This window comes from Mustela nivalis (assembly GCF_964662115.1).
Source record: "Mustela nivalis genome assembly, chromosome: 7".
Lineage (NCBI taxonomy): Eukaryota > Metazoa > Chordata > Mammalia > Carnivora > Mustelidae > Mustela > Mustela nivalis.
The window spans coordinates 68,642,974-68,787,152 of record NC_139026.1 but is presented as its reverse complement, the minus strand read 5'-3'; the positions used below and the strand labels follow the sequence as shown (position 1 = coordinate 68,787,152).

The window sequence follows — 144,179 nt, the reverse complement described above, 5'->3', positions numbered from 1 at the left end:
TATGCGTTCCTCCCTTAACACTTGCTCCCGCAGTTGAAAGAAATATTAAAATATTAAATATTAATATAAATTATTATTTAATGTTAATATGAATAAATTAATATTACTATTAAAATATCTTTGGTTCTTGGCATAAGGCTAAGCAAGACTACTCTTGGTTATATTGAGTTGCTTATCTCTAATTGCTAACATTTGAAAAATGCTTCATTCTTGTGAATTCTGAGATAGGAGTGAAATTTGAGGTGTCATTTGGCCATTCCTCTGTCCCCAGGCAGAATGGCACCCAGCTTGGAGAGCTAATTTTCTTTAGATCTCCAGCACATTCCTCAGTCTGCTTTAGCAGTTGATGCCATTTGCCTTCTTAATGGTTAAGAAAACTGACTCTCTGGGCCTTTGTATCTCTCTTTCAGGTCTAACTTCAAACTTGTGGCTGTTAATTCAAAACTCTATGCCATTGGTGGGCAGGCCGTTTCTAATGTTGAGTGTTACAATCCCGAGCAGGATGCCTGGAATTTTGTGGCACCCTTACCAAACCCTCTGGCCGAGTTCTCTGCGTGTGAGTGTAAGGGGAAAATTTATGTCATTGGAGGATATACGACCAGAGGTAAGTGAAGGGGCCAAGTAAGTGATCCTCTTCCACGTGAGCTTGGGCAGCCTGGGGAAATGCTCTGATGTACATATTGTAATTTCATACATTATATACTGGACATTTGCATATCTGGGAGGAAGAGAGTTGAGTATTACAAGGGTACTTTGGACAGAAGGGACCTTTGATCCCTTTGTGTGAGCATGAAAATTGAATGGGGTAGAGGATGTGATGAAGAGAATACGTATTTTCTTTTTTTTTTAAAGATTTTATTTGTTTATTTGACAGAGAGAAATCACAAGTAGATGGAGAGGCAGGCAGAGAGAGAGGAAGGGAAGCAGGCTCCCTGCTGAGCAGAGAGCCCGATGCGGGACTCGATCCCAAGACCCTGAGATCATGACCTGAGCCGAAGGCAGTGGCTTAACCCACTGAGCCACCCAGGTGCCCCAAGAGAATACGTATTTTCTTTCTGCTCTGGAAGCCCAGCCTTGTGAGCAGCTGTCTTGTGACTGGACTGGGTAAGTGCCATCCTTCTTCCAAACACATTTAACACTATGGAATTTAGGGCCAGAACATCCTTGTGGATCTGTGTTTTCACTTTCTTCGTTCTTGAGCACAAACCTATCAGACAGTTTCCAGAAGCTCAGCTCAAGGCTGTTGTTCACATAGTGTAAGAGGATTACAAAAGACAGCAATATAAGAGAACTTTTTCCTGACCAGAGGTGGGAGGTGGTTGTGCTTTTTATTAAGCTGTACTGTTTTTGGTGGGCATTTGGCATTGATAATTTGGAAATAAGTTTTCCCAATAGGTTTTTTACTGCTGTTCTTGGTAGATAGCATCTCACATGATAATGACAAACTTGGTTGTGTTAGGAGGCGGTGGGGCCCACCAGATAGAAGTGTGTCTTGCCTTTTATCGCTCTCCCCCACTTGTGTCCGAGTTACCTCTTGGCCAAAGAAATTTATTTATTTTTTATTTTTTAAAAAAGATTTGATTTATTTATTTGACAGGCATAGAAAGCGCGTATCTTTGAGGGAGCCACTGTTGAACTCAGTACAGGTGCTGTGTTTATGCATCTAAGGAGAGGCAGTGACCAAGAGAAATGCATGGGACGCAGTGAACTTTTTTGTTTTTTAATGCCCTCAAGTTTTTACCCTGTGGAGCTAGTCCCAGTGCCTCTCCCTCATGACTTTCCAGTAAAGATAAGATAATTGCCAGCTTTTTGGGGTAATAAATAATTGAAAAAAGAGAGAGAGAGACCTAGCAACCATTTCTTTTACCTTCTACATTGGTGTTTGGGTACGGTGGTCAACTTCATGTGTTTAATGAAACCAAATGTTCTTGTAAAGGCCTGTAAAATACATTGTTTGAATTTTAGAGATAAACCTCATACCTGTCAAGCAGGTTTATATAACACTGAAAAGTAAGCACAAATATGTAAGCAAGTCTGAAGAAAATGATTTTGTTTTGCTGGTACGGCGCACATACTTTTTTCTCTCATTGGAATCCTACTGAGTAAAAAATTGACATGGGGTGGGCAATAAAATTTACGTTAATCTCTCCAATTCTGTGTGTGGAGAAAGCTGAATGCTCTCTATGTATGCTTGGTAAGTTTTCACGACAGTTTGGCCCATTATGACATTATTGATTCTAGAATATGAGTATCTAAGGTAACAAACACTTGTCTAGTGCAACTAGCTGAAGTTTGTAGGTTTCAAGGTTGAGCGGTTCACTTGAAGGAGTTGTTTTAGTTTTGGATATTATGATAATGGGAATCCCAAAATGTTTTGGTTATTTCGGTTAGCGTGTGTCTGGCAAGTGCGGTCATTCGAAGCTTAAGATCACAGCAAAGGTAGGACCTTCCAGGGACCACTTCCATTTTGCTCTCAGTCCTTTTGATGTATAATGGGCCTCCTCTAACCCCAGCCCCATGTGTGTGACAAAAAGTGGAGAACCTGGTCGTAGTTTAACATGTAGCTAATAGCGTCATAGCATATTTGACACCATAATGAAGAGGAGATAATGAAATATTTCCTGTTTTTAAGCACTCTGACTTGCTTTCTGAGATATAGCATGATAACCCCAATGAATATTTCAAATTCTGTTTCTTACAAAGAACATTTGTTGTAAAGGCCTGTAAAATACATTGTTTGAATTTTAGAGATAAACCTCATACATGTCAAGCAGGTTTATATAACACTGAAAAGTAAGCACAAATATGTAAGCAAGTCTGAAGAAAATGATTTTGTTTTGCTGGTACGGCGCACATACTTTTTTCTCTCATTGGGATCCTACTGAGTAAAAAATTGACATGGGGTGGGCAATAAAATTTACGTTAATCTCTCCAATTCTGTGTGTGGAGAAAGCTGAATGCTCTCTATGTATGCTTGGTAAGTTTTCACGACAGTTTGGCCCATTATGACATTATTGATTCTAGAATATGAGTATCTAAGGTAACAAACACTTGTCTAGTGCAACTAGCTGAACTTTGTAGGTTTCAAGGTTGAGCGGTTCACTTGAAGGAGTTGTTTTAGTTTTGGATATTATGATAATGGGAATCCCAAAATGTTTTGGTTATTTCGGTTAGCGTGTGTCTGGCAAGTGCGGTCATTCGAAGCTTAAGATCACAGCAAAGGTAGGACCTTCCAGGGACCACTTCCATTTTGCTCTCAGTCCTTTTGATGTATAATGGGCCTCCTCTAACCCCAGCCCCATGTGTGTGACAAAAAGTGGAGAACATGGTCGTAGTTTAACATGTAGCTAATAGCGTCATAGCATATTTGACACCATAATGAAGAGGAGATAATGAAATATTTCCTGTTTTTAAGCACTTTGACTTGCTTTCTGAGATATAGCATGATAACCCCAATGAATATTTCAAGTTCTGTTTCTTACAAAGAACATTTGTTGTAGAGGCCTGTAAAATACATTGTTTGAATTTTAGAGATAAACCTCATACATGTCAAGCAGGTTTATATAACACTGAAAAGTAAGCACAAATATGTAAGCAAGTCTGAAGAAAATGATTTTGTTTTGCTGGTACGGCACACATACTTTTTTCTCTCATTGGGATCCTACTGAGTAAAAAATTGACATGGGGTGGGCAATAAAATTTACGTTAATCTCTCCAATTGTGTGTGTGGAGAAAGCTGAATGCTCTCTATGTATGCTTGGTAAGTTTTCACGACAGTTTGGCCCATTATGACATTATTGATTCTAGAATATGAGTATCTAAGGTAACAAACACTTGTCTAGTGCAACTAGCTGAACTTTGTAGGTTTCAAGGTTGAGCGGTTCACTTGAAGGAGTTGTTTTAGTTTTGGATCTTATGATAATGGGAATCCCAAAATGTTTTGGTTATTTCGGTTAGCGTGTGTCTGGCAAGTGCGGTCATTCGAAGCTTAAGATCACAGCAAAGGTAGGACCTTCCAGGGACCACTTCCATTTTGCTCTCAGTCCTTTTGATGTATAATGGGCCTCCTCTAACCCCAGCCCCATGTGTGTGACAAAAAGTGGAGAACATGGTCGTAGTTTAACATGTAGCTAATAGCGTCATAGCATATTTGACACCATAATGAAGAGGAGATAATGAAATATTTCCTGTTTTTAAGCACTTTGACTTGCTTTCACTTTGACTTGCTTTCTGAGATATAGCATGATAACCCCAATGAATATTTCAAATTCTGTTTCTTACAAAGAACATTTGTTGTAAAGGCCTGTAAAATACATTGTTTGAATTTTAGAGATAAACCTCATACCTGTCAAGCAGGTTTATATAACACTGAAAAGTAAGCACAAATATGTAAGCAAGTCTGAAGAAAATGATTTTGTTTTGCTGGTACGGCGCACATACTTTTTTCTCTCATTGGGATCCTACTGAGTAAAAAATTGACATGGGGTGGGCAATAAAATTTACGTTAATCTCCAATTCTGTGTGTGGAGAAAGCTGAATGCTCTCTATGTATGCTTGGTAAGTTTTCACGACAGTTTGGCCCATTATGACATTATTGATTCTAGAATATGAGTATCTAAGGTAACAAACACTTGTCTAGTGCAACTAGCTGAACTTTGTAGGTTTCAAGGTTGAGCGGTTCACTTGAAGGAGTTGTTTTAGTTTTGGATATTATGATAATGGGAATCCCAAAATGTTTTGGTTATTTCGGTTAGCGTGTGTCTGGCAAGTGCGGTCATTCGAAGCTTAAGATCACAGCAAAGGTAGGACCTTCCAGGGACCACTTCCATTCTGCTCTCAGTCCTTTTGATGTATAATGGGCCTCCTCTAACCCCAGCCCCATGTGTGTGACAAAAAGTGGAGAACCTGGTCGTAGTTTAACATGTAGCTAATAGCGTCATAGCATATTTGACACCATAATGAAGAGGAGATAATGAAATATTTCCTGTTTTTAAGCACTTTGACTTGCTTTCTGAGATATAGCATGATAACCCCAATGAATATTTCAAGTTCTGTTTCTTACAAAGAACATTTGTTGTAGAGGCCTGTAAAATACATTGTTTGAATTTTAGAGATAAACCTCATACCTGTCAAGCAGGTTTATATAACACTGAAAAGTAAGCACAAATATGTAAGCAAGTCTGAAGAAAATGATTTTGTTTTGCTGGTACGGCGCACATACTTTTTTCTCTCATTGGGATCCTACTGAGTAAAAAATTGACATGGGGTGGGCAATAAAATTTACGTTAATCTCTCCAATTGTGTGTGTGGAGAAAGCTGAATGCTCTCTATGTATGCTTGGTAAGTTTTCACGACAGTTTGGCCCATTATGACATTATTGATTCTAGAATATGAGTATCTAAGGTAACAAACACTTGTCTAGTGCAACTAGCTGAACTTTGTAGGTTTCAAGGTTGAGCGGTTCACTTGAAGGAGTTGTTTTAGTTTTGGATATTATGATAATGGGAATCCCAAAATGTTTTGGTTATTTCGGTTAGCGTGTGTCTGGCAAGTGCGGTCATTCGAAGCTTAAGATCACAGCAAAGGTAGGACCTTCCAGGGACCACTTCCATTTTGCTCTCAGTCCTTTTGATGTATAATGGGCCTCCTCTAACCCCAGCCCCATGTGTGTGACAAAAAGTGGAGAACCTGGTCGTAGTTTAACATGTAGCTAATAGCGTCATAGCATATTTGACACCATAATGAAGAGGAGATAATGAAATATTTCCTGTTTTTAAGCACTTTGACTTGCTTTCTGAGATATAGCATGATAACCCCAATGAATATTTCAAATTCTGTTTCTTACAAAGAACATTTGTTGTAAAGGCCTGTAAAATACATTGTTTGAATTTTAGAGATATACCTCATACCTGTCAAGCAGGTTTATATAACACTGAAAAGAGTGTTTATATAACACTCTAGGATCATGACCTGAGCTAAGGGCAGTTGCTTAACCAACTGAGCCACCCAGGCACCCCTGCTTATTGCAATTTCATATTGTCACTTATTAAACAAGTGCTTGGAAATTTTAAAAAAACAATGGTTCTTCACCAGTCTGAAAACCATGGTCTAGGTTCTCATACCTCCGTGTCAGAGCATTTGAAAGGCTCGTTGAACGGAACAGAGAAGAAATACATAACTATCTGTTGTCACCTTGCGTGAAAGATCTGAAACTCATTTTATTAACTGGTGGAGTGTGTGGTCTTGCAGTTAGGTAGACAGTCGGCCACTGCGTGTTAAGTGACTGAGGTAATTCAGCTCTGCCGGTTCAGAAAATTTCTCTTCCCTAGCTGACGTCTAAGTGGGGTTGTAATTTGGCCTTGAGCTGTCACACCTGCTGGGAAGCATGTGTCATTTAAAAGGATATAATGGTAACATCATTGTTTTTTCAGATCTAGGTTGGAATTTGCCCTTGACAAACACAAAATGATGAGTGACGCAAGTGATATGTTGGCTGTGGCGTTGGAGCAGATGGATGGGCTTACAGCAGGTAATCTGCGTCCTCTGAAAGATGGAATCATGACATTTACTCTGCACTTTTGGCTTTTTCATTCCAACTCTTTTATTACCTTTTCCACTTTATTTTCATTTATTGGTTGCCTTTAGATTCCTCGTGGTTTCACATTAGCCCCTCTTCTCTATTTTATACCAGTATCATTCTCAAACTTTGTTTGAAAATGTCTAATTCCATTTCCATACTGTAGTTCTGACTCAAGGAGAAAGAAAGTATTCTCTGGCAATGCTCTCGGGTTCCCTTCCTCCTCGGGAGCTTTGTACTATCTGTACTTTACTGTACTCCCAATAAACCTTGCTTTGCTGCCGACCCCCCCCCCCCAAAAAAAAAGTAAGTAAGTACATCTCATGGGATTTCGGTGCAGGTAGTAGCTGTAGGTCACACTTTGAGAGATACTGCTCTACCTAGGATCCATGGATATTCTGATCTATTCCCTTGAATTTGACATTTACTTTGCCACCAGTAACTCTCACCTCTATTTACTTTCTCAATTCTCTGCTAAGCTTTGGGTCTCTAACTGCCAATCAGATACCTCCTTTGAAATAGCTTATATGCATATCCATGTCATCACAGAAAGAAAAAAGGAATGGACTCTGGGTCCATGACCTGAGCCAAAGGCAAACGCTTAATGACTGAGCCACCCACGTGCCCCTTAGCCATTCCTTTTTTTCTCCTCTGAAGTCTGTCCTGTCTGTGCTCTGCCGTGCTTTGTCCTGGCAACCCTCTCCCTTGATGTTCTTGGCATTCTTGCTTTCCCGCTGTAGTTCCTCATTCTCTAGACCACCAGAATTTTCTTTCTGAAACACAGATCTGGTCGTATTCCTCCCTTATTATGAATCTTGAGTGATTCTCTGTTATGGAAGTAGAGCAAAAACAGTGTAGATCATGACCTGCTTGTTTTCTCATCATGACCAGAGGGACTGAACAGTAGGTAAACCCTTTCAGATGCTTGTGCTCTCCTAGGGGTAGTGGCTCCTTAAGGTCTCATGTCACATTCTGCGTTTTGTCACAGGAGAAGTACCTTTATGTATTTAGGAACCCATGGTCATGAAGAAAGGTTGAAGGGGCCAGTGGGTGGGGTTGTCATCCATCTGATGGTCTGATGGTCAGGGTCGAGGTGTGGGTAGCATCTACTGCTCCTCCATTCTAGCTACCTAGCCCCTGTTGCTTATCTTTTCTGGTCATAAATTTGACCCTACTCTGTTTCAGTGGTTTGAAGAAACTACAGGTGTTTTCATTGTCAGAGGTTCTTCCCTTGAATGCCATGGCAAGTCAAAGTTTGGCCTCCTTTGTTCTACTTGTATATCCCGAGACCAGATTTTAATTTGACCTCCTTTGTAGATTAGACCACATCTTGTGTACTGTGTTTAGTTCTTGGAATATCCGTTTCAAAGAGGTTATTGGTAAAACTTAAGAGGAGGTGACCGTGAAGGCGAAGAAACAACTTCATTTGGTAAGCAAGTATATTCTTGCTCAGGGCATGATAGATACTTTCACACAGTTGAAGGACTATTACGTGGAAAAGAGATTGGACTTACTGTGTCACAGTTTCGGAAAATAGAACCAGAGCCAGATCCTAGGCTGTTATCAGAGGTTATAACCTCAAATTCTTAGTGGAACTCCGTAGTCAAGACAAGTGATGTTTCTGGACAGTAGTTGAGGACTGACGTTTTACATACTCTACTAGATGAGTATATTTGTTCCTTAGCCCTGGCAGGGCTTCAGGACCAACATGAGAGTTCTTCGGAAAATCAAGACTTCCTGGGTCTCAGCTCACACTGACGCAGTCAGGAGCTTTTTGGGTAGGACCTGGCTTTATTTTCTCAAATTACTATCAGTAGCTCTCCACCTAAGGTAGAGGGAGATGTGATTGCAAATATTTGAGGAGTTTTTCTAAATATGCATTTCTCCCCTATCCCTCACCTTGTTTTGTGATGGAGACTTAAAAGAGTAGAAGGTTATTGTGGGTACATCTATTGTGAATAGTATTATCAGGTGATTGTAGTGCTTTAAACTACTGGAATAGGACACGATAGCCTGTTTTGTTTTTAAAATGCTCTACTGTTCCTCCCTTTCCCGGACATACTCTCCTCAATTTCTATTTTTCTGGATTTTCCTCTCAGCCTTATATGGTTCCTGAGGGGAAGATCATGGGAAGTATTTAACATTGGGCCTAGCATATCAGTGGTTACCATTATTACAGTTTGGCAGATTTGGGTCCTCATCATTTGGTCTAGTTCTTTGGAAGGTCAGTGGAATGGACTAACTGAAGGAAAATGCCTCTCCCTGTGGTTGGAATTGATCAAGCTGTGTGGCAACTGGAGAGAGAATTTACACATTGGTTCACACTTTTCTTCCCTTTATAAGACCCTCAGATTAATGAGGTGGTAGTCAAAATATCATAATTATTGACACTTAAAGTTAGTACTTCTAATTAATATGTATATTTGATAGACCAGAAAATAAAAATCAAAGAGATGAAGAGGTATATATGAGTGATTTCTGAGCAGGCAATGGGTTAGTTATGTACATTCCAGTCATAAAACGCTTTCCCTTATAAGTAATAGGGAAAGAAAGGCTGTAAAACTATTTTTTAAAGCTGATATTAGCAAGAGTTTTTGATGCTAGGCTGCAAACAAAATCATGGGAGAAAATGTTAACACACACACACTCCTGTACATACGCAAATGTATACATGTAATTCATTGAAATTCTCCAAAGATTAAATTCTGGTAAATTAACCGGAAGCCAGTCCTGTTACCCTTGACATTATGCTATGCGGTTTCCACCAAATTGTGCAACTTCTTTTACAGGGAATTTCTCAAAATCTTATGGTACCTAAATTTATATTTTGGGGAGTACTTGGCTCTATCCACACTGATCTCTACCTTCTTAGCCCTTATTTCCATGAGGTCAGCACATCTTTCACCAAAGTCCATTCATTATGTTCTTACCGTAATACACAGTTGACGTCCCTGTTAGGTATTTGGTGATTGATATTTACCATCAATTATATGGATTTTATTTTTGCACCGAATCACTATGACTTGGAGAGATTCACACGACTCCTTTATTTTCTTTTCCTTTTTGCTTATTTTGATTATTCCTCACTGTGACTGGACTTGCTTGCCACCCTCAGCTTTAGGACATTATGTAATATAAACCCTGTTGTTCTCTCTGTGATTTTTTTTTTTTAAACTTAGGTTCTAAGGCCCTGGAATATTCCAATGGAATTTTTGATTGCCAGTCTCCCACCTCCCCGGGATTCATGGGAAGCCTGCGAACTCTGCACCTTGTGGAAGACCTGCGTGGCTTGTTGGAGGTGATGGACACAGATGAGAAGGAAGGGTTGAGATGCCAGATCCCAGATTCAACAGCGGAAACACTCGTCAAATGGCTTCAGAGTCAAATGGTAGATAATGGCACATTACAGATCCTGCGCTTGGAATCTCTTGTGGCTTCTTCCAAAATTTAGAACATAGAGTAGCTGATTAGAGCAACAACAACAAAAAAGTACAGGGCAGCAGGTTCACTGTGATTTTTATCCCTTAATGCATCCCAGTTCCCTTTAAGGATAATGTTAGTGTACATTTCATGGGCTCCAGCCCACCACCTGATTTTGCCTCTGAAGGTGGACTCGCTTTCTTGGATGACCTGCTGTGGCCTAGAACAAATAGTCCTGTAAAGGAAAGAACCTTGCACGTAATAGATGCTTTCTCAGTACTATTGGAAAATTTACTGTAAAAGGACCAAGAGCAGTTCAGATAGGAAGCAGAGTGAATAGAACCTCCAAAGGCAGCGAGGCAGAGGTCTGCAGTATCTGATAGGAAGTGCCATCTAGTGATCTGTGGGGGTCATGTCAGTTCTAGGGTGTGAGGGAAGCTATAGAATTGGGCTTCCAATTGCGTTCTTCTTCCCGGAACAGTGAAGCCCCTTTCTAGGCATCCGTCTCAAAAACGGATGGCGTGGAGGATCTGCCCTTTCCCTGAACACATTGGTATATACCATGGTTTTAATACATTTGGAACAAATAAAATCTAAAGAATGCCACTAAAAATATTGAGAGAAGAAGATAGAAAAAGTGTTCTTTCTGTAATACGAGTAATGCCACTGAACTATATGCTTAAGAATGGTAAAAGTGACAAATTTTCTGGGTATATCTTACCACCACCCAAAATGAGAACATTAATACTGTGATAAAACTGATGGTTGGATTGTATCTTGGCATTTCCCAATGCAGGTGCTGGAGACAACAGACCTGAATTTCAATTTGGGGGCTGATTCTTAGAAGCTTGCATGATTTGGGGGAGATTTTTTAAGCTGTTTGTCTCGTTTCCTCGTTTGTGAAACAGGGACAACAGCTTCTGCCGCACGGGAATGTGAGTGCCGGGAGCGAACTTATGAGTGCTTGTCGGTGCGCCTGGTAGACGAGTCGAAAATACAACACTGAAGAGATTGTAGAGGATGGAGGGGAAACTACGGGGTCCATCTGCAAAGAGGGAAAGAAAGTGTTGGCTCCAGTTCCGTGTCACTCCTACATGGAGTGATAAAACTGATGGTTGGATTGTATCTTGGCTTTTTTACAAGACTACAGACATTTTTCAGACTATGGAGAAGCTTTGACAATATTTTAGAGACTTCTTCTCAGTTACATAATTAAGATTTCATTTATGTTTAATGATAGCCACCTTGGGAGTCCATGTCCTTAAGACTGATACCGATCTTCTCATTAATGCCACTGGCCCTTTGCAGTTCTAATTACTTTGTCTGGGCCAGGAGACCCCCTGGTTTCCTGTCGGGTGTCGCGTCTTCCTTCCCTACTGATTTCTGCTGTATCATTCTTTCATAGGATCAGAAGCTGGTTCAGAAGAAAGAAAATAGTCACATTAATAGTTTGTTACTTGTGAGGGGATATTAAATCACTAAGAATGAATTTGTTTGAATAAAGTAGCTATAGCTGTAACCTTCTAAACACTGACAAGTTTAAGACTCCGAAGTTCCTCTCCTGTGGTTAAAACAAAACAAAAACCCAAATCTGTTGAGTATGCCGTATTTGGTCAAGTACTGAGATATCTCTATCCTGTTAATAGAGATATTAATGGTGGAGAATTAATGGTGGAGAATTACATGCTTTATCAAGCTCTAAGTTCAAGAGGGCAAACAGAAAAATATGTCAAATTATTTGAGCCAAGCAACTCTATGAGTTGCCTAGAACATTCATACTATGCTTTTCCCAATAGAAGACGTTGAGGATCGTGACCTTGATCAGGGCATAAAATCCCACAAGTGACCAGTTGCTTAGCAGCTTTAGTATGAGGCATTCGCAAAATCAGCAGAAATGACAAAAGTGCAGTTTTTGACAAAGTGAGTGGAACTGCGATGATAGAACTTCAAATCGGCATCGTGGCCGATAAGATAAATTGAAGTGTGCCTCACTGGCTTCTGACCTGATAAGTCACAATACATTTCCATCGTATTCCTACATTTAAAAAATAGGTCCTATTAATTGCAAGTGTATCTTCTAAAAAAGTTTTTAGAACAAGTTTCATAAAAATAAAAATACTCATGACGTGAGACGTGGGGCACATTCTCTCCAGTCCCTGACTCTCCGCCACATGACCCATTCTAGGCCCGCCGTCCCCAGAATCCCCCACTGCTCTCTGCCCAGCTTCCCTTTTCATGTGTGTCTCCAGGGAATGTTTGTTCCAGCTTTGGCAAACAAGGCCCATCTTAAGATTGGGTCACAGAGTCACAGATCATCTGAGTTCAGCAGTGTCTCACTGAGACATCCTAGCTCACGTGAAAGCTTCTCACCCCCAGAACACTTGTTTCTTGCTCCCGTTGGCTATTGAGTGAAGAAGATGTGTTCTATTTCTGGAAAACAAACACTGAGAAAAATTACAACCCAGAAATAAATCCATATTTCTGATTTTGACCACATCTGCTCTCTTGACTTGGAAAGTACAGGAGGTACTCAGGCTTATCCTGAGCTTCGGGCTTTGAAGCACTTTCTGGTGACTTTGAATAAACAGGCATCTTTTTCTAGGAGAGGGTCATGAGTGGGCTTTTTGGGTGTGACGCTGTATATGTGAGATGGATTTCTCCCTTTGGATTTCTTTTTGAGCAGACCTGATGAGATTTTGGAAGAAATAGACATCTTCCTGGAAAGATTGTCTGTATTGCCCCGGGTTCGTATTTATTTTTTAGAGTCATAACAGAAATTTCAGAGGAGACAATAAATGGTGTGTTTCAAGATTGATGGAGGCAGACCTGCTAGTACATAGCGTCATCAGCCAATCAGTGGGGACACTCCAGTGGGGATGCTCCAGTAGCTCCCAGTGGCAGTGCTGTTGCCCTGAGATCATTATGCATGGCACAAGGTGAGAGCCTCACCGCCCTGATTCCATCACACTTGGAGAGAGGACAGGGGAGTGGAGTATTGTTGCCTGGTGGTTTGACTTCCAGTGCTCTTGCCATCACGTTCATTTATTCTTTGGACAACAGTGTATGAGATTCCTTCTTGTGCTGGTAGGCCCTGGTGAAATGTGACTGTGGTGTTCGTGGCCTTCCTGTCTTTCTCCGTTTCTCCTCCTACTCCAGTATCTGGTAGAGAGCAGGCAAACAAATGTCTGCACGCAGCAGTAGAGAGGTAATGCTGGTTAGGGTGCACGAGGCCCTGGTGTGAGAGGGTTCTTTGAGTGGCTGGAGATAAATTTAACCAAAGGAGATTTAGAGGGCTGCGCCTTCCTTTTTTGTCCTTGATACAGAATTTTGAAAAATGTCATCATGAAATAAAAAACTGGATGGCAGTTTTTAAAACTAATTTAAAAAATAAGTGTATTGAGGGGCGCCTGAGTGGCTCAGTGGGTTAAGCCTCTACCTTTGGCTCAGATCATGATCTTAGGGTCCTGGGATCGAGCCCCACATTGGGCTCTCTGCACAGTGGGGAGACTGCTTCCTCCTCTCTCTCTGCCTGCCTCTCTGCCTACTTGTGATCTCTCTCTCTGTGTCAAATAAATAAATAAAATCTTAAAAAAAAATAAGTGTATTGACTTTGGTGGAGACTGTGTATCTGTGTGTGTGTGTGTGTGTGTGTGTGTGTATGTGTCTGTGTGTGTGTGTCTGTGTTATAGCAGCAGTCCAACTGTTTCTTAACATTTGTTGTCCTTATAAAATGGAACTGATTTTCTTTTCCATATTGTCATTTAGCTACTCAGCACTCTGATTTGGGAATGTTCTATTCAAACTGAGTTCTGTGTTACAACAGAAGTTAAGTGTAATTGTGGCAAATCACTGCTTGCTTGTTGGTTTGGGATTTAGACAGGACAGTAGAGCTCTGGAAAGAACAAAGCAAAACGAAGCTGGGGAGAGAGGGTAGTCAACTGGAGACCAGTGCAAACCAACAGAACTAAGAAAATTAAAGGAAAATATAGCACGATACTTTAAGTGAACATAGCAGGCAAAACATTCCTGCCTACCTTGAAGTAGTAACCGTTGATATTGTTGTGTGATGGGTATTTAAGGTCTCTACTTTCAGATACAAATGAAATTTTGTATAATAAAACAGTTTTTGAAAGGGAGGCATGGGAAGCAAGATGCTAACATTTATTACATCTTTATACTTGATCGTGGGTCTACTTGACCATTAAAAGGAAAATAATATAAATAGAAGAGCTTCTATCTAGATGACTGTGGGTGAGGTATATTGTGCCTTTAGCATTATATGGAGCATCTGCTCCATGAATTCAGACAACTCATATTCCCAGGGGTGGTTGCTGGCTAACTTTTGGACTCTATAATTCTGTAAGGAATAGAGCCATTTAGACATTTTACCCGTCGTGCCAGGAATATCCGGCAAACACCACAAGTTCCTTAATTAAAGTATCACTGTTGCATTCGAGCTGGATCCCTTGCCTTGCTTTTCCCTCCCAAGTGTCCCATACCCTCCTCCACACGCACTGTTAGTTGGCTACAATACTATTGAAATCCCCAAGCTGATGCTGATTTTGACTTAAACTTTCAGTTGTATCGAATGTGGTCAGGATGGAGTTGCATCATGAGTGAAAGTAGGAAGAGTTATTTTGAAGGCATCTCTGGGATTTTGAGTAAAGTAATTTGAGCTGGTGTTCAGTGCTTTGGATGTCAAATAGACTCAACAAGAGTTGATACTCAATGTATTTTTAACTCTCTGCCCATGATTTTATAAGAATCTTGGGAGAATCAAAAGAAATGTAAGGTAGTTTTGCCTTGAGGGATCATTAAGGAGAATAAGTGACCAACTCTTGTAAGGTCATGAGGAAGCCATCCATGGCAGAATATGGTGAAAAGCTAAGTGGTGAAGGACAAGACAAGACAGAGAAGGGAAACCAGTGTAGGGGCAGAAGAGAGTATGGCATAAGGTAAGAAGGAGGAGGTGAGAACTGGCTAAGAAAAATGGATTTGTAGAGGCCGAGAGGAATGATGAGTGAGTATAGTGGTGGACACACAGCCTTGGAGTAGATGTTGGAATGGCCAGTGGAAGAAAGTTCACTAGGAGGAAGAAACTGAGAATAGTATGGGTAGAGGTGGTAATTGTAAGTCTCAGGGAAGCAGGAAATTAAGGATCCAAAGGTTATGTGGAATAATGAGCTTTGAGCAGGAAGTAAGACTCAATTCCCCCAAGATGGCGGAAGAAAGGGAAGATGTCGGAGGCCATATATACTCTGCTTTGGAGAAGATAGTATGTAAGGGAGTTCATGCAAGATAGTCTCAAGTATAGTCCATTAAAAAGGCTCTGAAAACACCTCCTAAACATGGTAGCAAGAGGGAGTACAGGCTTCAGGTCAACCACGGAGTGAGAAGTGAGAGGGCCAACTTGCAACCAAGTGTTCATTCATCCTGTATTCATCTGATGGTTATTGAACACCTATCATTCGTTATTCATTCCATAGTCATTTGGTTTGAACTCACTGTGTGCCAGGTGCAAAGGCAAACCTACTCACAAAGAAGGCAGTTTGTTGGAAGAGGGGAACATACATGTAGCCACGTCTAACCTCATCTGTTCAGTGTGTTGCCTGCCACGATGAGGATTCCACGATCTGGAATCTCTAACTGGCCTATGAGTGAACAGTTAACTCAAGGAACACTTCACAGGCCAAGCCCAGGTTGAGCTGGACTTTACAGAGCGAGGAAAGATGAGGAAAGGGTGGGAAATACGGCTCGCGCCAAAGGAATAGAATTCGAGAGTGCATGCCACGTGGGGAGGTTTTGAGTGGTCAGGTTGGTAAAGCTTGGGAGTTGGAGGAAAAACAGAGGTGGTAAGGTATTTGCCTAATGGAATTTACCTCCTGCAAGGATTCTTAAGTCCAAGATAACAGAATTGGCAGAAATAGAAATAAATGTGTGAAGAGACTAGACTTTCACCTGCTTGACTAGGTCAGTGCACTCCTTGAAAAGTATTTAACTACTCCATTGGTGATTCTTAACTTTGGCTTTGTTTTGCTGTGGTGACCTGTGGTCTTTTAAAAAAAGAACTCCTTGAGCATTATGAACTCTTGTAAATATCACTAGTCTCGAGAAGTGTGAGTATGTATGCTCATAGTGAGTCAGTTTTTAGTATTTTGATTCTAAGATCGTTTTGTGATACTGATTTTGGAACATCTGATTTCCATTTCAAATGCAGTAGCTTCGTGAAACCCTTCTAGAACTTGCTATAGCAGCATTTCTAATCTTTCCATCGGAAGAAATAACAACTTTTACTTTTTATCCTCAGTGAACAGAAACCTTTTTTTCTACCTCATGAAATGTATCTGTTTATAAAAGCACGTGGGGTTTTAAAAGCAGATGCCTGCTAACATTCATCATCAGAATGAGGAATTCAAAGCTGTAGAAGGCCAGTCTGAGTACTGCTTCAGATTGAGAACGTGTATCATACATCCTGGCTCTGTTCCAAAAAACTGTCCTTAAGAAATTATGTAAATTTCATTTTCATGGCAGTCCCTGGGGTTGGAAGTCTTTCAGGCCACAACTTGTAATGTATTTGGATACTTCGGTTTACAATATGACCAGAATTATGCAATGGTTATAGGGCAGGTATGTGGTCAAGCTGATGTTAACAAACTTTATCCACTCTAAATACATGTTGCAGCCTTCCTCAATTAGCTTCTGATTCTTTTGTGGCCTCATGGGCAATGTATCCAGTGCATCTAAGTTTTTAGAAGCAACATGCTGCAATTTCCTTTTTTGTTAGCATTTGCATGTACGTGTGTGTGCGTGCGCTCAACACATGCCTTTTATTACTTCCAGAATTTATATGGGAAACTGCATTATTTGGAAAGGTAGTATAAGAATACCAGTTAATTCTGGAAAATAATAGATGTCACATCTGCTGTGTTCTTGGACAATAAGGTTGAGTTTGTGTTTCTCTGGTTTAAACCTAAAGTTATTTGCTCTTTTTTTTTTTTTTTAAAGATTTTATTTATTTCAGAGAGAGAAAAAATGAGAGAGCATGCACAGGGAGGAGAGGCAGAAGCGGACTCCCTGCTGAGCAGGGAGCCTGATGTAGGACTCCATCCCAGGACCCTGGGATCATGACCTGAGCTGAAGGCAGATGCTTAACCAACTGAGCCTGCCAGGCGCCCCTGAAGTTATTTGCTTTCTTCATTGACCTCTGGATGGCCCTATCTAACTAATTTGAGCTCCAGTGGCTTTTATTTCTGTTGTAGTTGAATGAGGAATCAGGAAATTCTATTGGGATTACCCCTCATATGATTATGAGCTACTTACATGAGATAACAAGGGACATATCAGATATACTGCTGTATTTCAAAATGATGTTTTTATATTGTGTGCTCTCCGTGAGCCTTTTTGTGTATCTCCTTAATGGCTTTTATATATGAGACAGCTGAGAAAAAGAAAAATGTGACTCGCTTTCCCAATCGGTGTTTCCTTCAGCATTTACACCATGCACAGACATGTCCGAATCTGATAAAAACGTGCGGGGCTGGAGGGAGGTGAAGAAAGTGAGCACGAATCTAAGCAGAGCCCCAGGCCAGTGCTGTGGTTGCAGGATGATACCTGTTTCCAGGCTCTGCGGGAGCTTGGCGTAACCTAATAGAGTTGAGCAAAGTCACAAAGAGTGAAGTCAGAATGGGAGCTAATAAAGTTCCTGGTAAGGTGTGGATGGGGATGGTTGGGGAAGTAGTTGTGGACTGCTTCCTAAGCTTTCAGGGGAAGGAAGAAAGGCTTCAAAGACAAAGGGAAGGCTTGCCCTGAGATTTGGTCCTGAGTAACAGGGAGGAAGCTGATATGAGTTGCCCCCAAGGCCTCCTCTGTAAAGACAGGCATTTGCAGTTCTGGGTTTGCAACTTGGGAGGAGAGGGGAGGCACATAAGGGCAGCCCAGGACATTCCCAGTGCCCCCACCCAGAAATAGCACAGATCATTCAGGGGGCATAAGTAATTTCTGCCTGACCACACACTCGCGAAACTTCGTATGACCCAGCTATGCGTCCCTGCGAGCATGTTAGTAACCACTGTTCCTTTTAGGTCATGATTTTTCTGCTTGATGGGAACTTGTCTGGTTTGGTGATAACATGCCTACCATGCCCATTTTACCTATTTTGAGGCAAATGGACCAAGTTTTAGACTCGTGTTTTCTAGCAGTGGTGGCAGCAGCTGGCTGAATTCTATTCAGGTTCCTTGGATTAAGAATGTATGCCATTTTATTTGCTCACAGTCGTTTCAGTTTTAAAGAGAGTCAAGCCTTACACGTACTCCTTCATCTTTTCAGACAAATGGAAATGGAGAGGTGTATCAAGAAAGGCTAGCACGTTTAGAGAATGATAACGAATCTCTCGTTCTTCAGGCAAGTGATTTTTAACAATGCTATTCTTCCTCCACAACATATTTACAAAGACCATTTTAAATTGGGATGGCATATTCAGATGCTTGGGAGCCGGATTGCTGATAGAAATAAGTGCTGATAGAAATAAGTACGTACACACAATAGGGAGTGGTGAGGACTGTGGTAGCACCAAGGTGTGCCTCCCCGGTCTAGAGTGAGCAGCCTCGGCTCCTCTGATGACAGCCACAGTGTCATCTAAGCTGACTTTCTGATCTGATCTGTCATCTTAGTTGATCTGGTGTTTTTAATTTACAGCATAAATTGCAATTTTATACCACAGATTTTCATAAACCTGAATGTTTTTGAATCTGAATCTATTTAATTTTCAATTTTAAAAATGATCCTGTGAGCTGAACAGAACAGAAGTGAGTAGCGGACTCTGGTTTCGTGGCTAAATTTGAGTTTTCTTCTTCTTAATGTTTTAAATGCACGACAAACATTTTTATTTTGGTATTTTGAGTTAAGTAAATTGCAGTGTATTTATGGGATTGGTGATCGTGGGGAAAGACTCACGTGTAGTCCTTGACAGCTTCTCTTTCAAACATAACTCTCTTAATCTCTAATACTACCTCCCACTCCCATTCCAACCTCCCCAAAATGATGATCTATGCACATACCCTCTCGCATAAAATGGTTGAAATGAAGTTAACCTATAACTACAAGGTATTGCATATCCCCAATCAGCCCTAACCTCCTTAAAAATTGGGAGTCTGCAGGTCAAGAAGCATCACTTAGATAGGATTGTAAAGGACTGCTGTCTTATTGACAGCTTTTTTTTTCCCCTTACAACAAATGGGTAGTGACATCATTCCAGTTTTTGTTCTATTTAGAGAAATAAAGTTTGTAGTGGGACCCAAATCCTTCCTAATCTATTGCAGTATTTTGCTCTATATACAGGTAAGTGTGTTAACAGACCACGTGGATGCTCAGGGGGAGAAGATTCGAGATTTGGAATTTTGTCTTGAAGAGCACCGGGAGAAGCTGAATGCCACAGAGGAAATGCTGCAGCAGGTATGTTCAGAAGCCGTCACTGAGGTGGGGTATTCTTGCTCGCCTGTTTGAAGTTCTGCACTTGTTTGTTGTGTCCCCTCGGACGCAGCATTGAAGTTCATGATTCACCGAGACTGGCATAGTTTAAGCAAAAACCGAGGGTAACAGGGTCTCAAAACACATGCATAACATAGAAAGCGTTCATGTAATTTGAATCTGGAATAAAATACTGATAGGATTATAGGTAGTTTTAATGTTCTTCTTTAAATTTGCATATGGTTTCCTAACCCCCAGATATGAGCATATATTTTATGATTAAGAAAAAAGATACGTACCATATGTGACTTTTATGGGGAAAAGAAAACAAACCCAAACTTGTAATACACCACACACACACACACACACACACACACACACAGTGCTCGTAGACGAGAGGGCCTATAATATAGCGGGTAGGGTACGTACTGGAGGGAGACTGTTTCAGTTTGAGTCCTTGCTCTGCCACATCCTTGCTGTATGACCTTTGGCAGGTTTTCAGCCTCTCTGTTCCTCACCTTCCTCATTTGTTGAACACAGATAATTCCTGAGTTATCTTTAGTAGGAGTTTCTGCTTTAGAAAGTTGTTTTGAGGATCGAACCACATCAGAACAGTGCCTAACACAGAGCGACCCTGTCAGCATCAGTGTTCTCATCAGGCTTTGAAGCAGTTAAGATTTCTGCATATCTAGAGCATGTACGTCTCCCCAGGAAGTAAGCGCACACTTAGTTCTGCTCCATGAAGGTTCACAGAAGCAGATAATATTTTCAAATTTTATCTGTTTAGTGATTAATCTTTACCACATTCCCGACTTGATAGTTACTGCTTTGCAGGGTAAGACACAATCATATGTGGTGATTTGTAATAAAACAAGTTTTGAGTGTATCTCTTAAATTCCAATAGGAGCTTCTGAGTAGGACATCCCTAGAAACTCAGAAGTTGGATCTGATGGCTGAAATATCTAACTTGAAGCTTAAACTGACCGCTGTGGAGAAGGATAGATTGGATTATGAAGACAGGTTCAGAGACACGGAGGTAAGTGATACCCTCCCCCTTAACATACATATGCGTGTGCGTGTGTATATGTCATACACATATTTCCAGAGCAAGTTGAAATTCCTTGTAGGCGTGAGGAGGAGGTAGTTAATGGCTACGTGCTCTCGTTCATCCGTGCTCCTTTTTAGGAATAATCTTTAATTACATTGGCTTTTTTTACATTGACTTTTTTTTTTTTTTTTTTTTTTTAAATGTTGTGCATGGTCTTTTTATAAACATATATTTTATCCCCAGGGGTACAGGTCTGTGAATCACCAGGTTTACACACTTCACAGCACTCACCAAAGCACATACCCTCCCCAATGTCCATAATCCCACCCCCTTCTCCCAAACCCCCTCCCCCCAGCAACCCTCAGTTTGTTTTGTGAGATTAAGAGTCACTTATGGTTTGTCTCCCTCCCAATCCCATCTTGTTTCATTGATTCTTCTCCTACCCACTTAAGCCTCCATGTTGCATCACCACTTCCTCATATCAGGGAGATCATATGATAGTTGTCTTTCTCTGCTTGACTTATTTCGCTAAGCATGATACGCTCTAGTTCCATCCATGTTGTCGCAAATGGCAAGATTTCATTTCTTTTGATGGCTGCATAGTATTCCATTGTGTATATATACCACATCTTCTTAATCCATTCATCTGTGGATGGACATCTAGGTTCTTTCCATAGTTTGGCTATTGTGGACATTGCTGCTATAAACATTCGGGTGCATGTGCCCCTTTGGATCACTACATTTGTATCTTTAGGGTAAATACCCAATAGTGCAATTGCTGGGTCATAGGGCAGTTCTATTTTCAACATTCTGAGGAACCTCCATGCTGTTTTCCAGAGTGGCTGCACCAGCTTGCATTCCCACCAACAGTGTAGGAGGGTTCCCCTTTCTCCACATCCTCGCCAGCATCTGTCATTTCCTGACTTGTTGATTTTAGCCATTCTGACAGGTGTGAGGTGATATCTCATTGTGGTTTTGATTTGTATTTCCCTGATGCCGAGTGATATGGAGCACTTTTTCATGTGTCTGTTGGCCATCTGGATGTCTTCTTTGCAGAAATGTCTGTTCATGTCCTCTGCCCATTTCTTGATTGGATTATTTGTTCTTTGGGTGTTGAGTTTGCTAAGTTCTTTATAGATTCTGGACACTAGTCCTTTATCTGATATGTCGTTTGCAAATATCTTCTCCCATTCTGTCAGTTGTCTTTTGATTTTGTTAACTGTTTCCTTTGCTGTGCCAAAGCTTTTGATCTTGATGAAATCCCAATAGTTCATTTTTTCCCTTGCTTCCCTTGCCTTTTGCGTTGTTCCTAGGAAGATGTTGCTGCGGCAGAGGTCGAAGAGGTTGCTGCCTGTGTTCTCCTCAAGGATTTTGATGGATTCCTTTCGCACATTGAGGTCCTTCATCCATTTTGAGTCTATTTTTGTGTGTGGTGTAAGGAAATGGTCCAATTTCATTTTTCTACATGTGGCTGTCCAATTTTCCCAGCACCATTTATTGAAGAGGCTGTCTTTTTTCCATTGGACATTCTTTCCTGCTTTGTCGAAGATGAGTTGACCATAGATTTGAGGGTCTATTTCTGGGCTCTCTATTCTGTTCCATTGATCAATGTGTCTGTTTTTGTGCCAGTACCATGCTGTCTTGATGATGACAGCTTTGTAATAGAGGTTGAAGTCCGGAATTGTGATGCCACCAACGTTGGCTTTCTTTTTCAATATCCCTTTGGCTATTCGAGGTCTTTTCTGGTTCCATATAAATTTTAGCATTATTTGTTCCATTTCTTTGAAAAAGATGGATGGTACTTTGATAGGAATTGCATTAAATGTGTAGATTGCTTTAGGTAGCATAGACATTTTCACAATATTTATTCTTCCAATCCAGGAGCATGGAACATTTTTCCATTTCTTTGTGTCTTCCTCAATTTCTTTCATGAGTACTTTATAGTTTTCTGAGTATAGATTCTGTGCCTCTTTGGTTAGGTTTATTCCTAGGTATCTTATGGTTTTCGATGCAATTGTAAATGGGATTGACTCCTTAATATCTCTTTCTTCTGTCTTGCTGTTGGTGTAGAGAAATGCAACTGATTTCTGTGCATTGATTTTATATCCTGACACTTTACTGAATTCCGGTATAAGTTCTAGCAGTTTTGGAGTGGAGTCTTTTGGGTTTTCCACATATAGTATCATATCATCTGCGAAGAGTGATAATTTGACTTCTTCTTTGCCGATTTGGATGCCTTTAATGTCCTTTTGTTGTCTGATTGCTGAGGCTAGGACCTCTAGTACTATGTTGAATAGCAGTGGTGATAATGGACATCCCTGCCGTGTTCCTGACCTTAGTGGAAAAGCTTTCAGTTTTTCTCCATTGAGAATGATATTTGCGGTGGGTTTTTCATAGATGGCTTTGATGATATTGAGGTATGTGCCCTGTATCCCTACACTTTGAAGAGTTTTGATCAGGAAGGGATGCTGTACTTTGTCAAATGCTTTTTCAGCATCTATTGAAAGTATCATATGGTTCTTGTTCTTTCTTTTATTGATGTGTTGTATCACATTGACTGATTTGCGGATGTTGAACCAACCTTGCAGCCCTGGGATAAATCCCGCTTGGTCGTGGTGAATAATCTTTTTAATGTACTGTTGAATCCTATTGGCTAGTATTTTGTTGAGTATTTTCGCATCTGTGTTCATCAAGGATATCGGTCTATAGCTCTCTTTTTTGGTGGGATCCTTGTCTGGTTTTGGGATCAAGGTGATGCTGGCCTCATAAAATGAGTTTGGAAGTTTTCCTTCCATTTCTATTTTTTGGAACAGTTTCAGGAGAATAGGAATTAGTTCTTCTTTAAATGTTTGGTAGAATTCCCCCGGGAAGCCGTCTGGCCCTGGGCTTTTGTTTGTTTGGAGATTTTTAATGACTGTTTCAATCTCCTTACTGGTTATGGGTCTGTTCAGGCTTTCTATTTCTTCCTGGTTCAGTTGTGGTAGTTTATATGTTTCTAGGAATGCATCCATTTCTTCCCGATTGTCAAATTTATTGCCGTAGAGTTGCTCATAGTATGTTCTTATAATAGTTTGTATTTCTTTGGTGTTAGTTGTGATCTCTCCTCTTTCATTCATGATTTTATTTATTTGGGTCCTTTCTCTTTTCTTTTTGATAAGTCGGGCCAGGGGTTTATCAATTTTATTAATTCTTTCAAAGAACCAGCTCCTACTTTCGTTGATTTTTTCTATTGTTTTTTTGGTTTCTATTTCATTGATTTCTGCTCTGATCTTTATGATTTCTCTTCTCCTGCTGGGCTTAGGGTTTCTTTCTTGTTCTTTCTCCAGCTCCTTTAGGTGTAGGGTTAGGTTGTGTACCTGAGACCTTTCTTGTTTCTTGAGAAAGGCTTGTACCGCTATATATTTTCCTCTCAGGACTGCCTTTATTGTGTCCCACAGATTTTGAACTGTTGTATTTTCATTATCATTTGTTTCCATGATTTTTTTCAATTCTTCTTTAATTTCCCGGTTGACCCATTCATTCTTTAGAAGGATACTGTTTAGTCTCCATGTATTTGGGTTCTTTCCAAACTTCCTTTTGTGGTTGAGTTCTAGCTTTAGAGCATTGTGGTCTGAATACAATGGTAAAAATATTAGATTGGCAGCTGACTTATCCACAGAGACCTGGCAGGCCAGAAAGAGCTGGCATGATATTTTTAGAGCACTAAACGAGAAAAACATGCAGCCCAGAATACTATATCCAGCTAGGCTATCATTGAAAATAGAAGGAGAGATTAAAAGCTTCCAGGACAAACAACAACTGAAAGAATTTGCAAATACCAAACCAGCTCTACAGGAAATATTGAAAGGGGTCCTTTAAGCAAAGAGAGAGCCTACAAGTGGTAGATCAGAAAGGAACAGAGACCATATACAATAACAGTCACCTTACAGGCAATACAATGGCACTAAATTCATATCTCTCAATAGTTACCCTGAATGTGAATGGGCTAAATGCCCCTGTCAAAAGACACAGGGTATCAGAATGGATAAAAAAACAAAACCCATCTATATGTTGCCTCCAAGAAACTCATTTTAAGCCCGAAGACACCTCCAGATTTAAAGTGAGGGGGTGGAAAAGAATTTACCATGCTAATGGACATCAGAAGAAAGCAGGAGTGGCAATCCTTATATCAGATCAATTAGATTTTAAGCCAAAGACTATAATAAGAGATGAGGAAGGACACTATATCATACTCAAAGGGTCTGTCCAACAAGAAGATTTAACAATTTTAAATATCTATGCCCCCAACGTGGGAGCAGCCAACTATATAAACCAATTAATAACAAAATCAAAGAAACACATCAACAACAATACAATAATAGTAGGGGACTTTAACACTCCCCTCGCTGAAATGGACAGGTCATCCAAGCAAAAGATCAGCAAGGAAATAAAGGCCTTAAACGACACACTGGACCAGATGGACATCACAGATATATTCAGAACATTTCATCCCAAAGCAACAGAATACACATTCTTCTCTAGTGCACATGGAACATTCTCCAGAATAGATCACATCCTTGGTCCTAAATCAGGACTCAACCGGTATCAAAAACATTGACTTTTTAATCACTAAATGCTCATGGCAATATTTATTGTGAGACTTTTTGTTGTTCATACCTTTTTTTAAATTGTGAGACTTTTGATATGAAATTTTAATGCTTTCATTAGTCTTTAGAAAGAACTTTTCACTTTGTGACATTTGGAGCTTCTCTCTGTTCGTCTGCCTGTCTGTCCTCCTGTCCGTCCTCCTGTCCATCTGTAGTGGTTTTCTTCATTATGGAAATAATGGGTTTAAGTGTATCACTTTACTAATAGCCATTTTTAAATTTTACTGATTATTTTCTATATAATAATTAGGTTTGAAAATATGTACAGAGAACATGCTTTTATTATATAATCATAAAAATCAGATTTTTAGAGTTTATTCAGTTTGGCCTTCTACTTTTGGTCTCTTCCACACATAAATCATACCAATTAAATAAAGCTCAGTATACTTTTGTGAAATTTGGGATAGATTCTACAACTTGAAGTACCCATTTTTGTGGTTAAACATGTTTTGTTCTTTGGGCTGTTTTATTGTTAATCTGGGTCTTTTATTTGCTTATTATTTGTTGTTGGGAAAAGAGAGCATATCCGTTTGAAATCTGTTTATTTGGAAAAAATTTGAAGATCTGCAGGACTCCCTTATCTCCCAGCGAATCTCTTCCTTTCTCTCTCTTTTGTTTCCTCGGTTGGAGTATGGAAAGTTGTCATACTGCATTAGAAACTGCGTCCCAAGAAGCGGAGAGGAGAACTCATTTAAGTATTCTTCCCCCTCTGTTTTCTTTGCACACGTTTCTTTGAAGCCAACTCTGTACCATCATGATAACGGGGTCCCTTAGGTATGTTACTAGCTGTGGGCAAGTCCCGCATAGACTGGCTTTAGTGAGATTTACTCCATTGCTATTTTCCAAATTCAATTTTCTGCCAAAATGGAACTGTAATGGAAGGTCTTGGCGTATGTGTTACTTCCTCAACAGCAAAAGGAAATCCCCAACTTAGTTCACGTTCAATCTTCAAAAGTTCTTTGTCAGTCACCTATATGAGCATGTTCCTCACTTGATTGAGGCTGGGGCTCTTAGAACAGAGCTGAGAAAGTCATCCAGTTTCTCTAAAATTGTCCCTTTTGTGCTTTCTTGAAAAAATCCATTTGGATATTTTCCTCTATTTCCTCTCTGTCATTCCCTGACTCCACACTTGCTGCATAACATGACAGAGTTCAGTCAACAGATGGACTGCGTGCCATGGAGGTTACTCTGGTGCAGGGAAAGACGTCGCAGTGTTCTGGTCAAGAGTTGGCCCTTTCCCTTGTGTCCATAAAGCTGAGGGGGAGTCATCCTGCATGACTGGTTAATTTGGATCGGGGATGTTAACCAAGCATTGGGACTAAATAGAAGTGGATGTGTTAGGATTTTTTGGTAAGACTCCAGAGCAGTAGTCACATCTCTTGAGTTTGTCTGCGTTTTTTAAAAAAAGATTTTATTGAGTTGAGAGAAAAAGAGCGTGTGAGCAGGGGGAGAAGGTGAGGGAGAATCTCAAGAGACTTTGTGCTGAGTGAGGAGCCTGTCGTGGGGCTCGATCCCATAACCCTGAGCCGAAGATCAAGTCAGAGATGTAAGCGATTGAGCCACCCAGGTGCCGTGTCTGCACTTTTTTAATAAAACTTTTTTTTTTTTTTCCTGGTGCTTCCTTCCTTTACTCATTACTCATGCATTTTCAATCATAAACAAAGTGATCCTGTCATCAGACTTTCAGTAAACTCAATCCTTGATTTTTTTCTAAGATATTTAACACTATTGGTAAAATACCACATGCATATCTAGAGATTATAAACTATAATCTGATCAACCTCATTACATATAACAACAAATAAAATAGTCCTCAAAATTAAAACCGAATTGAATATGCTCTTTCCTATTTTTGTTCCCTTAATAAAATGTTTGGTGGGGGCGCCTGGCTGGCTCAGTCAGTAGAGTGTGCAAGCCCCATATTGGGTCTGGAGCCTCCTTTAAAAACAAACAAAAATTTCCCTGGCTGTTTCATGAATCCAAAATTCCTTAACTTTGTCTTAGAATTTTAGATTATTTGGAGATTAATTTCTAAGAAAATATTGGAGTGGGGAAGAAATACAGGCACTTCTGAAAGATTAAGGGTAAAAGTCTTGAAATCCTGGAATTTTGAAGACTTGCCTGCAATGGCTGATAGGAGATGCTTAACACTATTCAACAGTGCCCCCTTCTGGTAAGAGTACAGATGCCAGAAATGACGTTTCTGCGGAGCCTGAAGTTTCTCGGAGAGGGAAAAGGGACTAGTAACAGGGGTTTTCTTTTTATAAAGAACTGAATTGGAAATAATTTGAATTCCATTATTTTAAAGTCTTATATTGAGCTATTTCCAGATTTTCCAGCTTGAGTGACTGTGGAAAAACAGGACTTCTTTCAGGTTGGAGATTTACATTCATACTTAGTGTTGCCAGAAGGGAAATTTGGGTAGGGTTTGTTTGTTTGTTTGTTTGTTTGTTTTTTAACAGAAAAATTATCTCAATTTATAATTGTGGTTTTTTTAGTTACTTCTTTTTGCAAGTTGTCACTGTTTCTAAAAGAAGAGTTAAAATAAGACAATACCAAATAGGAATTCAAAGCTGCTAGCCATGAAAAAGTGGCAAGATATATATTAAAAAGACCAGGAGATGAAGGAAGGTCACTAAGAATTCTAGTATGCAAGAATGATTAATAAATGGGGGATAAATAAATGGGAGAAACTGACTTTTTCCTTAGACTTGAATTCCGAACCTGTAGATAAGGAATCACAGCTAAAATGTTATTAAATGATGTCAAACAGTTCCTGACCTCATTCGTGAAAGGAGGAAACAGCTGTTCCCTTACTGAGGTACTGTACTAATAACAACTGTACTAGGGGCACCTAGGTGGCCCTGTCAGTTAAACCTCTGACTTGAATTTTGGCTCAGGTCAGAATCTCATTGAGCCTTGCCTAGGACTCCATGCTTAGCGGGAGTCTGCTTGAAACGTCTCTCCTTCTTCCCCCCTCTTTAGGAAAAAAAAAAAAAAAAGAAAAAATAATTATAATAATAACTAATGAGTAATTATTATATAGTACTGTTAAGTAATTTAGGAAAGGCATCCCTCTCCCCATGTGTGAATCATTACTCATAGAAGTTTAGTAAGAAAGTTTTATTTCTTATGGTATTGCTTCTTTTTTATGGCATTTTTGTATAGTTCTGTCATCTGTTTATTTGTGGCTCAGGAGTAGAGGACTTGTAAAATGAGGAATAAAAACATGTTAAGCATTGGTGGAGTCTTGATGGTTTGTAATCAAAAAAGAAATCCTTTCCACAGTATTTGAAGTTGGTATTGTGTGGCATTCTGATTCCCTTTTCCTACTGTCTGGGCTCTAGACAAAAATATGTTACTGTTTCTTAGAACACTTAGACAAGTTTTACAAGCAAATTAGTTTTTGTTTTGTTTTGTTTTTTTTAATGTGAAAGAGAAAAGCTTCTGGCTGTATTTGTATTATGAAAACCTTAGGATTATTTTCTTTTTTCTGTTCCAAATGTAACATTCATGTTATGACAATGTATTTGTAAATTACAGGGCCCTCATCCACCCTCAAGCTGAGAATCCTTGGTTTAAAAGGTTTACATTTCAAAAAAAACAATAAAAGGATTTAAATTCCATTCCATTCTCCCAGACTGGGTTGATGAACAATCTATATTTTTGTTAGACAAAGGAAGAAATTGTAAAAATATTTTTATAAATAATCCACAGATCACTGAAAAGGCCCTAAAAGTAATGGCTTTACTAAAGAAAATTTTTCTAGTTAATTTTTAAAGTTGGAATCTATATGGTGATTTTTAGTCCAGAAATAGCTGATGATTGATGTATGCGATTGGCTACCTTTGTTAATCAAAATTGAAAGTCACCTTTTAACTCTTAAGCATAGGAGACAAACTGAGGGTTGCTGGAGGGGTGGGGGGTGGGGGGATGGGGTAACGGGGATGGGCATTAAGGAGAGCAGTGATGTGAAGAGACTGGGTGTTATATAAGACTAATGAATCACTGACCTCTACCTCTGAAACTAATGATACATTATATGTTAATTATTTGAATTTAATTTTTAAAGAATTACCTTTGATTTCCATAATCTCATGATTGTGGGCCAGATGCATGGAGAATTTAAAATAGTGTTTTAACTAGAAAGATGCTTTGGGCCTCAGGGAGATACATTTATTTCCATTTGTCTGATCCAATTCCTACAACCTGAACCCAGGGGCTTGTTGACTAGGTTTCCAAGCTGCTATTTTGGCCTACATAGATGTGTTGTTGCTTTCCTGATATGTTTCATTGTTCCTCCTTTGACAGGGGCTAATGCAAGAGATCAATGATTTGAGGTTAAGAGTCAGTGAAATGGACAATGAAAGACTTCAGTATGAAAAAAAGCTGAAATCAACCAAGGTAAGCTTTCTCAATGGCAAAAATTTGTAAACAGCCTGCCTCACTTACCTATGATCCATAATACAAGTTCTCAACTCAATAGATGATAAAGAAGTTATCTTACAAGTGAATGAAATTTCCCCCCAAGCTGGAGACTTTCTTGAATTTGAACACCACTATTCTGAATTTTTAAAAATTGGGGCTTTAACTAATCTAGTGAAACATAACCTGTTATTTCTGTTAGTTAACCTAACCTCCTTTATAAACCGATACTATTTTCTTGGATATTTAGGCTTGTCTTTTTCTATCTGTGGTTTCTTTCACACCTCTGTCTCTCTACCAGTCTTTAATGGCCAAACTTTCTAGCATGAAAATCAAGGTGGGTCAGATGCAGTATGAAAAGCAGCGGATGGAACAAAAATGGGAGTCACTGAAGGTGTAGTAGACTTTGGGTAATGGGGTCCTGGGCCTGTTTGCTTTCTGGCTTGCGCTGTTTTGCCGTGATAGTGTTTTTCAGTAGCATGTGCATTCATCGTGTGTGTGTCATCTGTTTTTTTAAAAATACATTTAAAAAAGCTGATGGAAGGGCCAGTGCGATCCCTGATGTTGTTTTCAGAAACATATGAAATAATTAATGAAAAATAATAAATGGGCAAAATAAAAATATTCATTTAGAAATTTGATCTCATTCTCTTAGAGTACCTGAGATCCAAGCTTGGTAAAATAGTTGTAAAAATGCACCTGGAAAAAGATATCCATTTTGCCTCAGACTGCTTCTTCCTTTGGGACTTTCTTACAGGTTAACTGTATCCTGACAGTGAGTTGAAATTACTGCTGTAAAGAAGCTTTTTGCCAGTGCTACTGAAAATTCCTTGTACTTGGGATCCATGCCTATCATAAGTAAAAAGTATAGGGCCAGCTTTCTTGCGTCTTTGGAGATCTTCTCATAGTACTAAACACAATACCTACCTTAAGAGACTGAAAATAAAATGTTTATCAGTTATAAAAATACACTTATTAGCACTGCAGAGCTTTATTTTCTGTGCTAAAATACAGCCAGCAAAATTTCAGTTTGCTAAAGCTAATTCTTCACCAAAATTAAACTGAAAATTTAACATTAGTAAATAGAATATTGGACTTGGAATCTTTAATAGCTACATAGTAGACAAGAAGGGGGGGGGATTTAAAATCTGTTAAATCTTTTTTCCATTGTTGTGGGAGACTCTGTCCTTTTATTTTGGTGATGAAGATGAATTAGTTAGTCCCATGATTTGGCTAACATTGTTCATCACTTGCTACCTTACCCATCAATTAAGCTCTGCCTTGTTCATGCTCAGGGAACATGAATGCCATCTTGAAATACTAAATAAATCTCAGTCAAGTCTTGATATATATTTTCCAATTTGCATTTTATTTTGCTTTTATGACACTCGGGGTCTAATTTGATTATCATCCTGGATTAACTGGGGGAGGGTTTTTTTTGTTTGTTTAACATAAGCTTTAAAACTTAGGCTACTCAGGTCCTAATTACACTTTAAAGCATTTTGTTTTAATTTGGTCACACAGAAACTTGAAACACTTATTCCAGAATTATTAGACATTGACCTTCATTAATTGTCTTGCTTCCTGCTTCCTCTTGCCACTGTCTGGTTTCTGAAGTCTGCATCTAGATTCCTATCGTTTTTGTTTCATTCCCAAAAACTCATTATTGACTTAAGAGTTAACATGCTCCCTGAATATTCTCCTTTAGTCATAATTCCCTGTTGTAAAACGAGCTTATCATTTGTAGGACGAACTGGCATCTTTAAAAGAACAGCTGGAAGAGAAGGAATCTGAAGTAAAAAGGCTACAGGAAAAACTGGTGTGCAAGATGAAAGGAGAAGGGGTGGAAATTCTCGATCGAGGTGGGCACATACATTTGACATTTGTTCTCTTACTTTCTTAGAAACCTCCCTGTGCAGCCCTCCCTTCCTCCCCACACCTGCAAAAGAACCCCGTGTCAGTGGTGAGTCCTTTCAGAGAAAGGAGAAGGGTAGCGGAAACCAGCTGAGGCCAGGACAGCAGGGCCTCCTCCGAAACTCTTCCCTGTGCCTGGGGATCTAGTAGCTTCCTCTTCAGCAGCTGGAGGAGAGCAACTCTGTACTTCATGCGGTGTTTATTATGCATTACTAAGTTGTGAATTCTGTTGAGACAGTTCTTGTTCTGATGGCAGTACAAGGAAGTGATAGAAAGCATTAAAAGGGAACATTATCATGTCCCAGGTTTAATCTCCCTCTGAACTGAACTTGAAACAGCATGAACTAAGAGATTTAGAAACCGTTCCTTACACTTTTGAGAGAAGAGAGGAAAGGACTTTGCATCTTTGGAAGATCAAGGAAAATTTCTTATGGTGGACTGAGCCCTCAACCTGCTAGAAAGCAAAAATAATCCTCTTTTTTGAAAACGTGTGTGAATTTATCAAAAATTTTTCTCATAACTGAGGAAGTTTGTCTTGAATATTGTATGGACTGTCATTTTTAATACACGTTATATGTGATAGAAAATAACTTGAATGAAATGTGTTTTTTATGTTATATTTGGAAATATAAATGCACAGAACACCTGACAACACTAGGTTTGATTTAACCTTTCTTTGCTATTATAAATCACTGTGGCATGCAAACTACAAAGCAACTTCTGACTCTTGAAACTAAAAATTCCATTGAGTGTAGCTTTAGTACATTTTTATGTGAGCATCGGTAACCTCACTGTCTGAATAATGAAGGGCTTCAGTTAGGTTACCTATAATGTCTTTCTTGGTTCTAGAATACCCTGGCTTTATATCCCTGTAGTTGTAATTCCCTATGGATCAGAAAGCTAACTCATCAACCATTGAAGGATTTTTCCCCCCTTGTGTATTTTGGCATATAATAGAATTCTGGCGTTGTGTTTTTTTGTTTTTTAAGGAAGCTCTACACTCAACATGGGGTTGGAACTCACCTCCCCGAGATCAAAAATCACATACTATATACTGACTGAACGAACCAGCAAGGCATCCCTAGATTTGTGTAGTCTTTAAAGGACGTTCACAGATAGGTCATGCCTTTAGGGTTTTAAGAATAAAATGGAATCATGTTGTGGGCTAGAGGACGTGTTGGAGTAGTGGTTCCCAAAGACGGACGCTGGTCTATGAACTGCTTATCGCCAACACACAGCCCGATAAACACAAGAGTCGGGAGCAATGTTTAGAAACTTCATAGCAATCTGATGTTGGCATAAGATCTCACTGCGTGATCAGTGGACTCATCTCATTGAACGGGAGGTAGACCACGTCAGAGTCATTGAATTTGAGTGGTGAGGTTCATGTGTCCTAAGCCAAGTGCTGGGCACATTCAGGAAAGCCATGTGCTGACCCGTAATGGAAATGTTACAACCAAACATCACTAATGGTGTTTTCACCCCGTAGAGTATAAGGACTGCTTGTATTCCACAGACCTAACTTTAATATGCCAGGAAATCAGGGTTCACAAAGAAGAAGTGACAGAGGTAGGAACTCAAATCTAGGTCTTTGGATGAATTATATTCTCTTTCTAACCTTACACAGAGCTTCATGCATTGCAGTACCATTCCTAAAGCCACAAAATAGTGTTTAATATTCAGTTTTTATAGGGTTAGCTTCTTTATCTTAGGCAAAAGACTAAATAATAGTACTTTAAAAATATTTATTGTTGTAATGTATATACTAACTTCCAATTCGATGGGTTTTCCTGCACAGATGAAAATTTTAAAAAGAAGCTCAAAGACAAAAGTAAGGTTTTTGGTGTCTTTCCATCAGCCTTTAAATTCACCAAAAGTACTACTTGGACTGTTCTTTGCATGTGTTTTAAAAACATTTATCTCACCAAAGATGTGAAGTTGCTTCATCGATAAGCTCCCCATTTCTTCAGAGTGCACAAAATAGAGGGTAAATAAACAAACAGTAAAAACAAGGAGTAAAAGGTCATTTTGCTGATTTCTCCCCCCCCACCCCCCCGATTCAGCCCTTTTGCTCCACAGGGTATAGCAGAACACCCAGAGTAACAGAGGGGAGGAAGAATTTTTTTTGTAGTTCGGGAGACAGAGTATCAGAGGAGAAAATTACTTTTCAAGGTTTTGTAGCCCACTTCTTCCCTGAGATCTACATTAGGAACTAAACATACCCTGTTGGTGTTAGACAAGATTGTACCCAGGCTGATTAACAGAACCAGCCTCATCGAGATAAATCATTAATTAATAGACTCTTTCCTCCAGATGTTGAATTCTTACACCCAGAGAATTGGGCATCAAAAAAAAAAAAAAAAGGCAATTTCTACAGAATATACCTTCATATTGAAAGTGTTGTATCAGTGATGAATGATGCATTTTAAAACTTACCTTAAGTAGTAGTTTGTTTGTTTGTTTTTCTCAGAAGCAGGTAACCTTAGCTCAATTTTTTTTTCTGTTTGAATTTTTTTAATTTGTGATTTCGTTTTAGGTTGACATTTCATCTTAAAATATTGGTTCTTTTATTATTAAAGTAATGTGCTTTTGTATTTGACTGTCAAATTTTAAGGAAAATCACATTTACCTTTTAAAATAGTGTCATAAATGATGTTTATAGATGAAGCAAAGTACTTATCCTTCTGTATGGAACCTACAACCACCTTCATAGCATGACTGCTATAGATGCCACATTCCATGAGGCTCTTGCCATTCATGCCTCCATCTTGGTTAAAACTGAGTATCCTGTCCTCTGCTTATGTCATTGTGTACACCGTCCATCGCTTTCGCCCACTGCTTTCTAGGTTTCTTGTTTCTTTTTTTTTTTTTTTAATTGAAAAGCTGTGTTTTCATGGTTGTAGCACTGAAATTTCACCTTCCGTGTTCTCGTGAGGATTTTGTTATTGCTTCGAGAGAGGGTAGTTAGCTTTGACCCATATTGTTTGCTTTCTGGAGTGATAACTATTCAGGCGGCGACATGGAAGGTGTTCATTTTTCAGATTTTCCCCAAAAGAGGATATGGACGGTAAACATTTCATTAAAACACTTCAGTCTGAAGAGTTAGCCCCTTGTTATTGTCACACACCTTAACAAAACTGACTTCTGACGTGTTCTTGTGATATTTACAGATATTGAAGTGCAAAAAATGAAAAAGGCTATGGAATCTTTGATGGCAGCAAATGAAGAAAAGGTATCTAGATGAAATTAAAGTATTTATGTGGGTGTGTACCACCATTTTGATCACTCCATGAGTTTTCTTGAGATATGCCAGGTTGGAAGAACCCTACACACTACTGATGTTGAGGGACAGCCGTTCTGCCTTTCTACCTTCATGTGCCTGCTCTCGGTGATGGCAGTTGTCATTGTGACTGTGTGGGTAGAGTGGTGACCGGCAGCACTGGGTCCACTGAGATCTCCCTCTCCCACCTCCCTGTGAATCTGGAAAAATGTTCAAGCCCTGAGATCATTTCTTTATATTCAGGTGGGAAATGAGAGAAAGGATACAGTCCATAGTGCATCCTTTCTGGGCTCGCATGAACTCTGAAAGGGGTGGTCCCTGACAACTGTTAGCTTCCCGATGAGGTTAATTTTCTTCATATCATTTTCTTCACACTCCTGGATTCTTTCACATGAGGGATTGTCTCTGTTCTCCTGAGAGGTGAGATACGAGAACAGAGGCATCAGTACCATGAAATAAAATATGGCCCTAGGCTGTCTTTTAGCTTTGTTGGCCAAATGCCAGGGACTCCAGAGTCTTCTTTCCTGTTGCTTCACTGATTTCATTCTGATGAGAGCAGGGAAACAGTGTCCTCTAAAGCAAGGTGTTTTTTCATGGCCTACCTGATCAGCCATATACCCAGCGGACAGCAACAGTCGGGTTCAGCTCGCATCATCAGAACTACTCTTACACGTCATGTTACTCAATGAATAGGACAAGGAGGCATTTTCCCAAGAAAAGAGTCATTTCAAGGAAGTAAAAAAACAAGCAACTGCCAAAGAACTTTGCCTTGATCTTTTTGTCTCAGCTTGTTTCTTTCTCTAATTCTTGTGTTCTCTGTTTTACTCTATATTTTTGCCGTTCATTCTCTTTATTTGCTCTTTATTAGGAAATAAACTCATTGCCCTCTCCACCCACCTATATTTAGGTTTCTTTTTGCTAGTCTTTACCACTGTGGAATAAAAAGGAAAGTCATTAGCAAGGGGCCCATGTAGTTTTTACTTTATTTTTTTTTTTAAGATTTTATTTATTTGAGAGAAAAACAGCGAACAGGGAGCTTGATATGGGGCTTGATCCCAGGACTCTGGGATCACTACCTGAGCCAAAGGTAGACGCATAACTGACTGAGTCCCCTCGGTGCCCCCATAGCTTTTACTTTTAAAAAAGTAATCACAAATTCATTTAGTCTTAATTTCTCTCTCTCAAAAAGCATCAATAACAAACAAATCTCCCAGTGTTGACTGAGGGCTTACTAGACATTCAAACTGCTTTAGGAGCACCAACGCTGACATAAGTTTTTAGTAGTTCCAGAAGGCTTCAAAGAGGTTGCATTTGAGCAAAATCTGAGGAAAGGCAAGAGTTGTTTATCAGGAAAACGAAAGCTGCTAAGGAGAGTATCTATGAACTAAACATGTCTCAAAAGCCCAGACTTGGCACAGCCTAGTGCATGTTGGGAAAGTTCAGAATGAGATAAGGTAGAGGGGTATATGACGCTGACATTTACACAGGTTGACAGGGTTTTTGAAAACCTTATTTTGGATTTGAGGGCTCCTGGGTGGCTCAGTTGGTTAAGCACCTACCTTCGGTCAGGTTACGACCACAGGGTCCTGGGATTGAGCTCCACATCAGGTTCCCTGTGGGAGCCTGCTTCTCCCTCTCCCTCTGCCCCTTCCTCCTGCTTCTTCTTCTCTCTCTCTCACCCTCTTTTTGTCTCGAGTAAGTAAAAGTCTTTGAAGTAATTTTTTTTGGGGGGGGGGGGATTTGAGAACAAGTTTCTAGTTTGAGTAATGAGGTGAATGATAGTGCCCTCAAAGAGTTAAGGGGATCTAAGCTCAAGTACCAGGGGCAAATAATGAGCTTAATTTTAGAGACATTCACTTCGATGTGCTCATGGGACTTTTAAAAGGAGATTTCTCATAGAAAGTTGGAAAATGAATCTAAATTTGGGGGTTAATGTATAATTATAGATGGGGTAGGGAGTGAACCCAGTCCATTTTAGGAAAAATACAGAATTATAGATTTTCGGAGACTAAGCTATAGTTGATATGTAAATTAGCTTTTGCTCCATGACAAATTACATTTATTATTTCTCATACTTCTGATGGTTGATTAGGGGGTTCTCCTGGTCTGGGCTGGCTTTGTTGATCTCTGCAGTTAGCTGGTGGGTGGGATGGGGCTGGATGGTCTAGGCTGGTGTGACTCACATGTCTAGTGATTAACATCCTTGCGTAGATTGGGCCCATCTGGGATGTCTCTTTTCCAAATGATATCTCGTCTTCCATTAGACTAGCCTGTGCTTCTTCACATAGTGAAGGTTCCCTGGAGCAGAGAGAGAGGGCAAACCCTAACCACATTTGTTGATATCTCTTTGACCAAAGCAAGTCACATGGCCAGGCCCAAAACCAGTGAGAGAAGAGCTAGGGAGCCCATTTTTTTAGGATCCACCAGAGTGGGGGTAAAGGACAAAATCTTAAAGCACTAACATTTTATAGACTGGGCTGGGTAGATAGTGGAAGTAGAATATCTATCTGGTCAAGGGATTAAGAAATCAAAATAGAAGAAAAGAAAGAGTGGAAAGAAAAGTGAAGGAAAAAGGAGGAAAGAGTGGGGTCAGTCAAGTATCAGAGGTCCAATTAGAAAAAGGATGAAAAGTTCTCTTATTTTTAGTAAATGTGAAGTCTCTGATGACTCTGATGACTAATTGGTACAACTTTGGCTGAGTGTTTTGAGAAGAGAAAGGCCAGATTATGATTGATGACAGCAGGTAAAGACAACAGGTGTAGTAGATCTTTCTTTCAAGACCTGCCCATAAGTTGGAGAGGAGAATAATTAAAGTTGATTTTTTTCTTGTTTTGTTTTTGTTTTTGTTTTGTATCTTATTACCTTGTTTTGTTTTTGTTTTTAAAGATGGCAGCTGAAGGATAGGATCTCTAAATTTAGAGGTACTTTTTCTCTATCTCTGATGTACGTAGGAAAACTGGTAAAATGTAGATATTACCAGTTTTACTAAAGTTTAGAAATATTCCTTGAATAATGTAAATAATTCATGTCTCCCTATTCTTTGTGTTGCAATTACTTTTACTGTTTAAAGTCATAGTTTAAAGATGACAATTTATTTTATTAATAGGATCGGAAAATAGAAGATCTTCGACAGTGCCTGAATAGGTACAAGAAGATGCAAGATACAGTGATACTGACCCAAGGTAACAAAGGTACTGTAGCTCTATAGGTTTTTCTACTTTACTTGATTTTAAGTGGCTATGAACTTTAACATTTGTTTTCATTTTCCTGGAATATCCATTATTCCAAAATAGTTTGTTTATTCATTTATTCAACAATATCATTAGGAAACAATATCACACACTTTCTTGGTGAGTAGGCCAAAGAGAATACTGTGGACTGGTTGGTCAAGGAGAACCTCTGTGTGGAGTTCATCAGATAGCATTCTAGACAGAACAGTGTGTTCTAGAGCCTGGGGGGAGGGGCATCTGGGTGGCTCAGTGGGTTAAGCATCTGCCTTCAGCTCAGGTCATGATCCCAGGGTCCTGGGATCGAGTCCTGCATTGGCCTCCCAGATCAGCAAAAAGTCTGCTTCTCCCTCTACCCTTCCCTCCTGCTTATGCTTTCTCTCTCTCTCTCAAAAATAAATAAGTAAATTTTATTCATTCATTCATTCATTTATTTATTTGTTTGTTTGTTTGTTTATTTATTAAAAGAGCCTATGGGGAAAATGGGCTCGGTGTATTTAAGTAGTAAAAAGACCGTTGTGACTGACTGGAAGGAAGTGATCAGGGGGAGGATGAGAGGAGATGAGCCGAGCGGATAGAAGTTAGCGTTGGCCAGGTCAGGCAATGTGAGGCAGTCAGCTCTGTGAGCCCAGAGGGATCCACGGAAGGGTTTTTACAAGTCTGCGGCATTTTCGTAACAAATGGACCATATTGGGAGGAGGGAGCAGTATCAGAAGAAGAGAAGCCAGTCAAGAGGCTCTTGCAGGATTCCAAATGGAATGTTAATAATGGTACTGATTAGAAACACATTTTGGTGTTCGAACTAACACAGTGGTGTGACGAATTAGATGAGAGTGAAGAAGAGGAAAGAATCAAGAAAGACTGATGTTTTTGACTAAAGCGACCGGGGGTGGGGGGTGGGTGTGTGATGATTCCATTTACCAAGGTAGCGAAGCCTAGTGAGGGCGCACTGAAATGATTAAGGGGGGTTGTGTTCAGCTTTGAATGTGTTAAGTTAAAACATAAAATAAAACCAAAACCATAAGACATCTAAGTAAAAATAGTCACGCTTTGATGGGGATTAAGGAGTGCACTTGTTGGGATGAGCACAGGGTGATGTTGGGAAGTTTTGAATTACTATATTGTATACCTGAGACTAGTATTACACTGTATGTTAATTAGAATTAAAAACTTAATAAAATAGTTATGCCTTTTGATGTGGTATTATTCTATAGGTGCATGGTTCAGTTGGCCATCCTCAAATGTGGAAAATCTCTGGGGGTCATTTAAAACAAAAGTGTTAAGAACGTTGGAAGTTTTCTCATTCATTAGCAATGCAAGGTGGGGTTATTTGCTCTAAAAGTAAACATGAGTAATAAATTTTTTCAGAGATACTTGTGAAATACTCAGATTTTGGAATTTCAATTTCGATGAGTTCAAAAAGAAAGAAAATCCTACTTCAGACGAGGATTTCTGAGAGGGGAAAAAAAAATGGATCTTCATCTTATTTTCCACAGGACTTAGTGTATGTTAAAATTTTAAATATCCAAATGAGCAAGCAAATGAACCTCTGTCAGTGTTCTTACAGCGATTCTCATCACTCAGCATTTTCTCTGCCTTCAAGAGAGTGTCTCTTTTTAGACAGTATTGCAAATTAACAAGTGATTAATTTTTACGTAGTCATAACATTTATTTTTTTTAAAGATTTTATTTATTTATTTGACAAAGAGAAAGATCACAAATAGGCAAAGAGGCAGCTGAAAGAGAGGGGAAAGCAGGCTCCCTGCTGAGCAGAAGACCCTGAGATCATGACCTGAGCCGAAAGCAGAGGCTCAACCCACTGAGCCACCCAGGCACCCCTGTAGTCATAACATTTAAAACAGTATTTGATTTTATAGAATCTCAATACTGTAGTTTTTATATTTAAAAATCAATGGAAAACATTAATTTCTATAATTATGAAACATAAGAAAATCAAGAAAAGAGGTATTCTTCATAATTGCACTGACATGATCATTTTTGTCAGTTTCATGGGGTTTTTTGTTGTTGTTGTTGTTTGTTTAATCTGGTTTTGTTTTAAAATAGACTCCATGACCAGCATGGAGCCCAACATAGGGCTTGAACGCACGACCTGGAGATCAAGACCTGAGCAGAGATGGAGTCTGACGTTTGGAGCACCTGGGTGGCTCAGTTTGTTAAGCGTCCGACTCTTGCTTTCAGCTCAGCTCATGATCTTATGGGTCGTGAGATCAGGCCTTACCTTGGCTCTGCACTCAGGTGGAGGCTACTTGAAGATTCTTTCCTTCTGTCCCTCCCCTGGCCTGTGCGTGCATGCAATGCTCTCTCTCTCTCAAATAAGTAAATAAAGCTTAAAAAAAAAAAAGAGAGAGAGAGAGAGACACTTAACCAACTGAGATACCCAGGCACCCCTCCTGTACTTTTTTTCATCTTTTTTAATGCATATAAAATGTGTAGAAAAAGGAGGTTGTTTTTCGTTTTCTTTTCCAAAGTTAGTTGTATTATTTTACATTGCCAACAGCAATGTATCACTTGCCAACACTTGGTATGGTATTTGAAACTTCACAATCCTGTACATTTGATATGATTTTGATTTAATTGGTTTAGTGTTTAAGTATTCTCGTCACAAGTCCCTCATGATGAAAAGTATTGGACATCTTATCATGTACTTACTGACATTTGTATATTAAAAAGAGGGAGTTTTTAACCACCATTGAAAATTATGTCCTGTTCTAATGAATAGTTTATAAACAGTGATTTCTAACTAGTATTTGTATTTACTTAGTCCTTAGAGAATGCGAATAATACCTACATTTTAATGAAATTAGAATAAATGCCTAATAAAAATATAAGAAGGTAAGTCTAGTTAACAGCTTTAAATGAGTTTAGGATTTTGTACTATTCAGAGAATAGTGTTTTAAGCATCAATTTTTGGTTTTAAAAAAGAATATCTGACATAGTTGTTCAGCAGCTAATCCTTTTCATTGCTGAAGATGTAGAAGTAGTTCTCAAAGTTGGCCGCTTTCCTGGGTATGTGGTTGCATTTGTCCATAAGGCTGTTCTTTCTTCTTTAAAATAAATGGCACAGAAGGATCATCTTAAGGAATCAGAAGATTGCCTATTGTTGTTTTTTCTTCTTTATATGTATGTGGTTTTTGTTTTGTTTTGTTTTGTTTTGCTTTAAGAACACAGAAATGATGATGTGAGTGCTGTGAAATGTGTAAACCTGGCAATTCACAGACCTGTACCTCTGGAGATAAAAATACATTATTAGTTTATTAAAAATAAATAAAAAAATAAGAACACAGAAATGATGAATGATGAATATTGAGTTTCTCATGGTGACTGTGTTGCTGTTCAGAATTAGTTTGTTGTACCACTGATATTCTCCAGCTTGGTTCTTTCTTTTTTTTTTTTTAATTTTTTATTTTTTATAAACATATATTTTTATCCCAAGGGGTACAGGTCTGTGAATCACCAGGTTTACACACTTCACAGCACTCACCAAAGCACATACCCTCCCCAGTGTCCATAATCCCACCCCCTTCTCCCAAACCCCCTCCCCCCAGCAACCCTCAGTTTGTTTTGTGAGATTAAGAGTCACTTATGGTTTGTCTCCCTCCCAATCCCATCTTGTTTCATTTATTCTTCTCGTACCCACTTAAGCCTCCATGTTGCATCACCACTTCCTCATATCAGGGAGATCATATGATAGTTGTCTTTCTCTGCTTGACTTATTTCGCTAAGCATGATATGCTCTAGTTCCATTCATGTTGTTGCAAATGGCAAGATTTCATTTCTTTTGATGGCTGCATAGTATTCCATTGTGTATATATACCACATCTTCTTGATCCATTCATCTGTTGATGGACATCTAGGTTCTTTCCATAGTTTGGCTATTGTGGACATTGCTGCTATAAACATTCGGGTGCACGTGCCCCTTTGGATACCTCATTTGTATCTTTAGGGTAAATACCCAATAGTGCAATTGCTGGGTCATAGGGCAGTTCTATTTTCAACATTTTGAGGAATCTCCATGCTGTTTTCCAGAGTGGCTGCACCAGCTTGCATTCCCACCAACAGTGGAGGATGGTTCCCCTTTCTCCGCATCCTCGCCAGCACCTGTCATTTCCTGACTTGTTGATTTTAGCCATTCTGACAGGTGTGAGATGATATCTCATTGTGGTTTTGATTTGTATTTCCCTGATGCCGAGTGATATGGAGCACTTTTTCATGTGTCTGTTGGCCATCTGGATGTCTTCTTTGCAGAAATGTCTGTTCATGTCCTCTGCCCATTTCTTGATTGGATTATTTGTTCTTTGGGTGTTGAGTTTGCTAAGTTCTTTATAGATTCTGGACACTAGTCCTTTATCTGATATGTCGTTTGCAAATATCTTCTCCCATTCTGTCAGTTGTCTTTTGATTTTGTTAACTGTTTCCTTTGCTGTGCCAAAGCTTTTGATCTTGATGAAATCCCAATAGTTCATTTTTTCCCTTGCTTCCCTTGCCTTTGGCGTTGTTCCTAGGAAGATGTTGCTGCGGCAGAGGTCGAAGAGGTTGCTGCGTGTGTTCTCCTCAAGGATTTTGATGGATTCCTTTCGCACATTGAGGTCCTTCATCATTTTGAGTCTATTTTTGTGTGTGGTGTAAGGAAATGGTCCAATTTCATTTTTCTGCATGTGGCTGTCCAATTTTCCCAGCACCATTTATTGAAGAGGCTGTCTTGTTTCCATTGGACATTCTTTCCTGCTTTGTCGAAGATTAGTGGACTGTAGAGTTGAGGGACTATTTCTGGGCTCTCTATTCTGTTCCATTGATCTATGTGTCTGTTTTTGTGCCAGTACCATGCTGTCTTGATGATGACAGCTTTGTAATAGAGCTTGAATTCTGGAATTGTGATGCCACCAACGTTGGCTTTCTTTTTCAATATCCCTTTGGCTATTCGAGGTCTTTTCTGGTTCCATATAAATTTTAGCATTATTTGTTCCATTTCTTTGAAAAAGATGGATGGTACTTTGATAGGAATTGCATTAAATGTGTAGATTGCTTTAGGTAGCATAGACATTTTCACAATATTTATTCTTCCAATCCAGGAGCATGGAACATTTTTCCATTTCTTTGTGTCTTCCTCAATTTCTTTCATGAGTACTTTATAGTTTTCTGAGTATAGATTCTGTGCCTCTTTGGTTAGGTTTATTCCTAGGTATCTTATGGTTTTCGATGCAATTGTAAATGGGATTGACTCCTTAATATCTCTTTCTTCTGTCTTGCTGTTGGTGTAGAGAAATGCAACTGATTTCTGTGCATTGATTTTATATCCTGACACTTTTTACTGAATTCCTGTATAAGTTCTAGCAGTTTTGGAGTGGAGTCTTTTGGGTTTTCCACATATAGTATCATATCATCTGCGAAGAGTGATAATTTGACTTCTTCTTTGCCGATTTGGATGCCTTTAATGTCCTTTTGTTGTCTGATTGCTGAGGCTAGGACCTCTAGTACTATGTTGAATAGCAGTGGTGATAATGGACATCCCTGCCGTGTTCCTGACCTTAGCGGAAAAGCTTTCAGTTTTTCTCCATTGAGAATATTTGCGGTGGGTTTTTCATAGATGGCTTTGATGATATTGAGGTATGTGCCCTGTATCCCTACACTTTGAAGAGTTTTGATCAGGAAGGGATGCTGTACTTTGTCAAATGCTTTTTCAGCATCTATTGAGAGTATCATATGGTTCTTGTTCTTTCTTTTATTGATGTGTTGTATCACATTGACTGATTTGCGGATGTTGAACCAACCTTGCAGCCCTGGGATAAATCCCGCTTGGTCGTGGTGAATAATCTTTTTAATGTACTGTTGAATCCTATTGGCTAGTATTTTGTTGAGTATTTTCGCATCTGTGTTCATCAAGGATATCGGTCTATAGCTCTCTTTTTTGGTGGGATCCTTGTCTGGTTTTGGGATCAAGGTGATGCTGGCCTCATAAAATGAGTTTGGAAGTTTTCCTTCCATTTCTATTTTTTGGAACAGTTTCAGGAGAATAGGAATTAGTTCTTCTTTAAATGTTTGGTAGAATTCCCCCGGGAAGCCGTCTGGCCCTGGGCTTTTGTTTGTTTGGAGATTTTTAATGACTGTTTCAATCTCCTTACTGGTTATGGGTCTGTTCAGGCTTTCTATTTCTTCCTGGTTCAGTTGTGGTAGTTTATATGTTTCTAGGAATGCATCCATTTCTTCCCGATTGTCAAATTTATTGCCGTAGAGTTGCTCATAGTATGTTCTTATAATAGTTTGTATTTCTTTGGTGTTAGTTGTGATCTCTCCTCTTTCATTCATGATTTTATTTATTTGGGTCCTTTCTCTTTTCTTTTTGATAAGTCGGGCCAGGGGTTTATCAAATTTATTAATTCTTTCAAAGAACCAGCTCCTAGTTTTGTTGATTTGTTCTGTTGTTTTTTTGGTTTCTATTTCATTGATTTCTGCTCTGATCTTTATGATTTCTCTTCTCCTGCTGGGCTTAGGGTTTCTTTCTTGTTCTTTCTCCAGGTCCTTTAGGTGTAGGGTTAGGTTGTGTACCTGAGACCTTTCTTGTTTCTTGAGAAAGGCTTGTACCGCTATATATTTTCCTCTCAGGACTGCCTTTGTTGTGTCCCACAGATTTTGAACCATTGTATTTTCATTATCATTTGTTTCCATGATTTTTTTCAATTCTTCTTTAATTTCCCAGTTGACCCATTCATTCTTTAGAAGGATACTGTTTAGTCTCCATGTATTGGGGTTCTTTCCAAACTTCCTTTTGTGGTTGAGTTCTAGCTTTAGAGCATTGTGGTCTGAAAATATGCAGGGAATGATCCCAATCTTTTGATACCAGTTGAGTCCTGATTTAGGACCGAGGATGTGATCTATTCTGGAGAATGTTCCATTTGCACTAGAGAAGAATGCGTATTCTGTTGCTTTGGGATGAAAAGTTCTGAATATATCTGTGATGTCCATCTGGTCCAGTGTGTCGTTTAAGGCCTTTATTTCCTTGCTGATCTTTTGCTTGGATGATCTGTCCATTTCAGTGAGGGGAGTGTTAAAGTCCCCTACTATTATTGTATTATTGTGAATGTGTTTCTTTGATTTTGTTATTAATTGGTTTATATAGTTGGCTGCTCCCACATTGGGGGCATAGATATTTAAAATTGTTAAATCTTCTTGTTGGACAGACCCTTTGAGTATGATATAGTGTCCTTCCTCATCTCTTATTATAGTCTTTGGCTTAAAATCTAATTGATCTGATATAAGGATTGCCACTCCTGCTTTCTTCTGATATCCATTAGCATGGTAAATTCTTTTCCACCCCCTCACTTTAAATCTGGAGGTGTCTTCGGGCTTAAAATGAGTTTCTTGGAGGCAACATATAGATGGGTTTTGTTTTTTTATCCATTCTGATACCCTGTGTCTTTTGACAGGGGCATTTAGCCCATTCACATTCAGGGTTACTATTGGGAGATATGAATTTAGTGCCTTTGTATTGCCTGTAAGGTGACTGTTACTGTATATGGTCTCTGTTCCTTTCTGATCTACCACTTGTAGGCTCTCTCTTTGCTTAGAGGACCCCTTTCAATATTTCCTGTAGAGCTGGTTTGGTATTTGCAAATCCTTTCAGTTTTTGTTTGTCCTGGAAGCTTTTAATCTCTCCTTCTATTTTCAATGATAGCCTAGCTGGATATAGTATTCTTGGCTGCATGTTTTTCTCGTTTAGTGCTCTGAAAATATCATGCCAGCTCTTTCTGGCCTGCCAGGTCTCTGTGGATAAGTCAGCTGCCAATCTAATATTTTTACCATTGTATGTTACAGACTTCTTTTCCCGGGCTGCTTTCAGGATTTTCTCTTTGTCACTGAGACTTGTAAATTTTACTATTAGGTGACGGGGTGTGGGCCTATTCTTATTGATTTTGAGGGGCGTTCTCTGAACCTCCTGAATTTTGATGCTCATTCCCTTTGCCATATTGGGGAAATTCTCCCCAATAATTCTCTCCAGTATACCTTCTGCTCCCCTCTCTCTTTCTTCTTCTTCTGGAATCCCAATTATTCTAATGTTGTTTCGTCTTATGGTGTCACTTATCTCTCGGATTCTCCCCTCGTGGTCCAGTAGCTGTTTGTCCCTCTTTTGCTCAGCTTCTTTATTCTCTGTCATTTGGTCTTCTATATCACTAATTCTTTCTTCTGCCTCATTTATCCTAGCAGTTAGAGCCTCTATTTTTGATTGCACCTCATTAATAGCTTTTTTGATTTCAACTTGGTTAGATTTTAGTTCTTTTATTTCTCCAGAAAGGGCTTTTCTATCTCTCGAGAGGGTTTCTCTAATATCTTCCATGCCTTTTTCGAGCCCGGCTAGAACCTTGAGAATTGTCATTCTGAACTCTAGATCTGACATATTACTGATGTCTGTATTGATTAGGTCCCTAGCCTTCGGTACTGCCTCTTGTTCTTTTTTTTGTGTTGTATTTTTACGTCTTGTCATTTTGTCCAGATAAGAGTAAATGAAGGGGCAAGTAAAATACTAAAAGGGTGGCAACAACCCCAGGAAAATATGCTTTAACCAAATGAGAAGAGATCCAAAATCGTGAGTGGGGAGAAAGGGGATAAAAAGAGGTTCAAAAAGGAAGAAAGAAAAAAAAAGAAAAAAGAAATTAAAAAAGAAAAGAATTTTTTAAAAAAGAAAACACCTAAGAAATATGTAAAAAAGTAAAAATATATATATTAGATAAACTAGTAAAAAATCGTTAAAAAAGAAAAAGGTAACAGTTAAAAAAAAAAAATTTACCCGAAGGCGAGAAGGAAAAAAAAAAAAATGAAAAAGAAAAAATTAAATTAACTGCAAGACTAAAAAAAATCACAGGAAAAAACCATGAGTTCCGTGCTTGGCTTTCTCCTCCTCTGGAATTCTGCTGCTCTCCTTGGTATTGAAACCGCACTCCTTGGTAGGTGAACTTGGTCTCGGCTGGATTTCTTGTTGATCTTCTGGGGGAGGGGCCTGTTGTAGTGATTCTCAAGTGTCTTTGCCCCAGGCGGAATTACAGCACCCTTACCCGGGGCCGGGGTGAGTAATCCGCTCGGGTTTGCTTTCAGGAGCTTTTGTTCCCTGAGCGCTTTCCGTTGAGTTCCGGAGGACGGGAATACAAATGGCGGCCTCCTGGTCTCAGGCCCGGAGGAGCCGAGAGCCCAGGGCCCCACTCCTCACTGCGCCCTCAGAGAACAGCGCCCAGTTACTCCCGTCTGCCTGACCTCCAGCCGCGCTCCGAGCTCACCGAGCCTGCGACCGGTTCAAGGTAACACCGAGCTGTGAGCTTATTGTCGGCTCTGTCTCTGTAGCCAGCTCTCCCGTTCCAATACCCGCAAGCTCTGCGACACTCAGACACCCCCGATCCTTCTGTGACCCTGCTGGACCTGAGGCCACGCTGACCCCGCGTGGGCTTCGCCCCGGTTTAGCCTCTGGAGTGATGTCCCTCAGCGGAACAGACTTTTAAAAGTCCTGATTTTGTGCGCGCTTGCTCTGCTGCTTGCCGGGAGCTGGCCCCTCCCCCGGGGTCTATCTTCCCGTTGCTTTGGATTCACTTCTCTGCCGGTCCTACCTTTCAGAAAGTGGTTGTTTTTCTGTTTCCAGAATTGCTGTTCTTCTTCTCTTCGATCTGCCCATGGATTTTCAGGTGTTTGCAATCTTTAGATAAGCTATCTAGCTGATCTCTGGCTAGCTGAAGCAGTCTCAGCTTGCTACTTCTCCGCCATCTTGACTCCTCCCCAGCTTGGTTGTTTCTGAACTGAAATTTGTAAAGCCCCAAATTCTGAAACAAAATTAGGGAAGGTTGTTGGACTAAATGAACTTCTGATTTCAAGGCTGTGAGTCTGTGGTAATAGCTATTAATACCACCCTCAGGCTCCAGGTGCTCATAGTTTAACATTTCTCCTAGAGGTCCTCTTGTTATTTTTCTAAGGATTTCAAAGGAAACTCACTTTTGATTTTTGAGGATGGGAAAAATTTTTATATTCAGTTGGTATTCTTCCTCCAAAAATGAAATGTAAATGAAAAGCTGCCATTTTTCTCCTTTTCCTAGACCAAGATGGCGACTTGGACGGTCTGCTCACTTCTGGTTCCGTCTCCACTTTGCTGGATGCGCAGGGTTTTAGTGACCTGGAGAAAAGTGTATCATCTACACCAGTCACGGGATCTCCCAGTCGTGACCCATTCAACACAAGTGTTCCAGAAGAGGTATTTACAGACTCTCAACATTATCTTTGTAGTGAAGAGACTGTGTCATTGAAGGTTAAAATGCTGTTGACAGCAGGAAAGACCTGGGATCTTTTCTCAGTGTGGCTACTGACTGAGTCTTAGCAATTTTCATGTCAAAACTCAGTCTGCTAGGACTTTATTTGAAAGATTGGTTTTTCCCCCCCTCTTTAATAAATAAATACCTTGGGCAATGTCAAAATTGCTTAAACAATTCAGGAAGAACATGGGAGAAAGATGTCATCCTAAATGGATTACAATCTACACAATAATAATCTTTATTAGTAAAGAACAAATAGGGAATAAATGAAGAGGGATAACGTGAGATTATATAAAGAAGTTGGTTTTAGTCACTTCCAATGTTGTCTCTGAAAAATTCTGGTCTAAAATCTTCCCTGACTTCTTTAGACTTGGAAAAAAGCAGCTGGACAGGAATATTTAGTCTTGAACTCATCATTAACTTTTCTTTCACACATCAGACTGGTTCCAAAATCTGTTTCCATTACCTATTGCAAACCACCCCAAAAATTTGTGGCTTGAATGACAGCACTTGTTTTGCTAACAAATGTGTGATGTGGGTAAGGCTCAGCAGGAGCATTTCTTCTTCGCTCCACTGGGCAATAGTTGGAATGGTGTGAAGGCTGGAGGCTTGAGTCATCTGAAGGCTACCCATTTGTATATCACATGGTTGGTTGGTACTACTGTTGGACAGGACCTCAGCTGAGGCCCTAGCTGGAAATACCTGTGACTCCCTGGCTTTCTTCTAGCAGAGCGTTTAGATCCTAAGGATGAGCATCCCAATAAGAGGACTGGGCATATTTATATCATCTTTTATGCTATGACTCGGAAACCCTGTGGCATCTCTTCTCCTGTAGTCACAGGCCCACACACATTCACAGAGAGGAAACAAAGACCCTACCTCTTGATGGACAAGTAATATCACATTTGAGAAGAACACATGGGATGGCATATACCCCTACGACCATATTCGACTAGTACAACTGCCCTCCACTCTCTGGCTACAATCATTTATATCCCTCCCCCATGCAAAATGTCCTCATCCCCTCATCAAAGACCTCTTGGTCTTACTCCAGTCAGGCTTCCGCATCCCAAGACCTTGTCATCCAGACCCGGTCAGATGTAGGTGCAGCTGCTCAGGTTTGGCTTCTCGAGTAGCACTCCATTCCATGTAAAGAACCAGGAAATTCAAGGTCAAGTCATTTGTCCCCTACACACCTGACATGCAGTGGTGGAATGGGCATAGTAACTACTGGGCATTCCCATTCAAGAAGAGGGAACATAGACATGGAAGACACCCACGTATCATTAGTCAGTAGCAGTTCCCAAATCCAGCCAGGCTCGTGTGGCCAGTTCCTTGACAGGGCCCAGACCTTTGGGCTCTTGGTTGTTCCTTGGGAGTCATCTTTCCATTTCCAGGAGAAAGAACCTGTAATTGCAGATGAGTTGTTTTCTGCAAAAGTATCTATACCGGTCTAGGGCCTTCTGCCTTCTACTATCTCTGTCCCTCTTGGTTCTATTTGGTATAATATTTTATTCATTTGGCATTTCTTATGAATCAATTTATAATCCACTCTATCAGGTAAAGGATATCCACAATTATCTTCACCATAAGACTTTCTCTATCTTAAGTTTTCTGTATGGCTGCTATGGAATATCCCTCTGTTTTTAGAGTTGTCGAACTTTTTGAAGGTTTCAATGAGACAGCTGTACCTTAAGTCTTCCTGAGGTCTTAACCTAGGCACACCCGTGGCTTCCTGACAGCACCTCCGTCTTTGCCCTAGAACTTTTAATTTTAGTGCAGTGTACTGTCTAGAGAAACTGGGAATGGGAAAAATTGTTTTTGTTATTGTTGTTTTTGTTTTTTAACTAAATAGTCTTGACTACCTTATGTTTTCCAATTCCCCCTTTGGTCATCTTTCCTTTAACATATTACTGTATTCAGTGAGAAAAAAACCAAGTGGCATCTTTTCTTTTCCTATCTATTCCTGCTGATTACCTAATGAGAAAATGAAATTTGAATTGCATGAAAATGAATTCAAGGAGGAAACATTTCTCTCTTCACTATAGGAGAGGGCTAAAAGATGTCAGTCATAAGGATTACTGGGTAGGGGAAATTGGAAGGTGGTGATCAAAAGGTACGGACTTCCAGTTATAAGACAAGTGTGCTGGGGGTATAAGGTACAACGTGATGACTATAGTTAACACTGCTGTCTGGTATGCTGGAAGGTTGCTAAGACTGTAGATCCGAAAAGTTCTCATTGCAAGGAAAAAAATGTGTTTTTTTTTCCTTTCCTTTTCTTTTTTCTTTTTAATTTATACGGTACTGCATGTCAGTGATATCCCAATAAAATTGGAAAAAAGAGGCAAAGGATTAGTTAAGGAATAAAAAATATTTTAGAGGGGGAAATAAAAAATATGTTAGAGGGGGAAAATCCCCTAATTGCTAATTATATTTCTACTGAAGGGAAAAATAACATTTGACAGTCAATGAGTATGCTTGCTGCCTATTTACAGAATGGCAGATGTTACATGTAAGATTTGCCCAGATAGTCTCTTTAAAAAAAGTCTTTCCTATGTGAATTGTACTTTAATGAGACTTTTTGTTTGGAACCAGAATGATTTGATGAGGATTGAGTGTGTTCAGCCATATTGTTAAAGAAGAGCTAGAAGGGAGATTGGAGTTGGGAGTTAAAGTCCTAAGTTCAAAACGAAATCAAGGAAATGGATCAGTTTGTTAGTGGGCCATTTCCTTCCCCATGTTAGGAACCCGGGGAGCTACTGTGAACTTGACAACACAAGGGATGATGGCTCAATAATTCGCCCAGAACTAATCATAAAGATTTAAATTAAAAAAAAAAAAAAGAAAAAAGAGAGTGAAGTAATCTCCTATTTTACAGCAATAGGACTTCTTAAAGAACAAAATTCAGGGGCGCCTGGGTGGCTCAGTAGGTTAAGCCTCTGCCTTCGGCTCAGTTTATGATCTCAGGGTCCTGGGATCAATCAAGTCCCACATTGGGCTCTCTGCTCAGCAGGGAGCCTGCTTCCTCCTCTCTCTCTCTGCCTACTTGTGATCTCTCTGTGTCAAATAAATAAAATCTTTAAAAAAAAATTCAGCTGAGAAAATTTTTAACACAGGGATGATGGCTCTGTAAATTGCCCAGAACTAATCATAAAGATTCTAAAAAAAAAATAAATAAATAAAAAATCGCGAAGCAACAAGATCAGACTTGTTGTTAAAGAACAAACTTCAAATGAGTAAATTTGCAACATCTTACTGGCTTTATTCAGCAATTTATGAATCAGGCAATGTCCGTTTTAGCAGATGGAAAGGAACTCTACGGATCTGTACAAAATGAAGGGCTTTTTTAGGCCGAAGGAAGCAGGAGCAGAGGATCAGGCTGGTCATTTGCTGGTTGGTTAAGTAGGGTTACTTTCCTTAATGTGCAGCAAAGAGAAGTCTCGGGGCGGGGTGGGTCAGGTAACTTACTAAGGGCAGGCAAGTGCCGATTGGTTGACCTAGGTCTGCCTTTTCTGGGAGTGCCGAGCACGGAAACTTAGCTAAGCTTGGGTTTACTGACATGGAGCTTAACACGAACCACTCCGTCTTGGGCCCAATCAGATTATTTCAACAGACTTCACATGTTATAACCTCTTAGTGTCAAGGAATGAGACCACCGCTCAGTAACTGGAACAAAAAACCACAGAGCTAAATGTATTGCTTATTTAGTTACCTCGGTGAACTTTGTTGGTCAGGGACAGTCTCTTTGATCATATGTGGGGCATGTGGGGTTGCTTGGAGCTCAGGGATTGAGGGACTCTCAGAGGCTAGAGAGAGTTGACATCCACTGTGGATGTGTGGTTACAGAGGTGAGACTGTCATTGATTGATTGGCATCTAGAAGTGTGTTCCAGGTTGTAAGTCCCTACCTTCCTGGCTGACTTCAGAAGGAGGGACGGTCACTGATTGGTTGGTTGACTGGCAGACTGAATTCACTGAGGAAAATTTTATTTTTTTATCACAATATTTTTTAAGTGATTCATGTATTGTAGTTTATGATGGGCTCTTACACCATACTGCTCTACAGTCATCGAAAATTATTTAACCCCAGAGTATAAAATTTGTTCCATAGATTCCATCCTTAGGGTACACAAAGCATTTGTTTAGGAAGGTGTTTTTAGGCATTTTTGTTGTTGCTACTGTAGTATTATTAAGCCAAGTGTTTTAAGTGGTATCCACAAAGAACTGGTTTGGTGGGTGCCTAGGTGGCTCAGTCGTTAAGTGTCTGCCTTCTGCTCAGGTCGTGATCCCAGGGTTCTGGGATGGAGCCCATCATCAGGCTCCCTGCTCAGGGAAGTGGGAAGCCTGCTTCTCCCTCTCCCACTCCTCCTCCTTGTGTTCCCTCTCACCATGTCTCTCTCTGTCAAATAAATAAAATCTTTTTTTTTTTTTAAAGATTTTATTTATTTATTTGTCAGAGAGAGACAGAGAGAGCAAGCACAGGCAGACAGAGTGCAAGGCAGAGTCAGAGGGAGAAGCAGGCTCCCTGCGGAGCAAGGAGCCCGATGTGGGACTCGATCCCAGGACGCTGGGATCATGACCTGAGCCGAAGGCAGCTGCTTAACCAACTGAGCCACCCAGGCGTCCCAAATAAATAAAATCTTAAAAAAAAAAAAAAAAATCTGGTTTGAACAACATTCTCTATTAGACTAGTGATAGAAAATAAAGTGAAAACAGATGTGTTTACAAAGCACTTTACCCAAATCTCATCTCAAATCATGACAACCCTGTCAGGTAGGCATTGCCATTCTCATGTTACAGAGGAGAAAACTGGTGCCCAGTTAAGTGACTTGCATAAGGTTAGAACCAAAGTTTTTACTAGGGCTTAAAGTTGTCAGGATCAACTATTGACTTACTTGATGGTATTATGTTTTATTCAGAACCAAGTTCAAAAATGACCTTCCTTGGGGCACCTGGGTGGCTCAGTGGGTTAAGCCTCTGCCTTCAGCTCAGGTCATGATCTCAGGGTCCTGGGATCGAGCCCTACATCGGGATCTCTGCTAAGCAGGGACCTGCTTCCCCCCTCTCTCTGCGTGCCTCTCTGCCTACTTTTGATCACTCTCTCTCTGTCAAATAAATAAATAAAACCTTTAAAAAAAAAAAATGACCTTCCTCCAGAATGTTTTCTCTGACTTTAACAGTCATTGATGTTTATATCCAGAGACCATTTTATAAAGAGAAGAATAGTGTTTTTAAACATAGGTGTATGAAATTTTTTTGATGGACCATGTAATTGTCTCCGTTATTTTTATTTTATCTCTGTGACTTCTGTCTTATTTATTGGATTTTTTACTTTCTCTAATTACATTACAGTTCCACACCAGCATCTTACAAGTTTCAATCCCTTCATTACTGCCAACATCTAAGGGCCTGGAAACGTCTGAAAGCGCAAAATTGCCTCCTCAACCAGAGACTTCATTTGAAGAAAGGTATGTCATTTATGACCCAACATTGCAATATAAATGTTCAGCAGAGTAGATCAAGCAACACAAGAGTGCATTGCAATTTATTTACAGACACAGGTTTTACTGTGAGAGGCAAGAAACTGTAAGGCATGTGCCAGGGGACCAGTGTAAATCAATCACTACAGTCAGTTCTGGATTATTGAAATAAAGGGTGTGAAGCAAGAAGTCCTAGGGCAGGAGTCCAGGGAGGTGTGGTGTTCAGGTTAGAGAGAGATTTTAGGGGACTCAAGTTTTATGTCCTAAGTCATGGGGAGCCGCCAGTGGGTCCCAAGCCCCATAGCAATGGTCATGTGGCCCAGGCTGTTCGGAAGAAGGATTTGGGACAGGGATACAGTAGTTTCTCCATTAACAAGTAGAATTTTGAGGGAGCATGTTCTCAATTACTTAACCTTATAATGAGACCAAATAAAAGAAAATATAATAGAATATTTTAGGGGCACCTGGATGGCTCAGTGGGTTAAGCCTCTGCCTTTGGCTCAGGTCATGATCCCAGGGTCCTGGGATCGAGCCCCACATAGGGCTCTCTGCTCGGCAGGGAGCCTGCTTCCTCTTCTCTCTCTGCCTGCTTCTCTGCCTACTTGTGATTTCTCTGTCAGATAAATAAGTAAAATATTTTTTTAACAAAAGAAAATATAGTAGAAAATTTTAAAAGAGAGGGGCAGCTGGGAATCCTCAGTAAATTCAGCAGCTGACTCAATCTCAGCTCAGGTCTTAATCTCAGGGTTGTGGGTTCAAGCCCCATACTGGGCATGGAGCCTGTGTTTAAAAACAAAACAAAACAAAACACACACGACTGTTTTAAAAGAGAAATCGCTTCCCCAGCACAATTTTTTGTTTTTTTGACAGTTCTGCTTACTTAGAATATATATGGTCTTTTACTTGTGAAGCACACACATTCCATCTTTTTTTTTCCTTTTCTTTTCTTTCTTCTTTTAGTGATGGAAAAATAATCCTTGGTGCTTCTGTTGAAACCCAGCCGTGCGATAGTCTTTCGTAAGTCATGTTCTTGAATGTGGAAAATGTCATTGATACCTGGGAGAGAGGAAGCTTCTGACAAACTCACAGTGACCACTGTGAGAAGCGGATGACTGAGGCCTGAATACATTAATGCAGGTGTGGTGGTTGGATGTCAGGGAAAGGGGAGGTTGTGAGTTAACAAAGAGATTCTTACTCATGGACTGTTATCCATTATCTCGTGCCAAGTGTTTGCACGGCTTTAGCCTTCCTTCATCAGTTTTCATGTGAAGTGCAGTGCTTTGAATTTCAGGTTTGCACTGGCTTGCATTTTGACCCTAGCAGAAAAGAGTCACAGAGAATGATGTAATGGCTGGAAAGGCTGCAGTAGTTTTTTGCATTCTCCATGTAGTAAACCGGTCCATTATCTATGTTTATCCAAGTTCAAGTCTGAATTAGGAAAATCTCTTACCAGAGCAGTATTCAAAGATGAGATCTTCTCTTTTCTCACCAATATCTTTTACTTTATTTGATACTGGACAAGTCTAGTAACTTATGTACACATGAGTACATGAGAATTGCCTTTTAAAAGTTTGTGTATGTGTGTTACTCTGCTTCTTAGAGCTTTTTTCTCTCTCTAAACTGGTCACCTATTCCTGACTTCCATTTTTGAAAAGACAGCCCTGTACACTTGAATGCTAGTTATGTGAAAGGGAAAAAAATCTCTGGATGTTTACAGTGTCACTTCACCTTTGCAAGGATAGCAAACAAATTATTATGGGCAGCCAGAGGGATTTTTCTTGTATGCCTCGATCAGAACTGTAAAATGAACTACTTGGCCAGATTCAGAAAATGGATTCCTTTGTGAATTGAAAAGTAACACTTCTGTGCTTTATTTTAATTACAAGGATTATATATAAATAGTATGTGAGTATTTTAGAAGTTCCCTGGTATATTAACTAAAATTTAAATAAAAATAAAAAATAAAAAAGTTCCTGGTCTAAATGTATACATAAAAGGATACACCACTGGTCCATGGAAAAATGCTGGTTTATTTTCAAATGTTGACATCACAAGGAGAGTCCTAAGTGTTTTTCCAGCTATTCTAACATGTGTGGGACATTTAGAGTTATTGGCAGGACAGTTAACCACCTCTGCTTTTAAAAGAACTCAATGTTATAATTTAGTAAAGCACATAAGTGACTGCCTGAATCCGGATTTTCTTTTATGACCAGGATTCAACCCACACACAGTTTTAGTTTCTTTCCAAGATATTCTCCTAAGAAACAGTGGCACCAGAGCCACTTATTATTAATCCTAATTACTATTATTGTTATTTTTAGAACTTCAAGTCTGCAAAAGTCCAGCAGCCTGGTCAATCTGAAGAAAGAGTCATCAGATGGGGTTGGTTCTGTGTTGTTTCTCTGTCTGTTACCCTGAGACGCAAATATTTAGGGATCCTCACATTTTCCCATTTTCCAAAGAAAACTGTCAAGAAGAGTTTGAGGTTTCTCTAATGCAGATTTATTAGATACCACAGTTAATGGTAAATATTAAGAAGGGTGAATATGAACAGTTGAAACTAGTGTATATAATCACAACTGAAGACTAATTAGCCATTATTGGAAATAAATGGAACTGAGATTGTATAGCTTAGAAGTAGATAAAAGTTTATTTTAATTTCTAGAATTGTGTGTAACAGTTTGTGAATATATGAAGCCATTCCTATGTCCAGATTACAATGGAAAAATGTTTGTGATGTCTGATACATGGGATTGCTTAACTGTCTCCAAAAAACCCAAACTCAGAACCTCCAAAACATGTTATATGAAAGAAACCAGATACGAAAGATCAGATAGTCCACGATTCCATTTATGTGAAGTATGTAGAGTAGATAAATCCATAGAGACAGAACCCAGTTTGGCGGTTGCCAGAGATGGAGAGGGAGGAACGGAGAGAAACTGCTTCCAGGGTGAGGGGTTTTATTCAAAATGATGGAAATGTTTGGGAGCTAGGTGGAGGTGGCAGTTATATAACACCGTGAGTGTACTTAATGTCCCCTAATTGTTCAGTTACTTTTTATGTTTCACCTCAATAAACTGTTGGGGAGGTACAAAAAACAGACAAAACCCCCAACTCTCAATCAGGCTAGTGATATTCTTAATTATCATATTTGGGCTTCCTAAGACCTCACAAAACATCCTTAGGTCACCCGCCCGAGAACAGCTGTTTATTTAATATAGCCACTGTGTATACAGCAAACATTTTGGTGTTCTGTTTTTTTGTCTTTTTTTTTTAAAAGGCCTCATCAACAAGGGCTCTCGTTCTTCCTCCAATTTTCAACCATTAACTCTGTAAAGGCTACCTTCTGGTAGGCCACTTCCAGATGCACTCCCTTGACTGCTGGCTCTGAATGCCTTGAGTTGTAATGTAGGTGTCCCTGATAAGGCATGGACTGTGCACACAGCTGTAATTACAGGCATCCTTTGTCCTTTTTTGTCTTGCCAATTCAATAAATGATTAAATGATTTTGACATCTGTGGTGAGACATAGGTAATAGTTGCACTAAACTGTGGCATCTATAAACTTGTAGTTACGATGAGCAATAAATTCAGAGGATAAAATAACCACCTTCAAAGCTTGTGTCCCCTCTCCCCTTTCTCTACCTCTGCAAAAACAAAAACAGAGGGCAGGAGATGTTAGAGGAATGAGGGCATGCAAATCAAAGCATCTTTGGATCCTACTAAAACAATATAATAGATCATGTTACTGGAACTGCTAATTCAAATAACAAGAAAGCTAAAAAATCAACAGTACTTAGAAGTATAACTTAATTACAGTTAAGTTTCGCGATAAAGACCTTGACCTATTAGAGACAGCCAAAGAATCTTCTGAATCGATGAAGAAAAATTTAATTATAACAAGTTTAGTTTTGGTGTTAAGTGTATCAAGCATGTCATAGTGTTTGAAAATTGGTGATCTGTGTCGGGTAACTTGCAGGCAAGGTAATGAATATGTCTCAGAACACCCTCTCAAAAACAAAATGTTTAACAGTCACTGGTTGTGTCCTCATTTGACTAGTAATTCCTTGAGTAGAATATTTAAATAACTGGAGTAGAATCTCTTTCTGCTGCTGGTGTAGAAGCTTGGAGATAACGCCTACTTTGCACAGTGATTATATTACGCTGGGCTTCTGATGCAGTTACGGTACAAAGACTGTGAACTGCATTGTAGCCTAGTCATGTCATAACCATTCGAAAAATAGGAAGCCTGCTGGTATTCTGGTTATGCAGTACCTTATTTCCATGTCATTGGGGGAATGAGGCAAATAAAATAAAGCTTGAGAATTTCTATGTCCTAAATACTTCACATATGAAGCATGCCGGTTATAGGTCAGTGATGAACATGTTTTTGTTGCTGCTCTTGCTTCCTAAGTAGCTTTCAGAACTGACTTTCTAAATTGTAATATGGTGCTTGGTGTTCATAATCAACTTATCAGTTCTGTGATTCTTTTAAATAAAATCACATGTGTAACAGATCAGGTGTTGTGCCCAGCGTGTACTCCTAATTGTGCACAGCCACGCTGTGTTCCATTTATTATTACTTGTCTTTTAGGATAAAGCTCCTGTAGAAAGCAGCCCATTCAGGGGCCTCCCTCCGAAAGCTCCGGGGCGTGATGCATCCGTGGACGACAACCCCTTTGGCACTCGGAAAGCCAGATCATTCTTTGGGCGTGGCTTTTTTAAAATAAAAAGTAACAAGAGGACAGCAAGTGCACCAAACTTGGGTACGTATGGCCAGCGTGCTTTTGCTTTAATTCACTCAGGACGAGGACAAGGTCAATCCCCTCCCTTCCCTGGTTCATTGATCTGTGCGTTTCTCGTTCTCAGAAATGAAGGTGAATGCAAGAAACTGACCCCTTGGGTTTAATTCGGTGGTAAAGATAGCTCTGTGCAGGCCATCACCCTGCTCTCCTTGTTGGAGTACAAGTGTAGAGGAAAGACCAAAACCCTTGACACTCTCTGAGTTCATTGTAAACAGCTTCTCATCTGTTTCGAAAGTGGACCAATTAACCCCATATTGTTCCTGCTAATGGAGTCTGCGATGTTGGAAGCACAGCGCAGTGCTTGCCTTTCCTCCCCCGTGTGTATTTTGTGAGTAGGACTTTGAGCTGTGTTTCATTTTGTCATTCTCCTGTGTTCTCTCCATTGGGCTGCGTGTGATTGTGTGCATTGTTGGGATATCTGAAGATCGTAAACGAAGTGCCAGTGCACCCACCCTAGGTATCGTACCCCTGCATGCCAGCCTTCGCCAGTGCTGTCCTCCAGGCTGACTAATCCTTGCTCTTGGTATCTGCGATCTCTAGAAAGCAAGCTGGCAGCGATCAGAAAATGTTGTCCTCGACTCCAGAGAGTTCCTTCCAACTGCTGCTAAAGTGAACTTTCTGGAGAGTCTTTGCTTCCCAGCCTACGTGCTGTTTTAACCCCTGCTAATGACACCTTGCCAGGAGCTCTGGGAGGACCCAGAAGCGCACGGCACCCTCAGAGTCCAGGGCAGGACTCTCCTGCCTCGTACCTTCCAGCTTTCTCACCCTTCCAGTGCATCCTGTCTCACACTAACTCCCAGGTCCTAACAGTTCCTTCTCCATGTCTCCATTATCCCCAGAGAGCAATGTTTTCAGCCAAATCGAGAAGTCTGTAGAAGACATTGCAAATGATTGCTTTAGACTGACTTTTCTTAAGGGAATGTTCTTCTGACATTTATTGCTTTGAAGATGGAAGTGGCATTTAGTGACACTGGAGGAAGATTTCTGGGATATTTAAGGAGCCTCCCCTAGAGTGATTTTAGGAGAGGGGAAACTCCGTTTTCCTTTTTAAAAGTGTGGGGCATGGGAGGGAGGAAACATCCTCAAAACAAAAAAATGGAAACAGGATGCTTTTAGAATGAGGGTGAGTTAGGCAACATTTTCTGGTATACCCGTACCCATGATGGCTTTGGGGTTTGGATGGAAAGGTTCCTTTGGATTTTCCCTGAGATACCCATACACCAACTCATGTGGGTCAGCACAGGTTACTTTTCTCCCTTTGCAGTCTTACATTTCTAGAATACACATGGGATAAATAAAATCCAGACAACATTTTCAAATGTTTTTGCATCTTTCTTAGAAGAAATACATTGTTAATGCTAAGAGCCCAGTGCTGCTTATTATAACCTATAATCACAGCTGTGCTTCGTAGAAAAGTCAACCTCTGCAACTTTTGTATCTTGCTGAAACACCATTTCTGTGATTTTTGTACAACTTTTTCTTTCCCGTAAAAGTGTCGTCTCACACTGAGGAAACACTACTGCTTGTGTTTGTTAGTGGGGGATCATGTCTTAAGGGGCAGGTAAAAGAATTAAGAAATAGAGAGTGCTGGGAGAACTGGGCGTAGCAAATTTGGATGTTACTCTTTCAAGGCAGAATCAACAGACACTGATTTTATATCAAAAGAAAAATGTGTGCATATCCAGTACAGTCTTTTCTCAGTAGGACATAGCAAGTTATAAATAGGAATAACTCTCTTGAAAAAAGACCGCCAGGGCTTGGTGACTAGGATCTGATGTAAATGCCAAAGGAGAGGAGGGAGTGAAAAGAAAATGCCAAAGAGTGTGAATGGGAGTAACAGGAAGAATATTAATTAGTATCAAGGGAATATTAAATAAGAAAATCTAAGAGAATTCTTCTGAGAATTGGATGGATTTGTTGAGTCTAAGATGTTCCTGGCACAGCACATTGGGAATATCCATAAACGTTCAGATCCTGAGTCTGGGGAGAGAGATTAGGACCAGAGATTGTGATACTGGCTGCTTATGAATGAGGGAAGCCATCATTTTGTGCCAGGCACGGAGTGGGTGAACTTGTTCAGAGATCCTGCTGGCAGGAGCCTAGAACAGAATCTCGGAGTGGAAGAAGAGGAGAAAACAGGTCCTATAGCAGAGAAGAAACGATCAGATGACAGATCTGGGAGATTGTCCTAACAAGATGAAGGAGATGATGTTTTTGAAGAATGTGGGAAGAATGTCAGCAGTACCAAGTGCTGCAGAAAAATCGAGATTAATTTAAGTGATCTCAGATCACTTAAAGAATGTGGCAATCCTATCCCACCTTTGAACTTCAAAGAGGTGGTAATTTGTGAGTTAATGAATTTAGGCACAATATCATATGCGATATTATACACATCATTCACTGATACACAGCAGACGGTAAAGCAGAACATAAATTTGTGTTCCATCTGTAATATTTGTAGGGTGGTCTTTACAGACCAACTGAAGAAGAATTTGTGAAGAGTTGCTAAAGTTAAGAAGGGTAGCATCTAGTCATGTTCATTCCGTACTTTAAAACTCACCAAGTATGTATTCTGTTCTTGGGATAGCTGAAACAGAGAAGGAGACAGCTGAGCACCTAGATCTGGCTGGTAGATCTTCCCAGCCGAAAAATTCGCAGATATCTCCACCATCGCCGGATTCCAAAAAGAAATCCAGAGGGATCACGAAACTCTTTAGAAAGTAAGTAACACAGCAGACAACCGGAGGGGGCTTTGTGTTGTGTGTTGCTCAAATGTAGGAATAAATGGAAGATTGCCTAGAAACAAGTATGCAGTTGTAAGGCTTTGCTGTTCCTTTGATGGAAGGAAGATTGTGATCTGGGATGCACTGACTCACTGGGTCTCAGTTAAAGTGTAAATCCAGACATCTTTTCTGACCATACATAAGCAATGTTCTCATTAACTTTAGGGTCCTAAGGTCTCCTCAGGTCTCTACAAGGCAATGTGATGTTGTTTCTTCTATTCAGACTTAGGAGAAGTCAGTCAACTACATTCAACCCAGATGACCTGTCTGAGCCTGAATTTAAAAGAGGAGGGACAAGGGCAACTGCAGGGCCACGACTGGCTTGGTCTCGAGATTTGGGACAATCTAACAGGTGAGAAAAACTGAACGAATGGACTTTGACATCTCTACCCACATGTCCAGGCTATGAGCACTTGTAATGTTAGTATTGTCCCTGGGCTGAGCAGTAGAATCCCTTGCTTACCCCTTTGCCTGGCAGAGGGGTCCGTCATCTTTAGAGCAGTGCGGGTTGGCAGTGGTTGGTGAAAATCATGCAGAAGATGAGGGCTGCGTGAGCCAGGGGAGGAACCAAAGCTAAAGTGTCAGCAACATCTGTGTAAGAATGATTCTTTGACTTCAATCTGACTGAGAAAATAGTTACTCCAAGTACTCTAAAGCATAGCTCTAGAGAGATGGGCTAACATAGCGGTTAAGAGTAGGTTCTAGAGACAGACTGCTTGGATCTGATTGCTGGCTTGGCTGCTTCCTGTAACCTGGGTGACCTTTGAGCAACTACATCCATACTCTACGCCTCCGTGTCCCCTGGTATGAATTAGTCTAATTATGAAGATTAAAGGAGTTAATATGCGTTGAGTATCTGGTAAATAGTAACTGTTCAGTGAACGTTAATGACTAATGGATTCTGTGAACGCACCTACATAAATTCATTAAGACACAAATTCTAACGGAATTTAATCAGGATTAAATAATCCTGAATTTATCAGGACTATGTAATGCTTTATCTGTTAAGACTCTAGGAACTTTTCCTACACCCTTACCACAATTGAGGGCTGTTTTGAAATTACTGTACTGACCTACTGAGCATGAGAAGGATGGGGTTGGCAAACATCTAGCACAAACCATTACACTTCGTCTTTGGAACATGGTCTCTCCTACCCTCACAGAAGACTGGGCACAGGTTTTATCAAGGAGGAAACCCTGGCTTTCTCCAAACACATGAAGGTCTCATTTGCCATGTGTTCTCTTTATACACAGTAGAGGATCTCCTTGTGCTGTTTTAAAAAAAAATAAAGAAAATTTTTGTTTATCTACATTTTTTTTCCCCCAAAGAGGAACACGATTTACATGTCAAAGTAGAAAATTTGACCCAGAAATTACTGTGATTATGTTTCCCTGTACTCAGTGATGGCATGTTGCGCTCTTCTCACTGATAACCATTTGGAGAGAAACCATAATTCTGCTACAGTTCAAGTTAGACTTGATTTCTTTCCATCTAACCTAGTGTTTTCTGTTTAGAAATTCAGTCTTCAAACCACGTTGACTGAAACTAGTACAGTGACTTGACTTGTTGGTTCAACTTGTTTTTCTTCCACAAATATGTTTCTTGCTCAATCATATTGAATCTTTTGTGGTTTCATTTGAAAATGAAAGCTGTGGTCCTTTTGAGGTAACTTTCAATGCCAGTACCACCTCCCCTAAACATGGACTGAAAAGTAAGCTTTTCATGGTCAAATAGGGCATTACTAGGGAATTTCTACATTCATTCAGTATAAGTTGGTCAACCTTGAGAAGCCACCGGGCTGGCTTGGAATTGTTCTTCACACAGTTGTTCGTTTTCTTATAGCGACTTGGATATGCCATTTGCCAAATGGACCAAGGAGCAGGTTTGCGATTGGCTTGTGGAGCAGGGCTTGGGGTCCTACGTGAATTCAGGCAAGCACTGGATTGCATCTGGCCAAACACTTCTGCAGGCTTCTCAGCAAGATCTGGAGAAGGTGACTGCTTCTCTGTTTTGTTTAGACAATGGCTACTGAGAAAGAGAATATGATTGTAGAATTGTTTTATACTCCAGAAAGGGGAGTGGGGGGAGCCAGTCAGTACTCTTGAAAAACTGTGTTTTCTGCTTCACACTTTTTTTTTTAAATTTAATCGCATGGATTTAACAAGAAGGACCTGATCTTAATGATTCCTTATGAAACATGTAAGCCACTGGCTATTTTAATGAGAAATAATTGTATAGACATAATAATAAACCTTAAGCTCATATTTCTCAGAATCTTTGTGAGGATTTAGCATTGGCCCAACTTCTCAGTGTAATGTATGCAATTCAACTTTACTTTGCAAAAAGGAAAAGGAAAGAGCCCTACATCTTACGTCAAATTATTTAACATATTTCCTAATTGTTTAACCTTTTGTACAGAAAGAATAGAATTCCAGTCTTGCTGAGGAAGGAGCCTACTAGGGAATGGAACATCCCACTAAACTAGTTGCTGTGGTCTTGGCTTTCTAGGGGCCTTTTGTTCAGCAACATTTCACCAACTTGACTTGGCATGCTGACTGAACAGGATTGTCGGGTCTTTAACACTGGCTTCGTTTGGGGGGAGCTGGCATCTTTTGCCAGTGGCATCTAGCCCATAGTGACAGAATGGTCAAACCAGTGTTTCTGCTTATTATTTCAGGAACTTGGGATTAAGCGTTCACTTCATCGAAAGAAGCTCCAGCTGGCACTGCAAGCCGTGGGGTCTGAAGAAGAAACCAACCATGGAAAGCTGGATTTCAACTGGGTTACTAGTAAGAGATTTTTAAATTCACTCATTCATGAATGAGTAAATGAGTGACTGACTGAATGAATGAATAAATGAATGAAGCTGCTTTTTCTTTTGAATCACAAGTACAGGTGTTGCGTGGCTTACTAACAACACCGATTTCTCTCCTGTAGGGTGGTTGGATGACATTGGTCTCCCCCAGTACAAGACCCAGTTTGACGAAGGACGGGTAGATGGTCGAATGCTCCATTACATGACTCTTGTAAGTGATTGGCTCCTGGGAGTTGGGGAAGGGGAGTGTCAAATTGCTTTTCTCTGGAAAGACACAGAAATAGTGAGCAAAATGCATTGTTTTCACAATGATTCCACCAGAGTTTCAGGGTGTTGCCTTAACTTGAGAAGAGCCAGAAGAGTTTCTGTTAAGTTGAAGTCAGAGGATTTGGTGATTGCAGTATCGTTGGGAAATTTAAAACTTGGATTTAAGCTGTATGAAGGCTAATCTAAACTCAGCTCTCCAGGAAGATGGTTTTATGTATATTCGACAATGTAGACCCTGAAGTGCATGCTTTGAAGGGGTAAATTTTCGCATAATTTTATATGCGAATTATATGTTATGAAGATGCTTTGTTTTATTTTATTTTAGATTTTATTCATTTATTTGAGAGAGAGGGTGAGATAGAGCACGAGCCCGGAGAGGGTCAGAGAGAGGAGGAGACTTTCACTTAGAAGGGAGCCTGATGTGAGGTTTGGTCCCGGGACTCTGGGATCATGACCTGAGCCGAAGGCAGCCACTTAACTGACTGAGCCACCAAGGCGCCCCTCTCCTAACGATGTTTAAAAAATAGAGTGTAGAGTGTCGAAGCCCTGGGGGTTTCTGAGTTACACATTCCTATATGCAGTGACTGCTCAGAAGAGACCACCCTTTTGACCTGACATCTAGAGACCCGTCTCCTCTCCTCCCTTCTGCTTTGGAGAATGTTACCCAAAACCTGCCTCCTTTCTCTCTTTAGCCCCGTTCCACTAGGGGAGTAATCGCAGAGGCAAGAAGTAGACTGAGGTGGACTCTCTGATTCCTGCATTACTGTTCCGTATTTTTATCCTTCCATCTAAGAGGTAGAAGGACTTTACAACAGTGGAAGAGACGGTTTCCAGGAGAACTTGTTCTAGATTCCGCAGTCCTGTTAGTGCACTGCTGCTTTAGATTCTTTTCTTTAAAAGGCCTTTTGTGAGCTACGCTCTGGAACCAACCCCGAGAAGTATCTTCTTTAAGTTTGTTGAAAATTTGGGGCATCTGGGTGGCTCAGTGCGTTAAGCCTCCGCCTTCAGCTCAGACCATGATCTCAGGGTCCTGGGATTGAGCCCCGCATCGGGCTCTCTGCTCAGCAGGGAGCCTGCTTCCTCCTCTCTCTCTCTGCCTGCCTCCCTGCCTACTTGTGATCTCTGTCTGTCAAATAAATAAATCGTTTTTTAAAAAAAAGTTGTTGAAAATTTCAAACAGCTTATTTTTCAATGTCAGAATTGTGGGGTTCCTTTCATGGGATTCATTTTCTTCTCTGTCATTGAACCAAAGTCCGTACCTTGGTGGGCACCTGCTTGTAATAACACGAGCGCGTGGCACATTGCATGTATACTGTGTGCCAGACACTCTTCCAAGCTCCGTACTCCTATGAATACTCCAGTTTCAGCAAGCCTTGAGGTGACATTCTTGTTATCCCCCAGTGTTTAGGTGAGGGAATGAGAAACTTGAGAAATGGGGTAGCTCAACCAAGTTTCCACAGCCAGAAAGTAGTCAGAAGTCACAGGGTGTTTGAACCCAAGATGTTTCCAGATTCCTCCTCTTAATAGCTCAGCCTGCAACAAATTCAGTAAATACTTGCCTGCTTGTCTAGGTAGGTATGCTTCTGCACGAACGTGAGTAGATTCAGGCTTAAAACCACAAGAAAAGTGCACATAAATTTTGTGACTATAAAAGAGTAAATCATCTTAGACAATTAGACCTCAAAAGTTCTGAGTCACAAAAATACCTATTTGAACATGATATCCTGGGCTGGATCCTGGAATAGAGAAAGGACCTAGTGGAAAAGCTGGTGAAATCTGAGTAAAGTCTGTAGTTTTAATTACCATTTTTTTGTTTATGTTAATTCCTCAGTTTTGATGACTACATTATGGTTATAGAAGGTGTTAACCATTAGGGAAAGCTGAGTGAAGGATATATGGAACTATTATCTCTTCTTTGGCAACTCTTTGGTAAATTAAAATTACCTAAAAGATTTTTTTAGGGGCACCTGGGTGGCTCAGTGGGTTAAGCCCCTGCCTTCGGCTCAGGTCATGATCTCAGGGTCCTGGGATCGAGCCCTGCATCAGGCTCTCTGTTTAGCAGGGAGCCTGCCTCTCCCTCTCTCTCTATGCCTGCCTCTCTCCCACTTATGATCTCTCTCTCTCTGTCAAATAAAAAAAAAAGAAGAAGAAGAAGGCGGTGGCACCTGGGTGGCTCAGTGGGCTAAACCCCTGCCTTCGGCTCAGGTCATGATCTCAGGGTCCTGGGATTGAGTCCGGCGTCGGGCTCTGCTTAGCAGGGAGCCTGCTTCCTCCTCTCTCTCTCTGCCTGCCTCTCTGCCTACTTGTGATCTTGCTCTGTCAAATAAATAAATAAAAATCTTTAAAAAAACAAAAGATTTGTTAAAAAATCTAAAAATAGTATCTGTTTTGATTTAAAACAGCCCTCTAAAAAAAATGTCTCAAGCTAAAATAATTTGCATTGTATTTACATTGTAATCACGTATTTAGATTTTTTTAAATCTGAAAAACTTGAATTAGTTGAAACTGACCCACGTGGAAATGTTTTGAATGGGTGTCTCAATCTTAGATTAAAATGTGTTGAATGCCTTCTAACTTACCATAAGGAAGTGCCTTAAAGAAATTGATCCAAAAAAAATTCAGGAAATAATTTTGCTGAGTAGCTTTAAGAATTTAAGCTGATTGTCCAATATTTTTATTTAAAAACTATTTCTATAATAGATTATCACCCCCCCCCCACCACCAACAAATGTGTTTATCAGTAAGGTGTGTCTAAAATGGATATTTTTCTTGTTTTATTTTCTTGATGTGTTTGGAAATAGACTGGTGCTTATCTTGACACTGCCCTCCACATCACCTTCTGAAATAATTTGTTTTGGTGTGTTTGGTATGTTTGAAATGTTCCCAATAACCACAGACAGGAAAGTTACACCTGGAAGGAACTGATGGTGATACATGTTGCTACTAATAACTTCTTCATGTCTCCTTTCTCTTTAACTCTCACCAAAACCTTCTCATCGATCACAGACTCTGCTGGATAGAGCATAATAATCAAGAACTAGAGATTCCTTGAGGCTTGGGGAATACTATAACAGAGATACTTTTCTGATTTTCTCCCAAATGGTGATGTGCCTTAGTTCAGCAAACCTAGTTCTGCTGTCCTCACTGAACATCATGGGCTCTTAACTCTTTGCTTTATCACACCAAATCAAAGTGTAACCCAGCCAATTCCTTTCCAACTGTGCTCTACAGAGCTGTGGGGTCTCACGATCCTGTTTCAAAGTGTCCGGAAGAGAATCAGGTGAAACTTGGCTTCTGTTGATACAACACTAATTTTTTGGTGGTTGTTTTTAATTTGGGGTCCTGGAGAGGATTTTGTTGGGAACAGGAAAAAAAGTGTTCTGTTACCAAATAAAGGGTTTGAAAATACAAGCGCTCGAGGCCTGTTGGTAGAGGGGTTTCCTAGTTTTACTTGTTTTCTGAAATTTCCCTGAGAAGGTCCTCCTGCTCTAGGCCAGCTCAGTGAACTCCTCTTTTTGTTGTTGTTTTGTTTTGTTTTTTTTTCAGGATGACTTACTGTCTTTGAAGGTCGTGAGTGTGCTACATCATCTCAGTATCAAAAGGGCTATCCAGGTCCTGAGGATCAATAACTTTGAACCGAACTGTTTGGGGAGGCGGCCGTCTGACGAGGTAGCACCTGAGGTTGAGATTCCCGCTGCATGCGCTCTCCATGCACGGGACAGCTGTGTGGGCAAAACAGACACACGAGTCTTCATGGGCCGGCAGGGAAGGCTTCTGCCATCCTCAGAGCCTCAAGTCCAGCCTCATTACCTTCTCGGGCTTTATTTTCCTATATCCCCCCCATTGTGATGGGTCTACCTGTGTAACCACAAAGATTGTGTTTTAATTTCCCTCCCTCCTTTTCTCAGGTGTCTCTTATTTTCTTGCCTCCTTAAGCCACAGAATTAAATATCACTCTAGAGACTTGTTTTCCTAAAGCACTGCTTCATGAGTTTGTGAAAAAAGCTTGGAACACTGGCACGGATGCCTCAAAACAAAACTGAGATTAGCAGACCCCTTTTCACCTTTTCTGTAAATACTTAGTGGGATGTCGAGGGAATTGTGCTCTAGAAGGCAGACTTTGTAGAAGGTGCAGTTTGAGTGTTTGGGATCCCACAGTCAATGGACTAACGCTCCTTTTATTTTACTTTTTTCATAAAAAATAAAATGTTCCAGATTTCATTGTTTATGCACCACACCCAGTGTTCCATGCAATACGTGCCCTCCTTAATACCCACCACCAGGCTCACCCAACCCCCTCCCCCCCTCCCCTCCAAAACCCTCTGTGTGTTTCTCAGAGCCCACAGTCTCTCATGACTGAAGCTCCTGGTGGTTGTTTGTTCTCACAGAACAGCGTCACCCCGTCCGAAGTTCAGCAGTGGACCAATCACCGGGTGATGGAGTGGCTGCGCTCCGTGGACTTGGCAGAATATGCCCCCAATCTCAGAGGCAGTGGTGTCCATGGTGGGCTCATGGTAAAACTCTCTTTTAATTGAAAAACTGACTTCTCATTTTGTTTCCATCAGTCAAATGAGTTAGGACATTATCAGTTTGCTTGTCATAATCCTAGCACCATCAAACTGAGCCCTCCTGTAACCATTTCTAGGGAGTCTTTACTTTCCGAGTATTTTTCCCCATCATGTATTTGTATCATGTAGGGTTAGATCAGATTTCAATCCATTGTCTCTTATCTTCTGTGACCATCTGGCCACTGGTTCTCATGTGAGGCGCAGCACCAAAGGCGTGAAACACCTGCCACATCCAGATTCTATTTCTGCACAGTGATATAAGGAGTCGCCTTCCAAAGGCTCCACTTTGGGGAGCTACAAGCCCTAACTTTGGAATGCATGGATGTTGGGAACGGCTCTACTTCTCACTGGCTTAGGCAAAATAAAGATCTATAGCTTGAAAATCAAAGTCCATGCTCGGTCTCTCTGGGCTGTTGTGGGATCATTGGTGATGACTAAATGAAGGAACTTTGCCAATTACAAAGCACAGGGCAGACATGCATGATACACAGTGCCTTAAATGACTTTTTTTTTTTATAGGTTCTAGAACCTCGTTTTAATGTAGAAACAATGGCTCAGCTATTGAACATCCCACCAAGTAAGACCCTCTTGCGAAGACATTTGGCTACTCATTTCAACCTTCTGATCGGGGCCGAGGCCCAGCACCAAAAGCGTGATGCCATGGAGTTACCAGATTATGTACTCCTGACAGCCAAGGCCAAAGTGAAGGTTGGTTTAGGCTTCTGTCTTCTAATAACTGGTTAAAGCAAAAACTAAAGCTGGGGCTTGGTTTTGACCTGACTGTCCCATTTTCTGGAGTTTCCTGAGTCTTGTGGATGGGTTAATGGTCTGTGCATCTTTAAGAGTAATTAAGAAAATGCATTTTTGCAAGTGTCTTTCTGGGGGAACCTTTGCTCACATTTATTCTATTAGAGTTAACAGTGATGAAGAAGATGACGTTGGGATGCAGTCAATGTATTGCCAATGCAGAGTCCATGACTTGGGCTCAAACATTGATTGCAGTTGTTCTATGGATAAATCCAGCAGAAGAGGAAGATTTCTCACACAGATTCAACTTGTCTGGCTTGCAATGAACCAATCTTGCAAGTTAGAAAAAGATACTTAAGAAATGACTCAAGGTAGACCAACAGAGAATGGCTGTTTCTGGGTATACCCAGATTCATGGGTCATACCAAATTCAGATTACATTTTCTTCTTTTTAATCATTTCTCTGTGAACTCTTATGAGTCTGTTATCTCAACCAACTTAATGTGGAGATAGAGTTTATCAGCTCTTCTGCAAATTTGTACTAATTTCTTTATATATAGAAATATAGATATTTCTCTCTCTCTCTCTCTTTTACCTCCTCTACCTGCCTGACACTTTCTCATTAGCTCCCTTTCTCTCTTAAGAGATCTGCCAGATTTGAAACTTCTCAAAGACTCTGTTCTATTTAAATTCTCACCATCAGCCTGATCACCGTCTGCTGAACTGATAGTCTCAGGGACTATGCAGTGACTCAGATGGAGTTTCTCTTCCAAGTATCATTAGAAATTCTCTCTCCAAACAAGCGAGGATTCCTTTAGCAACCTCAGTTCTGTTATGGAAGCATAGCCGGCATACAGGATAATCCTAGCTTCCCCTGAAAAGAAAACACAGTTAGGACCATTCTCTTTTCCTGATCTGAGATGGGAAAACCTTGCAAAACTGGATTCATCCCTGAGAAATATCATTGCATTAAGTCCTGTTTAATCAAAAACTAAGGCTCTTGGCATTTTTTTGCATATCACCGTGACTGCGCAGCTAATTGGGGTGAATAAGTAGAACGAGCTTAATCTTCTGAGATTCATAATCTGGATCATTTATTATATTTGGGCACATCAATCATACACACACAGGGTGCTTTTATTTTTGTCACACCAATTTAATCATCCAATTGCTTTTCTCTGTAAATGGAGTGAATATTTGAATCATGCATATTCTCAATTCTCTGCCATATGAGTTTTATTAAATCCCTGGATGTTTGCTTTTCTTTTAAAGCCAAGGAAACTTACCTTCGGCAATTTTTGGAAACTGAGAAGGAAGAGACAGGAAGATAGGGAAAAATATATTTGTCCTATGGAACTGGGACATCCATCAGGAAGTACCTCTAAGAAGGGATTTAAACCTGGATTGGACACGCGTCTGTATGACGAAGATGATTTGGACTGGTTGGAGCAGGTAAAGGCAATAGGACATGCCTGTTTTCTTTCAAGTTCCTCCAGCCATGAAACACTAAATGGAAACTTGATGCACTGTGTCTACTAATCAGTTTTTTCTCTAATATCTGAAAATATAATAAGAAAATAATAGTCAATAGCTTCCCAGTTGCTTGCTATGTCCCAGGCACTATCCTCAGCAGTTAACGTATGTCAGCTTTCACTGACAGAGCCTTGTCATCCTCAGTGTAGGGGTAAGGAAACCGAGGCACGGAGAGGCTGAGTAACTCACCTGAGATAGAAGAGCAGCTTGAAGACCTGGGCTTCCAAGCTGCCAGGCTGGGCTGTTCACTGATGTTATACTGTCTCTGGGTTATGGAAGTCTGTGTATTAAGTCAAGTGGAAATACACAGCTCATGTAGTCTTTTTCAATGCAAAGTCCTGGATTTGAGTATTGCCCCCTAGTCACCAATCCTTTGATGTCATTGTCAATATCAGAGCATTAGGCTAGAGGTGCCAGTAAAGGGACATTTTGGCTCATTCTTAGCCTCTGGTTGCTGTAACGAAAGGAGGTATCCCCAGAAGTGTTCTGTTGCTCCCAGCCCGTTTCATATCACTTGCATTATTTCTTCTTCGACTTCTCATTTTGCTGTCCTTTCTTTGAAATGATGCAACCGAGTAGGTCACATGATGGGTGTGTTCTTTACAGATGGAGGATTCAGAAGACACAGTGAGACAGATACGGGTGTTCACCGAAGGCATCAACAATCTAACGGTAAGTCTGTAAAACGAAGTTAAAATGTTATTCTACAGGGGCACCTGGCTGGCTCCGTTGGTGGAGCGTGCGATTCTTTTTTTTTTTTTTTTTTTTTTTAAATTTTTATTTATTTATCAGAGAGAGAGAGGGGAAGAGAGCGAGCACAGGCAGGCAGAGGCAGAGGGAGAAGCAGGCTCCCTGCTGAGCAAAGAGCCCGATGTGGGACTCGATCCCAGTACGCTAGGATCATGACCTGAGCTGAAGGCAGCTGCTTTACCAACTGAGCCACCCAGGTGTCCCAGGAGCGTGCGATTCTTGATGGGGTTGTGACTTCGAGCCCTACGTTGGGGGTAGAGATTACTTAAAAATAAAATCTTTAAAAATGAGAAGAAGTTTAAAATAAAAATGTTATTCTAAAAAGATATTTAAAATAACCCCAAAGGACTGCATGTTTTAACGGAGCGTGTGTCGTGCCGAGCTCCTGCTTCCTGTTTCATGACACCATCCCCTTGTTTTCCAGCGCAAGTTAAAGGAGGACAACATGTTTCGGGATTTTGCCGCCCGTTTCCCCAGTGCCAGCATCACTGACGAGGACTCCAATGTTTAATCTGAGCACTTGGACGAGCACGAGGAGCCCCTTGGCTTTCCTCCACCTGATTTTTCAAACAACTCAAAGAATCTAGAACAAACAACAGATTATATACAATTGATCATTCCACCTTCTCGGAAATGGACACAGAGGCCTGGGTTGCGGGGGACAGCGTGTGCCTATTCCGAAGACGCCATGAAAAATGAGACACTGGTGAATGAGAGTGTAGTGGTCTGTCCTCTATTTAATGTAAAAATCTGTGATATATTTAAAGTGTTGCATTTAATATGAGTGTTTTACTGTAGCGTTTCACGTTCCCATTCAACAGTACCCAGGATTTGGGGATCAGGAAGCAGTGCGTGGATGATCTCGTCACGTCAGTGTGACAACACTGTAGCTGTCAGCATAGGACATTACATGCTTTCAAAATCCGTATGTGGAATTTCCTCAAGTGTTCCACGTGCCTGCTAAATGCCAGCGGCCACCTCCACTTGCCACCTCTTGTCCTATTTTATATATTTTTCTAAATACGTGTATATATTTAGTACATAGAAAATAGAACTTTTATTTTGTGACATACAGGAGATGATGAAAAGCAAATGCAGTGCTCCAAACAGTCATATACCAAGTGGTCCTCGAAAGGTTGGGATGATCTCTCCTTCTCCAAGCTGAATTTTAATGATATTAAAAATGAGTTAATATTGATCATCCCAACTAAATTAGGGTATATGAAATGCCCCTTCTCTGATGACACATCACCCAGTTAATTGTTGAAGAGTTGAGAGTTTCAGCCTTCATCTTGGATCCTTTAGCCTCAAAAGGAAGAACACCAGGGACATTTGAATACTATTAACTCAAATGAATTCAGAAGTTCCCCCCCAAATTTGTAGAAATTTCTGAAGAAATCAGACCCAAACAAAAACCTTCACAGTATTAAGCTGCTTATTTTCCTTCTTGCTGAGTATCTCATGACATCAAAATACTAACCATCTACCTACTGTTATTAATTGTATATTTCTCAGGCTATCAGTGGATGGGATTTTGTTATGTTAAGCTGAATATGCATCTGAACATTTCGTCTCAGAGTTCAGTAACGCTGAGGCTGCACAATGAGTTTTAGAATGGCTATATATTGATGAGAAAACGTAATTCATGTTTTTAGCACAGGGCCCAGATGACATTTATTTCTAAAGGAAATAGCGGTGGCAAAAACTTACTGTGTTTATCATTATTTTTAGGGGTAGTCGAAAAAATAACCTATTTTTTATTCACTACTACACTTCCCACGATAGCCAACATGGTAAAGACACGTCACAAATTGGTGTGGGGAGAGGCAGTTCAGTATGTGCCCATGGATTTGCTTATAAATTCTATTTGAATATCAGTGGTGTGATCTTGCAAGTTCTTAGGTTACCAAGCTTTTCAGCAAGGGCCTATAATACCAAATTACTGTTTATTCGTGACTAAAATGATCTGATGCTAATAATAATCCTTTACTCTCTACTATTCATTGTCTGGTAACTGTATTGGACTCTTACATACTAGTATTGTTTTTAATGTGAACATATGTCACCATTTGAAAAACAATTTCTTATTCAAACCTGGTTAAAAAAAATATGCCAGAAGACTGTTAGAGATGCCAAATATTCTTTATTCAGGGCAGTGTAACATAACTGATGATATGTGATAAAGTTAAATATTTTTTTGATGAGATATATTTTATTTACAAAACATTGTGCACTGCTGGTTTTAACATATGAAAAGAAATAAAGTCAGTTGATAATTGTCTCCTGTTTTTATGCTCTGTGACTTTATTTTCCTTTGTGCAGAATACCCAGTAGGCTTTATTTCTGACCTATTAGAACAGTGACACAGATGCTTTATCATTTGCAAACTCCCATAAATTTCATGGGGGAGGGTTATAGCATATATCGACAGGTAGAAATTTGAGGGCTCTGAGGAATTTCTGTACAAAAGGAAATAGGCAGCTGGACTGGGTGGGGCGTAAGGAATCCTAGCAGAGGGGTTATTAGAAAAGCAAAGGGAAATGACTCGCCATCAAAGTTGAAGAAGTTTGTTTTAGAAGGAGATGTATATTCCTTTAAAGAACTAAATACTGTCTTTAAGTAAAATTTGAAAAGCGGAAACCTATCTTGGAAGAGATTGCCCAATATTAGAAGTGGAGTGAACATCGCTAGAGAAGAACAGATGTTTTGGTGAGAGTTAATCATCTCTAACTTAATAAACCAGCAGGAATGTGTGAATACAACACACCTCATTGGCAAACAGAGAGACCGGGCATGTTTGTTTAGCTGTGTGTCTATGTGCTCAGCTACGCCACGTCAATGCTGAGTCAGAAAACTGGGACTGCATTACCAGACATGACTTCACTGTAAAACACCGTAAAACTTCTCCGAAGAAGTCATTCTGCATGAGCTTCATACGTTCGATCTCCGGAAGCAGTATTGATCAGGTGAAGAGGAAATATGGGGCAAAACTCATCGCAACAGTTGCCTCCGAAGGACAGCAAAGAGGATTCCAGCATCTGTGAGGTTGTCAGCGAGGCTATAGTCCATGCAGCTCCGAAAGTGAGGGAGTATCTTGGATTCGAAGATCCTCTGAGCAATCTGTGCCCAGCTTCCAACACTCTGAACGAGATCTTCTTAATCCACTTCATCACTTTCTGCCAAGACAAGGGAGTGGATGAATGGCTCACCACCACCAAGATGACCAAGCACCAAGCTGTACTGTTCGGGGCAGACTGGATTTGGACTTTCTGGGGAGCCGACAAACAGATCAGGCTTCAGCTGGCAGTGCAAACTCTGCAGATGTCTTCCCTCCCTCCTGTGGCATCTCAGCCCTGTGACATGTCCCCTCCAGAATCCAGGGCAGGGGGGTCTTCCAGGAAGAGAAGTCGATTTGATAAGCTTGAAGAATTCTGTCACTTGATAGGAGATGACTGACTGGGCCTGTTTATCATCTTTGGGGTGCCAGGTAAGCCCAAAGACATCAGAGGAGTAGTCCTGGACAGTCAAAAGTGAGACCGTGCGGGGCCAGTTGCCAGGACAGAAGGCCGTGGCACAGTTTGTCCTGGAAACGGAAGAGTGTGTGCCCATCAGAAAGCTGCTGGGGAACTGTCTGAGTAAGAAAGATGGCCTGAGAGAGGTGGGCAAGGTTTATATTAGCATCCTCTGAACTGGACGTGGGCAAAGAGACTGTAAGGCAAAAAGGAAAAAGTATTTCAGCGAGCTCATCCACATGCATCATCCCAGCATGGGATTTTTTTTTTTTTTCTCTACCCACCCTCCATTGCAAGAAAATAATCACCTGGATCAAAGCATATAATGTCATGACAACAGGGGGGGAAAAAACCCTGCTCATATTGCAGGGAAAATTAATTTATTCAATAATAAAAATAAGAGGAGAGAATAAAGTCAGCCTTGAAGTTTGATTTGCTAAGAAAAAGTCTTTAATTGTTTAATAAGTCTAGAACTGTAAAGTGTAAAATGTATTTTTACTGCTTGGGTGGGAGGTGGCAGGGTGGGGGATAAGCTGGTCCGTGAGACTACAGAATGGGATTAATTACACTGACAGCACCAGTCCGATTCAGGACCCCTAAACAAAACCTCATTCCCTCTCTTCCTATGAGCTCTGCCCTTGATCCCATCTCCTCCCCAGCTGCTTTTTCTGCGCACAGAGACTCTTGGTAGGATTCACTTTGGCACTTGCTTGAAGTGTCCACTTTCCCTATGCGTTAAACACAGTGACCCCTGAGGTGCCTGGGTGGCTCAGATGATTAAGCATCTGCCATCAACTCAGGTCATGATCTCAGGGTCCTGGAATTGAGACCCACATCAGGCTCCCCGCTTCTGCCTCTCCCTCTACTACTCTGTCTGCTTGTGCTCTCTCACCCGCCCTGTCAAATAAAACATTTACAATAGGGGCGCCTGGGTGGCTCAGTGGTTTGGGCTGCTGCCTTTGGCTCGGGTCATGATCTCAGGGTCCTGGGATCGAGCCCCGCATCGGTCTCCCTGCTCCGCAGGAAGCCTGCTTCCCTCTCTCTCTCTCTCTGCCTGCCTCTCTGCCTACTTGTGATCTCCGTCTTTCAAATAAATGAATAAAATCTTTAAAAAAAAAAAAAACATTTAAAATAAATAAACAGTGACCCCTATAGCAATCCCTCGTAATGATGATTAACATGTATCCACTTATAAAAAGCATCTTTGCTTAAAAGCCTGGGTGGAATTGTAATAGTAGTAAAAGAGAGGAAAACTAAGTGAAGCAAAAAGTGCTTAGGAATGTAAATGAAAGATTCATTCACATGATTGGTAAATGCCTAGTTTTATGTCAGGTGTTGTCCTACACCCTTCCAATCCAGTAGTAAGAACAAAGTCCCTACTCTTGGCGATTTCTCTTTTAATGATGGAAGACTGACAATTGACAAATATATGATTATATAAAATGCATCTTAAAAATATATCTAGTGTTATGTGAAAGCACGGATAAAGGGATAGTGAGTGAAGGGGGTACTACTATATATGGGGTTTAGGTTAAGGAAGACCTCTGAGAAGGGATAATTGACCAGAGATCTGAATGAAAAGGGAGAGCATTAGTACAGAGAGATCTGGGAAAGAATGTTCTAGGCTTAGAGTACTGCAAAGGCAGAGCCTGAAATGGGAGCAGAGTCAATGTGTGTAAAGCAAAGCAGAGGCGGCTGGTGTGAATGGAGTCCAGGGAGCCCGGGAGAGAGTGATAGGAGTTGAAATTGAAGTACCCAGCAAATGAAACAAGCAAATCACCCTTGTGAGGACCCAATTTTATTGTGAGTGATAAAGGGACAGACAGACATGCCTTGATCAGATTGATCAGACTTACTCTTCAAAAAAAATTTCTCTTAGGCACCTGGGTGGCTCAGCTGGTTAAGCCACTGCCTTCGGCTCAAGTCATGATCCCGAGTCCCCGGGTGGAGTCCCGCATTGGGCTCCTAGCTATGCGGGGAGTCTGCTTCTCCCTCTGACCCCTTCCCCTCTCATGCTCTCTCACTCTCTCTCTCTCAGATAAATAAATAAAATCTTTAAAACAAAAAACAACACCTCACTTGATTACTGGGTGGCGACTAGGCTGTAAGGAGGAAAGAGTGAAATCCGAGCCCATGGGAGCAGCTGGGAAGCTGTTAAAAGAGTTGAAGGTAAAGCATACAGCGTTTGCTGATGATTGGATGTAGGGATGAAATCTACCACAATTAATGCTGTATTTCCAAACATCTTAAATATTAAGGATGCAAGGGAAGAAATAAAGGCACACACTTTGAATGAGCCTGGAAGCTACCCTGACACTCAATGTTTCCTTGGCATATGTGGACCCTATCTGTAGCAATGCTGTGTCAAGGAAACTATCAAGAAGGTGGTTAGGGTATGGGGATGAGTTCAATTAATTTGAAGGAGATGATGCTTGTGATAACATTTTTCCATACTAAATTATAAGCTAACAATAATTTTGGGAACTCTAGTACAAATTGTAAATATCCATGTTCTAAACAACTGGAAGATATAAATCAAAGACGTACCATGTCTTCTTTTTTTCATGAAAATAAAAATGTGAAGGTTTTGCTGATTTAAAAAATATTGTATTTTTTAAAAATCTGCATTCTGCTGTAAAAAAGTATGGAAATACAGAAAGTTAAGCCTTCGGGAGTCTCACCCTCTCTCCATACCCACTCTCTCCAGTTTGCTGGAGAGTTAACATTAAGAATATTGCTTAATTAACAATTCTGCTTAATTAAGAATTTGCTTAAGAAATTTGCATAATTAAGAATTAAGAATTTTGCTATTAACTAAGACGTTTTGAAGAAGTTTTAACTAAAAGTAGCTCTCTGACAGAAAGTCACTGGATTAATCTGGGTTTTAGATATAATAAAACCCCATTATAAAAATCCTTAATACTTAAAATTATTCCACGCAGCATTGGCTATAATTTGCAGGGCCATAATTTGGTAAGAAAGCTGAACAAAAAGTTTTTATCCTAAGTGAGCAACTGCACTTTTAAGAATTCTTCCAACTGAAAAATTATGTAATTCTTAGTGACTCCTAGGTACATGTGTTACTGTTTACACTGCATGAAACATATTATTGCCTGCTGACAGGATTGCAAATGAGTTCTTTTAATTCAGAAGGAACCTTACTGTACTTGATGTCTGGGAAAACAGTAAGTATTTTTCTAGGTCCTCTAACTCTGGTCATGTCTGTCCACTAACGTCTTAGGGAGATAGTAAGACAAAAAGAAAACACAGGAGGGCAGGCTGAGGACAGGAGTCTCAACTTCCTGCTCAGAAACCGAGAGATCCCTGAATATAAAGTAATTCTGTAAAGATTCATAATTCTTTTGTCCCTAAATTTGTATGGTATAGGTCTTGTAATTAATTCACTGTCCTAGAACATACAAACTGGAGAGTACAAAAATCACAGCTGTATTGACCATGAGCTTAATTCCAATGACCACCATTTATTTATTTTAAGATTTTATTTATTTATTTAGCAGAGAGAGATCACAAGTAGGCAGAGAAGCAGGCAGAGAGAGAGGGAAGCAGGCTCCGTGCTGAGCAGAGAGCCAGATGCGGGACTCAATCCCAGGGCCCTGGGATCATGACCTGAGCCAAAGGCAGAGGCTTAACCCACTGAGCCACCCAGAGGCCCCATGACCACCATTTATACTCTGCCTTCTGCAACATAACTACTTAAATCACAACAGCTCTGAGGAAGATCTTAAGGTTCCATTTTCCACGAAACTGAAGCTCAGAGATGTTAGATTTTCTCCAGAACACAAAAAAACAGAGCCTGGATTCAAACCCCATACCCATCTGACCAAAAGGCTGTACTTTTAATCTTAAAAACAGAGGAGACGGTAGCTCACCATGTGAAGGCAGAAGCAGGGATTGGAGCCATATATCTACAAGCTACTGCAAACCATCAGAAGTGAGCAGAGAGGCATAAACAGATTCTCAGAACTTCCAGAAGGAACTGTTAATCTTAAAACTGTCAATTATTTTACCAGCAAAAAGGAGTTTACTAGGGATTAGCAGAGACTTGCAGTTTAGGACATGAATGCTACAGCAAAACCATTAGCATGTATGGAGAACAAATGAGAGGACTGCTTTGTTACAAAGAAGGGAGTTGGGAGGGGCTGTTATGGATGAAAAGTCCTAGAGAGTAAACTGGGAGTTTGTTGAGGCATGTTGCCTTTTCCTTAGCTAATCCTGACAGTCTCTTCCTGACTGGGCTGTTTCCTGCGGGGCTTAGTAAACTGGTATCCACTGGCAAGACCTGCAAGGTACTCTCTGTTCCTGGTGGGGTCTGTACTTGCTGGCTAGTGGTAGGATGTGAGAGCTCCCTCATCTGGCCTCTAGACTTCATTTTAAATGATATTTCCTTTTATTAATTTCTCCTGCTAACACCTGGATTTGGGGTTTTTCGCATCTAGAACTGGTGAGAGAATAAATGTTATTTTAAGTCACTCAATTTGTGGTACTTTCTTAGGGCAGCCCTAGGAAACTAGTCCATTTAACACACTGTACTTCTGCTTTGGAACAGTTATGGGATGGTAAAAGGCCAGGAAAGATGAGAATGGTGATTATCACGAATACTTGTCCCTATCTGCCAATTACCCTCCCCCACCCCCCAACAATACTGATTGATGTCCATAGCACAAGGAATGCTTGCACACACACTACTCTGGGACACCTGCACCCCCCTGCTCTACTTGGTATGCTTACCAAGAGTCAGTCGTGTTGGTTCCCAGTTATTCCTGTTACTGTAATTTTGTACTTTGGTTAAATATTATAGTACCTATTAAAAACAATAGAGGATAATTTTTTAATGGTTGTACATTAATCCATCCTAGGGTTGTCAAAATAGGTTTGAATCCAAGATGCCTCGAGGCAGGAAGACCTTGAACTCACCTCCTTTACAGACACACAAATCTACAACTTTTTATTGAAATAGAGGAGGGCAGAAAAAAAAAAATCTCATTTTAAAAATGACCATTATTGGGGCGCCTGCGTGGCTCAGTCATTAAGTGTCTGTCTTTCTCTCAGATCATGATCCCAGGGTTTTGGGACTGAGCCTCCAGCCCCGCTTGGGGCTCCCTGCTCAGCAGGGAGCCTGCTTCTCCTGCTCCCCCTGCTCATGCTCCCTTTGCTCATGCTCCCTCTTGCGCTCTGTCAAATAAACTTTTTAAAAAATCCTTAAAAAAAAGAAAGAATGACCATTATTTTTGAGGTCTTGATGAGGTCTTTTTGTAATTCTAACCTGATCTACAAAGGAGCTAACGAAATCATTAATAACAGTCCCAGCCTATGCACACAGGGCGCTCACTGTAGGCTAACAGTTCACCCAGAGCTTTCGCTATATTTACTTGATTAGGATCAACCCAGCCAAGAAAAAATGAAGTCAAGTTTTAAACAGAAGTAGTTTGGCTAGAGGCCATCCTTTTAACTACTCTCAGATACTGTCTCGTTCTTAGAGTATATCACTTGCACCAGCTCAAGACTTCTTTAAACCGAGAAAGTGTGGAAAGGCAGCAATGGCAAAGGAGCAGGGCCCTAAGGTAAACTGCCAGACTCTTGTGTCATCTGAAATCCCAGCCAGATCATATTTGCCTTCTGTAAGCCACATTTTTCCCCATCCCTACAGTCCTCTTTGGACTCACTGCGTATGTATGTATGTATGTATGTATTAAAAAATTTTGTTACCTTTTTTTTTCTTCTATTAGTTTTTCCTATTTTGGGGCTATCTTCTTGCACATTTGACTCCAAGCGGACTTTGCAGGCCCGCCTATTTCCTGTTTTTCCCCCGTAGGGGCGGGGCAAGGTGGGGCGAACCTGCGCAGTAGCGGCCTCAGAGCCGCCCCTTGACTCCCGACTGCGCTTGTCCCATCCGGCTTGCCGTCCTCGCGACCATGGCGGCTGCCGCGCTCTCCGCGTGGCTGACCCTGCAGCCGGGGACCAGGACCCTGCGTGCTTTCTGTACCTCCGTGTCTCCGGCCACCCGCTCCGCGATACCAAGCCCGCGCGAGTGTCTGTCGCCTCCCCTCCGGGCTTTGCGGGAGGTGAGAGGGCGGAACACCGAATCCATGCTAGCCGCCGCGGTGGCGGAGCCCGCACGGCCTTGGGGAAGCCGGTACGTCCTTTGCACCCGGTAGCAAAGCCGCAGGTGTGGGTCTCTTTTCTGTACCCCTGTCATCGGATTTTTAGTCGCTGATTTCTGCTTCTGGATGGGCTGGACGTTGCGAGCTTTCTGCCCCTAGCCCCTTACAGTGAGTGACCCGCGCTTTCTGGTCCTCCCTTTGCGCGGCCACTGGCACAGGGTCACGCTAGGTACTGGTGCCGGGTGATGTTTGTTGGGCAGTGCTGAACCATGGGTTTTCTCGAACGTTAAGAGAAGCATACAGCTCTCGTGGGACAAATTGCCGCTCTGAATTCCAGCCCTAGGTAGGCCACCAAATGGGATGACCTTCATTCAACAGACATCATTGAGATGACCTTCATTCAAGACACTTGTTCTTACTTGGAAGAATCTGTGGAAAAGACAGATCTGTTAACGCAGTCACACTATATGCAGTGTGAGGTGCTGTAATGGAAGCGTGAATAGAGTAACGGGCATTGAGGAAGAGCCCTCGGGAGGGAATCGGGAAAAGCGGTGTCAAAGAGGGGGCGTGTCCAGTCATTCACCAGGTGCTGTCCAAGCTACCGTCTGTACAATCGCTAATCTTTGTATTACCAAGAGTTCAGTCTAGGCCACCATCTCTCACTTCTACAGTAGTTTCTTTACTGGCCCCTATTTCTGCTCATGCTTTCCTACCTTGAATTCTCATAACTAGAGTGAAGTATTCACACTTGATCTTAGCCAAAAGGCTGAGAAGCGATAGAGTCAAGTATTCAAAAAGCGAATCTTCCCTTGCCACTCCCTTGTTCAAAATCTGTGAATGATTCCTCATTGCTTTAAGATAGGATAAATTCCTTAACTTGTCAGAGTGGCCCTTTATCGTCTTAATGATTGTGTCTTGTAAGTTTTTTATTCATTCTGTAAATACTTAACCCTACTGTTTGCTGGGTAGTGTTCTCGATAATGGGATATAGCAAGGTCTCTCACCTCATGAAGTTTATATTGTTTTGGGTAAGTCAGACTATAAACAAAACAGTGTCAGTACAGTGTCTGGCGGTGATTAGGGCTTTGAAGGAAAATAAAGCAGGGTATTGAAAATGATAGATTGGAGGAGTACTGGCTATAGGGTAGATAAAATTTGAGTAGTTAGGAAGGACCTCCTTGAGGAAGTGACATTTGAGCAGAGCTCATGGCATGGTATCATGCCAAGATCTGGGGGGAATAGCATTGTTGACATAGGGATGTGCAAGTGCAAAAGCCAGGAACTGAGAACAAGCTTAGGGGTGTGATCAAGGAAGAGAAAGAAAGTCAATGAGGTAAATGAACATAGGTAAGTGGTAGTCTTAAGATGTCAGAAAGAGGGCGCCTGGGTGGCTCAGTGGGTTGAGCCTCTGCCTTCTGCTTAGGTCATGATCTCAGGGTCCTGGGATCCAGTACTGCATCAGGCTCTCTGCTTGGCAGGGAGCCTGCTTCCTCCTCTCTCTTTGCCTACTTGTGATCTCTGTCTGTCAAATAAATAAATAAAATCCTTAAAAAACAAAAAAGATGTTAGAAAGATAAGTAATGATCTGGTCTTACACGGCTTTTAGGATTTTATTTTAAGTTTGGGATTATACTGGAGGGTTTTGAACATGGAAGTGATATAATTATTTATTTCAGGAGAGGAGGAGCAGAGGGAGAAGGACAAGCCGACTGCTGAATGTGGAGCCTGACGCAGAGATTGATCTCATGACCCTGACTGAGATCATGACCGGAGTCGAAATCAAGAGTCAGATGCTTAACCAGCTGAGCCATTCAGGCACCCCTGATTTATACTTTTAGAATATCACTGACCCCTGGGGCACCTGGGTGGCTCACTCAGTTAAGCATCTTCCTTCTTTGACTTGTATCATGATCCTGGGGTCCTGGGATCAAGCCCCGTATCAGGCTCCCTGCTTGGTGGGGAACCTACTTCTCCCTCTGCCCACTGCTCCCGCTGCTTGGCCGCGCTCTCGCTCTCTCTCTCTCTCTCTCTGTCAGGTAAATAAATAAAATATTTTTAAAAAATCACTGTGTGAAGAACCAACTTTAGTGGGCTAAAAGTGGAACGGCTAGGAGGACTTAACTGATGGATTTGATATGGGGCATAAGAATAAGTCTCGGGAAGCAGGTTAGATTCTTATCCTGAGTAATCGGATTATTGGCAGTATCATTTACAGGGGTCAGGAAGTCTGGAAGAAGAAAATTAAGAGCTCTCTTAATGATGTATTGTAGTTGAGGTGCTTATTAAATATTTCCAACTTCTTTTCTTAATGTCCTTTCTGTTCTAGTCTCAAATTTCAGCTATCTTGAACTATTCCCATTGATTTTACATTTCCTTTTCTGTGTAGAAACTTTCTCACTTGCCTGTTCCCAGCGCTACCTCTTGCTCATCCTTAAGGTTTAGGCTTAAAATCCAGCTCTTCAGGGCAGTTCTCTCCAACTAACTAAGTTTTGTCTTCTGCTATATGTTGCCCTTAATAGTATGACTATTTATTGAAATCACTTGTTAAATATCTTATTTGACAGACCACATTCTGTGAAAGCAAGGTCTGTGTTTCTTTTGCTCATTGCTGCCTTCTCCGTTTCTGGTATACAATATCACTCAAATGATTGAGTGAATAAATGAATTACTATCAAGGGATGAATACAACTGTGTCAGATAAAGAAATGAGATGGGGAGGCAGAAGGGGACAGAAGCCAGACAGGTGGAAGGGATGCACATTCCAGGCAGAGGGGCCAGTAAGTTTGGAGAAAGTCCACAGGCTCTGGTACTGGAAGTTTAGTTTAGCTGTGGGACCTTGTGAAGGGAGATAAAGCTAGAGATAGAAGTGGTTCAGAGTGTGGAGAGTCCTATATGCAATCCTGTTGTCACCCTAACTCTTTTTCTCGGCTCTAAATGACCTCTAAGGATAATAATAGTACTTCCAGTTGTTGTGAACAATAAGATTAAGTGAGATAATGAAAAGCATGTAGCATAGTGCCTGGCATGTGAAAGTGCTGCATAATTATAGCACTGTATGCTGTGATGAAGCAGAACATTTAGAGAGACGAAAGCTATATACTGTATGTAAATAACTTACTGTCTTCTATAGTTATATGATTTATTAGGAATGGCCATGATTTTTGTTTTTACTGGCATTACTGTAACATTGGCTAATATGTTCTAATATGCAATACAGAAGGAAAAACAAAGGTTTTTGTTTTTGTTTTTGTTTGGTGGAACCAAATAATGCCAAATATGAGCAAGTATATTTATAGTTAAAACATTTCCATTCAAATATCTTTAAAGATGTAAAGTTCTTATTTCTAACTAGATATTTTAATTGGGAAAGTGAGTTTGATGATGAACCTTAACATTTATTAAAAATATTTCTTTAGGTGATTAATTCACTATATCATCAGTCACAATACATTTTTTATTTAAATAACTGGACTTTGGGGCACCTGGGTGACTCAGAACCCTGAGATCATGAGCTGAGCCGACGGCAGCGGCTTAACCCATGGAGCCACCCAGGCACCCTTGAAATCTACTTTTAAAGAGATTCTAAAACTTTCTGCTCAGGGTCCTGGGATCAAGCCCCACATCGGGCTCTCTGCTCAGCAGGGAGCCTGCTTCCTCCCTCTCTCTCTGCCTGCCTCTCTGCCTACTTGTGATTTCTGTCTGTCAAATAAATAAAATCTTAAAAAAATAGTAACTGGACTTTTCTTAACTATTTCTGACTTTTCATTAAGATGATTTACTCCCAGAGCTTACAGAAAATGGATTATTATTTCATTTTCATGAATACCTGAAATAATCTGAGTTTTGGGATCATGATCACTGTTGAACAACTGTACATACTCAGTTCTCTGTAACTACTGTGTTGTCTTTTAGGTACAGCAGGCAGAACACCCAGATATGAAAGACCACTGAGAAGAAAGGTAAACAATGTGCTCTACTACATATTATCTTTATGATCTCTGAAGTTCTAAAGTGAGGCAGATATTGATGATCAGGCAGAAGAATGCTGCCCGAGAAGGCTTCACAAGGGGATGCGTACTTGGTGACTGCCAGAGCTTTGGCTCTATTCTTTGACTGGTTTTTGTCAGTACCCCAAGAAATGGATCATCTTTGAGAAATAGACTCACATATTCCTGGGAAATAGGTATATAAACTAGAATATAGAATTATTTTTGATGGTGCTTTTAATAATTATGAAGCCTGGGATGTGTGTATTAATCTCACCAGTTTGGTCTTACGCTGTAGGCAAGTCTATAAAAGAATCCGAATCCTAAGGTCACTTGTTGAGGATGGAGTCAGAACAGAGACAAATTATTAGATGGAAGTTAACTGGTACCAAATTATAATTATCTAGAGTAGTTATTTTCACAGGAATATTACCTTCTTCCAAGGCGTACACTACCCTAGTTTTGGTATTGCATTATTGGGCATTGCCAGATTTTGCTTCTTTAAAACCCTACTTTTATATGTTAGCCGTCCCCTTCTAATGAATACAGTTTTTTAAAAAATATGTGTATGTTAATGTGATTGACTAAACTGTCACATACCTGTTCTCTGAAACTAGGAGACATATAATCTCTCATTATATATGTATTCAGTTAGTTTAACCTACTTCCTTATTTCTTTTTTTTTTTTTTTACTTTTTTTTTTTTTTACTTACTTATTTCTAAGTTCATATTATTTATTTCTTATTTCCTCTAGTTCTCAGTTATCAGTGTCTTCTCCTGTACTGACTTCCATCAATAAAGTTCTGAAAACTATTTTAACTTGGGAAACATTTACCGCCTTACACTGGTTCAGCTTATAATTTTTCAACTTTATAGTGGTGAGAAAGCAGTACACATTCAGTAGAAACTGTTCTAGGAATTTTGAATTTTGATCATTTCCTAGGCTAGCATTATGCGGTATGAGCTTGTGCGATGCTGGGAAGTGTCAGTTAGGCATAGCCACAGAGTCATGAGGATAAATAACCAATATACTTAACAACCAGTCTGTACCTTATAACTATTCTTTTTTTTTTTGTAACTTTCAGTACAGTATTCAATAAATTATATGACATATTCAACACTTTATTATAAAATAGGCTTTGTTTTAGAAGATTTTGCTCAAATGTAAGCTAATGTAAGTGTTCTGAGCACATTTAAGGCAGGCTAGGCTAAGGTATGCTGTTTGGTAGGTTAGGTGTATTAAAAGCGTTTTTAACTTATGGTGTTTTCAACTTAAACACTGAGTGTTCAATAAACCCATCATAAGTTGAGGAAGATCTGTATTTCAAAATACATTGTTACTCTTCAACAAAATGTAAAAAATTTGCTAAAAGTCTAAATCCACAGAAATTTTTAGTGAAGGAAGTATGCTATTAAAGAAGATCCTTACCAGAAGCTTTGCAGAAACAGTGCAAAAATATTAGGTAGATTTGGTGTTTTTCATTTGAATAGCAGCAGCTTTATAAGAGGTCAGATTTTACATCAGTTGCAATTCTGCTTGTGTTTCTTTTTTTGTAGGTTTTTTGCTTTAAAATTAAAGATCATATTCATATTTAAAATACTAAACCATTTTATGTTCTATAGGCACTACCTCCTAGGACAGAGAAAATGACTGTTGACCAAGATTGGCCTAGTGTTTATCCTGTTGCAGCACCATTTAAACCTTCTGCTGTACCTCTTCCCATTCGAATGGGCTATCCAGTAAAAAGGGGGGTGCCCATGGCAAAGGAGGGAAATCTAGAACTATTAAAGGTAAGGTCAATTGCTGATTCATTGACTAAGACTTATTTCTAAAGAAATGCTGGTCCTCTTCCCACTCCTACCCTGCCTTGTACTTGAGGGTTCAGTATGTAGCAGCAGGTATTGTATTTTAGTTTAAACTTTTTTTCAGGTAATAATGGATGATACATTCTGATTGTCCATGGTAGAGAAGACTCAAAGAGTCCTGAGCATTTAAGAATATAACCAGTTGATCCTATGGCTTCCTTTCTGGCTTTTTCTTTTCTATTGTATTTTTTCTACCTATATCTTTCAAGTGGAACTCAGAAAAATGAAATGACCTAATTTGAGATTGAGAATTGTGACTGAAATTTACTTTTTTTTTTTTTTGGTAAGATTTTATTTATTTATTTGAGAGAGAGAGGGTGAGGAACCATGCACACAAGAGAACACCAACGGGGCAAGAGGCAGAGGGTGCAGGGCTTGATCACGGGGATCATGACCTTAGCTGAACACAGGCGCCTAAACAGCTGAGCCACTGAGGTGTCCCTGAAATCTACTTTTAAAGATTTTTATTTATTTTTGACACAGAGAGAGAGAGCACAAGTAGGCAGAGAGGCAGGCAGAGACAGAGAGGAAAGCAGGCTCTCCACCGAGCAGAGAGCCCAATGCAGAGTTCAATCCCAGAACCCTGAGATCATGAGCCGAGCCGACGGCAGCGGCTTAACCCATGGAGCCACCCAGGCACCCTTGAAATCTACTTTTAAAGAGATTCTAAAACTTTCTGCCCAGAAAAGTAGAATATCATTTAATATTGTTATAGTCCTTCAACTTCTTTATTTCGTGAAGCAAAATATGTCATATTCAATGCTTCAGTTGGTAGCATCTATAATGATTTATGAACTATAAGCTTTTTTTTGAAGATTTTATTTATTTATTTTTGCAAGATAGAGGGAGCATGAGCAGGGGGAGGGGAGGAGCAGAAGGAAAAGAAGACTCCCCACTGAGCAGGGAGCCCAATGCAGGGCTCAATCCCAGGATGACCTGAGCCGAACACACACACTTAACCAACTGAGCCACCCAGGTGCCATGAACTATAACCTTTTTAAAGAAAATATGGATATGTTTTGCCTGAGAAGGCATATCTTAGATGGTTCATGTTATATACGGTAAAATTGTCATAAACTGTGTTTTCCACTATATGAAAATCTTTTTCTTCTTTTTTTTAATTGGAAGTATAGTTAACACACAATTTTACATTAGTTTTAGGTATACAACGTAGTGGTTTCACAAGTTTTTGTGCTATACGGTGCTCACTACAAATGTAGCTAGCATCTGTCACCATACAGCCCTATTACAATATCATTGACTATATTTTCTATGCTCTACCTTTTGTCCCTATGATTTACTTACTCCATAACTGGAAGCCTTTATCTCCCACTCCTCTTCACCCATTTCTCCCATCCCTCCATGTCCCTTCCCCTCCAGCCACCAGTTTGTTCTCTGAATTTAAGGGTCTGTTTCTGCTTTTTGTTCATTATGTTTTTAGATTCCACATGTAAGTGAAATCATATGGTATTTTCTTTTTCTGACGTACTTCACTTAGCATATGTATGCTACTTTTATATGCTACTTTTATATGCATCGCATATATATATGTTTAGTATTGAAAAACCGAAAAACAAAAAATAAATTGCTAAAAGATGGTAGTTAAAAAATGAGATGGTAATATGGAGAAGGAGTTGACTGCTGCTAGAGAGGGGTAAATGAAATTTGGAAATCTGAATGTTTCAAGGGATAAAAGAAAACAAACATTGAAGAAATTGATCATTTCTTTAAATGAAAGAAGGAAACTTAGTTTAGGGGTGTTTGGATAGCACAGTGGTTGAGTGACTCTTGATTTTGGGTGAGGTCATGATTTCAAGGTCGTGCGATCGAGCCCCACATTGGGCTTCGCACTCAATGCGGAGTCTGCTTGAGATTCTTCTCCCTCTCCCTCTGCCCCTCCCAGCTGTGTGCACACATGTGCACGTTCTCTCTGTCTCAAATAAGTAAATCTTTAAAAAGCAGTTTCTACTGAGGGTTGCTGGGGGGAGGGGGTTTGGGAGAAGGGGGTGGGATTATGGACATTGGGGAGGGTATGTGCTTTCGTGAGTGCTGTGAAGTGTGTAAACCTGGTGATTCACAGACCTGTACCCCTGGGGATAAAAATATATGTTTATAAAATGGTTTTCCCTTGGGAAAAAAAAAAACATAGACGAAAAAAGAAAAAAAAAGCAGTTTCTAGAACAGTATGAATCCATTTATGTAAAATCATATACATGTATCTGTTTTTTTTTTTTTTTTTTTTTTTTAGATTTTATTTATTTATTTATTTGACAGAGAGAGATCACAAGTAGGCAGAGAGGCAGGCAGAGAGAGAGAGGAGAAAGCAGGCTCCCTGTGGAGCAGAGAGCCCGATGCGGGACTCGATCCCAGGACCCTGAGATCATGACCTGAGCCAAAGGCAGTGGCTTAACCCACTGAGCCACCCAGGCGCCCCATGTATCTGTTTTTTAAAGAGATGTCTAGAAGGATGTTAACCAAAGTGTTAAGACTGTATAACCTTGAATAATTTGTAGTCTTTTTGTATTCCAGGGAAATTAAGATGATTAAACAATAATCTGTGTCCTTGAGTGCTTTTAGTTTTATAACTAAAATATGTGTACCTGTAGATTTTTGGCAGGAAGAGTACTATAAAAACAGCATTTTTTCCCCCCACAACGGCCAGTCATCATAAGATACATCATGAATCTATATTTCCCAGAATTCATTTATTGAATTCATAACACATGTGACATAGAATTAATATTGTAAAAACTAGATTTTATTTATTACAAGGTTTGTTGTGCTTAGGATTTAGTTTTATGAAATTTTTATTTTATGTTTTTGAGGTAGTAGGTGAATTTATCCTTTAAATTTCTCTATTTTAGATCCCCAATTTTCTGCATTTAACTCCTGTAGCAATTAAAAAGCACTGTGAAGCTCTTAAAGGTAAGTGATTGTTTCAGTATATGAACTTAACAATAACTTTGAACATAAAAATTTCATTTCTAATGATAAAGGGGTCAGTTCATCAAGAAGATATAACATTTGTTTATGCACCTAAATTTACGCATCTTAGTTTATGCACCTAAGATAGGAATACCTAAGTATATAAAGCACATATTAACAGAACTGAAGGGAGAAACAGATGGCAGTATAGCAATAGGAGACTTCAATATACCATTTCCAACAATAAATGGATCAGTCAGAAAATCAGTAAGGAAACACTGAATATAAACTATATGTTAGACTGGATGGGTTTAGCAGATGTTTACTGAACGTTGCATCCAAAAGAAGCAGAATACAGATTCTTCTCAAGCACATATGAAACATGCTCCAGAACAGATCATATGTTAGACCAAAAGAGAAGTCTCAACAAATTTTAAAATACTGAAGTCCTATCAGGCACCCTTTCTGATCACAGTGGTATAAAACTAGAACTCTATTACAAGAAAAACCCAGAAAGTCTTCAACAAAATATTACTTAATCAAATTCAACAGTACATTAAAAGGATCATGTCAGATCAAATGGTATTTATTTCAGGAATGCAAGTATGGTCCAACATAAAAATCAGTCAGAATGATGTATCACATTAACAAAACAAAATTAGAAGAAAACATAGGCAGTAAGCTCTTTGACGTGAGTTTTGGCAATGATTTTTGGATTCGATACCAATAGCAAAGGCAACAAAAGCAAAAATAAACAGGTGGGACTATACCAAACTATAAAGCTGTAGCACAGCAAAGAAAACCATTGACAAAAGGAAAGGGCAGTCTACAGAATGGGAGAAAATATTTGCAAACTTCGGGTCAGAGGTTAATATCCAAAATATATAAAGAATTCATACAACTCAATGATAAAAAATCCCAGACAACTCAATTTAAAAATAAATAGAGGATTGGAAGAATTAATATTGTTAAAGTGTTCATACTACCCAAAACAAAGTACAGATTGAATATAATCCCTATAAAATACCAACAGCATTTTTCACAGAACTAGAAAGAAGCATCCAAAAAATTTGTATGGACCCACAAAAGTCCCTGAATAACCAAGAGTCTTGAGCAAGACCAAAGGTGAAGATAACACAGTCTCAGATTTCAGGATATACAATAAGCTACAGTAATCAAAACAGTATGATATCAGGACAAAAGTAGACATATAGATCAATGGAACGGGATAGAGAGTCCAGAAATAAGCACATGCTTATATGGTAAATTCAGCTGTGACAAAGGAGGCAAGAATATGCAATGGGGAAAAGATAGTAATAAATAAATAAATAAATGATGCTGGAAAAATGGGATAGGTGTATGCAAAAGAATGAAACTGGACCACTGGCTTAAGTCACACACAAAAATAAACTCAGAATGGATTAGTCATAAATGTGGACCTGAAATCATAAAACTGCTTAAGGAAAACATGGGCATTTCTTCGACATTGATCTTAGCACTATTTTTCTTGATATGTCTCTTTGGAAAGGGAAATAAAAGCAGAAATAAACTTTTGAGACCACCAAAATAAAAAGCTTTTGCGCAATGAAGGAAACCATCAACAAAATGAAAAGGCAACCTACTGAATGGGAGAAGGAATTTGCAAGTGATATATCTAATAAGGGTTATATAAAATATATAAAAAACTTACACAACTCAACACCAAAATATCCCAAATAATTTGATTAAAAAATGGGCAGAGAACCTGAATAGATGTCTTTCCAAGGAAGACATACAAATCATCAGTGGACAAGTGAAAAGATGCTCAGTATAACTAATTGTGGAAAGATTAGTGCAAATCGAAGCCACAAGGAGCTGTTGCCTCTCACCTGCTAGAAATAGTTACCACCCAGAAGGCAAGGGATACCAAATGTTGGTGAAGGTGTGGAAAAAAGGGAAACCCTATTGTACTAATGGCTAGGGATGTAAATTGATATAGCCAGTATGGAATATAGTATGTAGGTCCCTTAAAAAATTAGAACTCCCGGGCGCCTGGGTGGCTCAGAGGGCTCAGGTCATGATCTCAGGGTCCTGGGATCGAGTCCCGCATCGGGCTCTCTGCTCAGCAGGGAGCCTGCTTCCTCCTCTCTCTCTCTGCCTGCCTCTCTGCCTGCTTGTGATCTCTGTCTGTCAAATAAATAAATAAATAAAATCTTTAAAAAAAAAAAAAATTAGAACTCCCATGTGATCCAGCAATCACACTTCTGGATATATATATGTATGTGTGTGTGAATGTGTATATGTGTGTGTGTGTGTGTATATATATATATATATATATATATATATTTTTTTTTTTTTTTAAAAGAAAAGGAAACATGGTATTGAAGAGATATCTGTACTCTTCTGTTCACTGCAGCATTATTTACCACAACCAAAAAATGGAAACAACCTAAGTGGGGAGTGCCTGGGTAGCTCAGTCATTAAGCGTCTGCCTTCAGCTCAGGTTATGGTCTTAGGGTCTTGGGACTGAGCACTGCATTGGGCTCCTTGCTCAGTGGGAAGCCTGCTTCTCCCTCCCCCACTTCCTCTGCTTGTGTTCCCTCTCTCAGTCTCTCTCTCTGTCAAATAAATAAATTAAAACCTTAAAAAAAAAAAAGTGGGGTGTGTGTTTGATATTATTTAGTTATGAGAAGGAAGGACATCCTGCCATCTGTCACAACATAGATGGCCTTGAGGGCATTGTACTAAATGAAATAAGACAGAGAAAAACAATTGGATTATTATTTCACTTACATGTGAAATTTGAGAAGGCTGAACTCAGAATAGTAGGGGCTACGTGGGGGAGGGAGATGTTGGTCAAAGAATACAAACTTCCAGTTTTATGATAAGTTCTGGGAATCTAACATACAGAATAGTGATTATAGTTATTAATACTGTGTTCTCTACCTGGAATTTGCTGAGAGCAGATCATAAATATTCTTAACACAAGAAGAAATGGTAATTACGTGACACTGTGTTAGTGTTGTGAATGTAATCATGTTGCAACATATATTAAGTGCATCTAGTCAATATATCGTGTACCTTAAACTTACACAATGTTTTATGTCAACTATATCTCAATAAAAATGGAAGAACAAAACCTCATTTTTATTGTATTAAATTGTCTTATATTCATTGCTAGTTTCTCCTTTTTTTAGAAAAATTTTCAAGTTTTCAGTGAATTGTTAAGATGTCAAATCTGCAAGTTCCTTTTTTTTTTTGCAGACTACTCTGCAAGTGGCTATGAATAATAAATAGAACCGGAAATTGTAGTCCTTGTTCAGGTAGACTAGGGACTTAATTGTTGCATTATAGATAGCACATACATAAAGTGATGGAAGAAAATATTGCAGAGTGTTGCCTATAGATAGAAGTCAGTATAATCCAAACTGAAGATAATGTAGAAAGATGCCAAGTCAATAGTTATAGAGTCAGTAATGGGATACTTTGCAGAGAGTTATCTTGAAGAAATTATTTAAAATAAGAACTTCATAGTGATACATAGATGTGGTAACATCAAGTAGCAGAAAAACTGATGATGAAAAGCAGTAGTCTTTTATTTCTCCTTTCCCCTCAGCCCCTCATTTTAGAAGTGTTCTCTTTTAGTCATTGTTTAGGTCTGATAATTACTTGCTGAGAGTATATTTGCTTATTTTTTCCACATAGTCTCATATTTATGTATGTATGTATGTATGTATTTGACAGAGAGATCATAGGCAGAGAGGCAGGCAACGAGAGAGGAGAAAGCAGGCTCCCCGCTGAGCAGAGAGCCGATATGGGGCTCGATCCCAGGACCCTGAGATCGTGACCCCAGCTGAAGGCAGAGGCTTAACCCACTGAGCCACCCAGGTGCCCGATATAGTCTCTTTCTATACAGTATTTATTATATATTCTTTCTCTGTATATTTTATATATGTATAGTTATGTTAGTATATATTTTTCATTATACATATGTAAAATGGAAGTAATCACCAGACCATGACTATATTGCCAGTTCTAAATTTATTGAATTTGAACAATATTTATTGATTCCTAGATATTGGCAGAGAGAGCATGCAGAGGGGAGGGAGAGAGGAAGAGGGAAAGAGAATCTGAAGCAGAGGGTCACCTGGGTGGCTCAGTAGGTTAAAGCCTCTGCCTTTGGCTCAGGTCATGATCCCAGGGTCCTGGGATTGAGCCCCACATTGGGCTCTCTGCTCAGCAGGGAGCCTGCTTCCTCCTCTCTGCCTACTTGTGATCTCTGTCTGTCAAATAAATAAATAAATAAATAATCTTAAAAAAAAAAAAAAAAAAAAGAATGTGAAGCCGACTCCTTGCTGAGTACAGAGCCTCACAGGGGACTCAGTCTCATGATTTTGAGATCGTGACCTGAACCAAACCAAGAGTCGGCTTAACTGACTGCACCACCCAGATAGCCCTCACTCACTTATCCTTTTTCCTTCCCACATGCACGGAGGTAAAGGCAAAGAATTTTTTTTTCATAGTTTTATGCATGTTTTCATATATACATAGACTCAATTTCTCATCTCATTTGCATTGGACTACATACAGAAGGACATTAGAATTGTTTTAGGTTCACAGCTGTTAGTGATTGGTTGTGTAGTTTAAATCAAGAGTTAATACCTTTGAATGAATTCTTCATGCTAATTAAAAGGAGATATATAAATGCTCAGTACACTTGTTAAGGCTTTTCAGAAAAGAAATGAAATGTAAAAGCTCTTCGCAGGTAACGTGATAATGCTGGAAGGAGAAATAGTATAGTGATCATGATTATGATATAATTTGAGCTTTTGGAAGGGCCTTTTATTGAGAAATGTAAGGAAGAAATAAAGAAGTCAAAAAGTAGGAAGAATGACTTTACTCTTACATGAAGGAAGAACAGTTTCTCCTATCTTCTTTCATGGATGTGGTCTTTTTGGGATAGTAGAATGCATTTCTATCCTTTTAGTATGTTTCTGTTTATATTGGTGCCTAGTGATAGACTGTCACTGATCATTATTCCAGATTTGTTCCTTGTTTGGCACAAACCATGTAGCACTTTTTGATCCTTTGTGAAGCCAGTTAAGGAATGTTCTGCACTGTGATAAATCTCATTTTTTTCCTTTTTAAACATTATTTTGGAATGTGCATTTATAATCTAGAAATGGGTTTTTAAATGAGGTACTTCTAAAATACTTCATAATTCTTAAATGAATGGTTTTCATATAGCACATTCAGAAAAGTTGCATTATATTTTAAGTGTTTAAGTGTTTAATCTTTCTTTGATTTTGTCTTTACACTTTTGCCAGCTTCTAGATTTAGCTTGTATCTTCCAAATAACTCAAAAGCTTTTAAAATATTTCTTCTCAATTTTCTTTTAAAGTAGGTCAGTTCAGATTTTATATCTAACTTGCAAGTGGAAAATCTGAAGCACAGGAAAGTTAGGTAATTTACCCAAACTTTAATAATCAGTGGTAGAAGTTAAGTAAAAACCAAGGTCTTTCGAAGTCTAGTCTGTTGCTCTACCTATCAGATGAATAGGGGTCTATTATGTACTTTCCAGTTGGCTGTATTTTTTAGACATATAATCCGGTAATTTAAAAGTTGTAATTATCATCTGGTTATTGAAATGACTTATTCAAAGTTATAAAAAATAAAAGAGTCAGTACAAACCCAAGAACTCATAAAATTCTCCAAACTAGTCTCTTATAAAGTGCTTGGCAGTGTGGCATCTTAGAGTGCAGGATATTGGAATTGTTCCATGATGGGAATAAAATTTAACTTCAGTAATCATGCTCTTTCCATTTTATTTAAATGTCAGAATTGTGGAGCTACTTCTTTCCCCTCAAGTGTGTGAGTATTGCTCTCTTAAGCAGGGTGTTCAGGGAATGGTGTGAGCTATACTTAATTTGTTACCATATATTTAGTTATAAATCTTGGAGAGTCTTTGTGGCATTTTGCTGACTGGTATTAAAGCCTATAAAGGGAGCTAAATATAGTACCTACTATAAGAAAATTGTTAACTAAGGTAAAGCCTCTGCCTTCGGCTCAGGTCATGATCCACGGTTCTGGGATGGAGCCCCACATCGGGCTCTCTGCTCAGCAGGGAGCCTGCTTCCCTTCCTCTCTCTCTGCCTGCCTCTCTGCCTACTTGTGATCTCTGTCTGTCAAATAAATAAATAAAATCTTAAAAAAAAAAAAAGAAAGAAAATTGTTAACTATAGGAAATGTTATTGACAAAGTACCTTTCACTGTCCCTTAAATGGTCACGTGGAAGGGTTTCCACATATGCCTGTGCTTGTGACCAGCCTCTCCTGCAGTCATGCTTTTTGGAGAAAGCACAGACCCCCTGAGATTTAATAGGTTTGACCTAAGAAACCAATTACTTTTAGGTATTCTTCGAATGAATGAAGATTCTTAGAATGCAGTGAAATTTCCATGGAGGGGAGGCTGATAGTGCCAGAAGTACATCTCAAGCTGAGAGCCCTCTACCTCACTAACTTTATAGGAATAGGGCAAAATGAAATCAGCTACCTTCTTACGGAGTCCCTCAATACAGATAGCTGTAGGACATGCCAGGAGCTCTTTTTCTTTTCAGCCCCCTCTCCCCTATTCCCCACCCCTCCACTCAAGGCCTGAGTTTGTATGTGCTGTGGAGATCTGTGCTGTGGAGATAGACGGTGCACCACATTTTTGTCACAGTGCTTGAAACTTCCCATTGTGGCCCACTTCTCACAGCCAGTCCCATCTCCCCTTTAGGCTAGTTGTGTTGCCTGAATCTGAGGACAAGTCTGTTCCTTTTTCCATTTAGCTTCATTGGCACAGAAGTCACCTAGAGGAAACATGAGTTACTGTAAGGATCTATTTAGTAATGCCCTAGCCTGTACCTGTTCAGTTTGAGGCCCTATTCAGCTCAGTTTCTGAGAGAATGGAGACCATATCTCTCTTCTAAGAGCTCTTTCAGAGCCTTTTTCAGTTCCCCTCAGAACTTTAGTAACTTTCATTTGGGAATGAATTACTATGAACTGTTGCTTTTCTCAAAAACAATTAACACTCTGAGCACTATGAACTGTTTGCTTTTAGTTGGTGAGTGAGGGGGGATTAAAGTGCCCCATAACTGGGTATGTGCAAAGCTATAATAAGCTTCTATCAAGTCATAGCTTCCTTTTAACCAAGCTTACTGCTCCTCACCAAACCCAAGTTATCTGAGTCTTTCATTTAATCACATTCCCTAACGAGGATTCATCTGAGAAGAAAAGGGGTGAAGGATGATGATGTGTTTGTGAGGTGCAGAAGAGAGTCTGCTCTTTCATTCCATGTAGCTCGAGAGTCATCTCCCTCAGTGATTTGGTCTGGTAGCGCACATTGCAACGAGAATGTACTTGGCGAAACTATACTTGAGATTATTTTTCTTAATTCTCAGATTTCTGCACTGAGTGGCCAGCTGCTCTGGACAGTGATGAAAAATGTGAGAAGCATTTTCCCATTGAAGTGGACACAACTGATTATGTTTCAGCAGGACCATCTATCCGAAACCCCAAAGCACGAGTAGTAACCTTAAGGGTAAGGAATATTTTTCTAAAAATAAGAATTATTATAATACATTAATTCAAAATAACATTTTGTATATAGAAAACTGATACTGTAGAAAATTTGGAAAACAGTGAAAATTTTAAAGTATTAAATAAAATTGCCTCTAATTCTACTACTTATAAATAACCTTGACTACTGGAATTCATTTTAGTATATATATAGTCAACCTTTGTGTATGTTAATAGGATGATACTATATTTGATTAGTTATCTGCTCTTTTTTATTTAACAATGTGAATTAAAATTTTTCCAAGGTTATTAAACATTCTTTAATTTTTTTATTGAAGTATAGTTTACATACATTATTATATTAATACCAGGTGTACAAGCTAGTAATGATTATATACATTACAAAATACTCACTATGATAAGTGCAGTTACCATCTGTTAGCATACAAAGTTATCACTCTTTAATATTATTTTTTTATTTTATTTTTAAGTTATCTTTATACCCAAGGTGGGGCTTGAACTCAAAACCTCACATCGTCTACTGACTGAGCCAGCCAAATGCCCCTCTTTAATATATTATTAATGGCTACATAGAATAACGTAAATCAGGGTCTTTTCTATGCTAAGAGAGTGTTTGAGGCTGAACACTTATATATAATAAGAGACCAAAATCTGAATATTTGGGCTTTTTGTTTACTCTTTCAGAGATTTCTTAGGAAATGAGTGATAAATAAGAGTGGTTTTAATTCTCCTTTTTAAATATCTATACCTTATTTTTATCTTTTCTTTTTGTCTTTTTCATTAGGTGAAACTTCTAAAATAATGTTTATGTAGTCCTTTATGCTGTTCTATACAATGGATGTGCCTCTGGCTTTTAGCTTCTAAGTATACACTGGTATTCAGTTTGAGATAATAGCCTCTATTACGTTAACGATGTGTCCTAGTCCTATAGCATTTTTGAAATGATCTCCTTTGAATTAATGTAGTAATGAATTATATGGTTGTATTTACACTTACTGAAGTGTTCTGAACCCTGATTATTTCAAAGTACATCATTCTTTTGCCTTCCTATGGATCTGCTCTGTTAGCATTTTATTTAGGATCGTTTGTTGCTTGGAGAAACATTAAATCCCTGCTCCTACCCATCAGAGCATGTCACATACTATTGCAGTTCCAAGTGTCTTGCTGTAGTAACTTCCAAGTTAGTATTTGAAACCACTGTTTTCTCCGGTAAGAGTCTTGATCCACATGGCATAGCTTTCTCACACAGCAGTCACAGAGCAGTTACCTGATGGGTTTTTGTTATTTGTTTTTTTGTTTTTAACTAAAAAAAATTTAGATTTATGGAAAACTTTCAAGGATAGTTCACAGAATCCTCCTATATTTCACACCAAATTTCTTATGTTGTTAACATTTTTACTATTGTGGTGCATTTATTACAATGAGCCAATATTGATACATTATTAATTAAAGTTCATACTTTATTCAGATTTTCTTTTTAAAGATTTTATTTCTTTATTTGAGAAACAGCACTCATGAGACAGAACATGAGTTGGAGGGCATGGGAGAGGGAGAGGCAGGCTTGCCGCTGAGCAGAAAGCCCTGTTGACACCAGGCTCTGTCTCAGGACCCTAGGATCATGCTCTGAGCCAAAGGCAGATGCTTAACAGACTGAGCCACCCAGGTGCCCCTATTCAGATTTCTTTAGGCACCTCTTGACTGTGGTGGTTTCTCAGAATTTACTTGTTTTTAGTGACCTTGACAGTTTTGAGAAGTACTAGTTATGTATTTTGTGGAATGTACTTCATTTTAGATTTGTTTGATTTTCTTCTCATGCTTAGACTGGTATGTATTTTTGGGGAGGAAAACCTCACCAGTAAAGTGCCATTTCGTCATATCATAGCAAAGGTGGAGACTCCTTTTTTTTTTTTTTTAACACTCAAAAAATGAGATTTTGTACTCCATGTAGTTTTTATTTTAAATCAGAACAGCCCATGTTTGGGGTGCCTAAGTGGCTCAGACAGTTAAGCGGCTACCTTTGGCCAGGGTCATGATCACAGGGTTCTGGGATCAAGACCTACTTTGGGTTCCTTGCTCAGCTGGGAGCCTGCTTCTCCCTCTACCCCTCCCCTGCTCATGTGTGCTCTCTCTCTCCCTCCCTCCCCTTCTCTCTTTGTCTCTTTGACAAATAAATAAAATCTTTTTAAAAAATGAAAAAGAAAGGGCTCGTGGGTGGCTCAGTGGGTTAAAGCCTCTGCCTTTGGCTCAGGTCATGATGCCAGGGTCCTGGGTTCGAGCCCCATATCGGGCTCTGCTCAGCGGGGAGCCTGCTTCCCCCTCTCTCTCTGCCTGCTTCTCTGCCTACTTGTGATCTCTGTCTGTCAAATAAAATCTTAAAAAAAAAATGAAAAAGAACATTCCATGTGGACTGCAAAAATATGTTGACAGTCTCGCAACCATTTTTACACTATAAGGTAACAAGTAGATAAACTTTAATTTCTAGAAATATTATTAGAGGTACATCCATGTTTGATTTGTAATTTTCTTTCTTTGAAAGGTTTTGGTATCAGGATTGTGCCTTCTTTATGAAATAAATTTACAAAGCTCGTCAGCCTTTTTTCCCCCCTAGAATAGTTTAAATATCATAGCATTACATTTATATGTTTGGAGAAATTGAAAATATTAAAATCACAAAAGACAATACATGTTTACTGTATAAATTTTAGAAAATCTAGATAAAGGGGGGGAAACCTTAAAATTATGCTTGGCCAACATTCCACAGGTTAATATAAATTACCTAGGGAGTAAGACGCCTGGCTGGTTCAGTCAGAGGAGCATGTGACTCTGGATCTCAGGGATGTGAGTTTGAGCCCCACGTTGGGTATAGAGATTACCTAAAAATGTTTTTAAAAATTTTTTTTAAAAGTACCTAGGGGTAATTAATACCTGATATATTTTTAATAATTTAGTAAATGTTGCCTCTTTTTAATAATAATGATGATAATAACAACCAGCTGTTGTCAAGCTCCATGTTAAGTGATTTAAAAAATCTCTGAACTCGGAATCAGGAAATCTAGAATTTTGCCTTACTTTTTGTGGGCCTTAATCTTCAGTACCAGAATAGATATCCGGTTCCCTACTTGTTCTGTTTGTTTATTTTATTTTACATAAAAATAATCCGACTGCATTATTTGAAGTATCCCACAAGATACCACTTACCTATCAGGCCGCCATCCACTTTAGTCTCCTTTTTAAAAAAATTTTTTTTTAAAGATTTTATTTATTTATTTATTTGACAGAGAGATAGAGAGATCACAAGTAGGCAGAGAGGCAGGCAGAGAGAAAAGGGGAAGCAGGCTCCCCGCTGAGTGGAGAGCCCAAAGTGGGGCTTGGTCCCAGGACCCTGAGATCATGACCTGAGCCAAAAGCAGAGGCCCAACCCACTGAGCCACCCAGGGGCCTCCTGTCTCCTTTTTGTCTTATACCACCATGTGAAACCTTCATCACTTCTTTGTGTTCTTTTCCTAACTCACATCTGCCCTTCTCGGACTCTTCACTCTACCCACTGACAGTTAAAGCTCAGTGGTGGTGTCCTGAATGGTATCATGTAGTTCAAGGGAAAAAGTAGGTAAAACAGTAGGACTAAAGCATGTGCATTCCTGTATGACTTATTTTTTTATTTTATTTATTTTGGGGGGGGAGAACATGAGAGAGAACCTGAGTTCTCTTCAGGGGTATAGGGAGGGAGGGAGAGAGAATGCCATGCAGTCTTCTTGCCCAGTGCAGAGCCCATTGTGGGGCTTGATCTCACAACCCCAAGATCATGACCAAAATCAAGAGTCAGATATTTAACCAGGTGTCACCTGGCATGATTTAAAGTAATATTGTGAAGCCAGTCAAATAGTATAAAGTACTATATTAAGAGATACTCAAGGCCACTGGGTGGCTCAGTGGTTAAAGCCTTTGCCTTCGGCTTAGGTCATGATCTCAAGGTCCTGGGATCGGGTCCCGCATCGGGCTCTCTGCTCAGTGGGGAGCTTGCTTCCCCCCTCCCTCTGCCTGCTTCTCTGCCTACTTGTGATCTCTCTCACTCTGTCAAATAAATAAATAAAATCTTTAAAAAAAAAAAGATACTCAAATTTTTAAATTCAGAGAAAGAAAGATGGTATCATATTTTTCTTGATAGTCATAAAGGTAGTGCTGAATTAAAAACAATATTTGTGTAGGACTTTTCTTTAAAAATGGCTTTCTTCTATTTATTCTCATTTATTCCTGACAAAAATCCTGTGAGTACTTTGTTTTGTAAATGAGGAAACAGTAAGATCAAGTGATTTAAGGTCACTTAGCAAATAAAGTTGCAAATCTAGAAATCAAACCCAGGTCTTGTCTTTTGTATATAACTATAGTTCTTTAACTGACGTACTATGCTTCTAAATAGAGAAGGTACTTCACACAATTAGGTTTATTTCTCAATTTATGTAACTCTTAAATATGGGCATTTGAAAGTATATACATAAAACCATGATCTCCTATGATTTGAAATGTCAGTGTTGTTTTGGGGGATAATGTTAATACAGTATTGATGCTTTAAAATGTAGCAAAAGAAAAGTCCAAGCATTCTTTGGAATTTTGGAAAAAGAATGGTAATGATTGCTGCTCAATTGCAGAGTCAGACTGTTCATCTAGTTTAATGACTACAATTTTGCAGTACCTTTGAGTGCTAGCAGGTGGCGTGAGTGTACCACATGGCTCTAAAATATTTGGAGTTTCTGGCATAAACGCTGTATAATTTTTGAACATTCAAAGTGTTAATGTGAATGTTAGTTTTAAAGCAGTTACAATAATCAGCATTGGTGCCATTTTTTTTTTTTACTACTTCTTACATAAAAAGCTAGAACACTTAAACTTTTTAAATTGTAAATTTTTAAATTTATTGTTGAAAATGATTACATTGAAGGGAGTTTTAAAAGGAAAAAAATCATTCCATTCTCTTATTCTAACGTAAAAACTATTCTTTGTACTGTGTCTGTATGCATGCATATGTACAAGTATGTTAATAATTAGGGGTACATTCATTTCACTATTTCCTTTTAAGTAATTCTTATCGTTAATAATCAGAATTATATTTCTTATACCTCAAGCTGATAAACTGGTTGTTGATACGTATTCTTTCCAGGGGACTGTGGTAATTTGCACTGCCTGCACATAGGACCATTCTGTTAGGTTGATATTTAATAGTCAATGTTTTTCCTGCATTTATTCTTTAAAAGTATATTTTTATTTATTTATTTCCTATATTTTCTTAGTTCAAATAAAAATTCACAGTGCTTAAAAAAAACATGTATCCTTTCTTTTTTTCATTAATGTGTTCATTCAACAAATACATGTCATATGTTCTTTAAGTGCTAGGCCATCACCAAAAATGGGACTGATACCGTTCTTACCCTGGAGAGTTTGCAGGCTAGTGGGAAAAATGGAAAAATAAATAAGCTCTTCTGCTATAAAGGCTTGAGGGAAGTGCAGGGTTATTGAAGCTAACGAGAAGTAGATGTGATTGTAAAATCTTATTGAGCCTTTTTTTCTCTTCATATAGTTATGGATTTTTCTTATTCTTAATGCCGTCCATGGAAAAACAGTGTGTGGCTTACCTTACTTAACTGTATTCTAATATCTAACCTATTTTTCTATGTCAAGTCTAGTTTTCTTTTAGATACCTTCAATCCATGCCATAATTCTCTCCAAATTAAAAACTGTTCATGTAGTCCAGTGTTTCCCAAAATATGTTTTAAGGAAGACTAATTCCATGAACTGTCCCTTGAAAAATAGAATATGAGGTCAGATAAATCTGGAAATTGTTACATAAGAACCCTGCGTCTTGAAATTTCAGAATGCTCATTAGCATATTACCACTTCTATGAAGTCCTTCTATAAAGAACCCAGTTTAACTCTGTATTATCTGAATATATTCAACAAAAATAGCCTTTTTAGAGAAATAATTCTTTTTTTTTAATATTTTATTTATTTATTTAACAGCCAGAGAACACAAGTAGGCAGAGAGGCAGGCAGAGAGAGAGGAGGAAGCAGGCTCCCTGCTGAGCAGAGAGCCCGATGTGGGGCTCGATCCCAGGACCCTGGGATCATGACCTGAGCAGAAGGCAGAGGCTTTAACCCACTGAGCCACCCAGGCGCCCCGAGAAATAATTCTACTTAACAGCCTCTGGGACTAGTATTAACATTTTGAGAAATGTCGAGCTGAATTTCAAATGTCTTGATCCTTCATGAATGCTCTATACCATCTTCCATGACATACCTGTAGCTTTTAAAATAAATACCCCTAAGCAAGTTGCAATGATAAAAGTCTCATAATTGCATGGTAGAAATATCTTAAAGCATTTTTGTTTTATCCCAGTATTCTTATATTCCAGCTTTACTAATACTAATTGAGTTTAATTCTTAGTGCTACTCATAAGCTGTAATATGATTTATTTAAGAGACTTATTGGTTTTAACAGGAAAGGTGCTAATGCCCAGAACTTTCAACTCAAAACAGTTTCCTCCTCCTCCTTTGTTTTTTTCCCCATGAGTAAGATCAGGCTTCATAATGCATGCCGTTTGCTAACTCTACATAGACAACAGTACAGGTTGCAAAAGTTTCTTTTTGGTTAGTTTAACATTAAATGATATTGTTACTGGGCTTTGGGGTTTTCTTTTCACTAAACAAAGTATCTGAAATAATTCTTTTCAAATAATTTTTTCTTGTATTTTTAAGGTTAAACTTTCCAGTTTGAATTTAGATGATCATGCAAAGAAGAAACTCATTAAACTTGTGGGAGAGCGATACTGCAAGACTACAGATGTACTTACCATCAAAACAGACAGGTAAAGAAAAGTTCAGCCAATTGATCATTGTGTTGTTTTTATTGGTCGTTGTGTTGTTTTATTATCTTCCAGTCTTCTGGCAGTCCTTTCCTTAAGAAATGACATTGAAAATCGGGGTATACATAAACAATGAATTCTGGTACACTGAAAAGAAATTAAAACAATAAAAAAAAATTGGGGTAGCCTTTTTTTTTTTTTTTTTTTTTAATCTTTTTTTTTATTTGTTTATCAGAGAGAGAGAGGGGGAGAGAGTGAGCACAGGCAGACAGAATGGCAGGCAGAGGCAGAGGGAGAAGCAGGCTCCCCGCTGAACAAGGAGCCCGATGTGGGACTCGATCCCAGGACGCTGGGATCATGACCTGAGCCGAAGGCAGCTGCTTAACCAACTGAGCCACCCAGGCGTCCCATTGGGGTAGCCTTATACATCAACATAAACTAACGTATTAGGTCAGTGAAGTATTTATTTGACAGAGAGAGACACAGTGAGAGAGGGAACACAAGCAGGGGGAGTGGAAGAGGGAGAAGCAGGCTTCCCACCAAGTAGGGAGCCCGATGCAGGGCTCCATCCTAGGACCCTGGGATCATCACCTGAGCCAAAGGCAAACACTTAACAACTGAGCCACCCAGCCACCTACATTTCATGTGTTTAATATCTTCACACTAGTCTACTGTTGCTGTCCTCTTTATGGACATGGAGAAGCTTGCCTAACTGCCTAGTTAAATTATTATTGTTATTTTTCAGTCTGGATTCTAATATATCCATGTGAATAAGATGTTAGAAGAGAACAAAAGTGTGATTGGCTAGTGATTAAGGTTTAAACTGATTTTTACAAAGTCAAAGATCTTTCAGTTCAAAATTTAAATGATTAAATACAGAAATTTAATTTACCCAGGCAATTTTGTAAATAAGAATTTTAGTGAATTTGCTTCATAAAAACAGTATTAAATTTACCTCATATGAATTTATAAATTGTGTTATTTGAGGTGAAGAAGGGTTATTAGTATGTTTTTACAAAAGGATTATTTTATTTCTGTTTCTGGAAGGCGGGGAAGGGTAGAAGGAAAGGGGGAGAGAGAGAATCTTAAACAGGCTCCATGCCCACCACGGAGCCCAACACGGGGCATGATCTTGTGACCCCAAGATCGTGACCTGAGCAAAATCAAGAGTCAGACACTTAACTGACTGAGCCCCCAGGTGCCCCAGGATTATTTTATTTTTATCTTACCATATTTGGCTGTTTCTGAATTATGTCAAAATATAAAGACCTGCCTTTAGAGAAAAGCAAGTGGGCAGATATCTTCTCTCCCTTCCCATTCTAGTTTCAAAGCTCTTGGAAGTCATTTAAGTTTTATGTCCTCCTTCTTAATGGTGAGAAGAAGTAGTATGGCATATATAAATGAAGGCAATAATGAGGGGTGGAAAAAACTTGGGAACCCTGGTTTTAGAGTATTATAGTATGGGGGAAAATAGATTTGAGATATATTAGTAATATTCTTTTTTACTGTCTTTAGAAAATGTAAAATAAGGTTGAGTTTTTAGTTTGTGCAGCTTAAAAAATTACTTTTAAAGTGTTGCTCTTTGAAATTCTATAAGTATTTGACAGAGTTTTTCCCTAAGTTTTCCAGTGTTGGTGGGTGTGTGTGTGTGTTTATGGTAGCAACTATTTAGAGAACTATTAAACCTAAATATATAGAATAAACAGGGTACTGCTAAAGTCACTTGTCATGTGATGGTTTTTTTTTTTTTTTTTAAGATTTTATTTATTTAATTGACAGAAAGAGGGAGAGAGTGAGTCCAAGCAGGGGGAGCAGCAGGCAGAGGGAGAAGCAGGCTCCCCCCTGAGCAGAGTCCAACATGGGACTCCATCCCAGGACCCTGGGATCATGACTTGAGCCAAAGGCAGATGCTTAACTTACTGAGCCACCCATGTGCTCCTGTCAAATGATGATTTTATTTTATATTTAAAGAAATTGGAATTAATGATTTCTAAAAGCTTAATTTGTTATCTCCTATATATATAGAAGTTTTATCTAGTATTAGGTCATTAAATCTATTTTTTTTTTAAGATTTTATTTATTTATTTGAGAGAGAGTGGGTGACAGAGAGCATGAACTGTAGGGAGGGGAGCAGCAGAGGCAGAGAGAGAAGCAGGCTCCCTGCCGAGCAAGGAGCCCGATGTGGGACTCGATCCCAGAACCCTGGGATCATGACCTGAGCCGAAGACAGCTGCTTAACCAACTGAGCCACCCAGGCGTCCCCATTAATTCTATTTTAAATACAACAACTTCAGTATAGCATTGAATAGTACAGCTCATTTTTTAAAAACTTGGCTCTGGAGAAATCAAGATGAACGTTTTGATTAGCCACTGTCTTTAATCTATCTCTGTTTTTAAAATGAACTCTGTAGATACAATCACACTGTCCAGCAGACTCTTAGCCCCAAGATTGTGAAGGGCACTTAGATTGGACACAGTCATATTAAAAAATAGTGTAAAACTATTATCAGATACAAATAACTCCCATTAGTGATGAAAACAAAGAGAAATAAAAGGTAGGATATTCCCTGAATATAGAGAATACCTGAATATAAGTTATCCTTTGTATTTAGTGTTTGTATATTTTGCAAACTATTTTATGTACTGAATTTTTAAAATTTTGACTTCTTCTCTCTCTTTCTCTTACAGGTGCCCTTTAAAGAGAGAATTATGATTATGCACTCTATCTGCTAACAGTTTTATACCATGAGTCTTGGGTAAGTGATTGTGTGTGAATGTTTAATAATTTTGTCAGGATAATTTAGATGGTGTTAACATTTCAAAACAGTCTGTGACAGTTAGTCAGTTGAGGATTTAATGAACCACTAAACTACAGATGAAATGTTATAAATAATTTCTACTGACATTGAAATTGAGGACCTTGAAATAGATTATGCAGTCCATCTCAGTTCCATCTTACAGAAATCAGATGACCAAATACTAAATGCCTTTAAAATTCAGAGTTTCTGTCTTCGTTTAGAAGATCTGAATTTTTTTTTTTTTCTTTTGTTTGACTTTGGCTGAAAGTTATCAAAGTTATAGAAGGGAGTTCATCTGTATAACTCAAGAATTTAGAATGCATCCTGCTGTTCAAATAAACTTCATAACAAAGCCCCAAAACTTTATAGAAAGGTATTTTAAATATTTATTAAAATTTTTAGTTAACACATAGCCTTTTGTGTGAACATTTCCCTAGTTTACATCAGGGACAATTAAGGGCAATTATTTATTTAATTTTAGTATTAAAAATAGTCTTGTGTCTGAGTTTTTTGAGATTTAATACAGGCATACACATTTATTTATAAGGAAGTTTTTGCTTGAGCATCAACTTACTAATTTAAAGTTGGTATCTAATAGTTTGGGTAACTCAAAGTTTTAAATATTATTTTTAAAAATTAAAATAATTTAAAATATGCATAAATTAATTTTTTTGCAGCTTGCCTAACAGACATGGGACTCAGTAGTATTTTCTATTAGGAACATATGAAGGAATGGAGATAGGAGAGTGTCACTCTCTTTAGATGTTTGAAGGACTTCATATTAAAGAAAGGTTAGATTTGTTTTTCATGACTTTTAGGTATACAACAAGGTAAAAGTAATAGAGAAACAGACTTTGTCACTGAGTACAAACTTTCTAAGAGAGTCCTCTAAAGATGGAGTGTGCTACTTTTAATTGGTAGAGAACGTTCCATCCTTTGGCTACTTAATGGAGATATGGTGGTGAAAGGATCACTCTCTTTGGATAGATAGTTGGATTAGATGCCCTTGGGAATCTCCTGCCATCCCTGAGTTGTTGTAATTGAGTAAACACATGCAACCATTCTCCAGACTGCTCACAGCATTCTCTTCATAATAACAGTAAAACTGTAGCACAAGAGCTTAAGTGGAAAAGAAAAGAAAAGAAAAGGAAATTTTGTTGCCAGGTTACTAAAGAACAAAAAGTAGCTGGTAGCTTTTCTCTTCTGAGGTATTCTAATTATCATACTTTATCCAGATTTTCTAGTTCCTGGCTTCAGGAGCAACATCATAATAGCAGTTAATCTCTCTTTCCTGTCAGTTGATTTTATAAATGCCTTTGGCTTAATGTAATTAAGTTCTCTTTTGAACCAGCAACATGGTTGAATTAGCTATAGCTCTATGGCTGATCCTGAAAGAGTTAATACCAAACAATAAAAACTGACCAGTTTTGAGTCTCTTTTGCCAACAGCCTCTAAAATGAATTTGCCCCAAAGGAAATGACAGGCATAAATAAATTCAGTGAAAGTTGACTTACTGGATTCTTTCTGTGGTTCCATGACATAGAATCCAAACAAGCTTGTATTCTGGATTCACACAAGTAGCCTTTGATCTTTAATGCTAATTACTTTGATGCCAGAATAAGTGGCCACATACATCTGTCCTAAACAGATATAATTAAATAATTTCTGTATTAAACTTGGCTCTTAATCCTTTCTAAATAAGTACCATCAATGAAGAAGCTTTAAGAGAATGCAGATGAGCCGTGAAATTTTGCAGAGCTGGTGGAACAGAATTTTTATTGAATTGAAGTTCTTTTTTCCTTCACTTTCCTTCCTTTCTGGAATTCAGACTTGAAATTGATGTTACCAAACTGGTATTTAATCAAATATTTAGAGAACCCCCTTTTAATCCATTTCTTTTTAACTAGTTTCGGAGTATTTAATACCTAAAAGTAAGCTGCTCTTAATTTTCTGGCTTTTTAACCTTTTTGTGGAGGTTACCTCTAAGTGTTGAGGGGAAAGTAGTTGATTTTATGTAGCACACAGTTCGGAAACTTCTATGAAAACGTGTTCATCTAGACTTGAGGATAAAGAAATTTACTACTGTATGCTATTCAAACAGTTTAACTTTGGAAGTATCAAAGTAAATGTTGAAAAGCATAGATTTCACATACCGTAGACTTCAAGCAGTGAGTTAAAGAATGGTTATGGCAGTGCTAGGAGGTGATGAGACATGCTTTAGACCATTTATCCTTCCACAGTTCAAAGAAGGAAAGAGAGTTGTAGAAATTTGTTTCAGTCTTTCAGTATGACATGTTTTTAGCATAGGAGTGAATTAACTTTTATCCTTTGGAACCTGATTGACCTGGATTTGAATTCCATTACTTCTTATGTAGCTTTGGCCAGCTATTTGGCCTCCTAGGTTCACTTTTCTTCTAAGTGTTTTTGGGTAGAATTTGCATGAAATGTCTGGCAGGTAGCAGGCTCTCAGTAAATGGTGGCTATTAACATTATTGTTAATACTAAAAGGAAGAAAGATTTGTCTTTGGATTTCAAATTAATTTATTCCCATTTAACTTGACAGAGACTTTATATAGGTAATCAGATCTGTACCCTGTTGTATTTGAATTTTTAGAACAGGTATCCTTCTCAGCATTCTGACATGCTGATAATAACAAAACTTCCTAGATTTTAACTTCGTGCCATGATATTCTTTAAAGCTTCCACAAGTAATTTGGTTAAGAAATGATCAGATGAAACATTTTGTAAAATGATTTGCACAAAAGATAGACACTGGGGGAAGAAAAAAACACTTACTTTATAGAGATCTGAAATCAAATTCCAAGGATTCTTGAATAATTTGATATTTAATTACTAATAGTTCCTTTTTTAAATTTGAATTTTCAACTGTCTTATGTGGATTCCATGATAGTCTTATTGCTAGTCAAAAATACATCTAGCTTTATACTAAATTGGTTCTGGAAAGCCACATAACAAACTTCTGAGTCAGGTAATTTCAGACTCAGAGTTCATTTTTTTTTTTTTTAAGATTTTATTTATTTATTTGACAGGACCCTGGGATCATGACCTGAGCCGAAGGCAGAGGCTTTAACCCACTGAGCCATCCAGGTGCCGATTTCCATAGCCTTTTGAAGTAGAAGTCTTCAAAAGTAAGGTGACAAAGTATCAAACTCCCTTTTTAGTAAAAACGTAGCATACTTGTTAGATCTTAGCAATGATTAGCTTACTGTTCTAGCTTAATGATCTATTGATAAAATTGTTAATAATCAGCAATCATAATTGTGCCCAGTTTATAAAAAATATCTTTGCAACAGTTTGAGATACTTAATTTTCATGGATGTATGATTTATGTGTAGATTAGGTTTGCTTTTCATTTGATTATGTTTTCTCAAATATTTACAAAGTATTCTTAATTCCTTATTGTTTTGGAAGTTTTCCACAAACATTTGCTTCTATGAGTTTATTTCCTGATGCTAATTTATATTTGACTATGGTAGTATCCTCTGTATTATAGAAAAATAATGGCTGCTGTAACAGGGTGCATCTTTTCAATGTGAAATGTATTTATGCATAAACTTCTGAGTAATCTAATTATGCATAAACTAATATTACAGTGTTTATTAAAGAAAAAAATAACTAAATACATTAATTGGATTCCCATGATGAGTCTGAGCATTTGTAGTAGAGCAGTAACAATAAAGAGTGCTTACTTGCTACCTTTTCCTTGATTCCAGGCAAATAGCACATCTGGCCTTAATTTAATTTATTTTTATTTTTATTATTGTTATTGTTATTTTTAGAGAGGGAGCAGAGAGGAGAGAAAGAATCTTTTTTTTTTCTTTTTCTTTTTTATAAACATATAATGTATTTTTATCCCCAGGGGTACAGGTCTGTGAATCGCCAGGTTTACACACTTCACAGCACTCACCATAGCACATACCCTCCCCAATGTCCATAACCCCACCCCCCTTTCGGAAACCCCCTCCCCCCCGCAACCTTCAGTTTGTTTTGTGAGATTAAGAGTCACTTATGGTTTGCCTCCCTCCCAATCCCATCTTGTTTCATTCATTCTAGGAAAGAAAGAATCTTAAGCAGGCTCCAAATCTAGCACCCAGCCAGATGTGGGGCTTGGTAGCACAGTCCTGAGATCATGACCTGAGCCAAAATCAAGAGTTCGACACTTAACTGACTGAGCCACCTAGGCTCCCCTTGGCTTTCGTTTTAAAAGAAATTTTTAGTCTTGCTCCAGGAGTCACCTGTGTCTCTTTCTTTTTTACCTTTGCTTTCCAAATGATCACCCTGGATAAAAATAAAAAAGAAACCAAAAAGGGGATGAGGAGTGAGAGAGGAGCTCCATTTTTTTTTTTTTTTTTAAGATTTTATTTATTTATTTGACATAGAGAAATAGTGAGAGATGAGCATGATGAGCAGGGGAGAGAGGGAGAAGCAGTTTCCCGCTGAGCAGGGAGCCGCATGCCGGTCTCCATACGAGGATCCTGGGATCATGACTTGAGCCGAAGGCAGACGCTTATCTGATTGAGCTGCCCAGGTGCTCTGAGGAGCTCCATTTTTAAAAAGTGCTTTAAAATGGTGTCTTTTTTCTGAACACAATAGTGTTTAGTGTGTCCATCCATTTTAAATTAGTACTGACTTTGAAGATCAGGAATCAGATTTATCTGTTACAACCTCTTCATGATATAAATTGAGAAATCAAGATTTAGAGAGATACATAGTTTTTCTCAAGTTTACAGAGTTTGTTGGCTGAGGGACTCGAGACTTGAACTGCAGCTTCAAAGTTCATATTCTTCCCATGGTATCATATTTAGTGTTATTCAACTTTGACTTCTATTAAAACAGATTATTAAATAAGAGATGAAATCAAATCTGCACTTTAGCTGCTAGCTTACTGTGTTCTCAAACTGAACAATTGACAGTTGAAAATTTATTTCCAGGGCACCTGGGTGGCTCAGTTGGTTAAGCTTCTGGCTTCAGCTCAGGTCATGATCCCAGTGTCCTGGGATGGAAAGCCCTCTATTAGGCGCCCTGCTCAGGGGCGAGCCTACTTTTCCCTCTCCCTTGGCCTCTCCCCCTGCTTGTGCTCTTTCTCTCAAATAAATAAAATCTTTTTAAAAAAAGAAAAAAGAAAGAAAATTTATCCCCCTAACCTGTTTTCAGGTAGTGGTTGCATTAGACTCACCTGGGAAGCTTTTTTTAAATTACGGATCCATGAACTCTACATAATTAACATCTCTAGTGGTGAAACTCAGGAAGGTTTCATTTTAAAGTCTCCACAGAGGAGTCTGATATAAGTTCTGATTGTGAATAATTTCCCCAATCTTTGAGTCTTCTTAATAAAGAAACTACACAGAAGGCTGGTATATCTCTTTTAAGATGGTTTTTGTATATGTGTCTAGTATCAGTTAGTTGAGTGACCGCCTTCAGCAGCTCAGGTCATGATCCTGGAGTCCCAGGATTGAGTCCCGCATTGGGCTCCCAGCTCCACAGGGAGTCCGCTTCTTCCTCTGACCATCTACCCTCTCATGCTCTCTCTTACTTGCTCTCTCTCTCAAATAAATAAATAAGATCATTAAAAAAAAAAAAAAGAAGAAGGGCAAAAAAATTTGTCCATGATACAGACTTTTTTGACTTGATGTGTTAGGCAATAGGCAGCTGTTCTGTATTCTTGGATGATGGCACAATTAAGGTGACACTTCTCTTTGCTGTCAGGGAAAACATCATATTACATCCTTTAAAAATATTTTCTCTTCCTGTTGCCTACTGCTACCACTCTGAGTCTTCATCATCTTTTAACTATAATAGCCTTATTGATTTTCCCATCCCGTCTATCTTCTGGATTTCTGTTAAAGTAATTGTTTCTAAAAAGCAAATCTATTGTGTCATATTGCTTTATAAAGTCCTTCAGTGAGTGGTTCCCTATTACCCAGGATAAAATCTAACCTACATAGCCTGTCTGTTCACAACAGTTTGCCACCTCATTACCAGTTCTCAGGAAATATAAGCTATGTATTCTGTATCTCAGCCGTAATGAACATAATGTGTTCTTTTATAACTTTACATATGCTGTTCTTTCTGCTTATGATTTTTTTTTCAAATTGATCAGCCTTGCCGATTCATATGAATCTTTTAATACACTTCAGATGTAGCCCGTCCTAGAAGTTATCAGTGTATCCTTTCCTCCTCCTCCTGTTAGCATTCTTCTTATTGCTTCTATGTTAATTGTCTGACTGACCCTGTTAGACTGTGAGATTACTGAGGAGAAGGACGTATCTTTCATTTATTGTTGCATTCCCAACCCCGAGTACAATGTCTGACAAAATAGCATTCAGTAAATTTTTAAAAAACCAATCTGAATTAAATCGAGTTCCTTGACATACTCAGTTAAACATTTGGCCATGGTAACTGAAAGAATTGGCAGTAGTCTTTCTTTTTGTAAAAAATCCACTATGGATATTTACCTCTTCTTATTTTTTATGATTTTCAAATAACTTGAATTTTCTTCTAATGCTTAAACTGTTTTTTCCTCATGTAGCACAATGCCTTACTTATAATCATGAGAAGTGGAATATTACTGTGATTCATGTTCTAGGCAAAGGGAGCTGTAATTAAGATGGTAAAAGGTGACAACTTTGTGTGTTCAGTGGAACAGCTATTTCTTTGCCTTCTGCTACATCAGAATACACTGACCAATGCATGGAATGCAGTGTTTTTCTTTGTATTGAATTTATGCTTACAAGAGGACAAAAAGGTGATAGATGCAATTAAATTATTCTTTTGTTCTTTATATTCTTTTTTACAGTGTATCTGTGTTCCTTGGAATATGTTGTTCTGCCACTAAAAAGCAGTATGATTTGGCAAATTATTTAATGGGTCTGGGCTTCAGTTTTTGGTCTATAAAGCAGATAGTAATAGTACTACCTCATAGGGTTGTTGTGGAAGTTAAGTGAATTATTGTATGTATGGTGCTGACATACGTAGTAAGTATTCTAAAGTAAGTATTCTAATAGCTATATTCATCCCATGCTGCTTTCCTCACCTTGGCCTCCATTCAGTTCCGTGATTATACTGAGGTCTTTGCTATCTCCAGGTCTTTCTGGATGCTCTTTTCTCTGCTGGGGTTGCAGTCTTCCATTTGATTGGCTCCTACTCAACTCCAGGTTTCCTACTAGACTGGCAATTGCAGGACAGCACAGTGTGTGCCTGGCAGGGTAGTTGTGCAATAAAGATTTATTGAGCAAACGAATAATTGAGGCTTTGTAGAAAGGAGAACAGATCGTGTAGAATGAAAGGTTGCTTCCTCTAGGGTTGTAGTCAGAGCAGGTTCTCTCGTTGTAGGCAGGGAAGAAAAAAGAGAGCCCAGATATGTGTATATGTATTATATACACACTCATACAAATTAAATGCTAAAATTATAAATGTTTAGTGGTTGAAGTATTAAAATAGGAGTCTATAGGTTAATCAAACTCTGCCTAAATGGTGATCAATTTAAGCTTAGTGATATTTTTAATTGCCACCCAGTAATTTGAAGATGATATTATTTATACTTTAAAATTAATATATTGCAGCTACACTTCAAAAGAAGAAACTCTTGGGGCGCCTGGGTGGCTCAGTTGGTTAAGCATCTCCCTTCAGCTCAGGTCATGATCCCGGAGTCCTGGGATCAAGCCCTGCATTGGGTTCCCTGCTCAGCCAGGAGTCTGCTTCTCTCCCTGCCCCTTACCCCACTCATGCTCTCTATCTCTTTTGCTCTTTCTCTTGCTGTCTTTCAAATAAATAAACAAAATCTTTGGGGGTGCGGTGGAGAGAGACTGGTTGAGGAGTAAGTGAGAGTTTATATAGTGCTATCTCTTTTGTATGTGTTTGAAATTTTCTGTAATAGACTCCTTTAAATCACAAAAACAAAATGTATTTAGCCTCATAGAAAATGATTAACTTAGAGGTGCCTGGGTGGTTCAGTCAATGGAGTGTTGGACTCTTGATTTTTGGCTCAGGTCATGATTTCAGGGTCATAGGATCAAGCCCCCAGTTGGGCTCCGTGCACAGCACTAAGTTGGCTTGTCCCTCTTCCTCTGCTCCTCCCCCTGCTAGCATGTGCCCTTTCTCTCTAAAAAAAGAAAGAAAGAATTAGGAAAAAAAGAAAAGAAAAGAATTAGCTTATAAATTGGATTTTGGGGGCGCCTGGGTGGCTCAGTCGGTTACAACCTCTGCCTTCGGCTTAGGTCATGATCTCAGGATCCTGGGATCAAGCCCTGCAACAGGCTCCTTGCTCGGCGGGGACCTGCTTCTCTCTCTGCCTGCCTCTGCCTACCTGTGATCTCTGTCTGTCAAATAAATAAATAAAATCTTTTTTAAAAAATTGGATTTTGTTCCACTACATTATTATTGTATTTGAATAATGAGGATTTTTTTTTCTGTTTTTTATTTCATCAGCAGATGCCTAATACGAACAAGCATAGGTACCCTTTTTCTAAAATACTTGGATATGAAAACATTCATTTTTAGCCAGGGTACCTAGAGACATCCTGCTTCTCCCCGTACTGCCTAGCACATGGTGGGTTCTCAGGAAATGTTTTGTGAAAGAGTATGCAGGAGCAGTCACAGACTGAAAGGGAGTTTTGTCTGTTGAGCTCTTTCATTGCAATTTATTTGTTGAAGAAATCTTGGGCTCTTGTTTGCTGTGGGCTTTCCCATCATTTGAATTCTGCTGATTGTATCACCATACTATAATTTTTTAAGTTGATAGTTGTATCTAGAGCTTCATCAGATTCTATTTTGACTTTTTAAAAACTACTGTGTAATTAGTATTGTGCTCTTCCATCAGGAAGTCTATGGTATCAGATTATTTTTGTGAAATTTAACACTATTAGTTCTTTAAGTTTGAAGTTATAGAAAAATTATGTTTTAGATGGTGAAAATTATAGGCTTTTAAATAAACTTATTTGGGGCGCCTGGGTGGCTCAGTGGGTTAAAGCCTCTGCCTTCGGCTCAGGTCATGATCCCAGAGTCCTGGGATCGAGCCCCGCATTGGGCTCTCTGCTCAGCGGGGAGCCTGCTTCCTCTCTCTCTCTGTCTGCCTCTCTGCCTGCTTGTGATCTGTCAAATAAATAAATAAATCTTTTAAAAAATAATAAATAAATAAATAAACTTATTTAAGAAAATAGATCCAGACTAAATTTCCCAAAATTTGTTATTGCAAACTTAAAAAATAAGTTTTGATTTTTATTTGTATAAGACATTGTCTTATTCCATTTAGGTTGCTATAACACAGTACCACAGACTGGTCTGTTTATAAACAAAAGAAATTTGTTTCTTGTTTTTTTGAAGTTTGAGATATCTAAGATCAAAGCATTGGCAGTTTGGGTGTCTAGTGACGGCTCACTTCCTGTTTCATAAACAGCTATCGTTTTGCTGTCTCCTCACATGGCAGAAGGGGCAAGGGTTTTCTCTGGAAGCTCTTTCACAAGGGTGTTAATCTCATTCATGAGGGCTCCACCTCATGACCTATGCATCTCCCAAAGACCCCACCTCCAATGCCACCATTTGGGAGTTCCATTCCAACAAGAATTGAGGGTGGGCATGGGGGGCGGAGACCCAAGCATTCAGTCTATAAGAAATATGTTAAGAGTTATCCTCCAAAGATTTGTTGGAACTTGTTAAGTAGAATCATTGGGAATCTTGGAGTTATATCATAAAATATAAAAAGATTTCAGAATCTCATATTTATAATCCCATAGTACAGATCTGATATGTATAGCAATGTAGTTTTGTGTTGGTCTGTTTTGGCATTCATTAATTCTGACTTCTGCTCTATCTAGACTGTTATTAATCCCATCCAGCTCTTCCTTAGGCATAGCCTTCAAGGCTTTTGATTGGGAACTTGGTTAATCAACTTCTATATCTGCTGTAGAGTCATTTGTACTTTTCAGAAGTTTTGAGCTTAGCTTGGTAACCTCTAACCTTGAAACAGAATCTGGTAGATGTTTTAAAAGGGTGATTGGGGTAGGGGGTGCCTGGGTGGCTCAGAGGGTTAAGCCTCTGCCTTCAGCTCAGGTCATGATCTCAGGGTCCTGTGATCAAGTCCCACATCGGGCTGTCTGCTTGGCAGGGAGTCTGTTTCCCCTTCTCTCTCTCTGCCTGCCTCTCTGCCTACTTTTGATCTCTGTCAAATAAATAAATAATATCTTTAAAAAAAAAAGGATGATTGGTTGTGCATTTAAAACACAATTCTTCCTTCTAGTACGACTTTGTCTCCTAAGCATTCTGAGATTATGGGGGATTTTACTTTGCTTTTTAGAGGTGTGATTATGATTTCCCAGCTTCTCCATAAGTAACCCCAGAACTAAAACCAGTCATGTTTGGGATTCTTCAGTTCCAGTCTGTTTTATAGAGTCCTGTGTAACAGCTCAAATTTCACGTATTCCTCTATACCCAAGAAGAATTCTGCATTTGCCAAGTGCCAGTCTTTTAAAGAATTGGAAAATGCCCTCAGGAAAGAAAATGTTTAAGGATTTCCATAAGGATCCTTCTCACATCCTTGCAGCCTGGAATTCACATTCGTCTAGTCATCACTGATTCTGTAACTCTGATATCTTTTTTTTTTAAGATTTTAAAATTTATTTTAGAGAAAGAGTGAGAGTGGGGGAGGGGCAGAAAGAGAGGGATTCCCTAGTAGACTCCCTGCTGAGGAGGAAGCCCTACTGGGGGCTCCATCCCAGTACCCTAAGATCATCACCTGAGTTGAAATCAAGAGTTGGGTGTTTAACTGACTGAGTCACCCAGGTGCCCCAAGGATTTTATATTTATACCTCTTAGAAATGAAAAATATTCTAACGTGACAAGTAGTATGGACAGTATTACTGCCTTTATATCATTGACAAAGATTAAGATGTTTTAGAATAGCTTCCTAATATATCATTTATAGAACAGCATCTCTTTTAGTTAGTTCTGTTCTCTCTTCACTGACAAGCTCTATTTGGTTGTTACTCATCTGTGAAAGCTTATACATTAATGAGTAGTAAAGATTTCCCTCAAAAAGTAAATAAATTGATAATAATTAGCTTTTACTTTTCCTGCTTGAAAAACAGAGACATTCTAAAGATGCTGTAAAGATATTTTCTTCCATTTAACTCAGGACTTCAAAAAAGTAAATTTCTTTTTCTTGACAAGAATGCTATTTTGTGTGCGTGTGTGTGTGTCTGTGTTTTCTAATCTAAATCTGATTAGACATAAAATGCCTATATCCGAAGGAGACTGCAGGAAAACTGGAGATAACTTAGTAAGAATAGGCAATTAATTGGGAAAAATTTTTTTTTTTTTAAGATTTTATTTATTTATTTGACAGAAATCACAAGCAGGCAGAGAGGCAGAGAGAGAGAGCAGGAAGCAGGCTCTCTGCTGAGCAGAGAGCCCGATGCGGGGCTCGATCCCAGAACTCTGGGATCATGACCTGAGCCAAAGGCAGAGGCTTCAACCCGCTGAGCCACCCAGGCGCCCCTGATTGGGAAAATTTAATCAGTGATAGCATTTATCAAGAAGACATGAAGTTACAACAATCACGAAAAACATTACCTTTATATCAGGGATAAGAAATAAAGACCCCTTGTTTCTTTAACTATTTTATCTAAACATTATAAAAATAATGATACAATTTTGTGAGTGGGAATAATTGCAGAACATTCGAACAATTTGGTTTGTGTTTATATTTACACTGAAAGTTTCTATTTATTGTTTGATGGGGGTAGTGATGCCCTTGACATAGAAACACATTTTGTAGGTAGGCTAACAAGGATTTGAATCCCACTCTCTTTCATTCATCTTCATAAGCTATGTTTTATTCGTAGCAAGCATTTATTTAGTGTTTACTCTTAGCCGGTTGCTCTAAGTGCATGGATATTCCTTACCTATTTTATTTTATTTTTATTCCTTACCTCTTTTAATTCACAGAACAGCCCTTGGAATCACTTCTTCTGTAACACAAGTCTGTCACAGTAGTAAGTGATGAAGCTAGGATGTAAACTGAGTTCGTAAAACACCAAAGCCCATATTAAATATTGTGTCATACCACCTCCCTGTGCGATCCTGAGCAAATCACACACACACACACCCTAACTCTGTAACCCCCAAAGCTTTGGAAATTGCTAGTTTTTTCATAACTTATTTGGTGGCAAAATGAGACTTGAATGGATGAAAAACATTTACAGCCTTTGTTTATCCCATTTAGTGTGACTGCATACATGTTGCTGCAAAAATGGTGATGTATTTGATTTAGGGTGTCCTGTGGTTGATCTTCTCTGGAAATGTTAACAAAATATATGGTGTATGCACTGTATTAATTTTCTAAAATGTAAAAAATTCTGAAATCAGAAACATTCCCAGGTGGCTATGGCCCCTATTTAACTTCCATATTACTTTATTTTCTTTCTGTAGAGATGTTAACATCAAACCCAGTAGGTTTTAATAAGAATTATATGAAATAATTAACGTATGTAAGCATTTAAGGTTTGTGGCATATATGTATTTAATTTATTGGTATTGTTACTATCATTATCTTGGAATTTATATTCAACTGTGCAGAGTTTGGATCCTAAAGGTATTAGAATTGTTGAAAACATGAGTTTTGTTTAGCTTGCAGCTGAAGCCCAACACTGCTTTGTGTCTGTGTAGGATTAGTAGGAAACTATGCCTTCTACACATTGTAGTCACTTTGACTTACCACTGGCTATTTAACACAGTATGATTTTCTCCTGTAAGTGTTTGTTATCCCTTAGTGCAGTATTTCCTAACCTTTTTTGTGTCGCTGCACACAGAGAAAAGTCTTTCCTGAGATCAGTGAAGGAAGAGGGTGCTTGTGCACCGCTGCTCCAGGGTCTCCTGAGGGCCGAGGGAATCAATAGCATGGCACACTGTAACACTTTGACAAAACAGCCTAGAATTGTGTACACCAAACATTAGCGGAAGATAAATGAAATGATGAAGATTACAGTGAATTTACTTTTGTTACCTCTTTAAGTATCTATTTCAGAGTAGGTGAAAAAATCCACATAAAACTAGGTGAAAGTTATAATTTTTTAAATTGTTCATCTCTTAATTGTCTTCTAGCAGTCAAGAATGAAGTAGGTTAGAATTTTTTTTAAAAAGTAAGAGGTAGATTGACTGTTTTACATAGTGCTTTATATAATGTATTTGTTGGAATCTTAAGGATACTCATTTGTAAGTTAGAATTATGAAGAAACTATGACGCTGTTTCATCATTTAAAGCACTTCTAAGAGTAGATAGGACCAAAGATACATTTAATTTAGGGCATTTGTTTTTTTTAAGGGTCTGACATTTATTTTTTCCCCAAATATTACAGTAAAACGTAGGTAGGGTAGGATGATTTTGTCAGTTTTCTTTTTAATGTAAAATTCAGAGTTTGGCTGTTGGAAGTTATTTGCAACAGGCTTGTATGCACAGGATACAAGAAGTTGTTTCACATTATTCACCCACCCCGCCCCTTTGCCAAGTCTATGGGGTGAATCACAGCCAGATTAAAAAAGGAGTGTAGAGTTAATTCTCAACCAGATAATATGTTTCTAGAATGTTAGTTGAGATGTTTTCCTCAGCTATAAATTCAGGATAGGGAGGTGGGGCAAACAGTATATAGGGAGTTGTGAGTATAGCCCCTTTGGCTAAGGAATTTGAGGGTCAGGGAGACACTCCACATCCTATTGGTTTATCTTGAAGGAAAGGTTATTTAGTTTGAAGGATATAAACAGGATTTCTTTTTCTTGTGGTTCTTTGTGGAGGAGACTCTTTCCTTGCCTTCAGTTAACCCAAATGGGGTTAGCTGAGTCCATGGCATATCCAGGGGCCTATTTGCAGTTGGTGGGGCTCCTCTTTACCTTTTGAGGGATGCATTTCCTGTGCTTTTTCTCTTTTCCTTTTTTGTTTCTTAAGATTTTTAAAAATTTTTATTTATTTGATAGACAGAGATCACAAGTAGGCAGAGAGGCAAACAGAGAGAGAGAGAGGAGGAAGCAGGCTCCCTGCTGAGCAGAGAGCCTAATGCCCCAGGACCCTGGGATCATGACCTGAGCAGAAGGCAGAGGCTTTAACCCACTGAGCCACCCAGGCACCCCTCTTGTGCTTTTTCTTTTTTCATGGACTCGAATAGTGAGGTTGGGGACAGGAGGGAGGCAGAAGTGGAAACCGACTCCTTGGTACTCACTTAATTCTGAACAGACTTGGAGCTCTGTCTGCTCAAGTTGGGGTCTTTTTCAAGAGGAGTTTTCAGAGATAAAATAATTTTGACAGCCTTACAAATCTTTCTTTTAATACTTCAGAAATGTTCTAATTTGCGGGGTTTACCTCCTTCAAAAGCTTTAAGAATATTGGATGATTCTATAATAGTATATACCTCAGAATATGTTATTTTGGAAATAAATATTGTTAATATGTTATATTATGTTAGAATATGTTAGTTTGAAAAGAATGTGGCTGGCATTCAGCACTTCATTGAACCAGGGCTTATTATTTATCAGCTGCGTTCCTTAATTTTTCACAGAACGTTACATCTTCATCTAAATCACGAATCTGAATTATATTACTATAAAACCTAACAGTGTTCCCTAAGATAGCATAGTAGTAACTTTTGTAAGAAAAAACATGTTAGTGGGGAGCCTGGGTGGTTCAGTTGTTAAGCATCTGCCTTCAGCTCAGGTCATGATCCCAGAGTCCTGGGATTGAGCCCTGTATCGGGCTCCCTGCTCCAAGGGAAGCCTGCTTTTCCCTCACCCGCTCCCCCCTGCTTCCCCTCTCTCACTGTGTCTCTCTCTATCAAATAAATAAATAAAATCTTTAAAAAAAAAAAAAAGAAAGGAAGAAAGAAAAGAGAAAACAAATAGTAACAAAAATTGTTTCCCTTAGAGGAATAGAAAATAAAGATAATAACAAAATAAAATTCCAGAATATATGAAGTCATTAGGACTAAAACTCATGTATTACACATGTATTTTATATTTTTTATTTTATTGTAATGATTGGTATTCCTTGTCATCCCCACAGGCATGTTACAAAGATAAATACAGTCTTTTCTCAACTCTTTATTATTAACCTCAGAAATGTGCAAGTGTTGATGTGTTAAGAGTTTAGGGATTAGAAAGCTGCAAAAAATGAGTTTTCTGTCTCTTTTGGGAAATAGTGTTGCTTTGTGAGTGGAATTTGCAAGCCAGATAAATTCTGTAGAGTTAGTGAGTGGTAATGTAGTAGTCACTTTACAGAGTGTGGGGTCCTGAAACAGTTGGCCCAGGTGGATAGCAGTGCTGTAAGGGAGGGAAATCAAAGTTCACATACAAAGTATCCATAGGGACTCCACATTTTGCAGATTCTCTTTCCCTAAAACAAAAACAAAACTTTGTTTTTGGATCGTATTTCTCAGATTTCAGAACTCATTTTTTTCCTTTCAGAAAACTGAAGAATGGGAGAAAGATAAGACTGAAGCAGACATGGAAGAGTATGTATGGAACAATAGCTCCTCTGAAAAAAATATTCTGGAAACACATCTCCAAATCAAAGCTGCTGAGAAAAATCTGGATGTAAATAAAAAAGAGCTCCTTGCTACGAAAGAAGTTGAAGAGTACAAAAAGTCTGTTGTTAGTCTTAAGAATGAAGGGGACAATGAAAATACCCTTTCTCAGTACAAAGAATCAGTTCAGAAACTATTAAATCTAATGTGATTTATTTAGAAAAATCTCCTTGATTTAATTTTTATTTTATGATTTTTAAAAATCTCCTTGATTTAAAATCTCCATGATATAATTTTATAATTATCTCACTTTATATAAATTTGAAAATGCTAAAAAAAAACCGTTTTTACACATTTCAGATTTTTTTTATTAGTTTCAGAGGCTTAGTGATTATTATTAGTTTAGTGATTCATCAGTTGCATATAACATACCCAGTGCTCATTCCATCGGTTTCCCTTTTTAATACCCATCCCCCAGTTACCTCATCACCCCACCCACCTCCCCTTCAGCAACCCTCAGTGTGTTTCCTAGAGTTCAATGTCTCTTACAGTTTGCCTTCCTGTCAATTTTCATCTTATTTTATTTTTCCTTATCTTCTCCTGTGTTCATCTCTTTTATTTCTTAAATTCCACATATGAATGAAATCATATGGTATTTGTCTTTCTCTGACTTACTTATTTTGCTTAGCATAATACTCTAATTCTATCCACATTGTTGAAAACGATAGGATTTAATTCTTTCTGAATAAAAATACTACTGTGTATATATACCTCATCTTTATCCATTCATCTGTCAGTGGACATCTGGACGCTTTCCATATTGTGGCTGTGGTGGACGTTGCTACTCTAAACATTGGGGTGAGATGCCCCTTTGGATCACTGCATTCGTATCTTTGGGGTAAATACCCAGTAATGCAGTTGCTGGTTCATAGGGTAGCTCTGTTTTCAACTTTCTGAGGAACCTCCAAACTGTTTTCCAGAGCGGCTCACCAGTTTGCATTCCTACTAACAGTGTAAGAGGGTTCCCCTTTCTCCACATCTTCACCAACATCTGTTGTTCCTGACTTGTTAATTTTAGCCATTTTGACTGGTGTGAGATGGTATCTCATTATGGTTTTGATTTGTATTTCCCTCATGCTGTGTCTGCAAGCCATTTGTATCTTTTCTTTGGGGTAAAGTCTGTTGGCGTCTTCTGCCCATTTCTTGACTGGATTTTTTGATTTTTGGGTGTTGACTTTAATAAGTTTCTTTATAGATTTTGGATACTGGCCCTTTTTTTTTTTTTTAAATTTTATTTACTTGACAGACAGAGATCACAAGTAGGCAGAGAGAAAGGGGAAAGCAGGCTCCCCGCTGAGCAGAGAGCCCGATGCGGGGCTCGATCCCAGGACCCTGAGATCATGACCTGAGCCGAAGGCAGAGGCTTTAACCCACCGAGCCACCCAGGCGCCCCGGATACTGGCCCTTTATCTGATAAGCCATTTGCAAATATATTCTCCCATTCCATAGGTTGCCTTTTAATTTTGTCAGCTATTTGCTGTGCAAAAGCTTTTTATCTTGATGAAGTCTCAATAGTACATTTTTGCTTTTGTTTCCCTTGTCTTTGGAGACATATCTAGCAAAAAGTTGTTGCAGCTGAGGTAAGGTTGCTGCCTATATTTTCTTCTAGGATTTTGACAGATTCCTATCTCACGGTTAGGTCTTTCATCCATTTTGAGTCTATTTTTGTGATGGTGTAAGGAATTGGTCCGGTTTCATTCTTCTGCATGTGGCTGTCTAATTTTTTCAGCACCATTTGTTGAAGACACTGTCTTCTTTCCATTGGACATACTTTCCTGCTTTGTTGAAGATTAGTTGACCATAGAGTTGAGGGTCCATATCTGCTCTCTGTTCTGTTCCATTGATCTATGTGTCTGTTTTTGTGCCAGTACCATGCTGTGTTGCTGATTACAGCTTTGTAGTAGATTTTGGCTTTATTTGCTGGTCTTTTCCCAGCTCCTTTAGGTCTAAGGTTAGGTTGTGTATTTGGGACTTCTCTTGTTTCTTTCTTTCTTTCTTTCTTTCTCTCTTTCTTTCTTTCTTTCTTTCTTTTTAAAGATTTTATTTATTTATTTGACAGAGGGAGAGAGAGAGATCACAAGTAGGCAGAGAGGCAGGCAGAGAGAGGGGGAAGCAGACTCCCCACTGAGCAGAGAACCTGATGTGGGGCTCGATCCCAGAACCCTGTGATCATGACCCAAGCTGAAGGCAGAGGGTTTAACCCACTGAGCCACCCAGGCACCCTACTTCTCTTATTTCTTGAGAAAGGCTTATGTTACTATATACTTCCCTCTTAGGACCATCTTTGCTGTATCCCAAAGGTTCAGAACTATCCTGTTTTCACATTTATTTCCGTGTATATTTTGAGTTCTTCTCTAATTTCCTGATTGATTCTTTAATAAGGTGCTCTTTAACCAACATGTATTTGTGTTCCTTCCAATTTTTCTCTTGTGATTGAGTTCAGGTTTTAAAGCATGGTGTTCTAAAAATTTGCATGGTATGATCTCAGTCTTTCTGTACCAGTTGAGGCCTGATTTTTGATGCAGTATGTGATCTGTTCAGGGGAATGTTCCATGTACACTCAAGAAGAATGTGTATTCTGTTGCTTTAAGATGAAATGCTCTAAATAGATCTCTTAAGTCCATCTGGTCTGGTGTGTCATTCAAAGCCCTTGTTTCCTTTTTCATCTGCTTAGATGATCTGTCCATTGCAGTGAGTGGGGTGTTGAAGTCTCCAACTATGATTGTATTATTATCAGTGTGTTTCTTTAATTTTATTAATTGGTTTGTACAATTGGCTGCTCCCAAGTTAGGGGCATAAGTATTTACAGTTGTTAGATCTTCTTGTTGGGTAGACCCTTTTATTATGATACTGTGTCCTTTTCATCTCCTATTATAGTCTTTGGTTTAAAAAGTCTAGTTTGATGTAAGGATGGCTACTCCAGCTTTCTTTTGATATTCATTAACATGATAAATGGTTCTCCACCCCCTCATGCTCAATTTGGAGGTATCTTTGGGTCTAAAATGAGTCTCTTATAGACAGCATATCAATGGGTCTTGTTTTTTATCCACTCTGATATCATGTGTCTTTTGATTGGAACATTTAGTCCATTTACATTCAAAGTAATTACGTACGAAGTTATACCATTGTATTTTCAGTAAAGTCACTGTTTCTGTAGATTGTCACTGTTCCTTTCTGCTGTTTGTTACTTTTGGGTTCTCTTCCCTCAAAGGATCCCCTTTAATATTTCTTACAGGGCTAGTGTAGTGGTCAAAAATTCCTTTAGTTTTTGTCTAACCTGGAAACTCTTTATCTCTCCTTCTATTCTGAATGACAACCTTGCTGGATAAAAGTATTCTTGGTTGCATATTTTTCTCATTTGGTACCCTGAATATATCATGCCAGTCCTTACTGGCCTTCCAGGTCTCTGGGCAAGTCCGCTGTCAGCTTTATGTTTCTACCATTGTAGGTTATGGACCTCTTGTCCTAAGCTGCTTTCAGGTTTTTCTCTTTATCTGAAATTTGCAAGCTTTTTTATTGTATGTCCAAACACAACTCCAAACGGAGAGTAAGGGGTTAGAGAACCATTTATCATTACCTCAATCTTTTTATTGATTTTGAGGGGATGTCTCTGTCCCTCCTGGATTGAATGCCTATTTCCTTCCCCAGATTAGGGAAGTTCCCAGCTGTAATTTGTTCAAATAAACATTCTGCCCTCCCTCCTTCCCCTTCATCTTCTGGGACCCCTATTATCTGGATATTATTTTGCTTTATGGAATCACCGATTTCTGGAAGCTTTCCTTCGTGATTAAGTAGTTGTCTCTCTTCGGCTTACTTATATTCCATTATTTTGTCTTCTATATTACTGACTCTCCTGTGCCTTATTTATTGTCACTTTCAGAGCCTCCATTTTTTACCGCATCTCAGTAATAGCATTTTTAACTTTGGCATGACTGTATTTTAGTTCTTTTATTTCTACAGTAAGGTGTTCTTTAGTATCTTGAATGCTTTTTTCAAGCCCAACTTGTATCTTTATAATCATTGTTTTAAGTTCTAGTTCAGACATCTTACTTATATCCATATTAACTCCTGTTCTTCTTTCTTTTGTTATTAAGTTTCTCCATCTTGTTATTATGTCCAGAAAAGAAAAGAAGAAAGAGAGAGTAAAGACGACAATATTTCTAAGAAGTGGCCACTTTTCTCTTTGTAGCATTGCAGCATTTCTTTTATCAGATCTCTGGTTGAAAATGCAAGTGTTCAGAATGATTTGATAACTATCTAGCTGAATTCCAGGGATAAGACTAACATAGGGTCGTTACTACTCCACCATGTTAACTCTAGAAGCCACATCACATTTAAAATATTTTCTCGTACTAATGCATCATGGCAATGATTATTCAGCAGTTTTGTTATTTGTATGGTGTGGCAGTAGAACTGATTAGACGACCTGTGTGATTCCTTCTGGTTTGAAAGTATTTTAATTTTATTTCTGCCATCACTTTAATATTCATGTATATACATATGTTGTTATTTTATCTCCTATTTCTTTTTATACAAATTAGCACCTATTGGTTGCTTTTAAATCCAGATCTTCCTCAACTTAGGATGGGGTTATGTCCCAATAAATCCATCTTAAGATGAAAATATCGTAAGTTGAAAATATATTTAAAACACCTAACCTACCAAGCATCATAGCTTAGTTCAACCTACCTTAAACGTGCTCAGAACACTTAACATTAGCTTACAGTTGGCCAGAATCATCTATCACAGAGCCTATTTTATAATTAAGTGTTAAATATCTCATGAAGTTTATTGAATACTGTACTGAAAGTTAAAGAATGGTTTTATGGGTACAAAGTGGTTGTCATTAAACAGGTTGTTTACCCTTAGGATCACATGGCTGGATAGGAGCTTTGGCTGCTGCTGCCCAGTATCATGAAAATGTATCATCATGTATCACTAGTCTGGGAAAAGATCAAAATTCAAAATCTGAAGTATGGTTTCCTCAGTACGTTACTGCTTTCACACCATTATAAATTCAAAAAATCGTGAGTCAAAATAAGTCAGGACCAGCTGTAATGACTTTGGTTATTTAGGAGGCTAAGTCCAGAACGTACTTCCCTGTATATAGTTCAGTGCTTTTTTTTTTTACATAACTACTGTCCACCCAATGCCTTTTCTACAGATGCCAATTGTGATTAGAAACAGGTTCTTGGAAGTATTTTTCTAAACTGAAAAGTTTGCTCCATTCCTCTCTTTTGGGCTCACTTTATGTTAATTCAACTCTGCTTAGCATCCTTCTTCCTGTTTTCTGGGGCTCACTTCTCCAAGCCAATGCTTGCAGAAAAGTGGAAATGGAGGTTAACTGGTATTCATCTCTTTAGATTCCCCAGTTAGAGTTTCTGCAGCTCAGAAAAGAGATGAGGTGTAAGACCTTGAAATTAATTGGAGTAAATGACAAAGTAAGACTTGTCCTATGAAACATTCCATTCGATTTAACTGTCAATTCAGTCTTTTTATCTATTATGTCTACCACTTCCAAAGTTGTAAGTGGTTAAGTTAATTAAAATAGAATTTTATTTTCTATTGATTTTAATTACTTGGAATTAATGAGTTTGTTACTTGTCCAAAACTTACTTTGCCTAACAGAATTAGAGAACATAAATGAAAGCCAAAAAGAATTTGAAAACAGTTACTCAAAGGCTTTATATGAAATGGAGGTATGATTTAGTATTAGCAAGTTCAAGAATCTGTATGTTATTAAGTATGATAAGATGACCTTGACTGCAAAAAGAGAGATACATTGTAACCCACTGCATAGAAATAGTAAATTAGGGTGCTTGGGTGGCTCAGTGGGTTAAGCCGCTGCCTTTGGCTCAGGTCACGATCTCAGGGTCCTGGGATTGAGTCCTGAATTGGACTCTCCGCTTGGCGGGGAGCCTGCTCCCCCCACCCCCGACCCCCCCGCCTGTATCTCTGCCTGCTTGTGATCTCTCTCTGTCAAATAAATAAATAAAACCTTTTTAAAAAATATATAAATAAGTAATAAAAATAAAAAATTTTTTATTAAAAAAATAAAAATTAAAAAATAAATTAAAATTAAAAATTAAAAGCATACTTTAAGTGTATTGAAATGTTATATTTCTTAGAGATTCATGGAGTTTAAGGAATTTCAGATGCAGAAACAGTATTGAAGAAGGGAACATTTTGAAAATAGAGGTTGAGGAGAAATCCTTTGGGAACATGTAAAGAGATGGTAGGTTAGGGTCATCCATCTTTTGAAATAATACTATAATAATAGATAAAACAGAGGAGGTAATGCTGTGTAATAAAAAATCTGACCTGGCCCAAAGAGAGGTCTGGCCTTTGCTTGCAGCTTCTAGGAGGTAATCTATGTCATACCTCATAGGAATATCTTTGTTTAGGGTGAGAGCCAGTCACAATGGATTTTAGGGTGGAGCTGGCCACACCTGACAGTCTTAGCCATGCCGGCAAAACCACATGATTTAGAGGAAGGGGCATTAAGTCACCTGGGATCAGTCCACCTGGCAGCTGAGATCAACCACCCAGGTAATCACTCGGTCATACCCATGCAATAGAGCCTCTATAAAATCTTTGAACTGCTAAAGTTTGGGCAGGTTTCCCTGGCTGGCAGTACTCTGGGCATATTACCATACACTGGTGCAGGAAAAGTAACATATCTTGCCTCTAGGGGCAGACACCAGAAACTATAACTTTGGAACCCTCTGTGACTTCATTCTATGTGCTTCTTTCCTTGGCTGACTTTAATCCATATCCTTTCCCTGTGATAAACCATAACCATGAGTATAACAGCTTTCCTTGAGTTCTGTGAATTATTCTAGTGAATTACCAAACCTGAGGGTGGTTTTTCAGACAGACCTCCCCGCTCCAAATTTATACTTGGTGTCTCACAGAGCACTGTACCCTCTAGCCTTTGCAGTTTGGGTATCTCCAGGCAACTGATCTGAAGATAGGCTGTAGCACTGACACCTAATGGCAAAATCTTAGAGCTGTGAGATTAATACAGAACTGCCTCAGATAGAAAGCAGTTACGATCATTATAATTTTAGCAATAATTAAACTACTGTTTTTCATTAATCGGATCTTTACCCATCCTTTAAGATATTAATTGAGCCAATATATACAATGAACATCATATTTATCCTTTAACCAAGTCTAAGGGATATTTGCTACATTGATAACACATTGACTGCTGACATCAAACTTAAAATTATATAACTCAGAAGTTGCTTAAACACATAGGCAACTAAGAAGTAGGATAAATCTGTTCCCTTAATTGTGACATGCTTTAGTTCTTTCTTTGCATATGTCTTCCCCAACAGTGGTAAGTATTTCATAATACTGGACAGTTACAGACTTTTTAAAAGAGGTCTGGCTAGTTACAATGTTGGGAGGATTTCAGTATTATCATTACTTTGCAATTGAGTTTAACAATCTTGGCCTTGGTTGTTGACTGGTTGTTGGCCTTGAGAATCTTTTATTGTTTCTTAAGAAAGTTTTAAATTCTATCCAGAAGTTCTCTTTTGGTCCTTGTGGCTTCCAGGAAGGACATGGTTTCTAGGCTCGGCGATTTTTGCTTCCTGGCTGACACTGGCCTGGTTGCATCTGCAGTCTAATAAATGTCTTCAGTTTATCTGATGGTCACAGATAGTGGCTGAAGAAGAGGAGTATGAGTTTGGTTTCTTACAAATGTAAATATGTTTTCTCAAATTATGGTCATTTTTATAAAACTACCAATTTTAGGAAATGAGCAAATTCTAAGAAACCCCAAGGAAGAAAAATGTTTTTCTAGCACCCCTGGTTTTTTGGAAACCTTTAAAAGCTTGTATATAAAAAATAAAATAAGGTAAATTAAAAACTTGCATATATTTTAAAGAAAAATAGTCTTTTAAAAGATTGTACAAATAATTTTTAAAGACTGCTTCCTGAGTTATTTATTGAAATATAATTTTAGGGTAATTTAAGTCTTTATATCCTCCCTTTGTAATATGAATAATTTTTTTCCTAATGAATTGGGAAAGAAATTGATAAAATTTAATATTTAATATCATGACTAGTAAATAAGGGTAAGTTGATGACATTTTAAAAATCAGATTTTTATTTGTAGCTAATATTCCACTGATAGAGATTTTTTATATTTCTTCCTTATATTACAAAAAGAAACAGACATATTTTTCCCCCACATAGTATCAACACTAGGGAAAGAAACAGAAACACCTCTTAAGCCACTGGACAGTTTGTTTTAACATAAGAGAGAACAATACTGTTTTATTAATCCTGTAATAGGGCTTTCTTTTATCTATTCTTGCGTATTGGCTGTCTTTTAGTATCTCTCCTCACATTTAAAAAGAGTTTCAAGGGTTAGATTAAGGGTCTAAAGCTTAAAATCATTGGAGACTTGATTGAATTAAAGTGTCTGCACTTCAGGGTGGGGGTGGGGGTAGATCTGGTGTAAGATTTGGACAGAGCTCAAATACCTACAGCTAATGCTTGCACCTGGGAAAACACTACATACACGTGAGGGCTGTAAACTAAAACTCCCAAACTTTATTCAACAGAGATCAACACAATTCCAGTACCAGAGTTAAAGGCATGTCAACTTTAAAAAATGAAGATGGTTTAGGATTAAGTAGAATTAATCAATCGAACATCAAAACTAAATTTTTTTAAAAGGCAGCATTTGCACATGTGTTAGTAACTGTAATAATAGCACTTTTCTGTCCAATCCACTAAAAGATTTTATTAACATACATGACAATTATTTGACCTTGACAGGAAACATATGATATTATGGTGTTTTCCTCTCTGTATTTTTTTTTTCCATGTTTTTTGGAGGCTTTTAATCTAACAGTGATTTCCAGCATGAACTTTTGAACCAGATATCTATTAAATCCTGCCCTCCCTAATATTAAGCTATGTGACTTTAGGGAAGATAGCCTCTCTCTTCTCATTTTCCTCATCTGTAAAATGTGATAATAATACTATAGTCATTTTAAAAAGTATATCTAATTCATAAAATTATATCCATGAGGGAATACATGTATAGCACTTAGAAGCATATCTCTCACACTGTGCTAAACAAGTGCAGGGGTCAGAATTTTGGAACTTTGGCAAAGGGTAGACTATTCACAAAATAGAAATGATCAAAGCAGTTAAGTTTATGAAGATTATGGCCTTGCAATCCTGCGCAATATTTATTTTTTTTAAACAAACAGCCCTTGTCTTACAGAAAACTAAAAACGATACCCTTGAAAGCTTACAATCTTGTAACTTTTACTATGAAGAGTTCTTCTTTAGAGTGTTAACTTTTTGACATGCCTGGATCCTGCCTTTCTCTGCCCTGGCTTATACTGGCCCTGCTGCTTTCTCCAGCATCCAGATGCTAGGATGATCATACAACAGCAAAGAAAGATGACAGAGGTACAGAGGGCCACTGGAGCCAGCCACATCTTTGAAGTCACAGATGCCCCATCAGGTGTCATGTCTTCATTCTCAGCTGTGTGGTTTCTGCTGTTGGACCCCTTGGTTTTATTTAGTAATTGCTTGCTACTGTTGAGTCGGGATGGAATAGGCCTATGAAAAGCTTTTGTGTCTATGGGAACAAAGAAAGGAGAAATAGTCTTGTTATCTGGATTATTGATGAAATCAGTGCTGTGTGACACCATATTTACCTCTGTGGTAATGGAGTTATTCAGGGAAATGAGTTTTGCCCAAGAATCTGTGGTTAACTCCTTGGAATACCTAGTACTGTTTCTGTTGACAACCAAATCTTGATGTGTGGTTGATGACGGCATCTCTGTTGATGGTAGCATTTGGTTTATCACTGTGGTTTGTTGTTCATCTAAATGCGTAGCTTTTAAAATCCTTAGTCTGTCCCGTGTGTTAGATGAGGAACGAGTATTTAGATATGTGGGACGTGATTGTTCAAAAACCAGCAAATCTGGATCTATACCTGAAAGATAAATAAGGCATCATTCATTTTATTTTTTATTTCAAGGAGAGAATATCAAAGCACAGCTTGGAGAAGTCTTGGGTTTGCCACCAAGTTAGTGAACTGAGCTTAAGTTCAAGTTCTACTATTGCATATTTCTGGAAGGCTTAGAAACGTACTGGCCACATTTGAATTTATCTTAACTTTCAAGAACACTTTCTGTTACAAACAGCTGGCTCCATCATGGAGGATTCTTTGTGTCTGCCGGGGCTTCTGGGTAACAATAGCCAATGTTAGTGCAAGAATTGCAAAAAAAGCAGTAACCATTTGAGATATGAAGCATCTTAAAGTTTTAAAAAAATAAATAATACAGAAGTATAACTGTATTCAAAATCATGAGCAAAGCCCTCTGTCTCCTCCCTTCCCAGTCCCTGAAGGTAATGACTTTGTCTTCAGTATTTTCTCTCTTGTAAAGGAACTCCTTTCCCTCTGACTTCAGACACAAGCAAATATTGCTCTGTCTATAAAGGGGAGGGGAAAAAACTTCTCAACAGCTTTTCAGTTGTCTCTCCTATCAGTTTCTGTCTCTCTGCCTCTCTCCCTCTCAACATAACGATATCCATTTCCTTTCTTTGTTGTTTGCCTTCTGCCATCTTGTTCCATCCACACTATTCTGTCAGAATTATGCTTCTGAGATAATCAGTAGTTTCCATATTTCCTGGCCACCTCATTGTTCTGACTTCTCTTTTACCCTCAATCCTGCTGGCCATCCTTTCCCTAAAATTCTCCTCTGTGACTCCCTGGAATGCAGACTCTCTTGACACTTTATCTCAGATTGCCTGTTTCTCATTTTTTCTTTCTTTAGCTGGTTCTCTCCTTGGTTCAAATTGGTTGTGTGCTTTCCACAATCTTTAGTCTGTTCTCTTTTCCCTTCATCTCACCCCTTCACCACACACACACACGAGTATCCTCATCGGCTGTCACCATTATATCAGTGGCACTGAAATCCGCATCACCTGTTATTTCCTCTTTCTCCGTCCCTGGTCTCATTGCTCCTGTGGTCTACTGAAGGTTCCCACCTAGACATCTCATGTCATCACTGAACAGTCCCAAAGCCAAAATCATTTTGTCTGGCTCTCTATCCCTTTCCGTGACCTCACCAATCTTCCATCACCCAAGCTGAAATCTATGTACTGCAGAGCAATCTTGGACTCCACTTTCTTCTTTTCCTTCATCCAAAAAGTGGTTCCTATCTGGTTCCCTCCCAATGTGCTGGTAATCATCCCTCCTCTTCATTGCAGTTACGGTCACCTTCTCCAGATCTAATGCTTCCCTGACTAGATATTCTAATTCGCATCCTGCATATTATTTTTCCAGACTAAAGACAATCACACTCATCACTTTAATGATAACGTTCTCTCACTAAATTCTTTTGCTGGTTCTCTGTTGCTGACAATGTCAAGTCCAAACACTGCTTTGTCCAAAACACTTTTGTAACCTGGCCTACCCTATCCTTACCCAGATTTTCATTGCAACCCCAAAAGTGCCCCTTTTGTAGCCAGATCTGTTTTCTACTCTCCCGTCGTTTGATATAGAACTCCTTGTCTTGCTTCTGCCTGGCCTCTTCCACGAAGCTGCCTCTGAACATAGGTTTCTTTAGTCTCTTCTTTTGAGTGCTTGTACTTGAGGCAGTATCATACATTTTTGTATTTAATTAGGTTCTACACTAATTGTGAGCCTTGTCATATCAACTAGATTGTAAGAAACTCGAGGGCAGACATACAGCTGCCATCTTCTGCAATGCTGCTCCTGGCCTGAATTAGGTGTTCAGTAAATAAAACCAATGACGAAATTTAGCGCCTTTGTATCCGGATGGCAAAAATCTATTCTTTCACATTTACCAATTTGTACCATGTGTTTGTATACATGGGCAAGGCACGCTTAAATGTGTATTTATCTAAAATAATGGTTATCTTGGGACCATTGGTAGGCTAATGTATGTTAGTATGTGCATTTCCTTGTCCTTGACATCAATCTTTGTAGAAGCCTTGTATACAGTGTCTGTCCATAGACCTCAAAACTGCCACTAAGCATTTTCTTTGTTCCTAGTAGTACGCTTAGCCCCTCCAGTAGGAATGCCTTCTTCTTCTTTTTTTTTTTTTTTAATTTACTTATTTTTTTCAGCGTAACAGTATTCACTATTAGGAATGCCTTTTTGGGCTTTTGCTAGGGGCTCCTGGAATATAGGTAATGCTTAAGCTCTTCTTTGATCACATACAATTTGTTATCATCTGGAATGAATTCATCAGTGCTGAGCATGCCAAACTAGAGCAAATTTATTTGTAGTTTTCTGCCCTGGATGCCCAAAAGTTTTCCAGATAGAGATCATGGGAAAATAGTGGTTCAGGTTGTTACCAGCCAGTTTCTAGGTTATACATCTCTACTAGAGCGTTACCAACATTCTTCAGCATAAACACAAAATGCACAAATCATTACCTTCTGGTACGTTGTATAAAATGGCACTGGTTCCAGGCTCTAATATGCAGCTCTCCAGTGTGGGGCAGTGAACATGGAGGCAGTTGACATTGTCATGCATGGGATCATGGTAGAAGACAGCCACGTTACAGGAAACTGAAAGGAAAAGTGCATCTGCAGGTGGTTTTGGTTTCTCCCAGCTGGAAGAGCTCTGAGTAGCTTCTATTTCTTCCAAGAACATGGCATTCACACCAGTATATTGCAGGGCTATGTTCAGACATCTCACAGAACATGGTGAACTACAGTAACTGTTTCTATGAATGTGGAAAATGCCCTTTTAAAAGAAACTGTCCATGGATTTTTCTCTAATCTTTCACACATTCCATTCCACACAGGATTACCTGGAATCATTTTCCAATCCCAGGATTTTATGTTCATGAAAAGTTCAGTTGGCTACAGAATCCCCTGGGGCTTATCAGATTTCTAGTTGCAGTGCCCTCTCAGAATGCTAATGCACCGGAGTTCACCAGAGAAAGAAAAACAAAAATCAAGTGACAGATGTTGTAACAAAAGAGGGAGTCATGGGAAGGCAAACACTGCAATTACTGGGAGAGGCCCAGATGGTAGAAAGGCAGCAGGCCAGGTGAACGCTACCCTGACCCTGATTATAGGGGAGCACTAGCCCCATTTGCAAATCACTCATCCAACGGAAAGCCCATTCAATGTCCTTTAAAGAGGAAGAGAGTCCACTGACAAGGATGTGAACATTTGGAATTCTAGTGGGTGGGGGTACGTCACTGATGCTATCCCCCTTCTCCTAAATAACTTTGCTCCATAAAATGCATCATGTTATTTCTGGAAACCCTTAAGTCTGATTTGCTGAGTGCCAGTATCCAGTCTGTCCTCCCTAAAGTACAAAACAGACTTTCCTCCTGCTGCAGTGTAGTAGGAACCATGCGCTGGGAAATCTCCATTGACCAAAGGTATCAACTTCTTTAATAAAATAAGATTACAGAGGGATAGCATACAATTACCAGACCTCAGAGTATCCCTAAAGCTGTTGTGGAACAGTGGTTGGCCAAACCTTTGCTGCTTCTGTGTAAGGTTAACTGTGGGGAGCTCTATCCCACCCCTCCCCCGTTACCTCTGGGCCAGCCAGGAGGATAAAGAAGAGGGCAGAATTCAATGAATAATACATTGCTGATACATTTTAGATTACAAATGCATTCCTTAAAGACTGGACTGTCAAGTTTAAGGGAAAGGATTAAAAAAGATTCAAATTTAGACATTTAAATTTTTGATAAGAAAGTAGTTGATGCTGTAAAGAGAACAATTTTAAAAGAAGTTTTATATTCCTCTTCGTGTACATTTTAGAGTTCCAGCTCTGAACAGGTTAGTTATTGCAGGACTGTGGGTTTTTAAAGTTCTGGCTTCCAGCTAAAAACAGACGTGTGTTCGTGCCCTTTCTTCTGGAGGAAGAAAACCCCAACTTGGAAGCTACAGAGGCTCTAAAATCATGGAATTCTACTGGATGCTTAAAGTATCCCTGGAAGTCCAGAGGACACAGTTTCCCTGCAATGGACAGTCAGGTAAATTGATACCATGGGAAAATGCTGAAAGGTACACCCCCACACACACCTTCCCTTCAGGCTTATGGGAGTTAGAAGCATCTTTAAGGTGAGAATCTAGATTGGCAACCTTTTCAAAAAAATTTCCCTTTGGGGCACCTGGGTGCCTCAGTCAGTTAAGCGTCTGCCTTTGGCTCAGCTCATGATCCCGGGTCCTGGGATCAAGCCCTGCATTGGGCTCCCTGCTAAACGGGAAATCTGTTTCTCCTTTCCCTCTGCTGTTGCCTCTGCTTGTACTCTCTCTTTCTCACACACACACACACACACACACACGCTCTCTCTCTCTCTCTCAAATAAATAAATTCTGTAAAAAAAAAAAATTCCCTTTAAAAAATTAATTGCTCTCTTGTGTGCCTGATTAACTTTCTAGGGCTTAGCCCGGGACAGCTTCTCACACTGTGGTCAGTTTACACCCTTGGGTAGCCTCAGTACACATCCCAGAAATCTGCCATGTGTACTTGGATAGGAGGCACTGGCAATTAATAAGTCAGTATCAAACCATGGAAAGAAAGTGTAGAAGAACCAAGAGAATTATTTTAACGTATTGTGTTGCTTTTGCTATTTCTTTCCAAGTAGCTTTAAAATCTTGGAAAAATGAAAAACAAATGAAAGTAGTCTTTAGACAATTATAACTGGAAATTCTGCAATAATGAAATGTTTTCCTTATTATAAACCTTGATCATATGACATGGGTGATGCTTAACTCTGATTCTGGACTTCAGACAAAAAAATCAGAATATTTAAAATATATATTTATTTTCTTTCTTTTTGCTAGTTGACATATATCTACCTATGTCCTTCAAAACATCTAAACAATCTAAATTCTTGCTCCATGCAACCCACATTTGCTCAACACAAACAAGCACATTTCAAAAATTTGAAATATTGAGATCACCAAAAGAAGTTTGAAAAAGAAATTATTGTATTATTTTTTGAAGCCAAATATGCCATTTTGGGGGGATGTGGAAATATTGTTAGTTAACCCTCGAGGAAATCGTTTCATTTAGCACTTTAGTGAAGAAAAGAAGATTCTGTGTTACCTGTGGGTTCCATGGCACTCTGGATCATCACCAGATTTGTAAACTGAGCCAGAACTGATCCAAATGGAAAGTCAGCCTCAATCTCTGTCCTGCCTCCCCCATCCCCTTGTCTCTCCCTCATCTTCCCTAGTCCTGATCATCTGTTCCCAGGTGATTTACTAAGATGTTTGGAAAACACTGACATAAAACTGACTGCAAAAAAATGGAAGTTTTACTTACATTAAGATGCTCAATCGGAATTAAATATGAACGATTTTTATTTTTTTTTAACATTTATTTGAGAGAGAGAGAGTGCACACATGGGTGGGTCAAGGTGGGGGTAGAGAGTGAGGGGGAGGAAAAAACAGACTCCCTGCTGAGCAGGGAGCCTGACCTGATGGGGGTGGTATAAAGATGAAAGGGGTTGGATCTCCTGTCCCTTCCCAGAGATCATGACCTGAGCTAAAGCCAAAAGTTGGATAGCCAACACACGGAGAATCACCCAAGAGACCCTGAGCCATTTTTAAAGAACTGTACTACTTTATAGTCATTTAAATTGTCCCACTTGCTTGCATGAAAGGAAAATATTTCAGTTTTGCTTGTTAAAAAAGAAAAGGAAATAATCTTTATTAACATGTTTTGCTTTTTATTAAATTGATATATGTTTCACTTTAAATACCCAAACTTTTGGGGCACCTGGGTGGCTCAGTTGTTAAACATCTACCTTCGGCTCAGGTTGTGATCCCAGGGTCCTGGGATTGAGCCCCACATTGGGCTCCCTGCTCCATGGGAAGCCTGCTTCTCCCTCTCCCACTCCCCCTGCTTGTGTTCCCTTTCGTGCTGTGTCTCTCTCTGTCAAATAAATAAATAAAAATCTCTAAAAAATTTTAAAAAATAAAAATAAAATAAAAATCCAAACTTACAGAAAAGCACAAAAAGGAATAAAAACTACAGTCCTATAGTCTTAACACTTTCATTAACATCCTTCTAGACATCTCTATAGAAAATATATATATATATATATATGCCATTGTACGTAAATGGATTCATGCTGTTCCAGAAACTGTTTTTTAAAGATTTATTTATTTATTTATTTGTTTGTTTTAGAGACAGAGAACATGAGTGGGAAGGGCAGAGAGTAGGGAGAGAGAATCTTAAGCAGACTGTACACTGAGCATGGACCCCACTCAGGGCTCAATCCCACGATCCCGAGGTCACGACCTGACTTGAAACCAAGAACCTGATGCTTAACTGACTCTGCCACACATTTGTCCCTCCAGAAACTGTTTTCTAAATACCCAGGGTAAAATTATATTTTTCAGGGTTTCTAAAGAAGGATCTACATGTTTATCCTCAGTTGTAATGGCTCTCCAGTATTTCATTCTACGAATGTACCAAAATTTACTCTGTACTTCAGCTTCCTCAGCTATGAAGCAAAATAAAAAATTGTATTGTAATCCACAAAATCACCGACAAGTCAGTGCTTGGCATATAATAAATACTCAATAAATGCTGGCTACTATTACTATTATACGTTATGTTTTCTAATTTTTTATTATTAAAAGCAACAATGTAATAAACATCTTGTACTTAAATATTTTTTTTCTTCTCAGTCATTAAGGTTGTATTTTCCAGAAATTCTTAAAGAAACAGCCTGTGTCTGACACTTACTGTAGTCTTTTGTAAAAAGATCATAAAATATAAAGTGTCTGAAGTGAGTCATAGTACCACAAAGGCCAGTCTTTATTATTCATTGTTCAGTCAATAACAGATCTATAAAATTATACCACCAACTATATATGAGCAATATTTTCATAAGGCTTAGAAATAATATTTTAGATCTTTTATAAATGAGTTTATATTGCTTTGACTTTGCATTTCTAGCTCAACAGAAAGCTTACTGTGTAAATTATAAAAATGATATGTCTTTTAAGATACTTCAAATCCTAAGTGACATTATTATCATTATCATGGTCAAAAAGCTTACAGGTTTAGTGCCTGGTATTGTCAGACTCACACCCCAGATTCCCTGCCCAAGCTAATCTTACTCTGATCATATTACTGTGCGTGAATTGCCTTTCTGATGTGCATCATTCTTTGAGTGTGATTTTTTTGGGTCTCTTTTTAGAAGGCAAGAAAATACCAGTCTGAGGCATATCCATGACGTTTGGAAACAAAAGCATCCATTGGTGAAAGATTCTAAAAGGACAGGGAAGAGACTAAGAGCCTGTTCTTCTTGGCTGACCCACTGAATCTGGCATTGTGGCCAGTGGAGGCACAAATAAATCCCAAGTCCAAGCCTCTTTAATAGAGGATGTGCCTCCCAGCAAAATTTGCCAGTTTAGGGCCTAATACTAGAGGTGGCGCTTTACTTTCCCAAAGAGGTTGCTAAAGTCATGGTTGCCTACACCCAAGAAACTTAGAATGTCTTGACTGCACCCTTATTGAGAACAGAAGTGTGAGAAGTTGCTTGAGAATCATTACTTTTATTAGTAATGATTTAAAGTCCAAGAAACAAGGCGAAAAGATAAAGTTCACAGATTTAAAAACAAAAAACAGATGAATAAGGCAAGTCATAGATCCATCCTTGTCTCCTTCACTTTTCCCAGGGAGGCCAATCTACTAGAATTTTTTTCTATGTCTTTAATATGTTAGTTCCTTATCCATGGTGTTTTATAGAGAAGATAATGGAGGACAACTCACCACGAGGCAGTTAAGTTACATAGTGAGAAGAACAAATTAACCAAAAAGGTGCTGAAATGATTTCATGCTTTACCAATCTTTCTTCTCTGGTTTTTAATGCTTCTCCCCTTACTAAGGTAAAATGTTAATCCGGTTGTAGGAGATAACTTGTTTCAAAAAGCGGAAATGTATTTATGAAGAAGGTGTCATTTAACAACTTGCCATTCCAGAAGACAGATGAAGCTTGTCATAATAAAAACAAAGCCCAAATACATCTCCTCCCCAAGTTGAGGACTATTACGGAAGAATCTTGGTCTGGGAAAAATTTCAAATTTTTTTTGTTTTTGTTTTTTGTTTGTTTTGTTTTTTAGGATAGGGTGCCAGTTCCCTCCCAATCCTTATCCCTCCATCTACCCAAAGCTAACCTAACAGTATCCCTCTCACTCTCTTCTAAGATTAATTCATATCTCATGAACAACACGAGGTCTTCATTATTTGGCCTGAGCTTTTTACTCATCTCTTTGCAACGTCCAGTGAGAGAAGACCGGGAAGTTGCCCCTCCTTCAGTAGTCCTCATGGGCTGGGGAACATAGGGTGGCAAGTAAAGCCACTCGGTAGGCCAGTATGACTAAAGGCGGCCAGATCTTCTGCTCAGACCATCTGTCATGGCTAGCCCAACCAAACTGAAATAGGAAAAGCAATAACTTTTAGACGAGGTTTTAAAAGAAGTCACGTGTCCTCACTTAAATTGTCTTTCTTTTAATAGCATAAAAAGACTTAACGGGCCCCAGCAGCAAATACAAGCCCCTCTGCTTCCCGACCCGTTTCATCTGCTGTACTGTGCAGCCCCGCGAGCCCTGCAGAACTGCTGCCATCTGCCTGGACCTTCTTTCTGCAAGATGGCTCCTCCACGATGACCCTGGCGAAGAATCAGCTCTAGGTGTCACCTGCGTGTGCAGGGACGGCCTATGTGCCTCAGGCCCCGGGACACTATGCCGGATTGGGCTAGATGGGCGATCCCAGATGTGATGTCATTTTGACTCCCAGGACCCCCGACTCCCATCATCCCGGTCCCCCCACGCCTGTTTCTTCTTCTCTTCTCTGTCTCCCCGCTCGTAAAGCAGCGCGGAAGAAACAGCGGACTGGCTTCACCTCGCCTCCAGTCCCCCTCCCAACCCGCGCGTCGCTGCGGAGCCCGCAGGCCGCAGAGCCGCTGCGCCGGGCGTGCGGGGGAGGCTGCGGGGACGTGGCCGCAGCCGGAGCGCCGGGGCCCGCAGCCCTCCCCGACAACGGATCCGCTCGCAGGTCTGGCGGGGGGCAGGGGTCCTGCGGGCGGAAGTGAGAAGCGAGGCGTGGCAGGAGGCTGCGGGCTGGGGGCTGGGATCCCCTCGGCGGCGGACGCGGCCCGGACAACCCGGACGAGGACGGCGGCCGCCTCCCGACGCCCGGCGCGCGGCAACCCGGCCTTTTGTGGCGTTGAGGCAGAGCAGACCGGCAGGGCGGCCGCTGCGGGGGAGCGAGGCTGAGCCGCCGCCCCCGGGACCAGGAGGAGGGGCTGCCTCGGGGGCGCCGCCGCGACCCAGATAGGCTGGGCGGACGCGGGAGCGGGCGGCGGCCCGTCGCCTCCCTCCTCCTCCGCGGCGCCATCCCTCGGCGCGCCCAACCCGGAACCCGGCGAGCGCGTGGGGGCGGGGAGGCGAGCGCGCAGAGCTGGCGGGCACCCCCGCGGCCCCCGGCCCCCCAGCCATGTCGGCCGAGGAGATGGTGCAGATCCGCCTGGAGGACCGCTGCGACCCGGTGAGCGAGAGGAAGCTTATCGAGCAGAGCGACTATTTCCGCGCCCTCTACCGCTCCGGCATGCGCGAGGCCCTGAGCCAGGAGGCCGGCGGCCCCGAGGTGCAGCAGCTGCGCGGCCTCAGCGCCCCGGGCCTGCGCCTGGTGCTGGACTTCATCAACGCCGGCGGGGCCCGCGAAGGCTGGCTCCTGGGCCCGCAGGCGGAGAAGGGCGGCGGGGTGGAGGAGGAAGAGGAGATGGACGAGGTGAGCCTGCTGGCGGAGCTGGTGGAAGCGGCCTCCTTCCTTCAGGTCACGTCTCTGCTGCAGCTGCTGCTGTCCCAGGTGCGGCTCACCAACTGCCTGGAGCTGTACCGCCTGGCGCAGGTGTACGGGCTGCCCGACCTGCAGGAGGCCTGCCTGCGCTTCATGGTCGTCCACTTCCACGAGGTGCTGTGCAAGCCCCAGTTCCACCTCCTGGGGGCTCCTCCTCAGGCCCCCGGGGATGTCAGCCTGAAGCAGAGGCTGAGAGAGGCCCGGATGACCGGGACTCCGGTTCTTGTAGCCCTGGGGGATTTCCTGGGGGGCCCCCTGGCCCCACACCCCTACCAAGGGGAGCCCCCGTCCATGCTCAGGTATGAGGAGATGACCGAACGTTGGTTCCCGCTGGCCAACAACCTTCCTCCCGACCTGGTGAACGTCAGGGGTTACGGGTCTGCCATCCTGGACAACTACCTCTTCATAGTGGGCGGGTATAGGATCACTAGCCAGGAAATCTCGGCTGCGCACTCCTACAACCCCAGCACCAATGAGTGGCTCCAGGTGGCCTCCATGAACCAGAAGAGGTAAGCGCCCAGCGGGGCTGCTTCTGCTTCTTTTCCCGTTCCATTCATTCACTTGCTCACTAGTTCGTTCATTCCCTTGATGTTTGCTGGGCAATCGCAGGAGATTTTGCTGAAGTGGGAATGACATCTTCAGGAGTGTCGCTGGCCTGGACTCTGGCAGAGTTCCCAAGGAACTGAGAACTTGCGAGGAAGAAGTGGCCCCCGCCAGGTCAACTAACCGAGTACTTTCCTTGCAGGTCTCGCTCTTTCAGGCAAACTGCCTTTTTGCCTCTTTCCCAGTTGGGGGGCGTGGGGTGGGGGATGTCTGTGGTTTCCTGGAAGGATACTGTAAAGGAAAACTTTTTTAAAGTTTGCTTTCATTTTTACCTTTTTTTTAATTTTTTAGGCTCTAATCCTGATTACAGTGACAAACCCGGCAGTGACCTGTAATGTGGTTTTGGGAGGATTTTTGTTGTTGTTATTGACTTTGAAGCTTTCCACACTGGGGCCCCAATCTGTAATCAGATTACCATTAGAATTGTACCTTGGATTGTCTTTTTTATTTTGTATCCT

The 144,179-nt window shown here is 39.5% G+C and overlaps 2 protein-coding genes and 4 pseudogenes across 6 annotated transcripts; 5 read left to right on the top strand and 1 right to left on the bottom strand.

The window, feature by feature from the left end:
• Window positions 1-10,657: 10,657 nt before the first annotated feature.
• LOC309870276 (liprin-beta-1-like) lies at window positions 10,658-68,301 on the top strand (the record flags this gene model as incomplete). Its single annotated transcript, XM_082742454.1, has 23 exons — window positions 10,658-10,685; window positions 10,906-10,976; window positions 16,529-16,624; window positions 18,323-18,397; window positions 19,334-19,447; window positions 20,367-20,498; window positions 29,468-29,560; window positions 29,883-29,975; window positions 31,329-31,443; window positions 34,666-34,727; window positions 37,882-37,966; window positions 48,091-48,245; window positions 53,655-53,770; window positions 54,743-54,799; window positions 56,104-56,173; window positions 58,376-58,547; window positions 59,011-59,043; window positions 61,174-61,306; window positions 61,593-61,721; window positions 63,213-63,363; window positions 64,048-64,159; window positions 64,308-64,396; window positions 67,999-68,301. 23 exons carry the CDS (start codon window positions 10,658-10,660, stop codon window positions 68,299-68,301), a joined length of 2,484 nt encoding a protein of 827 aa, XP_082598580.1.
• A 339-nt stretch (window positions 68,302-68,640) lies between these two features.
• On the top strand, window positions 68,641-69,909 carry LOC309868569 (liprin-beta-1-like). The gene is made up of 2 exons (XM_082738575.1): window positions 68,641-68,966; window positions 69,540-69,909. The coding sequence occupies exons 1-2, from the start codon at window positions 68,805-68,807 to the stop codon at window positions 69,762-69,764; spliced, it is 387 nt and encodes a 128-aa protein (XP_082594701.1). The 5' UTR covers window positions 68,641-68,804; the 3' UTR covers window positions 69,765-69,909.
• Window positions 69,910-75,027: 5,118 nt separating this feature from the next.
• LOC309870368 (rab15 effector protein pseudogene) lies at window positions 75,028-75,738 on the top strand (annotated as a pseudogene). Its single transcript has one exon. The product of its transcript is annotated as a rab15 effector protein pseudogene (transcript).
• A 5,681-nt stretch (window positions 75,739-81,419) lies between these two features.
• LOC309868573 (small ribosomal subunit protein mS35-like) lies at window positions 81,420-123,404 on the top strand (annotated as a pseudogene). The gene is made up of 8 exons: window positions 81,420-81,613; window positions 85,603-85,643; window positions 87,294-87,461; window positions 90,401-90,461; window positions 97,882-98,021; window positions 104,768-104,877; window positions 107,563-107,630; window positions 123,135-123,404. The product of its transcript is annotated as a small ribosomal subunit protein mS35-like (transcript).
• A 9,163-nt stretch (window positions 123,405-132,567) lies between these two features.
• LOC309870378 (MANSC domain-containing protein 4 pseudogene) lies at window positions 132,568-133,245 on the bottom strand (annotated as a pseudogene). Its single transcript has one exon. The product of its transcript is annotated as an MANSC domain-containing protein 4 pseudogene (transcript).
• Window positions 133,246-142,339: 9,094 nt separating this feature from the next.
• On the top strand, window positions 142,340-143,857 carry LOC309868611 (kelch-like protein 42 pseudogene; annotated as a pseudogene). Its single transcript has one exon. The product of its transcript is annotated as a kelch-like protein 42 pseudogene (transcript).
• Window positions 143,858-144,179: the final 322 nt, after the last annotated feature.

Excerpts from the sequence above, each read along its gene's own strand:
- LOC309868569 (XM_082738575.1), top strand. The coding sequence starts at position 68,805 with ATGACTGAAGCTCCTGGTGGTTGTTTGTTCTCACAGAACAGCGTCACC. Across the intron at positions 68,967-69,539 it reads GTGTCCATGGTGGGCTCATG|GTTCTAGAACCTCGTTTTAA; the intron begins GTAAAACTCTCT and ends TTTTTTTTATAG.